Below are 144,179 nucleotides of genomic sequence, written 5' to 3'. Positions count from 1 at the left end.
ACAGTAGTTGAGTAGATAGTAATAGTAGTGTGTATAGTACACACAGTAGCAATCTGATTGCAATCTGCTTGCATAAAAACATATAAAATGATCAATCACATTTTGAGGTTGGTGTAAAGTGCTACATGGTGATGGAAGAGGTCTGGTTAGGGATTAGATTTAGAGATGGTCTAGGTTTGGTTAGGGGTTAGAGTTAGAGATGGTCTAGGTCTGGTTATGGCCCCTATTAACCAGACCTAGACCACCTCTGACTCTAACCCCTAACCAGACCTAGACCACCTCTAACCCCTAAGTTAGGGTTGGTGATGGTCAGTGCTGGGCTGCTGCCTGCTGGCAGCGGTTTATTCTATAACAACAGGATACTGTAAACTAAGTAAACAGAACACACAGTAGTACTAGTAGTAGTACACACTGATTGCAATCTGCTTGCATAAAAACATTATATAAAATCACATTCTGAGGTCAGTGTTAAAGTGCCACATGGAAGAGGTCTGGTTAGTGGTTAGAGTTAGAGGTGGTCTAGGTCTGGTTAGGGTAACTTAGCATTCATTATAATTTATTATTATTATTTAGATAGATGGATGTAAAGGGCTAGACCAACTCTTAACCCCTATCCGGACCTAGACCACCTCTAAGTCACAACCCTAACTTAGGGGTTAGAGTTAGAGGTGGTCTACAGTAGGTCTGGTTAGGGGTTAGAGTTAGAGGTGGTCTAGGTCTGGTTATTCTGATCTGATACCAGTGCATACATAAAAAATATATATATATATTATATAAACTATAAAACTTTTTCTTTCTTTTTTACAGCTACTGTACTGTTTTATATAAAACAGTTTTTTAGTAATAACTAAAAAGTAATGGTATTTATTCAACAACAGGTGATTGTATAGATTAGTATTAGTATCATTGACAACTATGCTCAATGAGTTCACCCACGGAAAGGTTGTTGGCGCATTGGTTCCGCACGGACGTTACACGTTGTTGCACTTCCTATCCAGCCTGCTCCGTTCCAGTTAGCTAGTAGTAACGTCTATGTTGTGATTTTTAATGCAAAATAAATATTCAATATTCTCTTTTGAGACTCCGCCTCAGACTCTTATCATTTGGCACTAAAAGCTAAACATTGTCACCGGTATGGCTGTATGCATTATGTCATTAATTGCGTGCATGTGTGGGAGAGGTCAATCAGTTAGCCACGTTAGCGTGAGCTAGGTTAGCCACTAGTTAACGCGAGCTAGATGGAAATACAAACAATGTAACGTTACTGGTGAAAAAGTGATTTACCTTGGAATACTCCTTTGCCAACTTGCTGTACTTTGCTTGCAGGTCTGCAGCTGGATTATGAATAGTCCCAACTTTAGCCAAGGTAACTTTAAGCTAAAACTAGCTTTTCAGATAGGTCTTCAGCTAATGCTAATAACACAGAGCTCCCCGTCAGCCGTCACACTGCTCTGTCGGGACGATGGCATTAAGAAAAGTTATAATTATTTTGTCTCGTCTTGTTTTAGTCAACAATATCAACATACATGAAGAGAAATTTCGTCCTGGTTTTTGTAAATTACATTTTTGTGTCCTCAGTTGTGGTCAACGATATTTAATTAACTATTTAGTCACGTTAGCGTCACATGGTCTTCAATAACGTGACGTCACGTCTCGTTGTCGTCATGAAAAAAACCTTCGTTGACGAACATCTTTCGTCATAATTTTCGTTGACAAAATTAACACTGCGTATGTACACACCTTACCGTTTCGTTAAACTCTTCCTACAACTTGCATTCTCAGGACTTTCTATCCACCTCAGTCCCACAAGTTTGCACTGTTTGGGAAAGAGGGCTTTTGTGTACTCTGCTGAGTCTGCTCCGTTTACCGGTTTCGACAGGCTTGACAACAGAAAACATGTCCAGCATGTAATGAGCATGAAATAGAAGTGTCTTTCTGAAAATCGTTGTGAATAATCTATGAACATTTAAATGGTGTTAGTCATCAGTGTGTCATTTGTTTGCACTTGTGCTATAGTTCAAAGGGTTCAATAGTCCCATAGAAAAATACAAATACAGCAATGATTGCAATTACTTTGCAAAGAAACTCCAACAATCCAGAAGTGATTATTCAAATTCAATTGGCAAATTTTTCTGAATAGTGGTACATGTTCTGAAATGGAAAATTAAATACATCTGTCCTTGTGGCTGTTGTTGTTCTGTTCTCTTGGAGCGTTGTCAAGACTTGGTAGAAGTATTTATCCATTCATGCAAATATATATTTTACTTTGTTTATAGGTTTATAGACTTGTATTGTTATTATATATATTTTTTTTTATTTAAATATCCTTCAAAGTGGTTTGGTTTTATGAACAGATGGGTAAGATAACCAAAGTTCACCGCCACTGCAGGTTCCCCGCCCACGGATAAAAAGAATACACAGGAAAGCACAGTAGGTGCTGAAAGTGCCGTGCAGTCATAGGAACAAAGCATCTGAATCGGGGCAGAACGTGTTGCGGGGGTGAGAGTTAAGTTATTTATGAATTTTTTACCCAGGGACAGTGCACATTAATCAACATCTTCAGTTTCCACATCAATGTAAATGTGCCAGAATGAGCTAATGAGCTAGTTTTCCTCTGTAGTCCCTGCCTACCATGCATGTCTTTATGGTGTGGGAGGAAACCAGAGTACCTGGAGGAAACCCACGCGAACACAGGGAGAACATGCCTACTCCACACAGAAAGGCCCCCTGCTGGGGTTCGAACCCAGGACCTGCTAACCACTGTGCCACCATGCCGCCCTACAGGGGCGCGCACAGGACTTTAGAGGGGCGGGTGCTCAAAGGCTGAAAAGGGCACTATACCTGTGTTTGTTATATTTTTGGGGGCCCTTTTTGGGTGGGGGGGGGGGGGGGGCTTTTTATGCTTTTTGGGGGGTTTTGGTGATCAAATATTGAACTATAATAATCAGTGCAGGAGCTCACTTATCCTTGAAAGACACTTTTATCACTGACTTAAAAGGCCCATACATCTCCATAAATGTTCAGGGGGAGAGGATAAGTGCTTACCCTACAGACCCAAAGAAGTGCTGTATATTCTGTATTGTTTAATATAAATGCATTTTTATTCCAATCCCAATTTGTATTTGAGATTCCCAAATCCCATCGGACTTGACTTCTTCATGTCCCTCAGTGAGTGTAATACCAGCATTCAACTGTATGCGCCACAGCGGTTTCTATCATCATCATCATCATCACCACCCACGCTATGCATAAAATATATAGGTCCGCGGAGAGGCACGCTGAGGAGGCCGTGCAAACTGCAATGGAATACGGGGCATCTCTCTCTCTTTACCTAATATTTAGATTCTATCCTGACATTTTTCAGTTGGAAGGGCAGTCTATATGTGCAACGGTACATATTTTTTTTTAATTCAAGCACCCCTTGGGCTCTATGTGATGTGCACGTGCCTGCCGCTCTATACGCCAGTTCAGCGTGCAGCTGTTCCTCTTCACTGTAGATGTAGAAAAGTGAGTGAAAGAGATCGCCCCACTCTCCCCGTTGTAAACACATCTTCTGGGGGTCTGGATCCCACTCTCTGCGCCGGTGCGAGTCGCCGATCGACCCGCTGTGTGGGTCAGAGGAGGAGTCGTTTCATCACGGCCGTCCTCACGAGTGCGATCGCTCAAACGTCACCAATGGGCTGAAGTACCATAGAGGTCGGGTTGGGAGGGAGGGAGCAAAGCATTAAAACAAATAAGAGGCTGTCGCACAGTGGTCTGTTTTTCAGAATAATTACCCTCGCCGTCGGCTCTGATAGTCTCAGTCAATGGTTGTTTGCTTTATTTATTAATAATTTTTTACTTATTTGTTTATTTCCCCACGACGCGGTATGGTAATTGCTATTTCAAACTGTGAAGTAATTTGCTGTGTATTGTTATTTATTTTATCTAACACATTATCTCAAAAGCGTTATATTAACACGCCATTGAGTGAGAGTGCTATGTGGGGTGGAGGAGAGTGCGTGTGGTGGAGAAGGAAAGTGTGTGCGGGGGGAATGGTGGTGAGCTTATGGGTGTTTTGATAATTAGGTACAAACAGATTCTTCTACAGTCTTCTAAATATCCCTCCCACCTGTTGTAATCACTGATACAGTATGTAAGTCAAGTCAAGAGTCAAGAGTTTTATTTGTCACGGCATACAAGTATACAATGAAATGCGGGGGGTCTTGCCCGCAACGATTGTGCATAATACAATAATAATAATATAATAAGAATCCAATAGAACGACATTGTGCAATAATACAAGTAATCAAAGTAGGGCATATCGGTATATGTACATGAGTTTTTACAGAGCATGGTAGGACATGCTAGGTCCTGTGATAGTGCAATACACTGTTAGCTACGGATGAGGTACTGGGTCTTTATGTACACTGCTGTACAATGCTATATTATACAATCTCAAGTTATACTATACTATTCTTAAAGTGACCTTTCCTTTTGTAAAGTGTAAAGTGTAGCAACCCATACTGCAACAACATTATTGGAATGGAATTTTGGAACCTATGGAACCCGTTCTAGTGACTGGCTGGTCCTTAACCACATATGCATCGGGCAAAAATGGGGCTAGTTTTGCACAACACGCCTGACGATTGCATACCCAAAGTAATTTGCGTTGTATTATTATTTGTAATTATAGGACACATTTTGATCTTTCTTCCATAACAAAGAAGAATCACTCTGAGTGCTAATGAAATAGAGTTAAAGAGGTTTGAACACACTGAAGTAAATGTTTTGTGTACTCACATTTATGTTTACTTGTTGCCAGATGTGTAACGTTTGGGCTTTCTATTTTAGGAATGGCAGCCATAGTGCCATCCTGGAGTACTTCACCCTGTCTCTGCAATTATCTCTGATTGTTGTCACCTGCCTGTGTTTTGTGTCACTGTTTACTGATTGGGTCTGCGGGGTGTTTTGGGGCCTTTATAGTAATCCCTTGTCTCTCTCTCTTTGTGTCGGCTCTTCAGCAGTGTTACTTTCGGTCGAGAAGTCGGATATCTCACCGTTCCTATCTCAGTTACTTTTCCTTGCTTTGTTATCTTCCTCAGTACTATTCTTTGCCTTGTTAATTACCTTTTTTGGTACTTATATATTATCACTCAAAGTGTTTCTGATAAAAGAACACATATTCGAGAAGAGCAAACACCATCTCCGTCTCCTTCTTCCATGCTACAAAATAACTCAACATTCTTACCTTGATTCCTAACACAGATGCCTGTTTTTAAGTTCCAGCTGAGAGGTAGGAGCTGGAAAACATAACGGTTCCATAGCCTGAAGTCTTATCAGGTCCAAAGTTTATAACAATCCCACGGAAATTCCCAAGGCTCTAGTCAAAACAAAGGACTTCCCTGGCTTCTTTTATCAAATGTATCCAAGAGTAAAGACCATAATCCTGTCACAACAGCAGTCATAGTGTATACAATACGTTTGTTTACCAATGGGGTAAAGTGTTATTAGTGAGATTTTAGTTTATGGAATGTGTTTATAATTGAGCGAATATCCGCAATTTTTTATTCGCTAAACGTCACAGAATGTAGTCATATGAGAGGGCATCCAGAGCTCAATGAGCGTTGAAATTTCGAAAAACTACAGTACCCAGCCGATTCTATCTTCCTGCAAGAAAATTACTTGTGTATGAATTTTTTATTTCTCTTATTTCTCTGGATTCTCTACCACAAAACTGAACGTTATTGGCATAGATTGGAGCGCAGTTATTGTCTACCTTCTGTGAACATTTAGCAACAATCCGCGTTGCAAACGGATTCAAAATGGCGGAGCCATATCCATTATAAGAATGGAACTGTACATACAGTACATTTCATTCACGGTTCTTCATGCATGCCTGGAGATACTAAATCCAAATTGAACTCTGCCATTTGAAAGAGGAGATTTGGCCCGATCCATAGATGTGCGAGTTGGCTATAATAAGGTCATTTATAGGCCTGGTATTCTATATTCTATAATAATATTTCAAATTGCATGTGTCCGGATGGCAGAATTCAATACTGTATCTACAAAACCTTCTGTTTAATCATCTTCCCATTGTTCATTTGCTTAGGTTTTTGTACACATGATCTCAAGAAGGTGTCCTACATGACCCCCAGACATGAAACACTGCCACGAGCTCAGTGGGACATAGATTAGGATCAAAAAGTGATGTTTTAATGGGAGTAAAAAAAATCCAAATAATTTCTATAATGGTGGAAACTTTTTCTCTCTACACAGTGTATTCTAATTATATAATTACAAATTCTATTGAAAATTATTGAGTATCTTTAGTTGAAAATGCTAAAATAATTGACCAAGGGATGGACAAGGGCTAATAGAACTGATGGATGCCTGATCAAATGTGGGAGGAAGAGTTTTGACCTCAAAAGCCTTGTTAAAGGTGCCAAGCAGCACTAGGGAGATTTGTTTTGAGAAGGCCTTGTAAAATCTGGAAGTGAACCTGTTGGGGCCTTGGGATATAGAGATTTGTATTGCTTCTGTTAAAGGAACACGCCAACTTTTTGGGAAATTAGCTTATTTGCCATCTACCCTGGAGATAGACAAGCAGATACATACCCTTTTCTTGAGGTATGGAGAAATAATTTTTTCTTTTTTTTACATTTTCATTTTCTAAACAGATTATACTCTGGGCGCAGTGATTTCATCGCCTCAAAAGCCCAGTTTTTCAAAAAGCAACAGGGCTTTTGAGGTGATGAAATCACTGAGCCCAGGCAGCAGTGGTTTGGCAAAAAAAATATATATCTGCTTAGAACACGAAAATGTCAACAAAAAAAGAAATCTCCACATGGTAAATACACGTCACAACATGTTTTACAGGAAAGTTATGGAGTTGTATTTGGAGTGTATTTCTTGGGAACTAGGCTACACTGGCACACCTACTTCCAGTGAATGATGCTAAGCTAGGCTAACGGCGCGGCTGTTCCCTAAGCCTAATGCATGCACAGAGAAGAAAAGGGTATGTATCTGCTTGTCTAACTCCAGGGTAGATGGCAAGCTAATTTCCCCAAAAGTTGACATGTTCCTTTAAGTTCAAGTTTGGTTTTATTTGTCACATATAAGGTACATTTACATTACAGTGAAATGCTTGGTTCTGTATGAGCCTCCTGAAATTGTGCTTCATACAGTAAAACATTTAAAGTAATCCTTATAACTCTTCTAATTAATTCATCCAGAAATTCACTAATTAATGAGGGATCTCCTTTGGATTCCGAGGTATAGAGACTTGTGTAAAACAATTCAAATTCCTTTCATTTCCATTTTGGTCATTAAGAATTTCACTAGAGGTTGTTCGAATTTCCTCTATAAGTCTTGATGCAGCAGCTTGGCCTATTTGGTAGGTCAGTAGGTGTCCAGCACAGAAGACAACATAACTACAATACTAATCGACCACAGGAAAAAAGGTACATAATGTACATAATCTTATAGCCAATGCCATAAGTAATATATTTACATTTTGTATCTGCGAAAGTCCAATACAAACAGCACGACTGGGAATCGAACTAATGTAACGGAGGTACCGCAGTATATCCACAGTCACGGGTACAAGTAGTGACGTGGCTGTGGATGGTAAGCGGTACTGCAAGTAAACTCACTCCCCAGAGGCATCCAGACCCGGAAGCAAGCAGTGAATTCACTTCTTGCTTAGTGGTCTGTGATGCCGCCCGCGACGCCGGCGTCCGGGGTTCAACTCCCACTCAGGGCGATCCCTTAACAGGGGTCGAATCGACTTTAAACACAACGCAGACAAGATCACACCGGCTACACTAAGAATGATTGTGGTCACAGGTGAGTACACTCACCACTAGACTAAGCCACCCACCCTCATACAAACACAACAATACTATGATGATGATTAATTTGAACATTTAATGGTTATGGTCAAGATAGAAAGTTAGGTTTAACGTTAGGGTTGATTGATTGATTGATTGATTGATTTTATTTATGGATCCAAAGACACAACAAATCCAAGGGATGACATGCAAAAGTGACAACACTTATTTCCACCATGGTCCGTTAAGGTTAGGGTTCGACGGTTAGTGGGTTAGGGTTAAAGATCGGAGATGTGTGTCATGGTAGTCTTGATGTAAAGACACCTGCCTCCCATGCGAGTGTCCTGGGTTTGTTCACCAGCAGTGGAACTCAAACGTTTTCTGAAAACGTTAAAAGTAAAACTGTGTAATATGTAGCTACACATTGTAAATTTTCATAAATATGTCAATATATTACTTATTTGTAATACATACACATTAGACATTTTTGTAAATAGGTCAATATATTACTTATGGCTATAACATAACGTACAATATGTACCTTTTTCTTATGGTTGATAAGTACTTTTTCTTTTACATACGACATTGGGGCTGTGCTGAAATACTAACCCTCCAACATAAAATACATCTACAGCACTTTTCTTAAAGGCACACTGGAAAACATGGACAACTATTTATGATATATACTAATGAATAAACAAATGACCCTCATTGATAGAATGGCCCTGTTTTTCAATGTGTATATAATGTAAATATCTGCAGATGACAGCATCTACTTGTAGATCTCAGAGGAGGAGGACAACAGCCAGAGTGTGTGTTTCAGAGCAGCAGGCATGGTGTTAGAGAGAGAGAGAGAGAGAGAGAGAGAGAGAGAGAGAGAGAGAGAGAGAGAGAGAGAGAGAGAGAGAGAGTGAGAGAGAGAGAGAGAGAGAGTTTGACATCGCAAGACTTGAAGACGGTAAGCAGTGAGTTCTTCAGAAGACTAACCAGACTAGGGCACGAGGCTGAGACGTGTAGACGTGGACAGACCTCAGGAGCTAGAGGGTGGGGGGAAGGGACGCGTGGCCCCACCCTCCGGTGGCCACGAGCTAGCTTTGGCTAACAGGGAAGGCTTTTTGGATAACAGCTAGGCGGCAACAATCACCGAGTGGGCAACAGGAGAGATCATTCGAATAATGAATTTAGTTTATTCAAAGACTTTGAAACGCAGCTGATCCCTCCTCACCCTCGCCACGGGAGGGTGGGGGAAGGGAAATGCCACAACATCGCTAGCTTCGGCTACATGGAAGGCTTTTTGGCTGATGACTAGGCCTCAGCCATCTTCGAACAGATAATAAGGGAGACCGATTGGATTAAGGAATTCAATAGACTATTCAAAGACAAAAATAACTGTTTTCCATCTGGTACAGAGGCTTTGTTTATGGAATAAACAACGTTTTCAAAGAAAGGTACCACGTTTGCCAGTGTCGAATTCTTCTGAGTCGGATTGCATTAACGGGGTTGAAACAGTTGTACAGCCAGTACGGGGAAGGTCGACTTCGGAGTAAGAGATAAACACAACGCAGAAATTTCACGGAACCACAGGTGATGAAGTGATACTGGCTGATTATGACGAAATCTATCACTCAGTAGAAAATGTTATGTTTAAAGCCCAGACTTAAAAAAATTTAAGTTGTATTTCACCATTCACATCGGCAGGGCCCACAACCCCATCCACAAATGACGAACGAAATACCCCTTAGGCTCAAGTTTGGTTCACAATGCTTCAAAGTGGTTTAATTTAGAAAATCCCCCAACAATTATGTGTTCAGCAAATGCCTTGCAAACCAGCCGTAGGCTGCGCCAGTGCAAACTAATGTCTCCCCCCCGAGCCGCACAGAGCAGCCCTAATATGCCGTGTTACACTATCTAACCCACATGTCTATACACTGAGTACACCCGAATATAAAATGGCTGAATGCCTGAACGGAAGCAGACAATGAAAACAAACCCTGCTGTCCCTTCACCACACAGGCTAATAATTTCTGAAAGAAAAAACAACATTCTAAATTTAGAGCGGAGGAACAAAAACATCCATATTTGCTTTCACAAATGGTCCGGTGAGTCATAATTCTCTCACATAATTTTTACAGAATGAGTTGACCTTTCATTTGTTGTTGGTTTTGTTGTTGGTTTTTCATTCAGGGTAACTGAAAGACAGTCTTATTGTTCTCTTCTTGGTTGGAAATTGCCTACAGTATATTCTGGTTGGACATGAAAATGCTATGTTTTTATTTCTAGAGCATAATATGTCAATGGCACAAATGTAAAACAGTACCCAAAGTTACCTTGCTTGAAGAAATGTATTTAGTTGCATCCATAATCTTCCATAGTGCAACTTAAAGTTTTCCCCATACACAGTAATGTAATTAATTCACTTCTCTTTTGGTCATTTAGGCACTAGTATACCGTATATTTGTATGTGTTGAGTAATAGAATACAAACATCTAATCAATCCTCCTGTATGACTTATTTTGCATGCTTGCACTGCATGCTTGCCAGAACCTTCTTTGAATTCTCCATGCTCCTTACTATTTATATACAATCAGTGTGTGGGTCTGTTAGTATGCAAATATTGTGTGCAAAAGAGATTTGTATGATTACTAAAAGGACCAACATTTGAAGTGTTGAGTGGATGATTGCTACAGTATGTGATTGTTTCAATCCCACAATTATTTTCATTTCCTGTCATTTCCTGTGTTACTTACAGCTCCAGGCGAGTGAATCATTTTTTTTTATCCACTTTTTCTCCGTATTTTCTATTTTTCTCCCATCCCAATTTCGTATCGCCAATTCTCCCCTTCAATTCTCCCCTCCCCTGTCTTGAACGTTGCTAGACTATGCTGCCCTGTCAAGGCTAACCGCAATAACTTCCAAACAGTGAAACTGAGAAAAATGGCTTTAACGTTTTTTGACTTGCCATCCAAAATGTGTTATAGGTAGATAGATGATAGTACCCAGATTTAACATGTATTAATGAAGTAATCTTTAGGCATACAAAAATATGACATAATTATTTTAATTAAACCCAAAAAAGCAGATATTGCACTCTGCTGCACGATTTCCTTAAATAATTATACAGGCAAAGTGCAGTAACTTCAAATACAATGTTGTTTTCCCTCCAGCTTTCATAACTTAATCTAGCCATTTTATTTGGATCATCATCATTCCAATATATTCAGGTGTTAAATTTCATTTTCAAAATGGTTGGCCCCGAATGTGTTAAGTAAAACCTTACTTCAGTAGGAGTAAGAGTACTTCCAAAAAACATTATTTAGCAACTTTCTGGACCAAGATCGTCCAATATCATCATACCCCCAAAATTAATTAACCTTATTTTTTCTGGCGTGGTCTTTGCTAATATTTTGATCAGTCATAAGTCCAAGGTCTGGGGTCGTCCCAAAACCGTGACCGTGGAGATAGTAATTTGATATTTGGACGGACACTATTCCAAAGTCACAGCGTTCAGTCTGGCTCACGTATGGTGCTCTGAGACGTGTTCATTGCGGCGTCCATAAGGGTTGCTACATGGTTGTTCTAACTTGCTGTAGGAGTCCATGTGTACTGTTGCAGCTTTAATTTAATAATTAACAGTTTAGTTTTCCACAATATTAACCTTTGTGGCACAGTGCTAGGCAGACAGGCATGCAAGAAAGACGTCAAAGTAAAAGCTCAGCAGTAGGCCTACACACCTCGTCATTTCTTATTTTTCCTCATCAGAGTAGAGCTTTTACTTTGAAACTTTCCGTGCATGCCTTACGGTATCAGCCACACAATAAGTTCATAGGAGAAACTAGACCATTAATCACATAATTTTTTTTACTAAATTATAACGGTACACAAAATAGTTGGAAAATATTAGCAAAGACCACACCAGAAGAAGTACCCTTAATCATACCAATACAGGTTGTGTCACTCATGTCCAGAATGGTTTTAGATGTGAGGCACCTCATAGATGGTCGTCAGTCACCCAGTGACTCTTACATTTGTTCAGTGATTCATTCGCTAGCGGTTACCGGCTCTGCCCCTAGTGGCGGCGCACAGGAATAACATGTTGTGTTCAATCAAAGAGCCCAGAAGGTGTTCTGAATGCTTTGCATATTTGCATCCTTGTTGGTAAATGACTCAATACACCAAAAATAAAATGTAATAAAGTCACAGTCGAAGTAAATACTTAACTCAAGTAGTAACTCAAGTAAAAGTACAGGGTTTAAAAAATCATAATCATTGTTACTTTCCACCTCCGGATGTAAAGTATTTCAAAGCTGAAATTCAATGATGTTCCTCTAAATGTCGTGTTTGGTATTTGTACACATACAGTACAACGTATATAGTATTGCTTATCCCCAGCATCTCACCAGAGTCCTTCAGGGATATATCGGTGTGCAGGATCATTAGCAAATAAGAAAAGACAGCAACATTTCTTTGTTGTTTCACGGTTATTTGCTGAATAATAACAAATATTGTTTCCATACGGAGCGTCGTTCTTCAAACAGCTTTTGATGCATGGTGATGAGAGTGCGCGTGGTAAAGCACCGTACCATAGATTACAAATCAATACCGCTGGCCTCCCCTTCTCCACTGTGTTATTTCCTATATAGATTTCTCTGTCATGCTCTCAAAACAAATAATTGCAGCAATAGCATTCATTTGGGAGGGAGTCCTTCAGCGGTAAAGGTCTATTGCCAAATGCTGAGGTGCCTTTTGTGAGGACAAAATATTAACAGTCAGTAAGTTCAATATAGCCATTTTCAGGAGTCAAGGGTTCAGCGTACTGCAGTCCAGGACCTGGCATCAATTTCAACCGCTTGCACTGACGCCAGAGAGGTACAAAATAGATTTTATGTTGTTGAGAGAGGCAGAACCACTGCTCGTCCAAACCGCCTGATACATTTTGGTCCTATAGTATGCACTTGAGTATGCACATTTTCTCTCTATAGAATAGAAATACTTTATTTATCCCGAGGGAAATTCGGCACTACAGATGGCTCACAGTAAACATGTAGGTAGTCAAAAACAAAAGTCACGAATAAGAATAAAAATAAGAATAAAATACGGTCCAGGATATACATTTTCTATGTTAAGGTTAGGTTTAGGGGGGAGCTATGATGATAACCTATAGCTAAAATCTAGTATTAGGCTAAAAGAGTAAACAAACACATTTGCACACAAACCCGGCCCCATTTGAGCAGAAGCTGTAAAAGTGTTGACTGCGGCATCCAGGTACATTCCGTTTATTAAGTGGCAACATCCCATAAACCGTGGGCCTCATCAACACGTCTTTGTCATTCCAGGATCGGTGAGGGTGACGGCTTCACTGCCGCTAATGCTACGGAGGGCGGCTTGTGGAGGAGCGGATGCCGAACGTAATGAGCCTGTCTGAGACGGGGGCTCAGAGAGCGGCCCAGAGTTAACAATATTTTGTGTTAATTAAAATGTTAATTAGACGATCCCTGAAGCCACCGCCTCAGTCAGAGTTTTCCCTTTTTTTTTCTTTCTTTTTTTTTGTCACCCAGCCCGCCGTCTCCCTCTGGACACCGCGAATGCCACGAAACAGCGGGGAAGCGACTTTGAAGTCGTCACATATCTTACGTCGGAGAGATATGACAGTCGGAAGGAGGGGATACAGCAGGGCTACGGCTTCTCCGTAATTAAGTTGCTTTTTTTCCTTTTTTTTAAATAAGCATTTCTTCTTCAAGACTGTTTAACATTAATCAACACAATTTGATTGAGCGTGGGGCGAGACAATGGGTTATTTTTCTTCAACACAATTAAGTAGCTTATTCAAAAATCGTAATTAGCATTAATATTCATCGAGTTGCGCAACTGAAACAAATTGTGCCTGGTTAAACACGTACAAACACCAAATGACCGACGCGCATCTGTGCACGTCTGTGGTACAGTATGCACGCTACCGTACAGGTATAGTGATGCAGTCACTAATGGTGTGACACGCGATCACAAAGAAATAAACGCTATGTGCGCATACATCATGGAACCACGGCGGCAGCGTCAACAACTGTGATTTCGGTCATGCTTCAAGGTTAAGCCATCCCCTTTCATTGAATTGCACATTGCTAATTTCTACGGTGGGTGGCTTTATGTGCTATTACTCCAGAGCTCGACCCGTCCTGAAAGTTAACCGGTGGGGGGGGGGGGTAACACACACTGTAACTCAGCCTCTGCAAAAGGGACATGATTGAGCTGCTGACAATATATTACTGTCTCTCGCATGCCGGAATTCCCCCCCCGCCCACTAAACCAGGCACATGGTGTCTCTTACGATGCCGGTCAATGAGATTCAGAATAGCACTGAAAGGTTATTAAGGCGAGCGAACGATCAAAAGGAAGCGAGGGTATAGGCCGCGATAGTAGCCACACCACGGTACGCTGCGGCGGGGAGGGAGAGGGGGAGGGAGGGGTAGGAGAGAAGAAGAAGGATTCTTCAGGAAGCCATTTACTGCATGGCCACAAGATGATGGCCCTAATTATATCTTGGCAATATGTCGCGGGGACCTCGTGTATAATGAAGTAAGCCCGGGCCGTGAGACAAGGGGATACAATTAACCCTTACTCACAGCGTTGATAATTCACTGTAACCAGCGGATAAAATTAACCCTTACTCACGGCATTGATAATTCACTGTAACCAGGGGATACAATTAACCCTTCCTCACGGCATTGATAATTCACTGTGACCAGTAATTATGATGTCCTCAATACTGTTTCACATGCATTTACCAGATTTATTTCGGCAAAGGTCGGCGCTCGTCTAGTTTTCGTAATACATTTTTTCTCACCTTTTATATTCATAATTATTTCCCAACTGGCTTTAAAAACTAGAATCCTTGTATGACCTGAGGCTGTTTTTGATGCAAAAAAAAAAAAGAAATACTGAAAGTAATTTCCTGACCCAGTGAATTTTCCTAATCATAATATAATTAGGAAACTGGTGCAGTGGAAGTAAAGTAAACTTTGTGGAATGGACACACAATACACACTGATGCGCATAACAGTAAATAGCCATACTTTATTATTTAATTATTTAATTTACCCCATGGTGCTATAGCTTTGAAGCCAAGCGCTAACAATATATAACTGTACTTTCAGCACCTACTCTATACAGCATCGCATGGCTTTTATTAAAAAAATATATAATTTGGGCAAAGCCTCTAGTACAACTTTGACTTTGAAGTGCTTGGGCAATGTGTTCAATAATACAGTAGGGTAGAGGTGTGTGTGTGTATGTATGTGGGAGGGGGAGGTCTATTTTCAAATTCATGTCACAGATACATTTTCATGAGTTAAGATGCCCTAAAATTACTCGCTTTAATGTGACACCAGGCTGTCGCTCCTTCATCCTCCCATGTGCCCTGCGTCTACTCCTCACTGCAGACCCTATGGCTGGCGACCCGGGATGATTTGAATGCAAGAGGAGGATTCTGCTGGAAGGGTCTTCCATTATTGCATGGCACCCGGTTTCAGGGCTGCGGTGGCAATAGAGGCCTGGCCATTTTTGCTGTCATGTGCTAATGTTATTAAATGTCCCAGAGACAATGTTTAATGCCGCTTTTCCACAACCAGGAAAAGCGTGTGCACTAGGGGTGGAACGGTACGCATTCGAACCGTACACCATTCGATACGACCTCTGCGGTTCGGGGCATGTGTGTATAAGCGGGGAACATAGAACGCGGGGAACATAGGACCCGGGGAACATAGACATGCTCCCGAGTTGATTAGGTACCATGCAGTGAAAAGCGGCATAAGAGAATACTTCATAATGTTTCATGCATTAAAAAGTTAATATATATTTAGTACACATGATTTATTTATTTTAAATAACACAGTGACTTTTCCTTTTTGATAAGAAAGTCTAGTGCTGGTTGAGCATATTCATACTTTATGTTGATGGCCACAAAAATAGAAAAGGTTTAATTATTTTGTTTGTTTGCACTAAGTTAATACTTAGACAAATGTTGCCTATATTTTTCAGTCAGTTCGGTCTTTGTGTGCCAATTATTTTATTTTTTTTATCCACTTTTTCTCCCATTTTCTATATTTTCTCCCATCCCAATTTCGTATCATCCAATTCAACCCTCCCCTGTCACGAACGCTGTTTCTTGCCTCCCACAAGCCGGCTGCAATGTGGACTAAGTCATACATAGCACAAGTCCCCTCCGGTACTTGAGGTAAGAGCAGTCGCATCTTTTCTTTTTTTTAAAACTTTATTTTTTAGCGTTTATCGCTTTTCTGGTCAAGCATGACCGACAGTTGTAGGGTGAAACGGGAGAGAGAGCAGGGGGAGACATTCGGCAAATGACGGCGAGTCCGGGAATCGAACTCGGAGTCAACCAGATCCGTGACGCAGCACGGAGTCCCGCGACGCAGCGCGGTAACATGGTGTGCTACTGGAGCACCCCCAGTAGTCGCATCTTTTCACCTGCGCAGCTCGATCTCTCAGTGGCGAGGAGTAACGCGTGGGAGGCTCACGCTGCCCCCGACACTTCCTGATTCTACTGCGCAGGCGCACCAACCGACCTGTAGGAGTCGCTGTCCACAACGCCCGATCCCCACCCATCAGTTTCCCACCCCCTAATACGGCCAATGTGTATTAGTATGAACGACCAGCTAAACTGAAAGCAATGTGGAGCGCTGGGCTCGAACAGGCGAGCCCAGCGTCTCCGCATTCATGGCGAGCGCCTTGCCCACTACGCCACGTAGCCGCCCGTGTGCCAAACATTATTAAAGGTAAACTTTTTACCAAATAAATGAGAAGCATGTTTAAATCAGCAATGCCTCCCCTCTCTCTCCTAGCTCTAACCGTCACTGTCAAAATAATGTGCCTGATGTCAAACTGCCTCATTCTTTCAGTTTTTGCATGACTACGTCCTTGAGAATAACTGAAAATTAGGCTTATTTTTAGCATATATCTTATTTCTTTTTTTGGAGTGTTGAATATAAAAAAAAATAAAAAACAACGTATATCGAACCGAAAACCGAGACACCAAAACCGTGATACGAACCGAACCGTTGATTTTGTGAACCGTTCCACCCCTAGTGTGCACACACACAAACACACACACAGAACACAAACACACACATACACACAAACATCTTTTCACCACTGTCATTAAAATGGAATTGAAACAAATGTGTTTGTTTACATTACGACGAGGGGAGCTGAAAGAGAGCAGTACGCGCCGAGACCACGCTCCGTAGTTTAATTCCCTGTCATCACTCTTTCCGAACAGTCAATTCTCTTGGGCTCTCTTTTGTAATCAACACACCCACTCAGTTATAGCAATATAGCCCCGTAGCCCCTTCATCTGCCTTCCGATGGTTAAATATTGTTGTATGGCGTATTGTTAACCCAAAGCTATTATTCAGGCGGAGCTTGAGTTGATGCAGCCGCTGTTGTGTTCTATCATTCACCCCCGCTATAAGCCCACTGCTGTGTATTTTCGGCAGATATGCCAATATGATTTCTTTCCAAAGCCTTCAGGGTTCTTAAATCCCGAGCCACAAGGGTTGCTTAGCAGTGATGGGTTGGTTTAAGCACATTCCCTTTCCTCCGGGCACTGCGTGGAATAAAACAATCATGCAGGGTAAAAAAGCCACAGTACATTAGAGTGAAGGATTCCTGAGAGCTCCGATAAAGACCTTTACATCAATGCCAGGCTCAATTGATTGCTTTAATGAGTACAAATAAATAATGCAGGACACTGTGTGTGTGTGTGTGTGTGTGTGTGTGTGTGTGTGTGTGTGTGTGTGTGTGTTGTGTGTGTGTGTGTGTGTTAACAAAAGACAGAGAGAGAGATGCAGGGAAAAGTTTAACGCCCTTGAATTGCTTTGCCTTTATTGAGCAGTCTTCGAGGGAAATGTCTCTTTAGCATTCTGCCACGGCACCTGATGCCTATAGCACACTAAGCCAGTGTCAAAGGACCCTTCATCCTTTCAATTCAAAGGTGTGGGTCAAGTAGGCCGGGGAGATTGAGATCCATTTATTGAGACCTCTAAATCCGCCCTATCAGATGTTTTAACCAGCCAGAACAGAACTTTTCCCCTTCATTTTGTTGGCGATCTAGCAACCTTACATGGTGGTTTATCATACCCAATAGAAGATCTAGCAACCTTACATGGTGGTTTATCATACCCAATAGAAGATCTAGCAACCTTACATGGTGGTTTATCATACCCAATAGAAGATCTAGCAACCTTACATGGTGGTTTATCATACCCAATAGGAGAACTAGCAATCTTACATGGTGGTTTATCATACCCAATAGGAGAACTAGAACCTTACATGGTGGTCTATCATACCCAATAGGAGAACTAGAACCTTACATGGTGGTCTATCATACCCAATAGAATATCTAGAACCTTACATGGTTAAGGTAAGGGACAGTGCACATTAATCAACATCTTCAGTTTCCACATCAATGTAAATGTGCCAGAATTAGATAATGAGCTAGTTTTCATCTGTAGTCCCTGCCTGTCTTTATGGTGTGGGAGGAAACCCACGTGGACACAGGTAGAACTTGCAAACTCCACACATAAAGGCCCCCTGCTGGGGTTGGAACCCAGGACCTTCTTGCTGTGAGGCAGCAGTGGTAACCACTGTGCCACCATAATGGTGGTCTACTGTACCCACTCGGCGATCTAGAACCTTACATGGTGGTGTATTGAACCCAATAGGATATCTAGCAACCTTAGAATACATGGTGGTTGTGAAGCCACTCAGCATAATTTATGAAGACATCAAGGGTGCTGCCGCATGGCTAACTTTGTAGTTTTCTGTACACGCATCATTTCAATGGGGGGGACGTTACATGAAAGTTTGAGTGACAGCAGAATCACCACCAACCTCCACCCCCACATATGCCCACTGCCTGTCAATAACAGGAGACAGAAATGTTTCTCTGCATGTGATAGTATAACTTCTCAGGCTGGGAATAGATGGATACCCCTTGGGCTTCTGTGATATACTATAGTACAATGTCTCCTTATCAGATGAATAAACTGTTCACTGCTGCATGCTGCCACAGACTGAATGTGTGACCGACCAGCCTCAAATGTATTCACATGGTAATTTGCTGGATTTTTCCGTGAATTTTTCCTGATTGGAGTGCTGCAGGCTGAGCTGGTTGGTGGTGGTGGTGTGTTGCTCGCTCATTTCCACATAAATAACCCACTTGGTGCTCACTAAATGAACAAACAAGCATAATTTTGTGTTGTTGCTCATGGAGTTTTACAATGGCACCCTATTCGTTCCCCTACCTAAACATCCTTCCCCCCTTCCCTCTATCACTCTGCCTCAGATTATGTCTTTCACTCCATCTCTCCATCTACCCATCTTCCCATTCTGAATCTTCTGATTAAGAGAATCTGATTAGCTGCAGCCACAGTTGACGAGCTCACGTATGAATTCTTAAGAGGTGCCCCAATCTCGTCCCCTCAAACAGATTAGTGGTTGATGAAATGTGATAAGCTTGTACTTGATTAATGAAATGTGATAAGCTTGTACTTGATTAGAGTGTACTGGTATAAATAAGGGTCCTCAGCTCAGCGCATGTTTGTTTTCCGATAACTGCACACCTAAGAGTGTAATATCCCGCTTATACCATGGTCACTTGCCAAAGACAACAAATATGGTGCACATTGGAGAAGTTTGCCTTCAGGCTTTTTGTGCAACTGTGATGAGGTGCCATACAGTATATTGAAAAATAATCAACACCCCATCCAGCCAATCAGAATCAAGTATTCTCCCAGGCCATGTTATAATGTTAGTTAAGGAGGTAGGTATAAGGGGATCTGTGTACGGCTGTGGTGAGGTGGGTATACTGTGATCCTACCATCCTATATATTTTAATGGTAATTAGTTAGACCAATAGGTTTAGTTTAGTATTAGTTTATTTATTTTTTACCCAGGGACAGTGCACATTAATCAACATCTTCAGTTTCCACATCAATGTATATGTGCCAGAATTAGCTAATGATCTAGTTTTCATCTGTAGAAACTGGAGTACCTGGAGGAAACCCACGCAAACACAGGGAGAACATGCAAACTCCAGACAGAAAGGCCCCCTGCTGGGGTTCGAACCCAGGACCTTCTTGCTATGAGGCAGCAGTGCTAACCAGCAGTGCTAACCACTGTGCCACCGTGCCGCCCATCGTGCCGCTTTTAAAGGTCAGCATACTCAAAATTCCCAGAGAAAGCAGTGGGTGAGCTCACATTGCCTTGACCCTCACCACTGTTGTTTACAGATTGTTATTATGTTTTATTTAGTTTTATTTTTTGTGGCCATGTTGGTCTATCTATATGATCACTTACTGTTTATGTGTCTTGTAAGCCCATATGGGCTGGGCATACATCTGTATGTAAGACACAAAAAGAAAAAGGATCAATCAGTCAATCAATCAAGTCAGGGTATACTGAATATAGAAATCAATAGAGTTTATGAAGCTTTCCAGCATCAGGATATTTGTGAAAAGGATTTAGAATTATTTCTGAGTAAGGGGGTTAGCAGCAATGAACACTGAAAAGTGATTAAACGCAAACAAAAGTTAGTTTTCCGAGTGGGAAACTAGGCCAGGATTTAGCACAGTCAGCGCTGTGTCCAGTTTACATACTAGAAAGTGCAGTATGTTACCAAGCCAAACAGATGGAGTCATACAGTGTTTGAATTCAGTCTGTGAAAATGGTTTTATTTAAATATTATTCTGATATCATCATTATAATACAAACTGTTGCAATGTTCCAGTACAGAAGCCTTACATGGCACCAAATAAAAGAAAAAAATTACAATTCATCAAATTTTGACAGCTCAACAAACAGACAGAACCGCATCGAGATGAAAATGTAATAGAATAAACAAATACGTCTACTGTGACACTGAAGGAATGGACCGGTATATAAAAGAGAACAGATAAAAAAAAAAGAAGATGACTTTTCCTTTCTGAAATAATATCCTTGGATGAAAGAATTGATATCGCTGCTCATAAGTCATAGTGAACTCTTTACTTTTCCCTCCTCTCTGTAGCAGAGACGCTTTTAAACCCCAAACTCCTGAGTCATCCTTTACACGTCACCCCAATCACAATGAATCCCATTCTGGTTATCCATTGTGTTGCCTTGCCTCAGTGACTAGTGATTTCTGCCCCTATAGGCTCGGATGAAAGATCCTCCATATATGAGGATTGTGTTTTTTTATTTATTTTTTTTGTCCAAGAATTTCCGTCAAAGTTTATTTTGAAGATGAAATCCCACTTTGGAGTTGTTAGCACTTGTAAATGAATACATGACAACATTGTTACAAATACAGAACATCACTGGTCTCTGCCTTTTAAACATTTGGTTAAAAAAATGTTTACATGCTGATTATTTAATTTACAAGTTGTACAGTTATTTCATTGTTTTTTTTATACAGGGACCAGCCAAACAGGAGGCATTCATCTGAACTATGCACATACACTCTCCACTTCCAAGTTACTTGGCCACTTTTCCCCAATAGGATCCATATCCAAATCCTGCTTGTCACCGTCTCCAAATAAACCCTTCTCTTCTCCCACCAAAACTAAACAGTCCAGATGATCTTACATAACACGTCTCATTCCCAAAGCACATCAATTGATTTCCAGTCACAGCCGAGTGGGTTGGATGACTGTGATGCTAGATAAGTGTCCAAGAAAATACTGGAGCCATTAAAACAGTTGGGAATTAGAGAGGGCTGTCGCCTATCACCCACACATCTTATATCCTATGGAGGGATTTGCTGATCAGGAGATGTCTCTTGTTTGATCCCCACACATGACATGCTCCATCAGCCTTTGAACCTTAGCGCCAAATAAACAAGTTCCATATCCCTCCACAGTTCTTGGGACTGCAGTATAATATACAGGGGACTACTGTATTTAGCTTTGTCTGCACAGCCGAATGCAAGCTCTAGGAAAAGTGAGATTCTTTTTTATACTGCACATAGACACAGTAATGTTATTTGCTCTGTATGTTCACAATTATTTTAGTGTACATTTGAGGGCATAAATACTGTAGATCAATCATGCGTTGTCATTCTGGTTATGTCTGCCACCTTTGAAGGGAATAATTTGAGGACATCAATTGGTGCTAAAAAGGGTCAATAAAATATGTTAAGGGGTCAATGTCCACAAAAAGAACAAATGTGGCAGAAATGTTTATATCTGCCATTGAATTGTTTGCAGGATTATTTTTAGAGTGGGTTCTTGTCTTGGTATGTGGACGCATTCTTGAACCTGAACCGATCACGAGAAACACATATTTCATTGCTATGTCATCACCCATAAGCATTTAAACTTGCATCTAAACATTTTCAGTTATGACAGATAATGTACAATTTTTCTTCTGCTCAAAAGTTTAAAACATCGAAAGGATTCAACACAATTTTCGCCGGTAAACGGTAAAGATTACTGGACAGAGAAGGTGTGGAGCGACGAGATGAAATGCTTAGCTCAAGCTCCTAACCTACACAAACGTAATTGCTACAATATGATTCCAAACACCTTACTTTATATGTTTGGGTCAGATTGTCAAAGCGTTTGAGTTTATAAATGCTTTGCATGAATAAGAATTTGTTATATATATATATATATATATATATATATATATATATATATATATATATATATATATACTGTATATATCCTCTGAAGACAAAGCCAAAAATACACTACAGTGAGTTCCAACCATTAGATAATGTATTTCCCAAACATATACTGTAATATAATGGTAAGGAAATATTTGATCTAGGTCACAGTACCTCTCACCCACTTAACTATCCACCATCATATCCTAAAACTGTGTGTGTGTGTGTGTGTGTGTGTGTGTGTGTGTGTGTGTGTGTGTGTGTGTGTGTGTGTGTGTGTGTGTGTGTGTGTGTGTGTGTGTGTGTGTGTGTGTGTGTGTGTGTGAGTGTGTTGCCACTGCAATGCTCATTATCCAGAGTGTATGCTCACTCATCTTTCCATGTAATGAAACACTCTAGACCAGAGTATCGGAGCATCAACCAAGGCCGTTTCTAAATGCTATACTCTGCATTGCTATTGCAGGCCAATAGAGGCCCTGCATGACATGTTTGTGTAGTTCTCTTTCTTCCAGCAGGGCTGCCTGTAACGTACAACCATTGTTACAAACAGTAGCAACAACAGAAACATGAACAAAAACATAATAACTTGGTGTCTTATTACTGGATCTAAAACAAGTCACAGTAGAACAGTAATAACATGCGTTGCCAGTATTTTACCTACTCTACCATTTCTACCATTGCACATAAATTAGGAGTTTTCTTTTGAAAGTGGTTACCAATAGTTACAGATAGCCATACTGGAAGAAAGATTCAGTGCAAGGCCTCTATTGACCAATCCCAATTGCCGCCTACCTTGGCAACAGCTTGGCAACCGGCTTTAGCCTGACTTGCATTCCACTCTGTCATGTTTTGATTAACTCGAACATCAGGACATTATTTTCTATGGAGAGTACTTGGGTATTTAAAAGATGTGCCTGGGGAATGGGGTAAGGCAAGGGAGAGGGTGTTTTTATCCTTTCCCTAAACCCAAAACAAATTTGCTCAAATGTCAGCATTGGATTCATGTGGAGGACCAGTATATTGGAAGACCTCAACATCAGATGGAAACAAACACAGGACCTAACACAATGTCTGCTCAAAGGTCAGAGACTATCGTTTAATTCACAGTTAGCGTTATTATTTGCTAGACTATAGGCAATGTCCAGCCGAGCTGACAATAACACAAACATATTATTGTTAGCTACTATTGGCGTAGGCTAATGATTGCTAACACTACTTCATTATAGCTATGCCTCTGTAAAACTGATGTTCAGCTAAGTCTAACGGTAGCGTTAACCTCCTAATGCTATTGAACTATACTTACTACTACTAACTAAGCTACTACTAACGTTAGTGACCCCCTTGCTGGTCCTCAGCTGTTCTATGTAGCATTAATGCTAGCTACACAATTACACGTGATAGCTCTAGTAACGTTAGGGTGCTTTCACACTTAAGCTCTTTGAACCATTTTAACCAAACCCTGTTTTTTCCGTTGGATAGTCCAGTTGGTTTGGGGTGGTGTGAAAACTGATTCAAACTCTGGTGCGGACCAAACAATCAAAATCTGGTCCGCCTGAAAACGCGGGTCTCGCTTCACTTCCAAGTGAACCCTGGAGCAGTTTGTTTGAGGTGTGAAAGCAAACGGGACCAAAAGCAGGAAAAGACCCTAAGAAACGTGCATTTAATTAAGCTGATTTGGCAGTTTTTGTTGGAATTTCCTGTATATTTCCAAATGTGTGATTTTCCATCCTCATAATGTTATTATTTTTGCAGCTGTTAAGTTCAAAATAGCCCAAATAATTTACTAAACAAATACCTTGCATGCATAATTCAGGTTGACAGTAGCCAAAACGTATAGTATTTCAGGATTTGTATGGGGGGTATGTGTTGCCAGATTAGATTGAAAAAACATCTTATCCCCTTCATATGCCTGCACATCCTGGCAACCCAGAGTGAACGTACATCTCCTCAATGCACAGTCAGCTTCCAAACGAAAAGGAATGAGGACAAAACTACCAAAATGAAAGAAATATTTCTGCAAGTTTGAAGCCCCTTTTCCACAGCATGATGTTGGCAGGTATGGGATTCAAAATTATGTTCAATAAAAGGCTGATCACAGGGCTTTGTTTGGCATGTTTGTCAATTGGCATGTACATATACAATGTATTGTCTATATGTGTATAGACCTTTTCAGAAGTATTCTTTTGTTATTCTGCTGCTAGAAGAGCAGCTTTGGCCCTTATTTATTACTCGTCAGTGACTGTATTAACACACATTGCAACAGGAAATACAAAGGGGCCTATTTTGAATGTTTATGTAATGTAATGTTGCGTTAAGTTAGAAAAGGTCTACTGACTGACCATTTTTACCATGTGACATCAGCACTCGCCTTTTTGCCTTAAATGGTCTGGTGAGCCCCAAAGCACGGCTTGATTACACTTTAAGGTGGCGGAATACTGAAAGCGAATGGGACTTGCCATGAAATAGAAACTCAGTATTATACTCCTTGCGGCTTCACCCCAGTTGTAGGTGATCCACCGAGCAGGGTATCCGACTAGTTCGGTTAGCTAGCCGACGCGCGGTGGTTTTCTTAAGAACACGTCTACGTTTGGTTTCTGCTGTCGAGTTTACGCTTGAGTCGGCATGCGGCAGAACTGAATGGCAAAAGTAGAATTAGAAAGTGGCACTCGTGATCATTATGTCGTCGATCAAATACCATCTTTGCTTCTCCTGAATTTCCAAATGAATTAATGTACATAATTAATTTATTCTCTTGCCAGGTCTCACACCTCTGAGGTGCAGGAACAGGAATTGCCTTTTGTCTCATGACCAGTAGGAGTGTCAGCTACAGTATGTTATACATATAGAGTGTTTCAAATAAAACAATTATATATTATCATGTATATTACACAAATATAGATAATATTTTTTTCTTTTCATCACTTTTTGAGCAATAAACACACGTGGGACCGGAACAGCAGGGCAAACTGAGTCATTCTTCCGCACCCCCCAACCCCCAAACCCCCCCCCTTGGAGCGCTGAACATTGCATTGGGTACACATCCGTACAAATAGGTCGTCCCGAGTGGTTTTAAAGGTGACTTTTGTTTACAGTGGCTAATATGTGCTGGGTGCAACAGAGGAGTGCTGGGGAGATGAGGGGCCAACTGTGCTGTCCGCTTGGTGGAAAATAACAGGCAATTTTCTTGTTCGCTTCGGGAGCAGAAGATAGATTTTCGGGGGTTGGAGGGGGGGGAGGGGGGTACCAATCAAGTCAGTTCTTGACACTATAACAAGGCATCCCTCACCAAACCACCGGCCAGGACGAGGACGGCCAGTCCACAGCTGCCGCTGGATGATATCCTTGTTGTACCTGAAACAAGAAGGTATAAAAATGGTGAGGAATATACACAGAGCTGCAACGTTTTGTCTCCTCAAAACCACAGGTTTCCACAGGGGACTCAATGAGGGGAGAGATCATTCTGTGTGGGTATCTGGAGCCGTGCTTGTGACTGAAACAGACGAGACCTTTGACATTTTGTCTTCTGAAAACCAAAGTTACACATGGGACAAAGGAGTGGAGAGATAGTTATTTTGGTTGGGTAACTTGACCTGTGCTTCTAAATGAAACAGACGGCACAGAGAGGGAGAAATACCCACAGCTTCACATTTCTGTTTTAGTTTTTTTTCTTCTTTTGTGTATGTTCTAAAATGAAACAAATGATTAAATGTTCTTTTGTATATATATATATATATATATATATATATATATATATATATATATATATATATATATATATATATATATATATATATATATATATATATATATATATATATGTATAAAAATTATAAAAATACACATTCTCTTGGTATGGAAGGAAACTTGCTCATTATTACAATTTCAGTGTTATGGTAGATACTTCTATGAAATATGTTTTTTTTGCATTCAAAACTCCATATACGGTTGATGAAAGGCTGAGGTTGAGTGGACTATAAGGAGGCGGAGGCAATAAAAAAGCTCTCTTGGGGGAGAAAAAAAGAGAAAGGTTGACTTCTCAGAAACATTATGCAATTTGTGCACATTGTTGGCAATGATCTGTCTTTGAAATTAAATATGCATACAACGCACATTAAATATGTACTACTTCATAGCCCGGGTACGAGAAAGTCGGGCTTCTGATTCGCAGAAGTAAATCCAATTCATATATATTCACACATGAACAGCCACTTCCCTCTCTCCCACACCCACGGAAATACGCCATTGAACCCCACCCCCAAGTAAAGGAAGTACAAACTGCCTTTGAACTGCAATGAAGAGGATTTACACAGGCAGATAGCGTTGTCTCAACCCTTCACGCGGCTGTCGACACTGCAGGCTGTTCTACTTCTCTTTCAGCGGCCCACGCTGGCTAACGACTCCTACGGAACGGGGGCCCTGGAAAAAGTCTTGCACTCATGCTTTGAGGTCCGACACACTACACACGTGTATATTATGTATGTCAGGGGCTTTGTTCTTGGATTGAGAATACACATTATACCAACGCAGCGCTAGAGAGTTAAAAGCACGGAGGAACAGAGAAACAGGAAGGCATTCAGGGCGCTATTAGTCGTGAGTGTCTGAGGGTTTACCTTGAATGAACAAAGGAAAACAGGGATACACCGTCCCGGGGGGAGGGAGAAAAACATCAAAAAGAGGTATAATTGCCAAATTAAGTTGTTTTCTGTCCACCTACAGAAACGGATGGCGAGAGATGCAAGTGAGGCAGAGAGAAAGAGAGAGAGGAGACAGAGAGTGGGAGGAAATAAAAAAAGATATAACCCTCGCCCTGTGAAACAAGGCAGCGTACGGGAAATAGAAAATGAAATATTCACTAAATCACGTTGACATTTACCGGATCCCTCTGTCAGACCGGGCTCAGCAAAGTTCTAAGAGGGTAGAGAATCTTTGTCTGTGTGGGGGGGGGCACCTTTCTTTCGGGGGAATGTAGAGGGTGTGAATGTAGGGGGAACAGGGGGAGCTGAGGACAGGGGGATAGAGGAAGGTGCATAGAGGCGGAGGGCTCTGACCCTTGCCGCCAGATCTCATTTGGCTCGGGTGATTTGGAGAACAGGAGCACCACAGAGGAGCAGCAATCACACCGAGCCAAAACATCCTCTGCATAGAGAATAATTAATCAGCATCCAGCCAGGAGAGCGAGAGGGGGAAAAAGCAGAGGAAATGAGAGAGAGAGGGAGAGTACACTGTAAGAATTAGCATTTTCAACTTCACAGTCACAAGCAATCCAGCTGTGTTGGCTATTTCAATAGACCATTTTCGGCGGAATGAACATTTAACCCAGCAATTTATGACACATCGTCATAATGTGCCAGACCAACCTTTTTCAGTTGTTTTGTTTATTGTTTTTCAGCACCAATGCATCCAGTGATGGAGTCCAAATTAGTGGCCTGGACGCAACGGCAGAATCTTGACCGGGTTGAAGTTGGCAACTAAAATAACATACAATTATGTTTTTATTCTCATAGCTCACATTATACCTTGTCTATTGTGAGTTCTCAATTAACGGAACGGGAAATTAGCTCCATACTAGGCTCTTAACCATATTATGCAATGTGATGTCCCACAGATTGAGGACCATCAAGCCCTTTACAAAGCTCTGCATCAGTAGTTTACCTTATTGTATAAGTGTATTGAAATAGATGCCAATTTCATCAGTGGTTGTGTTACAGTGTTTCTTCAAAAATAACCATTTGTATTAGAGGCCTAATCCATGATCCAACCCTAAACTAATGGTAGACATATTTTAAATTAATATCATGAATGTGATAAATGAATTTATCTAATGTGTTTCATTGTATTTGTTAGTTTTACATAGGTAAGGTGTGCAAACAGTCATATTCTTAATAAAAAGTTCCAAAAGCATGTTTGTTGTTTCATCTACAAGCCAAACTCTACAATAATGTATATGGGGAAGAAAGTAGCCACAGGAAGACACTATCTATGATGGTCTTACACTGGAATCAGTTGTTGATGATGATTGAATATAACATAATAAAACTGTACACTGTACATTGGAATACTGACAAAGCCATACTTGGTAATTTACTGTACAACTGGGTTAGGACATTTGTGGGGGCCAGTTTCGAATTGCAGTCTCCCGTAGGTGTTCTTTGAGAGTGTTTTTGAAAGTGGGTAGTGATTCACATTCCTTTACAGCTTTGGGTAGGGCGTTCCACATTGATGTGGCATAATTGCGAATCGTGTTTAGTCCCTTGTTTGGGCCAAATCTGGGTTTAACATGATTTGTGGAGCTCCCTCTGGTGTTGTGATCGTGGTATTCACTGACCTTTGGGAAGTATTTTGACATGTACATGGGTACCTTGGTCGTGTAGTGTATCTTGTAGACCAGGCCCATTGCAAGTTGCTGTACTCTGTCGTCTACTCTAAGCCATCCTAGGTTGTCAAAGTGGGCAGGGGTGAGGTGGGTTCTAGGAGTCAGGTCAAACAGTAGTCTGACTAGTTTGTTTTGAGATGTTTGTAATTTGGTTTTTAGTGCCTTTGAGGTGCTTTGGTACCATGAGGTGCAAGCATAGTCGTAGTACCCTTGAATGAGTGCTCCTGCCAGAGTCTTCAGGGTATTCTTGTTTACCAGAGAGGAGATCCGGTACAATAATCGAGTTCGTTGGTTGACTTTTTTTTATTACATTGGATGCCATTTTGTCACAGGAAAGATTAGCCTCTAGGATGGAACCCAGGTAGGTAATTTCATCTTTCCTTGTGACAATATTGTCACCCGCTGTAACTGAGAAGCCATCGGTCTTGCTGAGTTTGTTATTTGAACCGAAGAGAATGGACTCTGTTTTGCCCATGTGTAATGATAGTTTGTTATCGGCGAGCCATATGCAGATTTTGCCTAGTTCCGAGCTGAGGGTTTTTTCAACCTGTAACTTGTTCTTAACTGCTGCCCCTTTCTCCTTGCAATCAGCGCTAGTCAACATGGTTTGTGGTCTGTCAACGTGATTTCATTGCTGGGTTAAGTACTTCTATTCTATTCACATAATATGCTTACTTCATATAATCTATTATATCCACATATATGCTGCTTACCACTTGTATCTATTGCTATGTCCGCCCATCACAATCACGCGAGCTGTCTAACGCCTGTCCCGTCTCCCTGTCTCCCTGTGAGTGGCTGTCCCGGAGTGATGACCGAAGTGTTGGACATCCCATGATGAAGACCGGGAGGATGCGACCCTCTCTGCGTGCCCCCCTGTCTCCCTGTCTCCCTGTCTCCGGCTGTCTCGTAGTGATGACCGGAGTGCTGGACGTCCCGTGATGATGACCGGGAGGATGCGACCCTCTCTGCGCCGCCCCCTGTCTCCCTGTCTCCGGCTGTCTCGGAGTGATGACCGAAGTGTTGGACATTGATTGATTGATTGATTGAAAACTTTATTAACAGATTGCAGAATGGGTACAATACAGTACAGCTCAATACACACAATTGTTAAGGGGATGCAGACCAGAGAAAGACTTTCGTCTTGTTTACACCAGGGTCCCCCATTTTCAATTCATCAGGACATATATGACATACATGACATACAGATAGTCAGTACTGCTACATCTATACATTTATGACATACCAGATTTGCAAATACAGTACTGTTTGTGATACAGAAGGAGTCAAGAAAAGGGAGTATATACATTTGACGTAGAAACTGTACATTGGAGGAGGTTGGGTGGGGGGGGTTGGGTACACTGGGATATTGACAACCATACTGGGTAATTTACATTGGAGGTGGTTGGGGGGGGGGGGGGGGGGCACACTGTATAAACAAGCAAAACTGTACATTGAGGGGGGGGAGACTCTGTACCAACAAACAAAATTGTACATTGGACTATTGACAAAACCATACTAGGTAAATGACTGTACATTGGAGGGGGTTGGGTTAGGATATTTACAGGGGCCAGTGTTGAATTGCAGTCTCCCGTAGGTGTCTCTTGAGAGAGGTTTTGAAAGTGGGTAGTGATCCACATTCCTTTACAGCTTTGGGTAGGGCGTTCCACATTGATGTGGCATAATTGCGAAACGTGTTTAGTCCCTTATTTGAGCCGAATCTGGGTTTAACATGATTTGTGGAGCTCCCTCTGGTGTTGTGATCGTGGTATTCACTGACCTTTGGGAAGTATTTTGCCATGTACATGGGTACCTTGGTCGTGTAGTGTATCTTGTAGACCAGGCCCATTGCAAGTTGCTGTACTCTGTCATCTACTCTAAGCCATCCTAGGTTGTCAAAGTGGGCAGGGGTGAGGTGGGTTCTAGGAGTAAGGTCAAGCAGTAGTCTGACCAGTTTGTTTTGAGATGTTTGTAATTTTGTTTTTAGCGCCTTTGAGGTGCTTTGGTACCATGAGGTGCAAGCATAGTCGTAGTACCCCTGAATGAGTGCTCCTGCCAGAGTCTTCAGGGTATTCTTGTTTACCAGAGAGGAGATCCGGTACAAGAATCGAGTTCGTTGGTTGACTTTTTTTATTACATTGGATGCCATTTTGTCACAGGAGAGATTAGCCTCTAGGATGGAACCCAGGTAGGTAATTTCATCTTTCCTTGTGACAATATTGTCACCCACTGTAACTGAGAAGCCGTCGGTCTTGCTGAGTTTGTTATTTGAACCGAAGAGAATGGACTCTGTTTTGCCCATGTGTAATGATAGTTTGTTATCAGCGAGCCATATGCAGATTCTGCCTAGTTCCGAGCTGAGGGTTTTTTCAACCTGTAACTTGTTCTTGTCAGAGACCAGCAGGGCTGAGTCGTCCGCAAACAGGAACAAGTTGCAGTCACAAGCTGACGACATGTCATTTGCATAAATTAGGAACAGTAGCGGTCCTAGTATGCTTCCTTGTGGAACACCACAGCTCACTGTGAGAGGGGGGGATAGGGTACCGTTTACCTCCAAGACCGGGAGGATGCGACCCTCTCTGCGTGCCCCCCTGTCTCCCTGTCTCCGGCTGTCTCGTAGTGATGACCGGAGTGTTGAACGTCCCGTGATCAAGACCGGGAGGACGCGACCCTCTTTGCGCCACCCCTGTGCCTCAAATAGATCCGCTATCAGCTCTATCTTTAATCTTTCAAAATGTTCAGTTGCTATCGCTATCAGCTCTATCTTAATTTTTTTTTAAATGTTCAGTTGCTATCGCATGCACTCACTCATCTGTGTTTCACTACACACATGAGTGCATGCCTACCAACTGTTTTCACTGCAACACTACTATCACCGACATCTAAGAAGGGAGATCCCCTCTTGAATGGCCCTTCTAAGGTTTCTCTCCTCCACATTGCCTGTGGTGCATTTTTTCCTATTGCTAGGTTTTAGTGAGTTTTTCCTTACCTTCGCGTGGGGTATGTCTGGGACCTTATGGTGTTCTTGTTTTGTCGGGCCTTACAAATCAATTTGATTTGATTTGATTCGTCTGGGATCGCTTTCGCAGCAGACGCTCCTTGGCTACAACGGTGGTCAATAATCTTCGCCATCAGCAGTGACTGGTCAGTTCAGGACCGTTTACAACCGGATGTGGTCACTCGTCGGAACGGCTTGTCAAATGACACTCACCGGATATTTCTTCTTGTAACTCGAGACACGAAGCACGCAAGAGGTTGAGTGAGGTGACGATTGAAAGGCGGGAAATTCTACTTTCAAACAATGAAAAATGCAGCCCAGAGTTGGCAGACGAACGCAAAGTGCCGCGACGTGAGCATGAGTGCGTGACAGCCCGCCGTTGGTACATCACCAATTGGTTTTTCTCAATAGCTTGGATGTGTTTTAGGGTGGACTTTTCCTTTAAATACAGATAGAAAATACATCTAAGTCCATCTTTTGCTTGAATCAGAAGAATCTAAAGTATTTCTAGTCATTAATTCAACAAGCTGATGGATTAAAGTTGCTTTTAGATGTTGTAGATGTCAATTCTACTAAAAAAAGGTGACTAAATACTGTAAACTGCTACATTGATGGACATAAAACAGATGGAGAGTAGTGTTGTCCGTTGGTTTGTTTAATGTAAACAGAAACAACAGCTTTGCTAACAGATGTTGACGTATCTGTCCGTTCCAAAAGGTCATCATCCGTTCTGTCCATCAAAACAGTGTGTAGAAAAGCGCTATATAAATGTAATGAATTATTATTATTATTCATTAAATCAGGCGGAGATCATCATGTAGCCAGGCCCTTAGAATTAAGCCCTATACACATGGGACTAGTATTATCTGGGGACCTCTAGTAATTTGGAATAATTATAGAGGTCGTCTGTGGTCTTAATCCTGCACAAATCTGCCATGTCCATATCATTTGTAAAGTAAAAATTATTACACTAATTACCTACCATAATTTGGTGAACACAGAGGTCATCTGATAATATTAGTGCGAATCGACATCTCAGTAATTTGTGTCTTAATTGTTTTTTGGTAGTATTACACAGGATGGTTTTCAATGCATTTTCAGTGGGAACTTCCAAGCTGCAGCACCTCAGCATGCCGACAGTTGCTTTTTGAAAAATATATTTTCATCCAAAATAGGTGACCACGCCCAGTGCTTCCGACCACAAATTGTGTAAAATCACAATAAAGATTTTTTTTGTCTTTTGTTGTTTTTAGTTTTTTTCATATTATCACAGTTTGAATGTTTAAGAACATGCTTACTATAAAAACAGTTATAGTATATATAATAGTACAATTCCTTTGTTTAACCTCTTAACACATTCCCTGCCAACTTATATCCATCAATATAGCCAGTCTGCCACCACTATAAGCCTATGGAGATGTTCACCTTCTTTGCAGGGCTATAACTTTTTTAATTGTATTGCTAAATTGACATTACTATGGACCATTCAACATCGATTATCTATCGTGTAGGAACGCTATACTTTTTCATCTGACGGCCGGATGAATTTAATCTACGCACACCTCCCACTTCCTGTTGTTCCGAGTGTAACTCGCCCGACCATCCACCAGGCGGCGGTATTGAGCCGTCGTTGTATTGAGCCGTAGGGTCCAGCTGCAGCGCCGGAGGTGTATATATGAATTATGAATGCCATGGCGAAAAAATGAAATATTGATCTCAATATCGCTGTACAGCGTGGTCTGGCGGTCAAAGCATGGCGGGCAATAACGTGTTACAGCGTGAATGGCGGTGGATGTGTTAACAGGCGCCCCAAAAGTGGCCATTTTTGTTTTCATTTTTGAGGACTGCATACTTTTTATACTTATAGCACATGCATAAGCCTGCTCTCTTTTGGAAGATAACATTCTGAAGTTTCTGATACACTAAAGAAAGATCACTTTTAGTGCTAATGAAATAGAGTAACATAGGTCTGAACTTGAGTTGTAGAAAAACGTGTTACTCACTGGGTCATTAGCCTTAAGTCTTGTGTAGTACATGTCCAAATCTCATCTGTTCAGAAATGAGTGATTATGAGTGATTTTGGTAAACTAAACAAAAGGAAAAAAAGCTCTGCAGGTTTTAGTTTTATCATTGACTCCAATGCATTCCGCGTTTTTTTCTCTTCCTGTTTTCGCTTGTGACTTTTCACCTAGATCCCTGATTTGCTCATCCCCACGTGGGGTATCATTGGAAAGCCACACTCATTGGTTACAACTCTTTCTAGTAATTTCCGAGATCGCCAAATGATTGACAGAGCTAGAGCCTCAGGAGTCGGGGTGGTATTCGAAGAAAAAAAAGTGTCACCGCATTTAACGGCGTAATTAGATCAATACAGTCCTTAAGTAATGTTGCATTTCTATTTCAAATGTAGCCAATAGTAAAGACCCATATCAAAACAGCAGTCAAAGTATATTTCAGCACTACGTTTGTTTACCAATGATTGTAAGTGTTATTAGCTAAATAAGCTTGTAAAAAAATCTCTGCCGCAGAAGCCGGAAGAATTCGACGCGAGAAGAAGAAATCGTAGTCCTAAGAAGGAGCAGACCCCGGGCTTTCGATTGGCGTCTAGATTGAATAAAACTACACTAGCCACTGATTCAGATGCCACTAACAGACATTTTGAACATCTCTTGGTCCATATATGGGCATATGTGCATGCCGTGAAGGATCGGATTCCCCGATCTGCATGCATCAGCCCCACTCTCCTCCGTAGTCTCATTTAACAAGGCTAATGTTTTTTTCCTCAGATGCGGAGTGATAGAATCATAGCTGTGGATATATACGCCCATTAAACCATGGCTATGGACCAATCATATTGCTTGATTTGAGCTACCCGTTTTATAATGGGCTTTAGAATATCTTTATTTGCATATGCTAGGATTAACATTTAACTCATCTTAATCATTTAGGAGCAGTGGGCGTCCACAGTCGGGCGCCTGGGGACCAACTCCAATTCGAATGTTCAATTCTAATCAAGGTCTACGATAGGAGTAGGTAGCATGCATGGTGTGGGAGGAAAATGGAGCACTTGGAGGAAAGCCCATGTGAACATGGGGAGAACATATAAACACCACACAGAAAGCTCCCAACCCTGGGTTTGAACCAAGGACCTTCTTGCTGCGAGGTAACAGCACTAACCACTGCGCCAACATGCCGGCGTTATTATTCGTACGTGTTTTTTAGTTGTAAGAACGCTTACTTCAAAATCAAGTGGATAAAGTCAATTAGACTAATGCAGCCACACAATTACTTTGGTATTCATCAAAGTCATACTGTGTTTTTTGTTGCTGGTGTTCCCATACTAATGTTGCAGTTATTAGGGATTTAATCAAATTTATTTAACTGAACTACAGGTAAATTGTGTTATTTTTTTAACAGTGGGCAGTGGTCACAAACTGGCAGTGGAAACTGTTCTGCTCAGTGCTGCATTTAGAATAATGACTATCTCCTTCAGAGCCATTCATGGTTGAAAAATGAGCCCAACTGAATTAAGTGATAACCGTCAGAAGAAATTATTTGACAGATATTAGTCTATAAAAGTCATGAATAAGAGACGTCTGATTTAAAATGTCATAAAAGGTCATAACTCTGGGATTACCCAATTGAACTTTAACTTAAATATGATTTAAACTGTCCACCAGTATATCACTTGCGGTTCATAACGATTGCTGTATTGTTTCGCCCAACAGGACAACGACTTAATTCTGCTACCACTAATCACTCAGTGGACCACCTTACACTTAGTAACCTTAGTAACATTAGGCGTGTGACTTGGGAATGACTTGGCAAGTGTATGGTGATTGGTCCAGACGTGTCAGACCTAAGTGTGCTCAGCTGTGCGGGGCTAGAGAGACAGATGCCATAAATGCCAGAGTCAACCTTGTATTGTAGTTTAAATACGGAATTCCCTTTCAGAACAGTCTCATGATTCTAGCTTAAGTATATAAAGTTCACTATTGGCCATTTTACCAGTCATTGTCAACCGAGAAAGGCAGAAGCACAATCAGCTATATTATAAGAGATGTTCCACTAATGTTGCTGTATTCAACCATGTTCCACTAATGTTGCTGTATTCAATATGTTCCACTAATGTTGCTGTATTCACCCATGTTCCTAATTCACCCATCCCACTAATGGCTGCTCTCCGTACCAGTGGAGTTCACCAGCTTCTTGGTACAAAGCAGGTAAAAGACACCATAGACTCTTATCGACAGCCGCAGACCCACCATCCCCCCACCAATGAGTGCCAGGATATTTGTCCACAACCACTCCAAGGCTCCAGTGGGGTTAACAGTGATGTTCAGTGTTGGGCTTTGGCCACTTCACAACCCCTAGACGTTTCCCTTCACAACCCCTAGACATTCCCATCATGACCCATAGACGTTTCCCTTCTCAACCCCAAGACATTCCCATCATGACCCCTAGACGTTTCCCTTCTCAACCCCAAGACATTCCCGTCATGACCCCTAGACGTTTCCCTTCTCAACCCCAAGACATTCCCGTCATGACCCCTAGACGTTTCCCTTCTCAACCCCTAGACCAGGGGTGGCCAACCCGCGGCTCGCGGCACTTCCATCCAAAAAAATTATAATAAATTAGATTTTTCTTTTACTTTTCTTTTTTTACTTTTTCACTCATTCCATAAGGACGTAGAATAATTTTTTTTTAATGGTCCATTTGCATGTTCTTGGTATCTGAATCTAGGGACATATATGGATCAGTGTCAGAAATAGTGTGTCTGTTACTAGGCTTGAGTAAATTGTAATGAACCAAAGGAGAATATCAATTCTATTTAAAACTATTTTTTTTTTTATCTTTGACTGTGAATAACACCATGCTAATGTAACGGGGAAGCCCGTGGGTATGTCCACAGTCACGGAAACAGGTGTGTTGACGAGTGACTGTGGCAGTGCGGGCTGGTAAATTAAACTCACTTCCCCATAACAGGGTTAACAGACGCATAGGTACGGTAGTTAGGAGTGAATTCACTTCTTAGTGCAGCGGCCTGTGTTGTTGCCTGCGGACGCGGGAGCCCCCTGTTCGACTCCCCCTCGGGACATTCTCATTTAACATCAAACACAACGCAGACCCAGTATGATCCGTCACACTAAAATTGACCAGACCTGAAAAATCTAAGCAAATGAATAAAGGGAAGATGATTAAACAGAAGGTTTTGTAGATACAGTACTGAATTCTGCCATCTTTTTTATAATGTAAATTTCTCCACCATTTTTCATTGTATTGCAACACCGTTTTTGCAAGACGTTGACAGAAAGGTAGCGAAACTAACTGCATTCTGTTTTCTGGCAATAACGTTCAGGTTTGTGGGAGATAATCCCAAAAAATAAAAGAAATAAAAAAGTAAATCCAGAAGTCAGATGATTGACAGGAGCTGGGTAGGGTAGTTTTTCGAAATTCGAAAGCCCTGAATCTCTTCCTTCAAAAGACTACACTCACTTTTGGCTGTGCCACTTCCTCCTGTCAATATGCGCCGGTTTCCGAATCAATGCCCTGAGATTTCTATAATCTTATATTTCACTAATAACAGTTAAAATCATTGGTAAACAAACGTAATGCTGAAAATATACACTTTTACTGTATATCTCGGGCTTAAGAGGTTAACCCTGTGAGGCCCAAATTAAAAAGACATTAGCAACTTCAGAGGCCAGAGGGTGGGACATATAAACACATTTACTATCAAATAGCATTGTGAGGCTGAACAACAGGACCAATTGACTATACATGTGCTTAAATTTTTTTAAATAAACATTATTTTTTTAAATGGCTAAAAGTGATTTTGTAATTTTGCAACCGTGGGTCTCACATGGTACTTTTAACCCTGTGAGGCCCAAATAAAAAAGCAACTTCAGAGGCCAGAGGGTGAGACCTATAAACACATGAAGGGTGCCGTGACTGAAAGAAAAGGTTGAGAAACGCTGGTATATGGTGTGGCTCTTTGTGTTACCACAGTAATTTTTGTGGCTCTTAGTCTCTGACTGGTTGGCCACCCCTGCCCTAGACGTTTCCCTTCTCAACCCCTAGACGTTTCCCTTCTCAACCCCTAGACGTTTGTTTCCCTTCTCAACCCCTAGACGTTTCCCTTCTCAACCCCTAGACGTTTCCCTTCTCAATCCCTAGACATTTCCCTTCTCAATCCCTAGACGTTTCCCTTCTCAATCCCTAGACGTTTCCAAGCCAGATGGGGCTTCTGTGAGTCATGTTTGTTTTGTTAATTTACAACGAATGGAACAGAAAGTGCAACCACTCTAGTTCCAGTACAGAGTAAAAGGCTTGTTCGTGCTTCAGTGATGCTCTGTATTTGAACGCATTCTACCTAAAGTTAGCTTATGAAGAACAGGCTTAAGTTGCTTAAAGATCCCCTCCACACATGCTTTTAACACTTTTGTATATTGAACAAATTAGTTTGGTATGGTTTTTCCACCCAAAATGTTGAATAAACTACTGAATATGGCTTAGCAGGATCTAGATGAAGGCTCACCCCCCCCCCCCCCCCCCCCCCCCCCCCGTCACGTTAGCATTTCACGTTAGTAGTTAGCATTACGTGGATGACAGTGTGGGGCCATGTTCGCAATATTATTTACGTCACACAGGCGGCTCAGATTTTGAGGAAGTACAGAGAAGTGGAAGAATGTGAAAGGGGAGCTCTGGTGACAAGTTCTGCACAAATAACAATCTAGGTATTATTCAAAGTCGTGCCTCCAAAAAATCTAACAAGGCAAGGGTTGTGCTCTAATGGTAATGGAATCAACATTACCTGACTGAGTCCATATTTGTATTCTTCGAGTGTGTGTGTGCGTGTGTGGATGGGGGGGGTCTGACTCAGGGGATATTATGTGTATTTGGCTACGGTCACCCTAGCCGCGCTTTGAGAAAACAACACTGCCAGGACCAATGCAGGCAGAGCCGTGATCTAACAACAGCTGACAACACTAGCGGGGGAGTAACTGAGCAGCTGCAGCCCCCGTCCACCAGGCCGTGCCGATGTTGCCCCCATCTGGCAAGTGACACCTTCTTTATTTTTTTTACTGAAGCAGCAATGTGGGGGACGGAATATATACCCACATTCTCTCTCTCACAAGGTTTCATTTCAATCTAACCTGGTTCACCTGAGGGTAGCTCGTCAGCCTCAGACCTGCACCCTACGGTATGGAAGCCCTACACTCCCCCCAGACCTAACAACTTTCCGCTGAAGGTAGCTAAGGTGGACAGGAGCAGCCAATAAGCAGGCGTTTATCAGTGTCAGACACACCACACCGGGAACTCGCTGCAACACAATTGTCAGCATAATTTTTTTGGCCGCCTCATAATCTCCCGCTGTGCAGCCCTAGGGGATTATTCAAGTTTCTTTTCTTTCTTTTTTTCTATTCAGTTGCGAGTAATGTGTTTCTCTGTGGGTGTGCGTGTGTTTTCTGCCTCGGGGCGCATACAGGGTTATCTCTGGCGGACCGTGAATGACATCAATTAGAACTAGTTGACCGGTAGCGGGGAATGATTGGCAGGTGCAGATGAAGACAAAAAAACTGTACCATTACAGCATATTTTTGTGGTCGGCAAGATAATAAAATAAAAATAATATGGTAGAGAGTCAATTAAATTCCATTCGCATTGCTCTCTCTCACTCATTCATCTGCATTATACATGAGTATAATGGATACTATTGAGTATGTGACATTTATAGTATGTGACATTTCTTTAAATGATCTGAATACCATTATTGCCTGGGAGTCTCAGGAGTCTGAGTTGACAAGGGCATGGGACTTAAGTATAGAATGGTCTTACGATCAAATGTGCTCTTGCCCGGTGCACAGAACATCAACTTAAAGGAAATCGCTTCGGTGATCCAAATGTAAACTAATTAGTTAGCTGTCATCTTTGTTTTGACTTGCGACATCAGCGCAGGTGACTTCCACACATTTCATGTGTGTTTTCTTTTTTCTCAACTTAAAGGAACACGGCAACATTGTGGGAAATGCGTTTACCATCTTCTCCATCTTCTTGGTACCAATTTCCTCTCCGTGGATACGGACCAGCTAGCCCAGCTGTTGGCCAAAAATACCTCTCCCAGAGTTTTAAGCTAGGCTCAGTGGTCCATAAACGCTTCCATTCATTTGTGCTAAGCTAGGCTATCTTGCAGCTGGATACCTTTCTACTCATACCTTCTTGTCTAAGAAGACAAGAATGTTGACATGTTCCCTTAATTAAGTTAGATTGTGTTTCACCTTTCTTTTATTCATAAAATTTCGGTTTCCCTTACTTCCCTGATTGTTCCCCTACTACTGGCTTGCTTATTGTCAGCATCTTTGGGTTATGCAAAAGCGCTATATAAATAAAATGAATTATTATCCTTCATACAGTGCTTTCACTTTTCACAGACACCTGGACAATCCAACACACATAAGCCAGCAAACAGTGTCTAACCTGAGGCTGAGCCGGTGTTGTGTTTAGCTGACGTGTGAGAGCTAGAGGTGGAGTCCACCCTCTGGTCTGGGCTGGTGCTGTCCTGACCCAGGGACGAACTGGACTTCCTGGGCTTCTTGTCGGTCAGGTGGAGTGGGGAGGTCTTCTTGGGCTCCAGCGGTGGCCGGCGTGGCTTGGCGGTGGCGTTGACCTTCAGCCACGCCTGGGCTTTGTACTCCACGATCTCTCCGTAGTTGGCGCGTGTCACCCGGCACTCGTACAGGCCCTCGTCACTCTTCCCCACTCTGGAGATCTGCAGCTTGTGGGAGATATCGTTGCCCTGGACCTTCACCGTCTATCAGTAAAGTAAAGGACACAGCTTTGTAAAAAATAAACGAATGTTACAAACCACCAAATATTTAAAGTATTTCTACCCATGTGTACTTGCAATGTATTTTTGGTACTTATCATGTGCTTTCATCTACTGATTGTGACACTAATTCAAAGCACTGGCCATTAATATGATGTAAGTGTAATGTATGGACAATTAAAAAAGCTGAGATGGATATCAAACTTAAGTTGTACTTTAGTAAAGTTATTAAAAGTGTACTATCTTGTTAAGAAAAAGTAACCAAAAATACATCAAAGGTATAGTTGCAATACATTTAAGCACATCCTAAGTGCAACTTTTAACACACTAAGTACGATGTAAGTGGTTTCAATTGAACACAACTTGAGTAAATACATAAAGAGTATACTAAACTAAAGCATACAAAGTATAGTTTCAGAAAATATACTTAGGTATACATTTATTTTACTTGGATAACAAGACAGAGAATATAAACTAAACTAAGATACAGTGTTTCTGTGGATACGTTTACCATAATGTATGATACATGGTATGGGCGAGCAGTCGCCAGGTAATCCGGAGGTTCCCGGTTTGATTCCCGCTCCTCTCTGGCAGCGTGTCAAAGTGTCCTTGAGCAAGACACTTAACCCCTTATTGCTCCCAATGAGCAGGTTGGCACCTTGCATGTCGTGTGTGAATGTGTGAGTGAATGGGTAAAATGTAAGGAAAATATTGTAAAGCGCTTTGGAGAAAAGCGCTATATAAATGCACCATTTACCATAATGTATGATAGCTAAGATAAATAAGTACCTCCTCACTAATGTACTAATCAAACTTCTCTCTTTGGATTGGTGTTCTGTGTACCCAGAGAATTTGAATCACAGCAGCTGTCACACCAAAAAGTAAACAGACAAATAAACTAGCCTATAAAGAGGAGTGACTGGGACAGGTCAAGGTTATGATGTGGTGGTGAGCTATAGTAGTCATCCGGACACGCTATTCAACTTACACTTATCTTTGTCCCCTCATCGTCCGGATCAGGCTCTGGCATCATTTCCATCTGGGAATATAGAAATGGAGAGAGAGAGAGAGAAATAGAGAGAGAGAGGGGGGGGGGGTTAGAGAGCGAACAACATTTGCAAAGTGACAGTGGGGTAGCTCTCAAAGAGAGTGCCCTTTTTACAGGAAATGTTTTCCCGGAATCTGCTTCATTCTAGTACAGCAATAGGAGTCAATGAGACAAGCCTATATCTTTCCTGAAATGGCGGAGAGCACTCTCAACTCCAAACCGATCCCCTGCTAAAGCCTACGCAGGGGCCACGATCCATCCATTGTCGCCGATGGCTATAAATCTTTGATATAGCAACATCAATATACGCTTTGTTGTGGTGATGGAGAGACTGAATGCATGCCACTATTCAACCCCTCGAAATAGACCACCCAGGAATGTCACCCTTGTCACCATTCTGATGTATCTGGATTCCACGGGGCGGTATTGTATGGGGATTAGATTTAAGGAAGTCTATCAATTTAGCAGGCGAGTCGAGGAAAAAGCCGAGTTGAAACCGGAACGTTCAATGACAAAACTGACACGTGCTCGAAACGAATTACGTCTCAAAAGACCCACGTCGATCACTCCAATAAAGGCGATATCCACCCCCATGTAAAAGCTTATGACAAATTATATAACCCTAAAATAGCTTTTTGGATGTGAAATGCACATAAAAGCGGGGGAAAAGCACAAAAAGATATCAAGAACACTGCAGGTTTGGGTTAAAAAATGCCCCCTATTCCAGCCCCGGTGGCGAGATTCTGGCACAACGGCAAACACTCAGCCCACAGCCTACATCATGGACTTGGCATTGATTTTAGAGGGTATAATTTATTTATCCTGCAGCCGATGCCAAATGGACACATGGCCGATGGGAAAAAAAGAAGACAAATTAAAAAAGTGTGCTGACTGCATAGCCGTTGAGCCACAGTGCCACGCGGTAGAAAAAGCCTACGGAGGAGATGAAAGCAACGGCACTAGCAGCATGAGAGAGCGCCGAAAGAAAGGGCAGAGAGGGTCCAGTATTACAACTTACAAAGTGTCTGAGGAGGAGAGCATTCTGTCAAGTGCTAACTGCCTCAGACAAGCCCCCAGTATCTTACGTTCTGCCAAAAGGTGATTAATGAGTGGAATTAGTCGTCGTTTTAGTCCACGTAAGACTCCTACATCCTCACATCGCTCACAGGAAGACCTGCCGTCCTCTATTGTATCGAGGAGACGTGGTCTTGAATGGGTGAGGCACAATGAATTGTTCTACGACTTGACGCGAATTGTCCCCCAAGTCATCGATTTCAATCACCTTTACAAACTTCACAACGGTTATTATTAGTTGGGCACGCAGTCCACATAAATCACCTGAGCAGGATAAAGGGCCTGGACTGAAACAAAATCCGCTCTACCCTGCTCCCCAATTCAAACTCAGTGACACGCCTTCAGGAAGGAATTGCCTAAATAACACAGAAGGTGAATAGCAGCTCTCCATCATGACCGTTCCCTGGATTGAAGTGGACAAATTGCTCTGAAGAATTCCCCACTGTGACAAACCGCGTAGTGATCTTGAGTTAGTAAGGCTGACACCTTAAAGCAAAACTCAATCCCAAAATGTAATTTGCAGACAGTCGGTAGGAGGGGTGTAACGATGCGACCTCACAATGATTAATTTCTAGTACGATTATTCAGGCAACGATTCAATGCATCATGAAATATCTTCATTTGACTACAATTCGATTAGATTCGATACATTTTCGATACATTTTCTATCAGTTAATTCCCCACAATTCTTTGAATACACAAATGTGGCTGGGGGAACTGATTCACTCAGCATGAATGGACTATAGGCAAATAAAAACAATACACACAAAAAAAAACAGAATTTTTTCTTTTTTAAGATTTTTTTAAAATTTTGATTCATTTAGATTATAATCGATTCTAACATATTCAAATCGATATGCATCGTTACACCCCTAGTCGGTAGTGTCATATCTCCATCGTGTTCTCTGTGTAAAACATTTTCAATGCCCCCAAGCCAAAACATTGGTAATGCATTATATGAATGCATATAAAAGAATATAAGGGCATTTACAAGGGCATTAAAGAGAACAATTTACCATTATTCAGTCTTTAGAGACACAAGGATACAGGGCACAGGGAATATGACATTCATCTAATCTTGTTCAAGTTTAATTTGTGTAGAAAAAAAAGAGCCATGACACCATCATGCAACACTTGTTGGAGCTGCTCTGTTGACCATGAATAGGAGACTGATTGATCGTTTTGATTGAATGATTTGTTTTGTGGGGCGTTTGCGTCAACTCAGGGAAAACTGCAGTAATCTGCGTTTCCCATTTACAATTTGCACTACAAACTAACTTTAGTGCAAATTACGGATTAAAGGCTCAAATAACCAGTACAACAGCATTTCATTCACTGTCAGTGGAACAGTTCAAGAAAGTACTTCTTTTGAAGATAACACAGCTTTGGACATTCAGTGTCTAGATTTGGAAGTTGCCTGTGTTGACTGTTGATTATTTTGTCCTGAGATCACAGGAATAATGTGTGAATTTCCTTTTACAGTGGATTTTCCTTTGAGGGAAAATGGACATATGGCTGATTTTTTTTGGTAAATGACTGCTTTTTTATATAGCGCATTTATCCAAAGCGCTTTACAATTTGTTACTCACATTTGACCCATTCACTCACACATTCACACACCGACGGTGGAGGCAACCATGCAAGGTGCCAACATGCTCATCGGGAGCAATTAGGGGTTAAGTGTCTTGCTCAAGGACACATCGACATGCTGCCCGGGAGGAGCGGGAATTGAACCGGCAACCTCCGGATTGCCAGACGACTGCTCTACCTGCCCCTCGCGACATAATGTTCCACTATTCTACCTATTACTCAGGCTCAATCTAAAGCAACGTTGGCTGATATGCATTTGCTGTGGGGAGGAGGGAGGCGGGCGGGGGGGGGGGGGGGGGGGTACTGGAAAGCGCCTTCTCATCCATCTTTCTTGTTCCCATCTCCACCTTTCCACTTTTATAGCATGCTTTAACCCAATTGGCTCTGCGGAATTTACAGTCACTTTGCAAACTATAAAAAAGTTTTATTAGCGTAAGCCCATTAGTCATCCAGCACTGTACAAATGCAATTAAGTAAATTGCGACATAATGAATTTCCAATAACAATTTGGAATCCTGGCATTTATCATAGATCTAATCTAATCTAACTATAAAACGAAGGAATCTCTGCCTGCGCGGAAAGGGAAGACGCTCTCTGCGTGCGTGTCTGTCCTGTCCTTCGCATATCTCGAGAATTGTTCATCCGATCGACTTCATGTGCGTGTATTGTTGAGGATCCAGGGGGGTGCAATGTCAACTATGGTGCAATATTGACGATATAATCACGATTTTCACGTCAATATGTTTTTTTAACTGCAGCTTTGACTGCGGCTGGTGTGGGCTGGGTAGTGTAGTTTTATGAAACTACGACATCCATTGAAAGCCCAGGGTCTCCTCTTTCTTAGGACTACAACGATTGCATGACGGCGTCATGTCCTCGCGTCTAAATAAAAGTATTTGCATACCAGAACCGCCCCGATTAACCATATACGGTAATGGAACACCCCCATGAAATGTGGAAAAGTGGACTAACCCGAGCGAACTCTGAGAGACTTCACTGAGAGCGAGATTGATCACCGAGGTCCAACCAACAAATTGAACGTATACAGCATTTCCCGTTGTGAACAATCTTATTTGGAAACATGACACACAGAATAATAGTATTTAGCGTTTTGTTTTAAACAATATTTAATCGTATGATTATAGATATTTTTAGAGAATAAATAAATCCAATGAAGTTGCCAAGTTCACAGACAACTCTGCGCTCTAATGCCTATTATGTGCGCTCGTCATGAGCCCGTTCTGGTCAGAGTCATATGGCTTCAGTGGATAACTATGATCTGCATTTAAGTGAATATGAATGTGACTCCGGCCACCGGCACATTATCAGCCAAAATGCGCATCGCAGATTATCTGTACATTGACCAAGTGGAATCCCGTTCACATTACTGATTACTGATGGAGCAAACTCTGAGAGATTGTTCACAGAGGCGCTGCCGAACCAAGATATAATATGATGTGTATAATATAATGTGTGTAGAGGCATATGATACAATCTATTTTGTTGTTGGTATTAGGCAGCCTATATGAAGTACATATAATAGCAGCCAGCCCATAGCCTACATTATGCAACAGTAACTTGCGCATATAATAACACACAGCCCTGCGAAGCCTGCATACAGTAAACTAACTTGATCATTAATCTAGCTGTTGTATCTTTACGCTTATGAAAACATTAAATAATATGTATAGGCTATAGGCCGTCGCTTTAGCCTATATTCTCAAATTGCATTTAATGGCTGAATGAATGAATGAATGAATGAATGAAAACTTTATTTAACAGATTGCAGAATGGGTACAGTACGGCTCAATACACACAATTGTTAACACTTTGGTTGCCTAAGGTTAAATTCATGATATACCATAGATTGCCAGCGCTATTTGTCTATGGAGAAAGTCCCCTTCTTTGCAGGGCTATAACTTTTTAAATTCTATTGCTACATTGCCATTATTAGGGCCCATTCAAAGTCCTATATGTATTGTTCATTGTGTAGCAACGTTAAACTTTTTCATTCACATATTCATAGTAAAGTATGGTCTATGTATAAGTATGTTTTCATCTCTTTCTGCAGCTTTCTCCAGAACGTGATCTATAGCCCCAAATACATTATATTGATGATGCAATACAGTTTTATGGCAATCAGCGAGATATAAAAAATTACAACTAGACGTACTTCTAGAAGTTACTACACGTCATCTGATGTTGACCGGATGGGCTAGGGGCCGTTTATAATTCCGTGGGCAGCGTTATACCAATCATCTAATGTGGGTCAAATGTTGATAATAGCAGTTAGTATCGAAGACGGTAACGTTACACGCTGAAACTCACCCCAGTCTCCGCGCGCCGTTGGGCGATCATCATAGAGTTGAAATCTTATCATTATGGGATGTAAATTTACCCGGTCCATCTCCAGCTTGTATAATGGTATATACGTCCAAATCATGTTGTTTATCGAGTTATTGGCAATCGATCACTGTGTAGCGTGACGAGCCAGAGTCGCGGGACCTATAGCGAGCACCCGGAAGTACTACAACCTCTATGCCACTTCCTGTTAAAGCGATTGCGCCGATCGGCCACCAGATGGCGCTCCTGAACCGCCAGAGAGCTCAGTGGGTCCTGCTGGTGGATCTCAGGCCAGCGGAGGGGACATATGAATCCGATCTCAGATTTTTTAAATATTGATATAAGGACGCTGTACAGCGTCCCCCGGCAACTTGAGCATGGCCAGCAATGACGTCAAAACACGTTTCATGGCAGTCAAAGTGTTAAGGGGATGCAGATCAGAGAAAGACGTTTGTCTTGTTTACATCAGGGTCCCCCAACTCGAGTCCTCGATATCCTCGCGGACGGACCAGTATACCTTTATATCATATCATATTCATATCATAGTTTACTCTATCAGCCTACCAGCATGTAATACGTTCTTTGTTAGAACTCAACTCGTTATTATTTTGCGCATAGATTGCAGAAATACGGGAACGTTTTGATTTAGGCTTTGACACAGAATACAAGTCATGATATCACCCACACGATATATGCGCTGTGTCCAGAGCATGTATGCTTTTCATTCATGTAAGACACATTTATTGCAAGGGTTTTGTATACACATACACTCAACAAATAACCTCTGTCTGTTCTCGTTGCAATGCGTTTATATCATGAGTGTTCATATGACTTGTATTCTGCTTACAGCTTCGGGGTTCCACTTATTACGTTTAACAATGGCAAAGCCTTTTAAATATAATCAAAACGTTCCCGTATTTCTGCAATATATGCGCAAAATAATAACGAGTTGAGTTACGCAGAGCGCAGTCAGTGCTTATTTCCGCGTTGTAAAAATATTCTACCACCGGGTGCCAACTACACATGGTCCGACCTGTGCTTAAATATACGCACAAGTTCAAATTGATAAATCCCACACTTTGCTTAGAAATGATCGTATGCACGGGTTACGCACATATCTGTGCGTACGTCACGTTGATAAATGAGGGCCCAGGTCTTTGGGAGAGAGGGAGGGGTTTATCTTTGCCAGGAGCCTTTAACCAAGAGGACATCGAGAGCTTTCAATGACCGTTGGAACTTTTCAAAACGACACTTCCCAAAGGACTTTATGGGGCTTCAAGCAAATTACTTCTATATGAATTATTTTAATATCTCTTATTACTCTGGATAATATACCACACAACTGAATGTTATTGGTATATATTGGAGCGCAGTTAGTTTGTCTCCCCTATTTTGAGCATTTAGCAACAATCAGATTTGAAATCAATTTAAAAATGGTGGCACATACAGTAGATTTCATTATCTGTTCTTATGCGCGCCTGGTGATGCTAAATCCAAATTGATCAGGCATTTGAAAGATAAGATTTGGCAGAATCCATAAATGTGCGAATTGGCTATAATAAGGACTATATTCTATAATAATATTTCAAATAGCATTGGTCCGGATGGGAGAATTCAGTACTGTATCTACAAAACCTTCTGTTTAATCATCTTCCCTTTATTCATTTCCTTAGATTTTTTATACATGTGATCTCAAGAAGGTACTGAATGAGCTCAGTGGCCGTTTTACATGTCTGGTCATTTTTTGCATGGTGTTATTCACTGTCAAAGATGCAAAGAAAAATCATAATTCATATTCTCCTTTGCTTCATCACAATTTAAGCAAACCTAGTTATAGACACAATATTTCTGACACTGGGAATACATTCACTGAGGTCCATAGATGTCCCTAGATACCAAGCACATGCAAATGGACCTTGTAGAAGTGGAGCAATATTCCATTTACTTAGGTATGTATTTTAGGCGGATTTTCAGAAAATAGGGCTCCGGGCTTAACACATCTTATGCCAAAAACGAGTTTACTCGTTATTGCCCGCCAATCGAATAGCACCAACAACGAGTTTACTCGTTTTTATGACGTTATTTCCTTTATTCGCTATTGGCATTCATAATTCATCCAGGAAGGCTCCGGGAGCCAGCTGGACCCTGTCTGATATTGCAACGCCTCAATACCGCCGCCTGGTGGATTTTGGGCGAGTTGCACTCCACTCTAAACCGGATGTGGCGCTCTGTGCATCGGGGAAAATCCTCCGGCAGAGATATCTTGTAACGTGGATCAAGATACACACTCAAGTGCATGGGATCGCTTTCGAGACGCAAGAATCAATATGCTTTCGGCGTTTATTGCGTCATACAAACGGAAAATGGATCTAGCAGATCGACATCAAATTATTGAAAAACATTTTCTCCAGACGCATTGGCCACAGGTAAGAGGAATCTAACGTTAATTCCAGCTCGATTGTCCATTTATTTCATTGCAATCTATCCGATCAACGTATGGTGTCATACTAAAGAAAGCCGTTAGTGACAATCAAGGAATCATAAACGACCCCCCCCCCCCTATCTTTCACACATGATGGAGCATAATGTATAGCAATCATATGCATTTGAATTTTTTAATATAGCGTGTATAGGAACGAAACGCCAATAGATTATGTATAATACGCGTCGGGGCCTATAACGAGCATTCTAGGAATTACTGCTATACACTCTAAAAACATACTTATATTCACGACGGTACTAACACGACAATGTATGAATGGAAAAATATAACGTTCCCACATCCGGAACGATAGATAACCGATGTTGGATGGGCCATAGTAATGTCGATATAGCTATAATATTTAAAAAGTTATAGCCCTGCAAAGAAGGTGAGCCACTCCATAGGGTTACAGCACTGGCAGAGAGTCGTATAAGATGGGCATACTGCGTGGCGCAGAATGTGTTAAGAGGTTAAGGAAACATTTTGTTTTGCCTAGGGGTGTGTGGTGGGGATAGGAATAGGTAATAAAGGGCTGTATGTGTGTGTGTTTTGCCTACTTGTGTTAGAGGGTGGGATCAAACTGCTGTCTGATAGTTCGACCAACTTCACACTATTGCTGAGGACCTAAGGAAGTGTAGTGTTGAGTGTGTTGAGCGGTTCTCAAGAACGCTGCAAGTTGCACTTCCCACACCGAACGGCCATGCGCTCCAAACAGCCAAGCCGCAATACCAGGAGCCAAGCAATTGGCCCATTCCGAGCACTGCAGGCACATGCATCTCAAGAACCGTTCATCCGATCGACTTCACACTTGCCGCGTGTATTGCTGAGGACCCAAGTCGTGTAGCGTCGAGTGTGAAGTTGTGCCTCGACGTCGTTGTAAACAAGGGCGACCTCAGCGGTCTTCGAGTTTTGAAACAAAGGTCTGATGAAGTCAATCGGATAAATCTGCCTACTTCGAATCGCCAGGTTATTAAAATGGAATAAAAGCAATAACAACTTGCCACGGATTTATCTGTGCTTCTGTCCACAATGGGTGGAATCGAAACACGGATAAATACGTTGTTCGTCCCCATTGTGTTAAAGCTCTCATTATTTTTAATACACTCCTTTTTCCTTGTCAGAGTATCTCACTCTGACACCAACGTTTTTTCTATGTCACTCCGAAACAAATTCCCATTATTGTCCCATTTATAGTTCATTTCTATCGCACGAGTGTCTTCTGAGCTGCGAGCCGCAGCCGTTTGCAAGTATCTCAATTTCAATCTCATGTCTCTTTATTGCAAAGCCCTCCCACCATGACACCCTGACATTCTTCATTCAAACCTCAAATTGACTTCTTCTGAAATGTGTCCTGCAATTATTGTGCATAATTCAAAAGGGCTTCCCGGGTCCCTGCAGCTAAATTAATGTCACCAGGAGAAGAATGGCTATCATTTAGGCTGAAGTATAGACTCGCGACTCCATGTATCGTTGTGTGATTGTTTTACATATTTCATTGTGATAGGACACAGTCTTAATACGATAGTCATCATGGGCCTTGATGATATGCAGTGTGGAGGTCTTTGGGAATGTTTAGGGTAATCACACTCACAGGGCAGTAAAGTGCCTGTGGAAAATGAAGGATGAGAGCGAGACTTTTAAAGGATACTTTTATCTCATGATTGATCAATGATCATTTTTGCTACTGTGTGAACACACAGATATGAACTGATGGTCATATGCAGGTCATCAATACTATGACATGTTCGGCCAACTTATCTTTGGTGAAGGTAGCGGAGAAAGTAGGCCCTATAGGGTTTCCTGTTTGTAAACACACTGTGCTTGAGCCAATCAGCCATACCTGCTGAATCACATGACTGATGAGTTGTGCCCGACCTGCACAGAGCTGCTGTGCTAAAAATGCACAAAGGGGCTCTATGGAGAAACTATGGCACTCCCCTGACAAAAAGCCGTTTCAAACGAAAACATCTGTATGTCATGTTGCCAAATCAGCATGGCTGTATTTCACCTTTTACATAGCTGGGCATGGATTGATTGTTTCGATCGCTAGCATGGCTAACCAATGCAAATATAATGTAGTCTGCCCTATTGTTCTGCCCCATGGATGCCCACGCAAACAGAATCTGACAAGGCTGGGAAACCCCTCTATGCATTATACCATGAAAGGCATATCACCGGGCTACAGTAGCAATAGTAGTAGTAGTTGTTATTTGAAAGTTTAAAAAAAATATTATTTGACAATTGTTTACATTTCTGGATTGCACTACATTTACATTTAGTCATTTAGCTGACGCTTTTATCCAAAGCGACTTACAAGTTCTGTACGACAAGTCATCAGGAAGGGCACAACTCTATCAGCTGAGTAACAATGTTCACTAATGCACTAATATGTGGCTTACACATCACACTAGGGCTGACCCCTAGTAGTCGATTAGTCAACTAATCGGTCGAAAGGAGCCGTAGTCAACTGCCAACCTCTTAGTCGAATACAAAAAAAATATAATTATAAATTTTTTTTTATCATTCTTTCCAAAAGAAAAGAGGCCTAGAAGCGTGGCTAATGCTAATGGCACGCATACCAGAGGCTAACTGCCTACGAAAACAGGCACAGAGGCACTGAAAGAGTTCACCCATCTAATGAATACACTAGACTAGACAAATATCAGTGGACCAATTGCATGCTTTTGCAGAGGACAAGAAGCCTTCAGTCGACTCCTTCAGACATTAAGCACCCCCCACAGCCCAAATGGAATGATAAAAAAAAAGAAATAATAATAATAGTTGGGGACAGCCCTACATCACACACATATACGTGTTCGTATTTAGTAGAGGAAAGTGGATACAGTAGAATATGGACACAATGATCACATACGTCATAAGCATGGGCTCTTGGACTGTTTGCCTTTTCCACTTACTGTGAGGTTCGCCTGTTCCCTGGACCTTTAATTCCCTGTCTCCTCACCTCACCAGCCCCCACCCTCGCGATGTTTTACTCTCCTCTGCTCTTCACCAGCCCCCACCCTTGGACTACCTTTCACAGCTGTGATAAGTTATGATTAGCGCCCCAGAGGGCTTTAAATACCTGGACCTCCCCTCCAGTCCTCGTCGGGTCGTTCTGTATGCTGGTTCTTTGTTCTGGACTCTTTATCCTTTTCTGTGTTCAGTGTTCATGGAGTCCTGGACGTTACCATCACCTGCCGCGTCTCCGGCGTGAGACGAGGTGCCAGCCATCACCACCTGTCGCCGTTTGCCTGGAGTGGGACACCGTCTACGCTCTCTAATCCTCTACGGGAGGTTTTCCAGTGTCCCACTCCAGACGTCAAGCCGGCGCGCTCCAACTCCAGACGTCAAGCCGGTGCGCTCCAACTCCAGACGCTCAAGCCGGCGCACATTGCTTCCTATCCCACGGGAGGATGCATCTCTTCAAGCCGGCGCGCTCCTACTCCAGACGCTCAAGCCGGCGCGCATCGCTTCCTATCCCACGGGAGGATGCGTCTCTTCAAGCCGGCGCGCTCCTACTCCAGACGCTCAAGCCGGCGCGCATCGCTTCCTATCCCACGGGAGGATGCGTCTCTTCAAGCCGGCGCGCTCCTACTCCAGACGCTCAAGCCGGCGCGCATCGCTTCCTATCCCACGGGAGGATGCGTCTCTTCACTTCCGAGGAGGATCTCCTTGCCAGGCCTCCGCCGTCTGAACCCTGCCATCCCTGTAAGCAGCTCTGGCCCTCGCCCTGTCCAAGGCCTTAACCCCGTTTTCTCTGTCCCTGTCTCCAGCCCGCCTCCCCGGGCCTCTGTCCCTGTTTCCCCCTCTCCAGTGCCCCTGTTCCTGCCCTGACCTTTTTGCCCTGGCCCTGTCCTTTAGCCTTAGCCCCTTAGCCTGCTCGCCTCTTAAAGGCACAGTGCCACATTTTTCCCTATTTCTTTGTTTCCAGTATTTTTGTGTTCTCCCTTAAAGGGACAGTGCCGCTTTTTGTTTGTATTGAATAAATGCCCTGTTTTGGCTTACTCTCATACCTGTCTTGTGTTGTGCGATTGGGGTCGGTTACAAACCATAACACTTACAATCAACGTAACTGCTTCAAATGCAGCTCATCTGTAGTTTGAGCCGTATATGAAATCAACCCCTTAAATGCATCTCAATAGTCTCCATAGTCCAGGCAGACTAGATGCTTTAAGTTATGGATTTGAAAGCTCTGATAACCAACCATGTACAGTACTGTGCATGAAGAGTACTACAGAGAAGAAAGAGTACAATATAGTATTTTAGAGAAGATAGATTACTTTAGAGAAAATAGAGTACTTTAGATACGATACAAATAGTACAAATACGAAGCTGCAGGGTTCCTAAACATTTTTGTTAATGAAATGTCATAACTTTTCCATGATTAAAGCCCTATTCGCACTGGACCAGTATTATTTGGGGACCCATGGTAATAGAAAATTACCCAAATACCTTCTGTGATTTCCAGATGTGCATTCACACGGCATGCATTCTTACCAATGTGTCCCAAGATTCAACACGCCCAATAATATTGACTGTTAGGGTGTGCGATTGAATGATTGTTTCAAAATGGCACCTCAAACTAATTGAACAAGACCAAATGTACTGCCTGATCATTATTTAGATCATTTAAAAGAAACCAACATGTTTTGGCCTACATAGGGCCTTCATCAGGGTATATTAATGTAGGCCAAAACATGTTGGTTTCTTTTAAATTATCTAAATAATGTGAGCCATTTAATAAAGGCTTTTAAAAATGTGTAGTGTTGCCTTGGACTTCAACTTTTTTTATAACTATAACGGAACCTACCCCGGATTTAATCCAAAGAGCACCTACTGAAACACAAAACCAAGAACGCTGTAGCCCTCTCCATATCCTCTTTTGGATCAAATTCATTCTTGAATACTTGATCTGAATGACCCAGGCTATATTTTGGCCAACTACTAAAATTATTTGGAATTTAAGTAATCAGGAAATATTTTATTTGGGTTATTATCCCTTCAAAGATAACAGGAGATCTACCAGCAGCTAAGCTAGACGTTTATCTTGACATTATCTTGAAAACGAGATTATGAACAAATTCCCATGACATTTCAGTATTTGTTTGGGCATGTATAATTTTCCATAACTTCTCCAAGCCTGGAAAATGTAATTTTACAAACCTATGACTTCTCCAGGTTTTCCACGATCGTACTAGAAAATAACCCATTACATGTATGACAGACGCATACAGTACTGCTTGTGGCAATTCCATCCCATTGCTATACTGTAGCTGAAACCGTGTGATCACTTTAGATAGAAATAAAGATGTCTCACTATGCACTCCAAACTAAAGCAGTCTCTGCTACAGCGTTTAGCTCCTAATAACAAGTGGGAGAGCATAGTAGTGGGTGTGCAGCTTGAACACATGGAGTCCAGTCGTGCACCCCTTGTTAAGTTCTAATTACAATGCTCGGTGACTCGCTCTTTGAGATTGTTCTGGCTTAAGCTGAGTTGTTAGCGCTAATTACAGTACATCCCACAGTGCAGACCAAACCACATCACAGCCCATTGGCTAATGATGAGAGCCCCAGTGTTAATCACATGTAAAACATGTGCAAATTGTATACAAATAATAATAAAACAAATAAATACTAAACATTGAGTGCTTCTGTTTTGTACAATTACTCTGTCGCTTTGTCAAGCCAAGGTTGAGGAAATGGCTATATGCAAGGAATGGAGGAACACTCAGCCGTGAGATTGAAAGGGGTGTCGAGCGGCATTCTATGGACAGCGGCTAAACATGGTATGAAAAGCTCTTGAGCGACCCTCATAGAAGGTCTTGGGCTGTGTGGGCGCGGGAAAACGAAAAACCCTGATCCTCCTTGACTTCTGCTCCTGCAAATAGGAATGGGAGTGACTTTTTGTCCTGGACTCTGTTTCCTGATTTCCTCTCTCTTACCCTCGATTTGTCAGAGCACCCGTCAGTCAGACGACCATCCCTTTTGAAAAGGTATCATGGTATTTGGTAATTTTCTGCATCGTTTTTTCCGTAGTGACCGAAAACTGAATATATATTAAAAGATTAATAGTTTAAACAACAACACAGATACAATGCGTATAATTAATATTAAAAGAGAAAAGAAGTCAAGGAATAATTAAGGAAAGAAAATAAGTGGATCAAATAATTATAATCAAAAAAAGACTCCACATTTTGTAAAACATACGTTCCCCTGATAGTATAACGAATTTAACAAATTTAAGTGCAAAATTGGTACCATGTTAAATTATTTATACAATGGCCTATTCCATGGTAAAACTGAAATTACCATCAAACTAACCATCATAAACCATGATGTTCTTTTGTAAGGGACATTAGCTTGAAACTCATTATTCTCCCGGTCCCCCCGGTCAGACTACTGCTTAACCTGACTCCTAGAACCCACCTCACCCCTGCCCACTTTGACAACCTAGGATGGCTTAGAGTAGACGACGGAGTACAGCAACTTGCAATGGGCATGGTCTACAAGATACACTACACGACCAAGGTACCCATGTACATGTCAAAATACTTCCCAAAGGTCAGTGAATACCACAATCACAACACCAGAGGGAGCTCCACAAATCATGTTAAACCCAGATTCGGCTCAAACAAGGGACTAAACACGTTTAAAATTATGCCACATCAATGTGGAACGCCCTACCCAAAGCTGTAAAGGAATGTGAATCACTAACAAAAACAAAAACACTCTCAAAGAACACCTACGGGAGACTGCTATTCGAAACTGGCCCCTGCAAATGTCCTAACCCAACCCCCTCCAATGTACAGTAAATGACCAAGTATGGCTTTGTCAATATTCCAATGTACAGTGTCCCCCACCCACCCCCTACCCAAACCCCCCCACCCCACCACCTCCAATGTACAGTTCCCCCCCCCCCCCACCCAACCCCACCCCACCTACCCAACCTCCTCCAATGTACAGTTTCTACGTCAAAATTTATATACTCTCTTTTCTGGACTCTTTTTGTATCACAAACAGTACTGTATTTGCAAATCTGGTATGTCATACATGTATAGATGTAGCAGTACTGTCTATCTGTATGTCGTGTGTGTATATGTTATGATGAATTGAAAATGGGGGACCCTGATGTAAACAAGACGAAAGTCTTTCTCTGGTCTGCATCCCCTTAACAATTGTATGTATTGAGCTGTACTGTACTGTACCAATTCTGCAATCTGTTAACAAAGTTTTCAATCAATCAATCAAGTCTTTGGATTTGTCCTCCCTTCAAAGCTTTTTTACCCGCATCACTTGTATCGTGTATGACACAGGCACAACCGTCGCACAAACCGTGAAGAGATCACCTGACTAACCAATTTAAAAAAGGACAAACTATAGACAGCAGATGTTTTTGAAAAGCCGTTGTGACAAATGAGCAGAGAGAAAAAAACAAAGGAGCAAGTTTAAGCGAAGACCCGTTGGACAAATGTTTGCGCTCCAAGCATTTATGAGAAGTCCATCATTGATCATTTTGACCTGTTCAGTCCTAATCTATCGCCAGGGAGACAAAAGGAGAAGCTATAAATGAGGGGACAGTGGTGGAGGCAGACAGTCACAAAGAGGGAGGCTGAGTGAAATGTCAATTGGGGCAGATTGTTACCAGAATGGCAAAGTACTTATTACTCACCCTCTTTAGCCTGTGCGGTCCGCCGGCGGACCGCAGATGACATCACTTCATAAATCTATCTCTCTAGACTGTATGACATAATGTTCCGTTTTTTCGCAAATGTATCCAAGAGTAAAGACCATAACCATGTCACAACAGCAGGCGGCTAGGTGGTGTAGTGGTCTAAGGCACTCGCCACCAGTGTGGAGACGCTAGGATTCGCGTGTTCGAATCCAGCTCTCCACATTGTTTTTCAGTTTGGCTGGTCGTCCGCAGTAATACACATTGGCCGTATTACGGGGAGGGAAAAACTGAAGGGTGGGGATCGAACGTTGTGAACAAGCGACTCCTACAAGTCGGTTGGTGCGCCTGCGCAGTAGAATCAGGAAGTGTCGGGGGCAGCGTGAGCCTCCCACGCGTTACTCCTCGAACACTGAGAGATCGAGCTGCGCAGGTGAAAAGATGCGACTGCTGTTACCTCAAGTACCGGAGGGGACTTGTGCTATGTATGACTTAGTCCTCACTGCAGCCGGCTTGTGGGAGGCAAGAAACAGCGTTCGTGACAGGGGAGGGTTGAATTGGATGATACGAAATTGGGATGGGAGAAAATATAGAAAATGGGAGAAAAAGTGGATCAAAAAAAAAAAAAACCATGTCACAACAGCAGTCATAGTGTATATTTTCAGCAATATGTTTGTTTACCAATAGGTTAATAGTGAGATTTTAGTTTATGGAATGTCTATAATTTAGCGAATATCCGCCATTTTGAATTAGCGTCGCTAAAGGTTTTGTAGTCATATGAGAGGGCATCCAGAGCTCTCAAACTATTTTATTGCACTATTTTAGTATTTGTATTACTGTCTATTTTAAAACTGAATCAAACCGTAAACAAAGGGGCCTATTGGGATGTTAGATCCTAATGTGAAAAACTGTGATTTGCCTTACCATGTCCACTTTGCTGGTCTCTTTTTTATGTCTGCACTTTATGCATTGCTCATTTTATGCTGTCTTTTTACTGCTGTGAAGCACTTTGAGCTGCATTTTTTATATGAAAGGTGCTATACCAATAAAGTTATTACAATGATCAAGATTGCATTCCCGCACTGCATATAACAACAATGATGTTTTTGTGTTTACAGTAGGGGTGGGGGATAATAAATATACCAATATATTGCAATAGTTTGCATGTTGATTTTATATTGATACAGTGATATCATTTTCGCTTGACAATGCCATTGTACTGCAATACGAATGATTGGAATGAGGTAAACTGAAAATCTTATTTATTAGATCAAATAATTTATACTATTTGTATCGCAGGTGTTAACAAAAATTTTCATTTGGGGATGTAATTTGCAGTTGAAAAAAAGTAATACATCGCAATATATTGCAATATCGTGATATAACTATATTGTGACTCAAGTATTGTGATAATATCATATCGTTGGGACCTCTGGTGATTCCCACCCCTAGTTTACAGGCGTAAAATTAAAGGAGCCACTAGATGTTGCAATAGAGCACCAGCATGTAATTTATCCAATCAGGTGCATTCCACGTGGAGGAAATGGGAAGTAGGCAACATGTAAATAACAACATACATTTTGGACCTGACAATTTTTCTTTTATTATAAATTCCTTTATCAGTGTTTTTTTGGCGGGAAAGCAATACTTTCTTCTAAAAGCTCTGTGGATGTATTATCATTATAATTTTTACTACAGAAACAGATACAGAAAATGTTATCTATTGTACCTTTAAATGTGTGTTGGATAGTTTCTTTCCTTAACACTTTCTGCGCCAATCACGAGTATACTCGTTATTGGTCGCCAGCAGTTAACACATCCACCGCCAATCCCGTTGTACAGCGTGTTTGCCGGCCATGCGACTTCTGCCAAACCATGCTGTACAGCGATATTGAGATCATATTTCATTTTTTCGCCATGGCATTCATAATTCTGCCACCCAGCCTCTGGTGATACAGTGGGACCCTGCACAATAGTGCAACGCCTCAATCCCGCCGCCTGGTGGATGATCGGGCGAGTTACAACCGGAAGTGGCCATCGGTGCATCTGGGAAATCCGTCCGGCAGTCACATATCATTGCGGGACTACAGACAAACACTGGCGTGCATATGGATCGCTGCCATAACTCAATAATCGATATGATTTGGGCGTTTATTGCGCCATACAAACCGGAAATGGATCTAGTAGATCGACGTCAAATAAGTGGGATCTTTTTCCTCCAGTCTCATCGGCGAACGGTAAGAGGACAGTAACGTTATTTCCAAGCCGATTGTACATTTCTTTATTTACAAACCATCTGATCAATAAATCAACCCATACTACATAAAGCATTTACTGACGATCACGGAATTATAAACGACCCCCCCCCCTTTCATCCGTGCATGATGAGGCATAACGTATACGATCATGTACAGTTGAATTTTTTAATATAGCGTGTATGGAAAAGAAACGGCAATCGATAATCTAATATATGCGTTTAGGCCTATATCTCACGTTCTAGGAATTACTGCAGAAAACGATAAAAACATACTTATATTCTAGAAGGTATTTTTGGAAGAATCTATGAATGATAAAGTATAACGTTCCTACATCCTGAACGATAGATAATCATAATAATAATAATGTTGAATGGGCCATAGTAATGTCAATTTAGCAATACAATTTAAAAAGTTATAGCCCTGCAAAGAAGGTGAACATCTCCATAGGCTTAGAGTGGTAGCAGTGAGCCTACATTGATGGATAGAACCGTGGCAGGGAATGTGTTAACCGCCAATAACGAGTATACTCGTTATTTGGTCCGTTTTAAAAAAATATATTCTATACACTCTCACAGACCTCTGTGTTATCATTGGAACTCATTCTGAGATCCCGAAAGTGCAAATAGAATATAGATATAGCTCTGCAAACATTGTGACGCATCGTGAAAATAAGCAATGGAAAGCTGGCGCTAGAGAGTAGAGATGGGGCGTGGCTATGGCATTGAATGAGTTAAGGGGAGGTGATCCATCTTTTTTTTTTAACAGTTTGGTAAAATTTTCTTTTTTGATTTGACGAATATTATATAGCACAGTATCTGCCAGTTTTAGAGGAGGAAACCCCCCCAGAAAACAAAGAACATGCGTGGCTGGTTTGAAAGGTTGCAGTTGGAGTTAGCAGGGGTCTTGTTGTTGGACAGCTCAAAGTGGACGTATTGTATTGGAGACAGGGAGGACATTTCCTCCAGCAGAGAGAGAGATGGATGCACCAAGGGACGAATAGAGAAAGTCAGACCGAAGTGAAGCTGAACAGGATCTTCCGTTACACGTTCCCACGACGCCACCCGTCTTCTGGAAGATGAGTGAGGAGGAGTGGGCGCAAAAAGACTAGACAGGTAAGACACAGGGATGATGTTGTGTGCGTACGGGCGTGACTGTGGGTGTATAATTATGTGCATGTGTCTCAGTCTGTGTATGTATACTCGTATGTGTCAGTGTGTTTTTTTTCTTTCATAGTGGATATAGTATGACTGTAAGGAAGTGCTTTTTTCCACTAAACCTTTGTATGGTTTTCATATTTTCGTGTTTGACTGACTCGAATGGCCAACAATAGTTTTACAATGATCAAGACTGCATTCCCTCCATGTACTGTATTGTGTATAATGACAATCATCTGTTGTCCTATTCCAATGTGGCTTTTAAACACAACACACTCTTGTGTGTGTCGTCAGTCGTCACACAGCATTCGGTTGGATAGCGTGATATTAGCGTCAGATCCTGATGAGAGTGTGCGGAAATATGAACATATCACACCCATACTCCATTCTCTATACTGGCTTCCCGTCTCCTTCAGGATAGAGTACAAGGTCTCCCTCCTTACCCATCAGTGCATCCACAGCAACGCCCCCTCCTATCTAAAGGAACTCATCGCTCCCCCGACCTCCACCCGCTCCCTCCGCTCTGGAAAATCAAACACACTCAAACCCAATCACAAGACGAACCTCCGCACCATGGGCGACTGGGCCTTCTGCTCAGCTGCTCCTCGGCTGTGGAATGCCCTCACCGACCATCTGAGAGCACCACACCATTGAGGCTTTTAAAGGGGACTAAAAACATTTACTTTTAACAAGGCATTTGCCTAAATGGACCTACTGATGCCATGTGTGTAAAAAATTTTAATAAAAAATGTCTATAGAGTTAACTGTGATCTGAATGTTTCTTTAATTTCATTGGTTGTTTTATTAATTTTTATTTTATTATCGTATCTCCTTTCATGTAGCACTTTGAGAATGTAAGTGTGTTACAAATAAAATGTGTTATTATTATTATATAAAAAACCAGACAATACACTTTTAAGGTAGGCCAAACGTGATTAATCTAAAATAAAAATGACTTATCTTCAATAAATAAGGAAGTCAGTATTGCACCTTGAAATGTATTGATTTAAAAAAATATCTAAAGTCCTAAAATCTGCAGTATTTTTTTATGCATCTCTTTTCGTAAATACTGGATTTCCTGTTATTTTTTATTTTATTTATTTTATATTATTATTTTACATACAGTAAGTACTGAAACATAATATGACTGTCAGAGTGTGACTCATTTGAAAGCTTCCTGTCAGAAAGAAATAACTCAATGATGCACGACTGTGTTTATGAAATACATGGAACGTGTGTAATATCGGTCACTGTAGGGCAAGACTGGCCCCATAATGGATAGAGGCCTTTTAATAGATATTTTGTTAGATCCAAGTTGAATAATCACTATAATTACGCAATTCCTATTAATTATGCACAATGTAATAACATTGTAAGATATTATCCCATTTGATGGAAACTAATTGGCACATCAATCAAACACTGAATACCATTTTCATGATTTCCACATTGATTAATGACAGATTCACAGATTCACACATGGCATATAATCATGATCCTAAACAGAATTAATTTCATCATTAATATCAGAACACACAGCTCTGTGGACGTGGCCATAGACATGTGATGGTATGGTGTATAACTCATGTCAATTGTCAGACTGCTACCTTTCACTGCACATTTGAAAGGTTGTAAAACTGGAGGCAAATCAAACGTTACTTGGTGCCCACTGTTCCAAAAACATACAGTAGCTACATAGCTCATTGCTCATAGCTCATAGTAGCTCATAGTAGCTCATTTTCTACTTCTAAATTACATGCTATACTATGTTATTTGATACTATCTTGTCTAGCACAGTCTCTGGAGCGTAACAGTAAGAAGCATTTTGTATGAAAGTATTCTGTACTTCTGTATGACAACTATTAAAGAAACTTGAAACTTGAACTTGAAACATATTGCAGTTGATTTGATCCTTCTAAAATCGAACTTTGACTAAATGTAATGACTAAATATCCCACAGTGAGTTTGAAAGTCATGCCAGCAATAATTTTGTACTCAGTAGTCATCAGTCATAGTAATAAGACCAAAGCTCACAAGAACATAAATTGTTGATCTGTAATCCATCCAAACGGTGCTCAAGGCTATTACATGTACCCGTACCGGTAGGTGTGCGTTGTAAGAAAATTCAATGTCAAAAGGATGAAACGGCACTTTTCTTCTTCACTTTAGGCTATGTATTTCATGAAGGCAGGTAATTCTCAACCCTACTGGGTGGAATTAAAGTTTCATAGTGAATAGTCAGCACTCGGCACTGTGTTAGAGAGAGAACCCTGACTTAACTTTCCACTTCAAAAAACACAACCTCAAATCTCTTGAAACACCTGCTATTAGGGGTGTAACAGATTGCACTTGATCCTTGATCCGTACGGGTCGCCCCGTCCACGGTTTGGCGCGCATGTGAACCACGGATGAATTGCAAAATGTAACCATCATACTGAGCTATATCACATGATATTTTACAGCATCGTTTAAGTCTGCTGTTTGGGCACATTACAGATTTAGTTTTGTCTATCATAGAGATGGATTAAACAGCGACTGTGTGTGTGAATTGCGCACTGCGAGGCATAATGTGAACATCAATTATTTAATGTTAAATCTGGATAATGGTCCATTACTAGCAGATCCGGGAAGTATTTAGAGTTACACAAAGCAACCTCTGCGTTTAGATATTGACAGGGTAAAATCCATAATCAACCGTAATGTTGTTATTCATATCAAAAGCCAACTATGCAGTGCAATGCAGTGTAATTTAATAATAATAATAATTTATTTTATTTGTATAGCGCTTTTCAATGACCCAACGTCGCTGTATTTTCTTTTCTTTTTATCCACTTTTTCTCCTTATTTTCTATTTTTCTCCCATCCAAATTTCGTATATTTCCAATTCTCCCCTCCCTTGTCTTGAACGTTGCTCAACTATGCCCCCCACTGGTCGGTTGTAGGGAGGATATAAGCCTTGCATCACGTGTCCCCTCCGGTACACGAGGAGGCAGCCTGTCACATCTTTTCACCTGCCAGTGCGGACTCTCAGTGGCGAGGTGTAACGCATGGGAGGCTAACACTACCCCCGCTACTTGCTGTCTCTGCTGTGCAGGCGTCCCCCAACCGACCCGTAGGTGTCGCTGTCCACAACGCGTGTATGCTATTACCAACGTGTTCGTGTTTCCGGGGTATAGGAAGGAAGTACCATACGAGCCGCAAATTGAACATGCAGTGAGTCTGCGACAACAACCCAATAATAAACACTCGAAACAGCTATTACCAGACAATTACAACAGCAGTGGTACCTGCTTCAAATGTCATGTATTATAGGCTATAAACCTGTGTAGATCTATTCGGAATAATAAACATATACACCCTCTAACAAAACATGACACAATGTGATACTATCTCCGATAGAGCGGCTGGTCGCAAAGACGTGAGTTGAACGAACACATCGGGAGGAGAATGAATGAATGAAAACTTTATTTAACAGATTGCAGAATGGGTACAATACAGTACGGCTCAATACACACAATTGTTAAGGGGATGCAGACCAGCGAAAGACTTTCGTCTTATTTACATCAGGGTCCCCCATTTTCAATTCAGTGAATTGTCACCAGGAGAATAGACCAGCCGCGCATCATCCTATAATAACCTCATGTCCCCAAAGGCGATTAAATGAAAATCTACTTCATTCATAAAACACGGCAGGCCTGTGTGTGACTATAGTACTTGTTGTCAGCGATGGGATTGTCTTCTTTATAGATAAATAAGCCATTGTTGTTGTAGAGCCGCCCGTGTTGTTGTGATGATGCATCGCTAGAGCAAGACTCGCTATAAATGTTTCAAAGTGTAACTCAACTGAAGAAGACCGTATAGCCTGCTGTCTAACTAACAACAAGGCTATATTGCTCCATTCAGTGTTTATTATAATAACCTATTTGAGCTCATCATCACCGACCAGGGAACCCACACTGTGGCCGGATAATAATAATAAACAATAGCGCACAGACACAGCCGCTCGTAGCGAGGGGGGCGTACGCGCGTAGGTCAGTGGCCAATCAGAGCGCAAAACGGGAACCCGGAAACACGAACACGTTGGTAAAAGCATACACGTGTCCACAACGTCCAAATCCCCACCCATCGACTTCCACCCGCTGACTCTGCCAAATGAGTTAGTATGACGGCTGGCCCAAGCCGGAGGCAATGCTGACACCCGGATTCGAGACCGGAGTCTCTTGCATTGGTGACGAGCGCAATCGCCGCTGCGCCACCCAGCCGCCTCCAAAGTCGCTGTATTTGTAATTCCAGTGCACAATGCCGAGCCAACATCGAACATTAATATTTTCTTTCATAGTCACTTCAGCACTTCTACTAGGTCTATACACAGAGGGATGGACCTCCAGAGCCACGTACTGTACTAGAATGCTCAAAACTCTTTCATTGCACCGGAGTGAGGACAAAAAGTGATTCAGACACACCCCCTTATGAGAGCCACTAACAAATAAGCCTAATTGACTAAGTGTGTGTTCCTCATGCTTTCAGCGAAACAATTTGTCTTTAACTGATCCAAAAAATTATCCGATCCGTGACTGTGATATTCTGAACCATGAGTTTTGTGATCCATTGCACCCCTACCTGCTATCCCACGACAGTGAGTTGTTGATTAACAAAAGAGTGTGCTTCATTCATTTGAGACAATTGTGCATTTGATCAAGCCTGTAGTAGCATCATTTTACCAATGTTTTTAATGCTGCGGGAAAAAACAACTGCTGGTTTTCAGTTAATGCACTTTCAAACCAGAAGAAACAACTGCTGGTTTTCAGTGAATGCACTTTCAAACCATACTTTACTTTTGGAATAAAACCGTTCCATAGCTGCTGTCGGAAATCTTTTATGTATTTGAATGAACTTTTCATGTTTTTACTTGAATTTAATCATTACATGGTTCTCTGTGTTGTGATAAAGTTTCACCACCTTACGCTAGGAGCCATGGAACCCATTGAAAACCCAATGTACAACCTCAAATCTAAAATAAATTACACCTGCTCTTCATCAGACTCAAGTGAGGTGTAAGATAGCACAATAAATATACACAGATATACAAATATATAAAATATACAAAGATATATATAGAGGAAGACACAGCCAGGCTATATATATGGTCAAAAGTATATTAAAGCCTGTCAGTTCTATCCCCTGGTTAATACTGCCATATATATATTAACCAGGGGATAGAACTGACAGGCTTTAATAGACTTTTGGCCAACAGCAGGGTGCCTCCCCAAAATGCCTTTGGACCACACAGTGGTGTAGTCTCTACATGATACGCAGGTATACGCCGCACACCCACTACAATCCTTCCGTATGCACAATGATAAGTTACCACTACTCAAAGCTTTACAGAGAAATCTGAAAATCTTGTCTACAGTACATAGCGTGTTGGTCTGCATGAAGTCACAGTATTGTTTTTATCAAAACAAATTTTGTATAGATTTTAGGGGAACAGCTTGGCCCATGTTTATTCAACTATTGTAGCTATTAGCAAATACAACAGGAATATACAGAGGGCCCATTTAGGATGTTTATGATGTCAGATTTGAAATGGTCTATACGACTTTTTTAAATGGTGGTCACTAGATGCCACACCTGAGGTTTAGTGATAACAAAAGAAAAGCGGCAGCCAGGGGGGGGGGAGGAGCGGCAGCCATATTGTTTTTTTTTACATATCACTTTCATATAGATAAAAATGGTAGGATATCACAAAGTATGTCACCGTGATTAGACACACCGTTAAAGAGCAATTCACTCGTTTGTGGGAATAGCAACAAGTGGTGAAATAAATAAAAACTCAACAGGCCTCCTTGCTGCATGACAAACATATTTGTTCATACTGTAAATAAACCATCACTTCCAGGTTACCATGCATTTTTCTGAAATGTCGTTGAATCTGGGGGTCATATGGCCTATATAATATCTAAATACTACAGGTTGATAACATCAGTATGACATCACAAAGCGCCAACACCTTTCAAAGGTCATCATCATACCTGACTTAAAGTTTTCCAATGAGCATATCTCCTGACTCATTAGTCATCACGAGAATGATATCCAGAGATGTGGCTCCTTATGGACATAAGATTTCCCGTATGGATGAAGTACGCCTAATCGGATTTGACACCATTACGATTTTTGTTCTTTTTTTTGCCCACTACCCCTATAGGCTGATCTTCTGATTCTCACGCAACTTGCTGTATGGTATCTAGGGACTGACATGATTAAACACTTAGTTGATAGGCCAAACTGTTTCGAAGTGTCCTTTGTGATATCCTGCTGCTGCCATTTACATCTTCTTTTATAAACACATTTTCCCAACTCCTCCTAGTGATTATCAGCTTGTAAAAACATACGACATTCATTTGTAAAGCCTCTATGGAGAAGGTTGGTATGCCAAAGTGTTTGTTCAGATTAGGGTCATGATTAAAAGGTGTTAGCAAAGATCGGGGACATTTCACGGGGATAATGCCGAACCCAACTGTCAGCCAGTGAAAGCATAAATCTAGTTTATCACTTGCTTCGGGGTTGGAAGGCTTTCACTTTCCCCCAGCCAACCGTACCCGGGGAAGGTGTGTGTGCCGCTGCATTATTGAGAGGCTGTGCTTCGCGGGATGCTTTGATTCCAAATGCAATAGACCTCTTTTAGGCGATAAAAAGTTAAGAGGGAGAGAGAGAGAGAGAGAGAGAGAGAGAGAGAGAGAGAGAGAGAGGGAGAGAGAATATCCCAGAATGTTTTGCTGTGGATCTGTACTTGCTTTGAAGTTCACACGCCTCACTTCAGAACGTAATGAAATAGTTATCACAAATCTTCTGAAAGTTAAAAGGGGGAAGTGGAAGGAGCCAGAGGAGTGATGTTGCTCTTAGCTGTCACTCCTGCCTTTTTAGGAGGATAGGATGAAGAAAAACATCCTAAGACTGTTATGTCAAAGCAACCACAAATATACACAATCAGCCCCGTATCACATGCCGCACAACATCGTAGACACTAACTAACGCTTTCATACAGCGGCCCTCTCCGAACCTATGCTTCTCCTCAATTGACCGGAATAGATTGGAAAAGAGCATTTACAGTATGACAATGCTGGTCTATGCTGGTTAGTGCTGGTGTGATGCTGGTTTAGCTGGTGCACCAGCATGGTCACCACCAACACATATGCTGGTCTTTGCTGGTATAACCAGTATGCATTATGCTGGTCTTTGCTGGTATAACCAGTATGCATTATGCTGGTCTTTGCTGGTATAACCAGCATGCATTATGCTGGTATTTGCTGGTATAACCAGCATGCATTATGCTGGTATTTGCCGGTATAACAAGCATGTGTAGCACTTGTGTCACTAACAGTAACAGCTGTTCGCCACGGACCAGTTCTAGATTCGAATGAGGAGAGGAGTAATATGCACAGTTAAAGGAATGGCAGGCCAGCGACAAGGTTATAACAATGACCGGTATTTTATTCTCGACAGCGCTAGCTAGACAATTACAATACATACAAACGTAAAGTGGTGAAGTATCCCTTTTTGGTTCTTTTCTTAACCACTCCCTCTTTCAGGAAGGTTAATTCGATATCAAGTCCTAGGTTGATTGGATCAACACATTAGGTTCGGTTCAGACGTCTCTGAGGTTGTCACTAGCTAAAAGCTAGGTTTAAGTTTGGACATTAGATGTATCCCTTTTTCGTGAGTAACTCGTTATCTTTCTTCTGCAATTGCAGATCATTCAGTAAACTCTATACCAGTTTATCATTTCAGTAGGTAAGTGTTTAATTTAAACCTTTAAGTGTGCAGGGAATGGGGCGGCTAGGTGGGCCAGTGGGCAAGGCGCTCGCCACCAACGCAGGAGATGCTGAGTTCGAGCCCAGCTCTCGGCGTTGCTACCAGCTTGGCTGGTCGTTCATACTAATACAATTGGCAGTATTAAGGGGTGGGAAGCTGGCGGGTGGGGATCGGACGTTGTGGACAGCGACTCCTACAGGTCGGTTGGTGCGCCTGCAGGAAGCGACGAGGGCGGCGTGTCCCTCCCACGCAGACCCTCGCCGCCGTGAGATCGCGCTGTGCAGGTGAAAAGATGTGACGCTGCCTCCTCGAATACCGGAGGGGACACGTGATGCAAGGCTTCGTCCACATTGCAGCCGGCTTGTGGGAGGCATGGCCTAACAACGTTCGAGACAGGGGAGGGTAGAATTGGATAATACGAAATTGGGGACGGGAGAAAAATAGAAAAAAAATGGGGAGAAAAAGTAGTAGGTCAAGTATCTTACTGGGTGAATTTACCCTTTAACTCTCCCTTCTTACAGGAGAAATATCAGTACCCATATATACAATGTGCATCAATCAAATACAAAATACAATATCAAAATACAAAAGGTGAAACGGGGTCAAAAGCCCTTGGAAGTCCTTGTGCTCTCGTTCAATCAGTTCGTATCATAGAAAAGGATATGATGGTCCTTGGAAGTTCTTGTGACTCAAGTTCAATTAGTTCGTAAATTCCTGATCCACTTCCTCACTGGGAATGAGGAAGGTAATTCACAATCCTACCAGGCTGTTGAGGCAACAGGGTGTTGAGGCAACAGGGGTAACAGATCAGGCTCTGGGTATAGCCCTGATCTAGATCTGAGGTTCAGTGGGTTGGCTCGCCATCTTGTGTCGGTCCGGCACACCGCCTCGTCCCGCGTGGGCACACACGTGATGAGTGGTGGTCGGTCGGGACTCCTGGGAACTCTTCCCAGGGGTGGAACGGGGTGCTAGAAAACCTGGCCTGCGTTATACAGGCGTTCAGAAAATAAAAGCTATTTACCATCTTTCATTGCTTTATCATCTTTTCATTGCTTCTAGAATGAACAGTCAATCAGGCTACTTTTAGCTATGCTAAGCTAAAGTAGGCTACCTTATCAGTTATCACAGCACGTGGGAATGTCCATTTGTCTTATGCTAAGTTAGGCTAAAGTGCACTAGCATATGTGAACATTCCTCACATTCCATATTAAACTCTCAAAAGCAGTCAAAATGTATATAGACCATGTTCTTATCATACAGCATATCAATACAACCATAAGTACTTCTGAAATGATCTCTCTCTAGTTTTCATTTAACCAATTTGGGCTTTAGCATTGAGCTAGCATGACTCGGTGAACTGCATTATTTAGCTGATTAGCATTGAGCTAGCGATTTTGCACATTCGACAGTGAGACAGCACAATATTGATGAAACTCACCAAAACCGCTTCTGGAAGTGGTATGCTCTTTAACTGCAACAACCTCTTCGATTTTGTAACTGGGGGAATCTTTTATGACTGTTTGATAACTATTTCGTGGCGCTAGTTCATTTCAGTATCCAGCAGCATTCAGCAGCTGCGTCATTCTCCGCCAGTTTCTAATCTCATCTGCCGTATGGCAAGGCTCACCTGCCGTAAGGCAAGGCGTGAACTGTTGTGACACCTATCTCGCGTCATTAGGTAACTTAAAGGGGCAGTGAGGCAATTCAAAGGATTTGGTCAAAACATTGCTAACCTCATATGAATATACATATAACCCAATAACATTAACTATTTATGTTCTTACACAATAGCATTAACTATGTATGTTCTTATTCAATGGCATTAACTATTTATGTTCCTATAACTAAATAGTTATGAATCTGAAACCTGGGTTACACATGCATTATGCTGGTCTTTGCTGGTATAACCAGTATGCATTATGCTGGTATTTTCTGGTATAACCAGCATGCATTATGCTGGTCTTTGCTGGTATAACCAGCATGCATTATGCTGGTCTTTTCTGGTATAACCAGCATGCATTATGCTGATCTTTGCTGGTATAACCAGCATGCATTATGCTGGTCTTTGCTGGTATAACCAACATGCATTATGCTGGTCTTTGCTGGTATAACCAACATGCATTATGCTGGCATATGCTGGTGACCAGCTATGCCTGTATATGCTGTTTCTTCTAGCAGGGTATGAGAAAAACAATTGTTGATACCAGTACACTAGACAACAGGTGATATATTAACATTTCACTGTATCATGTAGGTTTGTTTACAATAGTGCAAAAAACGCACACACCTTGAAGAGCCGCACAAACTCTGATGCAAGAATAGATTAATTAGAAAATGGGCAATAAGCTTTATCGGGACCATTACGCAACCTAAGCTAATCTTTTACATACTATTATGTAGGCATAACGATAATAAAGTATGTGTGCTGTCAACGTGCTCACTTGGCTTCCATTTGTCTTTGCAACATGGCCAAGGCCACGTTTCAAAACATGTCGCATCAGGGCATGGTACAGAATACATAATAAAGCTGATGAGGATCCCACGTCTCTGAAGAACAAGACAGTCGAAAACCTTCAAAAGAGCGCTGCCACTTTAGAGCCAAGTCAGGCATGCCTAAAGTATGATTTTCCTACCCTTTTATATTACATATAGCCAGTTGTTCTGTCTCCAACCTCAAGCTGATATCAGCCAATTCTTTTTGATTGACAGCTCAAAATGACTTACTTCACTCACCCAAAGTGGATTCTGCCCGGTTCCACCCGAGGGCATTGAGCTCTATCTCTCTCTCACAGTATCTCCCTGTATCTCTCTCTCTCTCTCTCTCTCTCTCTCTCTCTCTCTCTCTCTCTCTCTCTCTCTCTCTCTCTCTCTCTCTCTCTCTCTCTCTCTCTCTCTCTCTCTCTCTCTCTCTCTCTCTCTCTCTCTCTCTCTCTCTCTCTCTCTCTCTCTCTCTCTCTCTCTCTCTCTCTCTCTCTCTCTCTCTCTCTGTGTGAAGTTATTTTTCTCCCTCAAAGTATACGCGTCTCTCAACGCGGTCACTGACCCAGGGGTTTGCGGAACGCAGCTGTGTTTCCTCCTACAGCCAACCATCAAGGCAGCAGTACGTGACTCAGGAGATGTGATGGTATTGTTTAATGAGGGTCTGGGGGACATCTTTCTGTGACTCCATCCTGTTGTGCTGAATTGTTCTTTTCAGTTTCCACTGAAATGGGATGTGGGATGTGAAAGAAAAAAGAAAAAAAATTAATGTTCACCTTCACAGAGTGTTTATCACCGCAACGACAACACTACCTTGAAACGCTCTCCGTCGTCGTGAGGGGGGGGGGGGGGGGTCGAAGACCGCAGCATAATCCTTTGGCGAATAAAGCGGCGTCTAATTACAATACGAGGTGGAAACTGCCGTCGCCCCCTCGACGCAAACGTGGCGTGGATAATTGTCTAAATAATATGCAAAATCAACCGTTGTACAAGCCTCTGATAACCGCCTCTCTTCCCTTCGTTATGCCCTCCCAGACATATACACTGCGGTTGCCACGGCGACGTGATCGTCGACACCGAGAGCTGGAGCGGTCGCTGAAGTGATGTGCGTCTGGAGTTCAGTTGGACGTGGAGGTTTCGGCTGTTTGAGAGTCAAAGCTGTAGCGGTTTTAATGAGCAAATCCGAGTTTGGTGAGAGAGAGAGAGAGAGAGAGAGAGAGAGAGAGAGAGAGAGAGAGAGAGAGAGAGAGAGAGACGGATATAGAGGTTGAAGATAGAAAATGGTGCCCCGCTGTATGTCTAAGTGGCAACCAGACAAACTCATTTGACCCATCAGATTCACTATGTGGCGTACTACATCATTGCTACTACATTATTCTTATAGGCTTATTTTATTCGTAGGCTTATTTTTATTTGTATTCTTATTCGTGACTTGTTTTGTCTACGTAAATGTTTACTGTTTACTGTGAGCGATGATTTGTAGTGCCAAATTTCCCTCTGGATGAATAAAGTATTTCTATTCTATTCCATCTATTCTAATCTATACTACTCGTCACCTGGGACACAACCCGTCATGTCCGCGTCGGCTGTTGTTCCTCGCTCCCATCGGCGTCTTGCGGAGGAGGTCTAAATGGTAAATGGACTGCATTTACAGTATACAGCGCATTAAATCCAACGTGCTTTACAACTTGTGCCTCACATTCACCCACATTCACCCACCGGCAGTGGGAGGCGCCCACCTTCTTGTCGGGAGCAGTTAAGAGGTCGAGCGTCTTGGCTGCGGTCAGGCAAGCGATACCGGAGTCTCAAGGCGAGCACAGAAAGACTCAGAAGAAGCTTCTATCCCCAGGCCATCAGGCTGCTAAACGAACAATGAACACTACACAACAACAACCACCAAACGCACATAGCACACACATCCACACGCACACACTCACTTTAAACAAACACACTGTAGCACCCACTCCACACACTTTATAGCACACACCCACTTTAAACAAACACACTGTAGCACCCACTCCCCACACTTTATATTTATTGATGAAGGATTGCACTACAACTCGTACACCTTACTGTAAATTGTACCTAAATTGTACCTCATCCCATTTCTGCTTTGCACTATATAGTACTATACATTAGTACACTGCATAGTATTGTATATTATATGGTAACTCAGAACATTGTACATATGTCTATACCGAACACTGTGACCTCATTTTCTTCTTCTAAATTACATGCTATACTATGTTATTTGATACTATCTTGTCTAGCACAGTCTCTGGAGCGTAACAGTAAGAAGCATTTTGTATGAAAGTATTCTGTACTTCTGTATGACAACTATTAAAGAAACTTGAAACTTGAAACTTGGCTCAAGGACACTTCGACACGCTGCCGGGAGAGAAGCCGGAATCGAACCCGGGAACCCTTCCGATTACCAGATGAGCAGCGCTCTACCTTCCGAGCCACTGTCGCTGCCTCGTGAGAGAGACGACACGGGGACCCTTTTTTCGCCAAATGACTAAGTGCTTGGCGCGTCACAGAAAAGTATTTTGATTCTCTAACCCCTGGTTTTACGTCATCGTCGCACTTATTATTACCCGAGAGTCCTTGGAGGAAGGAGAAATCAAAGGCGTAGAAGGTGTGTAATAAGAATCCCTGCGGGAAATAAAGGCCATGGAACAGGAAATCATTTGTTTAGCTCGATGAAATATCTAACCAGGAAATTGAGCTGGGGGTGGGGGTGGGGCGTCTATTTCTTGAGTTATGACCCTAAACTACCGCCCTAAGTGTGGGGAGGCGGCCCGATCAATAAAAGGATTATTGGCAGCGACAACACATGAGTACATATCAGTGTGTGATCAGTGTCATAACTGTTCCACCGCAACAATACATTTACGGCTAATATCCCAGGACCGCCGTCCAGCGACTGGAGGCTTGAAGCAATTAAAGGCAGAATCAATGTCTTGAATCAAAACACTATGACAGCTATATTATCCCCAGATATAAGGGGGTCTGAGTGGAGTCACATGTCCCTGCTTCTCTCTCTCTCACCCTATGTCTCAAGTTCTTTCCATCTCTCTTTATCTGCCATTTTCTCTCAGTCTTTGTCTGACTCTCGCCCTCGTCTCACACACGCACACCTCTCTCTCTCTCTCTCTCTCTCTCTCTCTCTCTCTCTCTCTCTCTCTCTCTCTCTCACACACGTCTCTCTTTAACCATCCAAGTCACATAGACCTTTCACATTTCCAGCCATCTTCCCACTCCTCTCGAAGGAGCATTCCTTCCTCCTCTGTCTCACATTGATATTCCCGCTATTTCCTCTCTTCTCCCCTCATTATCCTCTTCTCACGTTGGAGGGTACAGCCAGACAGACGTCCCAGTGTTTAGTCCTCTGCCCCACCCCCCCCTCCACACAGTAACCTAGACATCAAGACGGGCAGCAGTGTTTTAATCTAATCAGACTTGCTGATGTGTCGACACTCTCGACTAGACCTCAAAGGTCCACCGCCCACACTTCACTTCTAAAGCCCCTAAAATGGCTCCCTCCTTTATAAATTAGCGCATTACAGCAGGAGACGGACAGAGGCCGGTTAGCTGCCGGTATTAATAGGGGTCACATCTATGGGGGAGGTGAGACCCAGACCCTTCCGTCTAGCGCCTCACTGTCAGCCCCGAGAGACACATAATGGAGGTGTCCCAGGCGCTGTTATTCCGGAAGGCTTCCCGATCAGAAATGACACATTTTGGCAGGTGGTTATATCTTATTGAAATGATGTTTCTATACTGTGATTCCAACCTGCACTAGGTATTGCGATCACTCCTGTCTGTGTCTCTGTGCGTCTGTCAGACAGTTCCTACAGTACCGATCCAGCCATAGTTCCTGCAGTTCTCGTCCAATTTGGATGAAACGTTGCACATACGTTGACAGGAGACCAATGACCTGAATTCTAGAATATGATTGAAATCAATGGTCAGGATAAAATTACACCATCTGAATGCACAGGGGCGATGCTACACAGGTTTACTGCTCTGATACTCCAGTCATCTAATCTCTGGCACTAGTTTACAACATGGAAATGCCAGAGTGAACCTTGTATTGTAGTTGATACCTATGCATTAACCTATGCATTCCCCGCCAACAACGTTTATATACGCGATTGGCCGGCAACCGTTGAGCGCCAACCACGTATATACGTTATTTGATCGTTTTTCCCTTTTTTCGATTTTAATATTCTATTCAATGTCAGGGACCCGTATGTTGCCGTTAAAGGGGAGATGAAGCATAGCGATAAACACATAGTCATAGCATCAAATTAGTATTTAGATAAACCACAGAAAAAATCACGTTATAAAAATAAGGCGTTTCTAAGAAAAAACTATTTGTAATGTCCATTTAAGTAGCATTTATGAACATGTGCGGCGCCATTTTGTTGCTGACGTCACGTGTTGGTTTGGTGTATACACCAGGGGCGGGGCTAGGGGGTGGCTACTTGGGCTCAAGCCCCGAATGTTTTCTGAAAAGCCCTGAATCTATTAAAAAAAAAGAAAATTATAATTTTCATCATTGTTACATGAAAATATGTTTGCACCAGATTTAACAGAAGCTAATTTCCATCTGTGGTCTATCCAGCTGCTAACTGTATTTGAGTGAGTTAAGTCTTGGTGTTATGGTATACTCAGACCTAAGCTTTAAATCACAATCAACAAGTTGACAAAAACCTAATTCTTCCACCTTAGAAACATAGCTAAAGTACGGCCATTTATAAATCAAAAGGACACTGAAAACCAGATCCATGCCTTTATCTCAAGCCAACTCGACTACTGTAATGCACTCCTTACCGGCGTCCCGAAAAAATCCGATGATAACTATTTTATTGCAATGCACTGTTGCATTATTTTATTCTATTTTACTAACTATTTTATTGCACTGCACTATTTTACTTTGTATCAGTGATAATCAAACCGTAAACAAAGACGCATATTAACACTTTCAAGGTGGTGGTATAAGTTAAAAATGGTGGTGTCGAAGTAAAAAAAATCCACCTATCTGGGCTAAGCCCCGGATCTCCTACAATCCTAAATCCGCCCCTGGTATACACTGTGGGTTATCTGCATAGTAAACATGTACTGTCGGGTCAGTCAAATGTTGCCTACCAAACAACAGGACCGCCGTGGTTCTTTTTGTATTGCTCCTGGCTGTTCAAACTAATTTTACTGTGTGAAAGAGAGGAAAGTTGGTTAATTTCCACAAACTACCAGTGAAAAAAACAGTGTTGTTGGCACATTGGCTCAGGCTGGCTGCACTCAGGCGGCGCGATCAGCCTGTTGGACAGGTAATGAAGATCTCCAGCGAACACTTCATTGCCTCGGATTATGTTGTTGGGGGTGGAAGGTTTGTCCAGAAGACCACTAATCAGCTGAAGCCTGATGCGGTTCCCTCGGTCTTCGACAGACAGACCGGCGCTGGTTCCCGGGAACGATGGCTAGCTAGTTAGCACCAGCCGGGGACCGGCGTTAGCTCCCGGGAGCGATGGCTAGCTAGTTAGCACCAGCCGGGGACCGGCGTTAGCTCCCGGGGGCGATGGCTAGCTAGTTAGCACCTAGCCATCTCTCCCGGGAGCTAACGCCGGTCCCCGGCTGGTGCTAACTAGCTAGCCATCGCTCCTGGGAGCCTGCGCCGGTCTGTCTGTCGAAGACCGAGGGAACCGCATCAGGCTTCAGCTGATTAGTGGTCTTCTGGACAAACCTCCCACCCCCAACAACATAATCCGAGGCAATGAAGTGTTCGCTGGAGATCCTCCTTCCCTGTCCAACAGGCTGATCGCGCCGCCTGAGTGCAGCCAGCCTGAGCCAACGTGCCAACAACACTGTTTTTTTCACTGGTAGTTTGTGGAAATTAACCAACTTCCCTCTCTCTTTCACACGGTAAAATTTGTTTGAACAGCCAGGAGCAATACAAAAAGAACCACCGCGGTCCCGTTGTTTGGTAGGCAACATTTGACTGACCCGACAGTACATGTTTACTATGCAGATAACCCACAGTGTATACACCAAACCAACACCGTGACGTCAGCAACAAAATGGCGCCGCCCATGGCGAAAACAGGGAAATTATATTTGATTTTTCAGACAAATAAGCAGGATTTCACATTTTATTATAGGACCCTGTCTTACACAAGGTACACAACAAACAAACTAGGATCACATTGTTCACTGCTTCATCTCCACTTTAAGGCATACTGCGACCCCGAGGGGGCAGTACCGGCCATATCCACCCAGGTGGCAGTATTGAGAGTGCAGTAAACCCTGTTCCAGGTTCTGTGTCACACTCAAATGTTAGCGGGCACACTTTTCTAGTACAGGGAAACCTAGGGCTTCACTCGATCTCATTGAATCGTTTTCGGGACCCCCAATCCATATGTTGTGGTGGGTTATGTCGTGGACCAAATGGACATCGGATGGACCAGATGGCGATCAAACAATTCGAATATTATTTTTGGAATACTTCCGATCACAGGTAAGGACTATCTGACGTCAATTCTGGCTTGATCGTGCAATGCTTTTATACCGATCGAGCTGATCAACGTCTTTAGTGTTCAATACAAATGCCGTTACTGGCAATCAAATAATCAGAAACGACCCCCCCCCCCCTCCTTTCATGCATTCATGATGAAACATAATACCTATTATAAACATTTTATTTGGGAATAGTAGCGTGTCCAGGCAAGAAACGGCAACGCTTATAGTAGGATTAACGTTTTAGGCTATAACTCAGCCTTTCGGGAATTACCCCAGACCACTCTAAAACTATACTTATATTCACCACGGTATAACACTGGAACATATGGATGAAAATTTTTATTCTTTTTCACATATTGAACGATAGATAGTTGATGTCAAATGGGCCATAGTATTGTATCTATAGCTATAATATAGAATATAGTTATAGTTCTACAAACAAGGTGATGCACTCCTATCTCACACACGCACACACTCACTAAAACAAACAACACACTGCAGCACCCACTCTCCACACTTTAGATCACACAAACACACTTTATATTTATTGATAAAGGATTTGCACTACAACTCGTACACCTACTGTAAATTGTACCTAAATTGCACCTCATCCCATTTCTGCCTTGCACTATATAGTATTGTATATTCAAGTTCAAGTTTCTTTAATAGTTGTCATACAGAAGTACAGAATACTTTCATACAAAATGCTTCTTACTGTTACGCTCCAGAGACTGTGCTAGACAAGATAGTATCAAATAACATAGTATAGCATGTAATTTAGAAGAAGAAAATGAGGTCACAGTGTTCGGTATAGACATATGTACAATGTTCTGAGTTACCATATAATATACAATACACAATACTATGCAGTGTACTAATGTACAGTACTATATAGTGCAAAGCAGAAATGGGATGAGGTACAATTTAGGTACAATTTACAGTAAGGTGTACGAGTTGTAGTGCAATCCTTCATCAATAAATATAAAGTGTGGGGAGTGGGTGCTACAGTGTGTTTGTTTAAAGTGTGTGTGTGCTATAAAGTGTGTGGAGTGGGTGCTACAGTGTGTTTGTTTAAAGTGAGTGTGTGCGTGTGGATGTGTGTGCTATGTGCGTTTGGTGGTTGTTGTTGTGTAGTGTTCATTGTTCGTTTAGCAGCCTGATGGCCTGGGGATAGAAGCTTCTTCTGAGTCTTTCTGTGCTCGCCTTGAGACTCCGGTATCGCTTGCCTGACCGCAGCAGTTCAAAGAGGCAGTTGTTCGGGTGACTGGAGTCTTTAATGATTATCTTAGCCTTGCCCTTGCAACGCTTGTTGTAAATGTTCTGGAGGGTGGGGAGCCCCCCTCCAATTGTGCGTTCGGCTGAACGTGTCACTCTTTGTAGTCTGCTTCGGTCTTGTGCAGTGCTATTCACAAACCAGGAGGTGATGTTGCCAGTCAAGATGCTCTCTATTGTACATGAGTAGAAGTTCTTAAGGATCTTCTGACTGACTTGGAACTTCCTTAGGCGCCTGAGGAAGTAGAGGCGTTGTCGTGCCTTCTTCACAACACTGTCAATGTGTGTGGTCCATGTCAAGTCCTCGGATATGTAGGCTCTGAGGTACTTAAAGCTGTTGACTCTCTCAACCGGTGCCCCGTCGATGCTGAGGGGGCTGTAGTCCTTGACCCCCGACCTCCTGAAGTCCACAATCATCTCCTTTGTTTTTTTTTAACGTGTATTCTTTCGCCGGTTAAGGTTAGGCATGGTTAAGGTTAAGGTTAGGCATTGTTTCGGAGTTGGTTAAGGTTAGAACGGTTAAGTTTAGGCGCTGTTAAGGAGCTGGTTAAGGTTAGAGTTAGTCTTAGAGAATGGCAATATTCTTTCTATGGTTAAGGTTAGGCATGGTTAAGGTTAAGGTTAAGGTTAGGCATTGTTTCGGAGTTGGTTAAGGTTAGAACGGTTAAGTTTAGGCGCTGTTAAGGAGCTGGTTCTGTATCGTTAGTGGCTTAGCTTGGCATCACTACTGCACTATCTCGCGTACGTGCACGCGTACTGAATAAACCACAAATGTACCTCTAATACCAGTATTAGTCTGACCACACCCCTCATCAGCTTACCTTCATAAGCAGGTGTGTGGTCACCTGCTCTCCTCCTTCTCGCTTTCACCACAAGGAAGAAGTGCCTCGGTAGATCCCCACACTTGACACCATGATGGAAGAAATTGGATTAGGAACAGCTTGGGAAACAAGGATACGTTGACATCATATCTTTATTTTCTCTCTCACTATTTTCGAGAAAATACGGCGATATTGTCTTCGTACTGGAGTGTCTAGAAGATGATGATCATTCTAAAAACCCTCCACCGGTTTTCGTATTGGGAGCACGCCGCTGCATGCTTCTCAACTGCCGTTCCTTGCTGTGTTTGTTGGGGTGAAACCTGTCAGGCCACAGCTGAACTGTCGGACATGCCGCTGTTGTGAGGAGCGGTGCGTTCCAGGTTGGGTGAGTAGTGTTTGCTGGCGGGCTCCACTTGTCTGTTAGTGCTATGGGGGCTACTTGACAAAGTTTATGGAAACCGGCCCCAGGCTAGGGTCCTTTGTTTAGCCGCCTAGGCGACAGAAGGCCTTGGTCTGGAGACCATTATAGTTTTAACTAGTGGGCCGCGACCATTGACACTGGTGATCCCTGTGTGTTCTGGACGAGTGGATTCTCTCTGTCACCGTGTTCAGACCCCATCTTTCATATCCAAATGAGAGTATTCCTTCACAAGGGGATATGTGCATGTAATGTGCGATAGCGGCAGATTCATGTTCAAAGTCAGCTATACAGGCCAGTTGGTACTGTGCTGATTCCGCCGGATGTGGTAGAGTCACCGTTGTGAAGCGGTGTTGACGTCTTGTTTTCTCTTTTCTCTTAAAAAGTGAGGAGAGGTTCAGAACGGCGGCCTGTCTGGGTGAGTGTTATGTCATTGTTTACATGTTCATAGCTTACGGTTAGCCAGTCAGCTGTTAACTGCTGCGTTAGCCTGCTGGATCGCTGCATGGCCTGCTTAAGGCCTACTATTAGCCAGTCAGCTGTTAGCTGCGGGGCTAGCATGTCGTGGTCGCTAGGTAACGTTAGCTTGCTGCTATGGCCATGGCTGGCGCGGGGTAGCTTAGCTTCTCGCGCGCCGCCGGGAGCTCGCTTCTGATCGCCGTTAGCTTGATGCTATTCTGTTGAACGTGCTTTGATTTTAACATGTTTTACACTCTTGACCGCGACGTCATCCTTGACAGGGGATGTTTCGTCGACCCTGCCCTGAGCCTGGACGGGGATTGCGTCAACAAAGAGGACTGTAGCGACTGGTTGGAGCGGCGACGCTGCCCGGATCGAACAACACAGGACGGCTGTGTTCTACGGTGTCTTGTGACTGCACTTCGCTGATCTGCGTTCCGGGTAGGAACGGGGTTGGCCAGACCTCATAACACGTCTTCTGGTTTTACTTTGCTAAATGTATTGTGAATAACGGTGTTTTTTCCCAAAACGTGTGTTGTTGCAATGCATTTAGGATACGTTGCGGGTTATGTGTGAGCTGTTTTTGTCACTGGCAGTTAGCTTCTCCGTGCAGATCGTGATGTATTGATCTGGTTGTTGTGTGAGAAACATCATGGTGTTTATGTGTACCGTGTACTCACTACTAAGGCAACTAACCTATGAAGCTATGCTTGGTGACAAGTGAGTAAAAGAATGTTCTTTCTCAGACTGTAATGACAATGAACAGTGTGTTCACACATTAACAGGTTTTCCTGTTTTAACTGGCCGTATTGAGGGTAAAATAGGAGGATTGTGTTTTCCCCCCCGGTTCCCTGGGGACTTTATCACCTCCTATCAGACATGTTGTGCATTAATTGTGTCTTTTGTGTGGTAGGGATACGATGTAACTCTTAGCTTGATTGCTGAGGTTGTCCTAAATCTGCTGGAGAAACTTATTTCCTAAAGGGAAATTGGTTTGGTTGCTGTCATGTGTGCTTAGCAAGGCCTGTGGTCGATACTACTCAAGAATGATGTATTCTCTCATTGTGAAAAAAACGGCGTTCCTCTGTTGAGTGTTTTTGCCATTTTTTGTAGGTGATGATGGGTTGTGTGTGTCATGTGACCTACAACTGGGTTGTACTGGCCACAGAAGCACATGTGTATGTTGGACCGGGGTTCTTAGAGCCCTCTCTATTCTGTGTTTTTCCTTAGTAAAAATCAGATAGCAGGTTAGCTCATGCGCTGTGTGGAGCTGTGAAACGCTTCATAGAGCTGACTATGGCTGTGTCATATTCTCTTTTTGTCGTTACGTCGTATCATGGGTGTGGGGTCGTAAAGGGGTGAACTGGTAACCTTTCCTCTCCCCATTGTTCTGTCGGTCAGGGGTACACCCCCTGTCCTTCAAGGTTCCCGTCTCGTGGCGGTTCGGCACGTTACGGGGGGGGGGGGGGGGGGTGGGGGAGGGAGTTCCTGGTCCCACGGCCTGGTATATTGGGCGTGTGCACCGCAGGAATTCCCCCGCCATAGAGTACGTCACCGTGCGCGTCTCTGTTGGTAGGACTTCCGTGTGCTGTTCAGGTCCATGTGATGGATCTGTTTTCAGGGGGGGTGGTCAGGACTCCTCCTCACCAAGCGCCTATTCAGGCCTTCTGTGAGTTCGGACTCCTTCTTCCATGTGAGGAAGCCTCCATCAGAGTACAGAGCCTTCCTCCTCAGATTGTCAAAGTGAGTGGACCCTCTAGAAGGGTCCTTTTCTATTGTATGTATATTCGATTCAATTCGTTTATTGAGTGTGTATGGGTTCAGTGCCTCTTCCCCGGAGGCCCTAAAACCAGTTTTTTACATGGCTCAAGGTGCAATATATTCTTTTCAATCTGTACAGCTCGCGTGGGAAGTCTCTCTGGGGATCCCCGTCTCTTTCCTATGGGAGGGTGGTGGGATGTAAAAATGTGAAAAAATTTTACCCCGGCTGTGTAGACTGGGATACATACTGTTGATGCTTCCTTCTTTCTATTCCAGAAGTGTTGGAGTTAGGGAGTGTCACACCCCTCTTGTCGTTCCCCTGGGCGCCTTGGGGATTCAATGACAGGTCTAAATAGCCTGTTCATTGATGGGGGTGTGTCCCGACGCACGTATAGTGCTAGCTCGCTGTAAACAGGCGATTGACTGGCACGCCTTGGTTGCTTGTGGTTGAAACAGCGTTTTTATAAAGCAACTGAGATGGGGGTTTTTCCTCTTCCGACGACCACATCCCATGACCTGGGTGGGTTGTCGACGGATTCTCGTTCATGTCTGGGGGATGATGACGGGATGGATCTGAACATATGTAGTGGGGTCTCACGCCCTTGGGGTGGGCCACCAGGCGCGGTTCGTCCGAACGTCTGGGTGGCGCCTTCTTTTCATGTTAAGATCAACACGCATATCTGCCCTTCTCCTGGAGTAGGCATGTCGGCGTGGTTAGGGCACGGGACTGGTTCTGGTCACGCTGGTCCAGATCAGTTGAACCCGTTGTCCGCCGGGGATGCAGATCTGCTGTTCTGGTACCCTGAGGGACTTGGGCTTTTTTCAGGGGGAAAAATGCCGGGTCGGTCTGGGTGTCACAGGGTTAAGCGCTATGGAGACCCTGGTTGGGTATGTTTTTACTCAGCACTGTCGTCATGGCTTACAGCCATGCCATTCTGTACGCGCTCGATCTCGTCGGATCTCGGCCGCTACACAGGTTGGTCCTGGTTAGTACTTGGTTGGGAGACCGCCGGGGAATACCAGGTACGGTGTGCTTAGGGGCTGGTTCTCCATTATTTTTCGCTCCTCTCTCACGCATGGCGAAGAGGGGCCTGTGGGGGTGGTTTTTTGACCTCCTCTGGTGACCCTGTGCTTCCCGTACCGCCAGGCCCGGTCCGAAGTGATGTTTGCGACCCGTAGGCCTGGGTTAACCCTTTTTGGAAACTGAAACACTTGTACTGCGGTATAGCCGGTGTATGCCCGCAGGTGTGTTTTGGAGTTTTTTCTTGAGGGGTTATAGGAACAACCACCGCATTGGGTAACACCGAGGTGGTTGATTCCCTGGTGTGTTGGAGCAGTGTCAACTCCCGGGTTCACCGTTTGAGGGTGCCCCTGCACGTGCATGACGTCTGCCAATCGTGTCAGCCTTCTCTGCCTCGACCCCTCTGGGTGGGGGTTTTTAAATGGAGGCTTGGTCATGCAACACCGCCAGCTTACGCTCCTTCCGCCGGTGCGGCTGTGTTCAGCTGTCCCCTCTGGCGCCTGTCTCGTCCGCAGTCTCCAGGCTAGGGTTAACAGCCTGTTGCCTGGTTTTTCCCCGGTGCGCTGCCTGCTTCCGTTGGTTAACCTTTTTGTGTGCTTACGGCCATGCTGACTGCCTGTTCTGCAGGGTCAGTGTGCCAGGCGGTGTACTATTGGGGGGACGGGGCCCGCTCGGCTTACGGCCATACCAACCTGAACACGCCCGATCTCATCCGATCTCGGAAGCTAAGCAGGTTCTGGCCTGGTTAGTACTTGGATGGGATTCCGCCTGGGAATACCAGGTGCAGTAACTGAGGGGCCTTTGTCCGAATACGCTGGCGATGTGGGGGGCGGGGCACTACGTGCCCACCTGGTGGGGTCTTGATGCTGGCATCATGGACTTCTCCGGGCCCCCATTCCAGGGAGTCCAGTCCTTTTGGTGGGTCTGGGTCTTCCTTCGCGCTCCGCTGCTACGGCCTTGCCACGGGGTTGGGTTTGCCCTTGGCCCCGTGATTCTGGGGGCAGTAACGAGGTTGTTCCTCCGTTCGTTCCCGGGTGGCATGCGGGTTGTGCGTGTGTGTAGTCGTGGGGTCAAGCCACGGTCTGCTCACCCTGTGCGTTAAGTTGCTTGAGTGCCTCTTCGCACGGTCGGGTCCGTCGCCTTCCCGTGAAGCCTCTAATAGGGGGGATACCCTCCATTAGGGGGGGTCGGGGGGGCTCGGCCCTCCCTGTTCTGATGGTTTTGGGGGGCTGTCAGCGGGGTGTATTTGTCAGCCAAGTGGCTCCGCTTGGCCTCCCTTGTGCAGTAGTGATGCCAAGCTAAGCCACTAACGATACAGAACGATAGGTTATGACTATAACCAAGTTCTGTTAGTTAGGGGCGATGCTTGGCATCAGACGGCCGCTGCAGCCCTTGTCCTCACCTTGTGGTGAAAGCTTGGGAAGGAGGAGAGCAGGTGACCACACACCTGCTTATGAAGGTAAGCTGATGAGGGGTGTGGTCAGACTAATACTGGTATTAGAGGTACATTTGTGGTTTATTCAGTACGCGTGCACGTACGCGAGATAGTGCAGTAGTGATGCCAAGCATCGCCCCTAACTAACAGAACTTGGTTATAGTCATAACCTATCGTTAAGGTTAGAGTTTGTCTTAGAGACAGCCTATTTCCGCACTGCCGCTCTCCCGCGTTGCCGCGGTCAAATTGTCACATTCTTGCACTGCTCCGCTGTTAAAAAGCAACACGCAGTCAGGAAGTCCAAGACCCACTGGCAGAGGTCATAGTTCAAGCCTAGGTCCCTGAGCTTGGCTATGAGTATGGAGGGGACTATGGTATTGAATGCTGAGCTGTAGTCGATGAATAGCATTCTCACATAGTTCCCCTGCCTCTTGTCCAGGTGTGATGCTGCTGTGTGCAGCACATGGGCTATGGCGTCCTCCGTGGACCTGTTGGGGCGGTATGCAAATTGCAGGGGGTCCATGTTGATGGGGAGGGAGGAGCAGATGTAGCCCTTTACTAGCTTCTCAAAGCACTTCATGGCTATGGAGGTGAGAGCTACAGGGCGGTAGTCGTTGAGGCAAGCAGGCTTGGATTTTTTGGGTACAGGGATAATAGTGGACTTCTTCAGGCAGGTGGGGATGACAGCCTGTTCTAAGGACAGGTTAAATATGTCAGTGAATACTGGGGCCAGTTGGTCGGCACAGACTTTTAGGACGCGGCCGGGGATGCCGTCCGGACCTGCTGCCTTCCTGATTTATGGAATGATAAAAAGACATAGCCACAATCCCCTCTGGACAAAGTTCACTGTGTTGTTACTATTTTGCATATATAAACATAAGATCTCAGAAAACTTGCAATACATTTGTTCTTAGTTGTTATGTACATAACAAACTGGGAACGTTTTTTTTGCCTATTTGCCTGGTGTCTCGCCTTAATTTAATTTCAAACTTTTATTTAAACTCGTGAGACACTCAGGTTACCCTGAGGGCTTTAAAGATAAACAAATACCAATTAGTACACTGCATAGTATTGTATATTATATGGTAACTCAGTTACGTCTATTCTGCATCGAACATTGTACATATGTCTATACTGAACACTGTGACCTCATTTTTTTACTTCTAATTTACATGCTATACTATGTTATTTTATTTCATACTTATCTTGTCTTGCACAGTCTCTGGAGCGTAACAGTAAGAAGCATTTTGTATAAAAGTATTCTGTACTTCTGTATGACAACTATTAAAGAAACTTGAAACTTGAACTCTAAGCGTGGCATTGCTACAACGGGACCCGTCTAATGGCTGGCGCCCAATGTGTTAAGAAAAGAAAATGGCAGCAAATATCAATATTGTGCTGGTGGAACAGTCTTATGTGTGCAGGTTACGTTTTAAAGAGATTTGTATACATGTTAAAAGATATTTGCATTTGAATTGTGGAGATAGACTATTTGTCACCATTTTTGTGTTCAGGATATTTTGGGCAGGCCTGAAATCATTGCTCGACGACACAATTTAATTAAATTAAATTTCATAATGGAGCCATCCTTAGCATTTAAGGCGAGACACCCCAGGTGAATAGGCAAATTATTTTGGTTGATTTTGAGATTTAGTTATATTTTGCTTCCTAAACATGTCTTCTATGAAACTAGTGACAATAAAACTTCAATAACACATATTTAGTTGTTTATTTTACTTCATTTTGCCTGATTGCATCCATAAATGTGCACATATTTTATGGGGAAGTGCCTCATTTGCATATATAAACATAAAATTCAGAAAACTTTTTTGATCCACTTTTTCTCCTCCTATTTTTCTGTATTTTCCTCCCATCCCAATTTAGTCGTTATGCCAATTCCCCCCTCCCCTTCCTGGTCGTTGCGAGCATGTGCCCCCCCACTGGTCGGTCTAGGGAGCCCTGAAGTCTATCACATGCTTCCTCCAATACATACTGTAGGAGACAGCCAGCAGCCTCTTTTCACCTGGCAGCGAGGACTCTCATTGGTGAAGTGTAACGCGTGGGAGGTCACACTACCTTCACCTGTAAGTCGCTGTTTACAAGGACCAGATTACCGGCCAAGACGGAGGCACTGCTGAGAGCCGGATTCGATACCAGTGTTTCTGCGGTGGTAGACAGACGCTTAGTCCGCTGTGCTACTCGGCCGCCCAAAATTCAGAAAACTTGCAATATATTTTTTCTTAGTTTATATATTTCTTCCTATATATACCCTGCATCTTTGTCCAGAGGGGTTTGTTGATATATCATTCATAGCCTGATTTATAGTACATTTATACCAAAATGACCAACATTTTTATGACTGTAGACAGCATTTCCTGATTTATGGGATGATAAAAAGACATAGCCACAATCCCCTCTGGACAAAGTTCACTGTGTTGTTACTATTTTGCATATATAAACATAAGATCTCAGAAAACTTGCAATACATTTGTTCTTAGTTGTTATGCACATAACAAACTGGGAAAGTTTTTTTTGCCTATTTGCATGGTGTCTCGCCTTAATTTAATTTCAAACTTTTATTTAAACTCGTGAGACATTCAGGTTACCCTGAGGGCTTTAAAGATAAACAAATACCAATAATAGTTGCACCTTTCAACCAGAGAAGGCGCAGTGGTGGGTATCATATCTGTCACCATATCCTCCCACCCCAAACACTATGTAAAAACTAGAGCACATTAGCATGGTTCTCCCAGAGTTGACAGTAGTTTTATTGTATTTTCTTGTATTTTCTTATTCTAGTGGCCATCTTGGTCTATATGTCATTTGTCAAGTAATTGGTCAAGTATATTATTATATACTTATTGTTATGTGTCTTGTAAGCCCATATGGGCTGGGCATACACCTGTATGTAAGACACGAAAATAAAAAACATCAAATCAAATCAAATAAAATCAAGCTCAAACGTGTAACAAAGCTAATGCTAAATGTTTCATCTATGTGAATGGAAAATGCTAAAACAATATTAGTGCCATACTCCAGGTTAGTAAATAAAAACACAAATTTGGGTGGTATAACCTAGTTTGCTAGTTGAGTCAATTAGGCAAGCTTTCTAACCAAGTGGGGTCCATTGGATAGATTAGGTCGTTTATAGAAAACTTTTATTAAAAATAAAATGTCACTTGAGCTGATCTGACTGCACCCCCACAATCCTGAGAAAACTAGCTGTTTTTAAACAGGGTTTTAGAATAGTTATTAACATTGTGATCATACAAATTTGGCTGGGTGGTTAACACATTTTCTGTGGTATGACAAATTCAGAACACATTTATTTCACATTACCCCAACTTTAATGTTCGCTGGGGAAGAAGAGAATCCAAACCAGGAGTTGTTTGCTTCAAAAGTGAAATACAAATACTTGTGATGATTTAATGAGATCAGTCACAGTTGCAGAACTAGAATTGGATGTGGCAAATGATCAGGTATGCTGTCCTGGTTCATTTTAATTTTGGAAAAATTTGTTGTAACCAGGAAGTGAAGTGTTATTCGTAAACGTTTTGTCTGATTTGCACCAAACGTCACATGCATGTTTCATCCCTGATGGGGAAGAGATGTGCAAAGTATTTTGATCTATTGGTGTGCAAGTGCCTCATACCAAATTCCACACTGGTTGATTGAATGGTGGGGCTACAATCAAAGGTTAAAATGCCATATCCAGGCAGCCAAGAACCAGTATAGATGAGGGTTTCCTGCTGCAAAATCAATTGCTCTCAATTGCAGCTTTTCACAGATTTTGTGCTTGTTTTATTTTATTTTACTCAATGCACCTTTCACTATACTATGCACCTATAGTTACTTTTATTGTAATTTCTACATTTATTTTTTGACATGACATGTCAATAGCCTATACAGGTGGTAAGAGTTTACTTATAGGCAGTATGTAGGCCTATATATCATATTGCCTATGGATCAGGGTAAATACTATAGTATATACTGTATGTATGGTTATGGTTTTTCAATGCTTGTGAATTTAGTGCATATTAATATATACTGTATTGTGTAATATATTGTATACTGTGTATGATTCCATATAATTAGGAATATGGGATGTATAGTAATATGTTTGAGAGAAAGGATATCGTCACTCTGATTTCACATTACCCCAAATCTCATTCAAAGTTAATTGAATCTCAGAACAATGAACACTGATCTCTCAAGTTCAAGTTTCTTTTATTGCCACACGGCCAGGCCGGTGGAATTTGAGCACGGTGCAGGTGGTAGCTGCGACAATACACCACATGGAACACAACATAACATCAACATCAACATAACATAACATACCATACATAACATAACAGCAGGGGGTGAAATTAGGATGAGTTGGAGTTGAGTAATTGTATGGCCTTGGGGAAGAAGCTGTTGTTGAACCTAACCGTGCGACTACCTAGTGACCTAAACCTTCTACCAGAGGGGAGGAGTTGGAAGAGGTGATGAGCTGGGTGATGAGCTCTCCACACACAAAGCACACATGAACACACACATACACACACACACAACACAACATTCTGCACTCGCACACACACAAACGCACCCCGGTACTTTTCAGGACCACACCAGGCAAGATCTGCTCGTGCCCACCACTCCAGTCACAGAGTGGAGGAAGACCACCAGGCAGGAGGAGAGCGCCGGTCCCGTCATGAGATACCTAGGCGCTGTCACCTCAGCTCTTCCTGCTCCCAGCTTGCTGCTACCATCCCTGGGAGGTCTCCTGTGGTATAGCCATAGGAAGAGCCAGCAGTCTCTGTGGAGATTTCAAAGCCCCTGGCCGGCAATGCAGCATAGAGGGTCTTCATTCATGCCAATCCATTCTGGGCTGTCTACAAGATGAGGATTTGCGCGCCACTTTATCCTGGTGCTATCCGCCAGAGCTTGATAGCCTGGTTAGCGCCAATGACGACGATGAAGTAGAGTATGAATACCACTTCACTGATGATGTCCCCTCGTCTCCTTACATGACAGCATTGATTCCACCAACCTTGCCACCTAATTAGCCCCAGCCCATGACTCTTGAGATTCTATGAGAGTCGAAAGTGGATGAAGATTGCACCTTGCATCTCCTGGCTAGCATCGGTGACCGAGATCCCTCCCTTTGGTTCCAGGAGCACGTCTCTCAGGATGAGTCAGGCATGCGCCAAGATGTCTCGTATCTTCTCCAAGCTCATCACAGCAGTGGCCACAGCTTGTACTATCCCTCTTACCTCATATCTCCTTCCCCACCCGAGCCTGATGCAATGGTGGGCGAGTATTTTAGAGTAGTCTCACCTTGGTGTAGTCTAATGGGGATCCACAATAAAACAATAAAAAATAAAACAAAACAATAGTATTTTCGAGCGCCGGTGCATCAGACACAATCTTTTTTGTGGCTTTAAGTTTTCCATTTATCCTTACATTTCCACGGCTGGTAAGGACATGCCCAGTATAAAAGCACTATTCAGGGGAGCTCCCGTAGCTCACCGCATATCTCTGCGCTATTTCTGCGTCGGGGAAAAACCGTGCTCGTCACGGATCTGGGGGACACGAGTTCGATTCCCGGACCCGCCGTCATTTCTCAGAATGTCTTCCCCTGCTCTACATCCCATTTCAACCTGTTTCTGTTGGTCATGCTTGACCAGAAAAGTGATAAACGCAAAAAAAAATTAAGCTAAAAAAAAAAAAAAAAAAAAAAGCACTATCCAAAAATGACCTACCTTTAGCACAGGTAGAGGCTTGTGTGAAGCAGCATTAAAAGGCATGTCATGGCTGGCTAAACTGTTGGCCTTACTGCTCTACGCCAATACCATTTGGCACCCAGAGGAGAAACCAAAACCAAAAGAATGGCTTCATCACAGGCCGACGAGGCATATTCCGCTGCAGGTAATAATATTACTCTTGGTAGCATTCCTCTCTGTCAGCTGGGAAAGTGCAACTGAATCTAAAGGATACTGAGATCTTGGCTCAGGCCTCTGGCGCCATCCTGCACCATACCCAGGTGTCCCATAGAGGAGGTGATGGAGGCGTGCCAATCCATGGAAACAGAAAGAGTCTCTATTTTCCTGCCACTTCTTGAAACCGCTTGTTTTGGCAGACCACAGGCGCACCCATAGCAGACCCACGACTCGTCCTGCCGCTAAAACTTTAGAGGGAAACGTATCACCGTTGTGGCATCGACTACGGTCTCAACCTCACTGACCGGCAGTTCCAGTGTCGGGTCCAAAAGACGGCAACCATCAACATTGTTCTGGCAGTCTGGTTGGAGCCATAACCAGACTGCCGGAAGAACGTTGATGGTGTCAGTGACCAAGACATTTAAATGACTGGCGGAGGGAGCCGGGGGTAATAACCGTGCTCCCACCCATTGCATTTTTTTGTTATTGAGAAACATGTCTTGCCTTTTTTTCAACACCAATAAAGAAAAAAATATGGTACATACCAAACTCTTTCCTGCCATAATCACGTAGCCAGTCATAAACACCAACACGGTTTAGTTGTAAAATGACCCCAAGGGGATCAATAAAGGAATATCTTATGTTATCTTAAAATGCTGGCATTATGGGCGAACAGTGGCTTCTCAGATTGCACACCATCCTTATGCCGTCAGGGCTGCCTAATTCTCAGGTCCCAGCGTGGCTTCAGTGCCTTCCCACTGTGAGGACCCAACACGGTTCACATACAGACAAAGCCCACAGGGATTCCCCCCCTCCCACATGCAGTCAGCTGGTCTCAATAAGGTCCACGTTCATGCTAACGGCAGTAGAGTGCTAAACCCCAGCAGCTCAGGTGATTTCACATTCACTCAAGGCAATCCACATCCAGGGTTTCTTTCAGCCCTCCTCTTAAAGGGTTTCCCCTCCCGATAAGATAAACCCAATGGAAAAACATGCACAACAGATCGCTAACGCTGTCGCGTCCCTGACAAAGACGGACAGGAGCACTTGGATTGGTCCCTGGCTGCGGCGCACACTGCCCTTGGGGGGGAAGGATAACGGGATGGGAAGTGCAGAGAACATTTCATCAGCGACTCAGTGCATGTGTGTGTTCCTGTGGATCGCCCATTGTGTGTGTGTGTGTGTGTTAAATCTGCATGACAAATAAAGACTTCTTCTTCTTGGAGATGTCTAAATGGAGATGATTCTAAGCCAGCTGCTCTCAACTAGGTCCCCGCCCGTATTAACGACTGCAGAGAGCTGTGTCCCAATGACTCCGGTGGCATCATGTTAACCAGAGACTGCTCACATACTGCTGTTCATTCTCTCAAAGAAAACGCTGCATCTATAGCTGCAGTGGTGATGTTTCTAATGACACGTTCAGCACTTACCCGACACTGGGAAAAACACCGCCCACATCAACTCCACAATGAGCGGCAAGCTGGGTTTCTCCACATCCAACCCCTCCCTCTGAGTTCCCTGTGGGCTTTCTCTGAACACAATGACAGCTGTAGAATGCTGAGTGCGTGTGGCCCTGGTAACATCGATTTCACCAGAGGAGGCCCCGTCTCTATTTTTCATGCGTTCAATATAATCTGTGCTTTTTGCCGCAGTGGAGTGTCTCTACTGTACAAACAGGCCATTTACATGATGAAAGGTGTCTACTCCAGGGCCCTCATTCATCAACGTGTCTTACACACAGATTTGTGCTTACCCTGTGCGTACGATCATTTCTAAGCAAAGAGTGGGATTCATCAATTTCAACTTGAACTTGACTTTGTGCTTATGTCTACGCACAGCTCTGAGCACACTTAGCTGACGCCCAGTGGTAGAATATCGTTACTACGCACAAGCGCTCCTCAGTACATGCATTCGTTCCAACGCGGAAATAAAGACACTGGCGCGTGTTCTGTATGACCCCCGTAATTCATTATAGTTCATTGTGAAATAGCAACAGTAGTGTAATTATGGTCAAAACCCTATAAATAGCATTTGGAATAATAGATATTTCTCTCAGAATGAATGCAGCATGGTTTATATAGCGTTATCGGAATATACGGGGTGTACTGGGTGTACTGGCTCCGCGTAGCTCAACTCGTTATTATTTTGCGCACAGACCGCAGAAACACGGGAACGTTTTGATTATATTTAAAAGGCTTTACGTTAAACGAAACAAGTGGAATTTCGAAGCTGTAAGCAGAATACAAGTCATATTATGAACACCCACGATATAGTGTTCTTCCCCCATTTTACTGTATAAGAAAGAATAAAAAAACGCATTGCAATGACACCAGGGTGTATGTGTATTACAAAACCCTTGCAATAATGTGTCTTAAATGAATGAAAAGCATACATGCTCTGGACACAGAGCATATCGTGTGGGTGATATGACTTGTATTATGCTTACAGGATTCCACGTATTTAGTTTTACAATGTCAAAGCCTTTTAATGTAAATCAAAACGTTCCCGTATTTCTGCAATCTATGTGCAAAATAATAACGAGTTGAGTTCTAACAAAGAACATATTACATGCTGGTATGCTGATAGAGTAAACTATTATATGAATATGATATGATATAAGGTATACACTGGTCCGTCGCATACACTGGTATGCGCAAGTTACTGTTGCATAATGTAGGCTATGGCTGCTATTATATGTAATCCATATATGCTACCTAATAGTATATGATTTTTAGAGGCATCTATTTTGTTGTCGGTAATACCGACAACAAAATAGATGCCTCTAAAAATCATATAGCCAATCGAACACAACTAATAAAGGCATTCATATTACAGCACGGTTATAATGACACACAACCAACGCCAAACAGTGGTCAACGAACGGTCTTTATTAGTATTTTGAGCTGTCCAGGCAGAATTGCAGCAATGGTCTTAGGGAGCCGTTGATATCTGACATCACCGTTTACAAGTCCGCCTTTTATTTATCCCATAACACGCGATAGTGTCTTCTTGGTTCGACAGCAGTGAACAATCTCCGTGAAGTTTCTCAGAGTTCCGCTCGGGTCAGTCCATTATTTCACATCCCATGGGGGGTGTTTCCTCACTTTCATGACCATATATGGATAATCATGCACGAGCATTGACGGTAGAACAAAGTGGTATTCATCAACACGGAGGAGCATAGGACCTGTGTACGCACGGTTGATGAATCCCGATTCTTCTGTGCGTACACTGGTTCTACATTCTGTGCTTACGTGTGGAAATAGAACATGTTCTACGTCCACGTTGATGAATGAGGGCCCAGGTGTTTCTTGGTCACCAGGAAAACTGGAGGTGTCTGCTGATTGCAGTGAACACGTTCAGAATGAGCACAGTTTCACGTGCCCATTTTCCACCACAGAGGAAATTCCTCCATTTTGCTTTCACAGTCAGGACAGACAGTTTGATTGATTGATTGATTGATTGAAGTCTGACATCATATGTAAACAGACAGGGCGGAGTATGCTCCCCCCTTCTCCACCAGGCAGTGGAGCTACTGTATGTATCTGGGCCTCCTTCCACTTGCACAGTCTTGGGGCTCTCCACATTCCAGTGGGGAGCAGAACTAACGTCTTGGAAGGGAATCCCACCAGGATGAGTTGAGGTTACACCCAGACATTGTGAGACCAAATTTGGAACCAGCTCAGGGAAGCTGTAGTGGATCTGTTTCCATCCGGCTATAGGGCGTCAATAATGTGGTCAAGAATATGGTTTCTATCTTGAGCCTTAACTGGCGTGGTTTATTTATTCACATGGCAGAGCAGCAGTTCTACAGTTCTCCTCTCACTGAGAGGCTGGGGGAAAGAGAAAGAATGGGAGGAGACATCTCTATTTATACTCGCCACCTGGTGGTGTTCCTGAGTGGCTCCGCCTAGAGCGCCCTCTAGTGGAAACAGTTATATATGCAGTTAGACAGTTACTAGTGGAAACAGTTATATATGCAGTTAGACAGTTACTAACAATCCTACACAGAACCTCTGACTTCAACACGTCCTGATGCCGCTCCTGGCATCTCCACCATAACCCATACAATGATCCCAGGGAGCCCTGTCCCAAGTGTGTGCTACCCTCCTGTCCTCAGGCAGTGACTGATGGCTTGGTTACTGAGAGGTTAAACCTGGAGAAAAAAGGCATCAATTCCTCTGTAATCAGAACCATTCAGATCACACATTACCACTACCACTGTTTATGCAGCGAAATTGCACATATTCCAAACATGGTGTGAGGCTAAATCTCTAGATCTGGAACAGGCAGCTTTGAGTTGTGAATGGTGATGGTAGCAGTGCAATTCTGAGACCCAACCCAGCGTTCAACGCCAAGAGAATCAGGAGCTTATTCTCCTCCAGGGATATTGTTCTCAAAGCCTTCTATACTCCCCCTCATTTTGAGGAGATGGGAAATAGCTGACACTTCTGTCCTATCTGTGCTTTCCATTTATTTGGAGGACACAAAAGGCTTCAGATGCACCCAGCAGCTGCTCTAAAGGCAGGGCTCTGTCTAAGCAGTGTCTGTCACACTGGCTGTGTGAGGGAATATTCCTCTGTTACATCCTAGCTGGTCAAGATCCACCTGTTGGGATCAGAGCGCATTCCACTCATGGAGTAGCTGCCTCTCCCGCCCCTCTCAAAGGGGTTTTGATGGAAGACTGAAGACTGATCTGTTCAGCAGCCTCCTGGTCTTCCCCTGGCACTCTCAGACCTCAGTTAGATTTAGCTCATGTAGGTGTACTAGTTTTGTTCTCTTCAGCTCAGTTAGATTTAGCTCATGTACTGTAGGTGTACTAGTTTTGTTCTCAACTCAGTTATAATTAGCTCATGTAGGTGTACTAGTTTTGTTCTCTTTAGCTCAAGGTAGAATTAGCTCATGTAGGTGTACTAGTTTTGTTCTCTTCAGCTCAGTTAGAATTAGCTCATGTAGGTGTACTAGTTTTGTTCTCTTCAGCTCAGTTAGAATTAGCTCATGTAGGTGTACTAGTTTTGTTCTCTTCAGCTCAGTTAGAATTAGCTCATGTAGGTGTACTAGTTTTGTTGTTCTTTCATCTTCTGTTCTCTTCCACTCATGAGGTTTGATGGTGATGATGATGATGATGATGATGCCATAACCATCAAACCCCATGTTGGGATACCTCCTCCTTAGATCTCTCTTTTGGACCATGACAAATACAGACCTAATGTTCTTAGAGTAACGTGTCGGTGCTGAAAATTGGGCTAATCCATTACTCCCTATGAGGTACGCTTAAAATTTAGGTCATTGGCCTGCTGCACTCCATTCCCAGTCCCCACGGGTATGTGAGTGGGATGCTCTCAATATACAACACAGCATGCAATCGTTCTTAATTCCATTAGCTCTGATTATTAAAAGACCTTAAATACATAGCAGGATCCTTTTATGTCTCTGGCACAGTTTTATGTTTAATGCAAAAGCCTTTTTTCCACCATTTCTCTCGGTTTAATGCGTGTGCTAGACGCCTTCGGGGGGTTATGTGTTTTAGGGGCATGACTGTGATGTTAAATGGTTACCGCGGGAAAACGGTTATCATGTCCAAACCGCCACAATACAACCACGTCTGTGATCAAGTACGTTATCCTCGGGGGGGAAGGAGGGGAACTTTAAGATGTGCGCGTTTCATATTGTTTTGCATCGAGTCAACCCTGTGACTTTGACACTTGCCGACACAGAGAGAATCTGATGCCGCTACAATACGCGCGTCACATCAAGTGCTGCACGTGTAATCTCACAGATGTAATCCTTACCATATACTGTCAACAGGGGGGAGAAAAAAAGAAAAACGCTATGTATCGCTGCTAAATACAAGTTAAATGCTGAATGCGTATTAGCCGATTTGAACGGCGATAAGGTTTTCTGTGCGGCCGCCATTCATAGAGCAGCACCGCGCCTGTCGCCGCCGCTAATCTTCCCCAGCTATCAAGACGACCAGGACAACGCCTAACACCCCAATCCATGTTTAATTTCCTGTCCCACTGTGATATATACAGTATAAGCCCCTTTTTCTTCTGCTATCACTGTTCATTATCTCGCTGAGGAGAGAAGCTCCAAAATGAGCATGTGACAGAATGAGGGGGGACCAGCGGCAAGGATAATGTATATGGCTAAGTGAGTTTCGACTGCAGTCACAGCAACTGTTAGACACTGAGATGCTGCAGACTGCTCCCCGCGCTGAGCTGACATATTGTGTGGAAGTGCTTTGATAGGTGTTCCTTCTAGGCTATATTGTATTTTTTCCTCCAATCACTATTTCCAATGTATTGAAATGCATATGATCGCAATTTGTGCGGTGTCTAATGGGTCCGATTGGTCTCTTAAAGGTCACATACTGTATTATGAAAAACCTCAGTGCTTGTGCATACATTTGGGTCAAATCCACTCGGTTACGTTGGTGACAGCGGTGGGATCTCACTGCCCTGTGAATCTGTATCCAGGTTACGTAGTAATGGGGGTGGGATGTCAATGCTTTAACCCTGGGAAAGTGTGTGCGTGGATGAAAGGACCGGGGAAAGGACGACTGTGAACTACTAACGAGCCGGTCGCAGTCAACTAGCACCTGCTAATGGGTCGGACCCTTTAGCTCAGCTGGTTAGTGCGGCCGCCTTTGGATCCTATGGTCCCAGGTTCAAATCCACTCGTTTACAGTCCTACTAAGAAACTATGCCTTTAAACAAGCGCTTCAGATTAACCTCCAACATCAAGATGGAGCACGCTGCCATCTTGAAAGACAGAGATGCGCAAGTCAAGGACTCTGTCCACTTGATGCTGGAGGTGAATCTGAACAGCTTGTTTAAAGGCAGGTATGTTCTCTTTTTCCAACTACTGTAAATGGTTCACTAAAATATGTTTCATACAGAAAAATATTATCAAAATGCAACAATGATAATGCGCAGCATCAACAACAACACACACACACACACACACACATACAGGTTCAAGGAGTGTAGCCTACCTGTAGTTGGATGCGTTCCCTTTATTATCCTCTTGAATCGTCATGAAAGCAGCCCTAACCCCTTAGCTTTCCTTTTGGCTGTTTCTTCACAAAGAACAGACATTTTACATCCCGACAGCTACCAATAAACCAAATGCTCTAAGAACTAAATCCCATTTCGGGCCCAGTAATCAGCCACTCCAAAAATATCAGGGTGCTTGAATCTTAACAGCCAATCCGTTTCTTTTTTGTTGGCCTGCCACGTGGTGTTCCCGGTGTCGCATTGGTAAACCAACACCACTGTTGTGTTCCTCCTTGTCGCAGAAATTACATTCTATACTTCTTTGGAAGAATCCAGCTTAAAAACCGCTGGTTGAAAGACCGGTAAGTTATAACGTATCCAACGATCCAGCTTCAAGAGGACCTTCAACAATGATAGCTCAGGGAGAGAAGCATAACTTATTTACTTCCTTCATTTAGACTTTTCCAGCTTGTCCAGGTTCAAAATAATGACAATACTCACCCATGAACAGATAGTCCATGGATAGATAGATTAGCGGAATGAATGGGAAACGTCTCTAAAATACTGAATATTGAAGCCGTCAATCAGAGCTCACATTCGGCGTGGTCCTCTCTGACCAGTAGAGTGAGCGTCTAAACTCACCATGGAAACCAAACACAAACCCACTCCAACCATTAGCAGTTGATTGGATTGTGGGTTTTCTCTTCATGATATCAAATCCCTGGGTCAGACTCTAATGGGCTACATAGAGACACGGTGACACCACTCTCTGCTGCTGTTTTGAGTGCTCACCTACTGTTATGAGTACTTTACTTGACAGGTGCTTTATTCTGGAGAACATTGCGGGGGAAAACATTATTTATTCAGGTAATCACACACACACACACACACACACACAGACGGACGGATACCCCACACTGCACTTACTATAGACTACACACACTAGATACAATTTAGTATCATGTTTATACAGTATTATATTTATTGTTGCTTTTAGGCTGCTGATTTTCACTCACCAGTATTGTGTTCACTGTTCAGACAATGTGACACTAAAGTAAAATTATCTTCAAATGCCAACCCCCCAATTTAGCTAGTGCTACTCAGTACTGTATCTGTATATAAATCACCTCGCCAGAAGAATATCAAAAAGGGGAACCATGCATAATAATAATAAGGCAGGAGAAGGACCCATGGGTAAAATTGGATATCATAAATGCTAGTTTAGGGGAGATTCCAGATTAAGAACAGCTGGGTTAAAAGTAGGCTACCATATATGAACACAAACAATTATTTTCTTGAATCTTGAATATAAAGTCTAAGTAAATGTTCAAAAAGCTTCCCTCTTATTATTTAGTCTTTGACTTATGAGTGCATTTATTGTTGTTAAATTAGTCTACATGGACCTAGCACTTGAGTTACTGTATAATAACTGGACTATTATTATAAACTGTTTTACCAGGTTTGAGTAGAAATTACATTTGGAAAGTAACCTCCCCAACTGCTTCTGGCACTGAATCAAATCACAGTCCAAAGAGGAGTACTGGAGCACATGGATCATCGCCACTTTTCCTGTGGATGTCCAATCAGTGTTAATGGTAAATGTAGTCCATTGAAGCAATAAATTCCTCCTGCCTGCTATATTGACAGAGAAATCTGCCTTCACCTGATCGCAGAGCTGTGCCGGCAGTGCCTACATGGATGCGAGCGCACACGCAGCTCCATGCAAAACCCGCCCATGCCAGCTGGTGGGAGAGGCCATTATATCTGTAAAAGTCACAATGTGTAAAAGACAGAATGGCGTCTCGACTTCAATCTCCTAAGCTACAGCTTTGAATAAAGTTTAGGACCAGTATTCCACAGGCTTGTATTTCATTATTCCACAGGCTTGTATTTCACATGGTGTAATTGGGGGGCGACAGTGATTCGGGAGGTAGAGCAGTCATCTGGTAATCTGGAGGTTCCCAGTGCGATTCCCGCTCCTCCCGGGCAGTGTGTCAAAGTGTCCTTGAGCAAGACACGTAAACCCTAATTGTTTGAGTGATGGGTAAAAGGTGAGGAACAACTTGTAAAGCGCTTTGGAGCGCTATATAAATGCACCATTTACCATTTACATGGTCAGGGCTCGCCCATTGTGTCATCCACTTCAACATGCCCTTGGACAGGAAGGAAAGATGATGCAGTTCTCGTCGCCTAATCTTTATCCTTGTAGCACCCACTCAACAATAAAAATGATAAGCAGCCAGACGATATTGTCTACATAAAATAAAAGACAGAAAATAAGGTGATTATTCTTCAGGAAGCTACTGATCACATACTGCTACGTTAGCAGCTATATTGTGTTTAGCTATAACATTACTACAATATTGTAATAAATGTCAGGGTGTGCAAACCATGATGTTATTATAGCTTATATTGGCAATAATTTTTTTTAAAAGCCATCAGAAAGGCTGCTGATCAATAGAAAATGTCAAACGTATCATTTGGACATGAATACACAGTATGCCCAAGTAATCTTAACCCAACCTATTAGCCTATAATGTTAGCCATTACATTAGCCTAAATGGCATTAGAAAAAGTTTGTTAGGTGACAAAAATACTCACTCAGTGTTCATCTCTGTCCTGCTGGTACAGGCGGCAGCAAAGACACCACCAGTTGCCGTTTGCTCTGTTTGCAGGTCCCTGCCCGGCCATATCCTGGTGCTAGGTTAGTGGCACACAGCAGCAGCCTCTGCCTTTCACTCTGGCTCGAAAAAGTACGAATGTCGGATTCTGCCAAAACACCGTCAAATGTATCCTCATCCACAAAATCCTCTGCAACTAATATTTGCCGTTTCCGCTGTTGAAAACGAAGCTAGTTTACAAGTGAATAGAAGGACTTTTTTTTTACTTTGTTTTACAGCAGCATCTAGACCACACGTTCACGTTGGATAAATAGACACTTTCCAACTTTCCTCCCATCCCACAATTGTGTCGTTTGGGTGTAGACGACCACATGCCTCCTCTTGATACATGTGGAGACCCTACACCCTGGGGAGGGTGTAGACCACCACATGCCTCCTATTGATACATGTGGAGACCCTACACACTGGGGAGGGTGTAGACCACCACATGCCTCCTCTTGATACACGTGGAGACCCTAAACCCTGGGGAGGGTGTAGACGACCACATGCCTCCTCTTGATACATGTGGAGACCCTAAACCCTGGGGAGGGTGTAGACGACCACATGCCTCCTCTTGATACACGTGGAGACCCTAGGCTGGAGCATAACACATATTGTGGAGCTCTTCGTTTGTTATGCCCGAGCCTAGGGGAACCAGGACATAACATATCTGAAGAACACCTGCCTCCCCGCTCCCCAAACCAGGCACAAATTATGACATATAGTTGTCAGGAAATGAAAGGCAGTGTTGCCTTTTTAATGACAAAACTAAACAAGCAGATGTTGCTTAAATATAAAACGAAGAAGAATAGCATAAAGTAATTACACTAAACACTAGACGTAAACTTCTAAACCTGCTGGCTTGGAGGGCGACTAGAGACGGGAAAAAATTGAAAAATCGAACTAGCGAGCAACGAGCCATAGGATCCACAGCCATGCAGCTTTGCCAATTGAGCTATTTCTGGATACTGAATAAGGGGCGGTTACTGGCATATAATGAGCTCCGCTCTGCCGCGGAGCTGCCGCTTCGCTCTGCTGCTGCCGCGTCGCCGCGGGGGCGTGGCTAGACGCAAGTTGGGCGTGGTTAGACACAAGTTGGTTGCCTTTAATATTTAGGCTGTCTGGCCTGGGTGTCTGGCCTGTAGCTCCCAGGCAATGTGTTAAGACAGGACCCAATCAGCCAGTCAGGAGCCAATCAGGATCCACCAGCTGAAAACAATCACTCTTTCATACACACAGGCAGAGAGAGAGAGAGAACATACCAATACGTCTCAGGGTCGTAACAAATACCAACGCTAAACAATGCGAATTCAACCACATAACGTCATTAGCACAACTGCAGTCCTCAATTAAAATTCTCATCTACTGCCATCCCACAATGCACCCGTTACCGTGGCTACATGAGTAGGCTCCACACTCATGATAGGGAGGCTTCTGGGTTGAACTCTGGCCAGTGTGCTGTCGGAAAGTGGTGTTGTTGTTCATTAGGGAGCACTCTGCCTTCTGGACTTGGCCGTAACAATGGCCCCCGTTATGGTGACAGGGACACCGTTACAGTCGTCGTCCTTCAGATGAGACATTAAACCGAGGTCCCAACTCACTGTGGTAGTTAAAACAAATAAACAGTGCGTCTATCGTAAAAAGTAAGGGGTTCCCTGATGTTCCTGGTGAAATTCCCAATCAGGTCTTTGACATCAAGGTCACCTAATCATCCCTCTCCTTAAACTGGCTATAATATCAGTCCTTGTCTCCTGAGCCGTTCAGCCATTGTGTATGTGTGATGTGTGCCAGGCGCCGGTGCATGGCAGCCATTGAGCCCACATAGCCCAAGGTTGGATGCTACACAGTGGTGCTGGAGGAGGTAATTTGAGTGTCTATACATATAAATGATGTCATTCATTCATGCATTCATAATGTTGAGAATAAATTCCTTTAATGGAAATGTGCACTTTTCTCTTCCTGAAGCTATTTGGCAATGATTATTGGCTATGCTTCCCATGACTCACTGATTGATCCAATAATGACAATTCTCATTGTGTGTGTGTGTGTGTAGGTGTGTGTGTGTGTGTGTGTGTGTGTGTGTGTGTGTGTGTGTACGTGTGTGTGTGTGTGTGTGTGTGTGTGTGTGTGTGTGTGTGTGTGTGTGTGTGTGTGTGTGTGTGTGTGTGTGTGTGTGAGTGCGTTTACGTGCATGCATCATTTGTGGGTATGTGTGCCTGCGGAACCCTGGTTTCTGTCCAAAGTGTCCTCTTAACTGCATATTGCCAAAGACGTGTATATTGGTACTGTATGTCCTGTCTAGGTTGTGGTTTGATTTTAGATTTTTTTTTGTGGTTTGCCATTTTGAAGGTTGACAATGCAAACCAATAATAACAATATAGGTTGTCAAAAAGGACTGTACAGTAATACATGCCCTCAAGCCCATAGGTCAGAAATGCAATGCAATCTTGGGCAAAGGTTTTGTTTTGGTTGACCCCAACTCTGACTTGAAACAGAAATGTATGTGTCTTGCCTAGGCTTAACCTTTCCTATTAATTTCCTTAACCTCAATCAGGTTGGACATATGCACAGCGGCACATCCCAGAACAAAGGTTTCGGAAGGTGCAAAACATTTAAACTTTATTAAACATGATCAGGCAGTGTGTGGCGTTTTATCTTTGTGATCCTTATAAACATAGCCGTATTCTAAATAAATATAGTTGATCAGTTGATAGTTGATCATTATGGTCTAACCTCAGCCTAACCCCCAAGATGAATCACCTCATATTAGCTACTAAGCTATCTCGCTACACTCCTGCTTTTGGGACAACACCATATCGATCCTGGCATGCTGCAATGTGATGCTTGTGGCATTGCTTCCCCTATTGGCTTTAGAGTATAGCACATCGGGTAAGCCACCTATAGTCGTTTCACTGGATTTATGTTGCTAGGGAACAGTCTGGACCCGAGTGTATTTCAAGTCAATTAGTGCATTAGCAAACATTGGAACTGGAAATAAAACGTGGATCCTTGTTATTCTTGTCACTTTAAAACTGACTGTCTATACATTCTGGCGGAATATGGAAACTCTGTCCCAGCCTTTTTCTCCAGGGACTGGTTAAGTGTGTCTGTCTGGCCTTATTAAAAAGGAGAAGAGAAGAAGAGACACTTTTTGACCAATAACCAGGAACTAGCATTAAAGGAACTGACAAGATCCTTTTTTCTTGCTACTGTATAGTGAGAGGTCTGTCTAGGTGACACTAAGCAACATGGAGATCAGTGTATAAGATACGAATCACACACAGACATAAGAGTGCATGCGTGCCTGTGTGTGTCTATTTCTCTCAAGTTCAAGTTTGTTTATTATTTGTCATAATAAAATACAGAATACTTTATGATGAAATGCTTGTTTCTGTATGAGCCCCTGAGAGTGTGCTTCATATGTAAGTAAAGGAATGTTCAGTCAATATACATAATATACAATATACAATACAGAGTAAAATGAGTAACAGTGAGGTACAATGCAGAAATGAGGTACAACACTTAGGCTAAGGTGCAAATGAGGTATGAACTATGAATGTAGTGCAAATCTCTTCAATAATAGATACATATAAAGTGTGTTAAAGTGTCTAAAGTGAGTAAGTGAGTCTCTCTCTCTCTCCTTTATCCCCCCCCCCCCCCCCCCCCCCCCCCCACACACACACCTCTCCATCAGTCACTCCCTCCATCCCCTTACTCCTCCACCGCGTCAGATGAATTGACTCTGAATTGACTGGCTGAAGTTTGGCTCCAATACCGGAGCCGTTCCAAGCAGGACATCAGTATGGTTATTGGCATATTGCAAAGAGGACTTCATTAGAGGAGAGGGAGATGGGTTGCGGGAGGCAAGAAGAAGAAAAATGCACAATGACCTCAAGACCTTCGCAGAGAGGTGCTGATATACTACTGGTAGTGTGTGTGTGTGTGTGTGTGTGTGTGTGTGTGTGTTGTGTGTGTGTGTGTGTGTGTGTGTGTGTGTGTGTGTGTGTGTGTGTGTGTGTGTGTGTGTGTGTGCGTGTGTGTGTGTGAACATGCATGTATTCACATACAGGCTTGCCTGTGCCCACGCAAGGTTGCACAGACCCCCCCCTCCCCCGCCACCACGTGCTCCACTGAAAACCATTACATCCATTACAGCTGTGTCTGCGTGTAATGAGCATCAAGTCGATGGCAGCTGTTATCAGGGCCGTGCGGCGTATCGACTGCCGATGCCATTATCTCAGGAAGAACCATGGAAGGAGGCTCCAGAGGCCAGCGCCTGGCCGGCAGGAGAAGAGGAGGAGAGCAGAGATAGTGAGGTCAGGGAGGGAACACGCCGTCCATGGATTTCATGCCCCCCCACCCACTGCTCCACCCACCGAATTTATAACCTGGATTGTTAAGGACTGGCAAAAGCTTACTGCGACTCCACCGCGCACCGGGTCAAAGGGCACTGGTGGGTGTTTTATCTAGCGGCGGCTTGCATTCCAACTGCGGTCCTCGGCCTGGTCCCCGTTTCCCTGTCAGGTCCGGCCAAGGAGCACAATGCATCAAGTCCTCTTACCTTTTCCATTCATCTCGGAAGCATAGTGCAGCTTTTTAATGTTTGCCGGGCAAGGTTAAAGGCAAATAAAGGCAAAGGTTAAAGGCAAATAATATTCATCGTAAATTTCTTCCGCACAACATTAGGTCAGATCCGTATAGAATTTAGAGGGCCTACAATTTGGAATTCAAAACCCTCCATAATAAAAAATTGCTCATCTATTTCATCACTCAAATCCAAGCTTATATACATTGTTAAATGAATAGCTTCAATCTCATAAAACCATTAATCACTTTGTTTTACATTTTCATGTCAATTTGTTTAGACTAATTATTAATGTTGTTGTTTTTGTTATTATTATTATTATTATTATTATTATTATTATTATTATTATTATTATTATTATTATTATTATTATTATTATTATTATTATTATTATTATTATTATTTGTTTTTTTTAGGCCCTGTATAGGCCCATCTGGGTCTCTTGCCTCTACTCAGCACCTTTATATACACTTTCTGTCATGGTCAATGTTTAGATTTGTACTGTTTTGCTGAAATGGTGCGAAATAAAGAAATAAAAGAAAAAAGGTTAATCCATGAATCCACTACCTACTACCCGTTCAGTATAAGCTATGACGTACAGTAGACATAGTACAGAAGTGGAAGGAGTATCTTTTCAGTCACAGGGCGCTCTGCTATAGAACAATATAGCAGGCGCAGGTCTATGAGTCACTTCTTAACGACTGTGTCTGCTTCTGAGCCTCGTGCGTGTCAAAGTGATAAGTCGTTTGCACCTTATTAATACAATATTAAAATGAGTCGTGTGCTCCAGTGTCTTCATGGGGTCAGTCGTTAAGAAGTATTCCAACATTACTATGCTTTTCAGTGTCATCTCAGCTACTTTGTGCACTCGCTTCCTAGGTTGGCAACATTTTCCATCAATGTATACAATGCAAGCTACATTTTCTCCCTGGAAAAAGTACTTGAATTTTTTGAAGTAGTATTTTAATCGACATGCAGTGTGTGTTTGTGTGTGTGTGTGTGTGTGTGTGTGTGTGTGTGTGTGTGTGTGTGTGTGTGTGTGTGTGTGTGTGTGTGTGTGTGTGTGTGTGTGTGTGTGTGTGTGTGTGTGTGTGTGTGTGTGTCAGTGTGTACAATGTACTGTATTGTATATTACTGAGGATGTGTATATTTAGACAAGGGAAAGTAGGGTACAGATGCAACACTCAAATTCAGATCAATTCTGAATTAACTTAAGTGCTTCCCCAGGGAGGGGGTCGGGGGCTACTGCCCTCAGACCACCAAGATAATTTTTATATGGGTAGTCTGACTTGGGGTACTGCCCATATATTAGTGTTTGCAATGCATGATAAGTAAACAGTGAAAAAAGCTAAGGAATCGGATGGAGCTGGGGCGTTTGGGACGAATAAAAATTTAAGATGAAAATCTCCCCAGCCTGTGGGAGGCAGTGGAGGTGTGAAATCTGGCCCCGTCCAGAACAATAGAAGTCACAAAATCACAGCAGGAGAGGCAGGAGAGGAGCAGGAGATGAGCAGGAGAGGTTAGATTTTTTAGTGCTGCATCTGTAAATTGAGATTCGTATTAGGGAATTGCTCCCTTGTCCTTCAAGTGTTGTGTGCTTGAAGGTCATCTATGGAATCATTATAATTTCCTGTGGATGCTGCTAGTTTCTAAATGATGACCAGAAAAACAGAGGTTGGTACTTAAGCGTAGAGGCGAGTGAAGCCGGCGTCGAGTCAAGTCGAGCCACCAGTGTTGGGATGTAGGTTACTGGTCGTCAAGGAGGTGGAATCAACATTAGAAAGAGCGTATTTGGGTAATTGGTTTTCTCTTATAAAACAGTGCCTGAGTGGAATACAATCCCACAGAACATTAGAGAGTCAATTTCATTCAACGCCTTCAAGTTTAATCTTAGGAATTGGTTGATAGATAATCAAAGATGTGAACTCTGATCTGTATACTATGTGGTTGATTGAACTGTGTATATTGCAAGGGTTAAATTATGTATGTTATTGCTAATGTGTTTGTAATTGTGTTTTTGTACTAGGTACTAGCAAGGGGACTGCCAATGTAAACTAGCCTTTTGGCTACAATTGGGTACATTTACATTCTATTTTATAAAATGTTCCTTAATGTACATTGTCCCTCTCTAACAAATAAATTGAAACTGAAACTGAAACTGATGTTGCACTCGTACGGTAGGCAGTGGGTGGAAAGTAACTTACGGTTTTATTAAGTGCTGTGCTTAAGTAACATTTTGAGATACCGGCACGTTACTGTATTTCCATTTTAAGGAAATCTTTCTACATTTCAAAGTGAATATCCTACTGGTTAATTTTAATGAACAAGACACACAATTAATTCATAAAAATTAGGTTGTTAACTTTGATCCAGCCACCAGGGCAACCATTATTGGACCAACAACTTCTACATTTTATACATAGAGTAATTTAATATCAAGTTCTTCAATCCGCTTACTTGAATAGAACTAGGAACATACAGTCTGTAATGTCGTCAAACAGCGACATTATGCAATACATGCTTTGTTCACATTATTATTGTTATTGTTTTTGTCTGATGTGTGGTTTGGATTTCAGTGGGTATAGGGAAGGAGTTGTTACTGCTGGCCACACCTCAGGCTCTGCCAAGAGAGGTCTGGAGAAATCCACAGTATAATAAGTTACTAAACTCCAGCCCACACGTCAGACCCAAACAACAAAAAGAACGGCGCAATACCAAAAGCAGGGCTCTTTTGCCACCGAGGTCGCTGTTTGAAGACATTACAGATTCTACCTTTTATGTTTGGTAAATGCAGAGTCATTGTTCAATTGGACCCAGCCACTTTAGAGGAGTCTGTTGCCAAAACCTGGAGGCAACTATTTATAAGGCTGTATATATAGATTCTGCTATTTAGGCTGGACATTTAGTGGTGCGTTTCACACTGTGCTCACACAATAAAAGTTTTCTCAGCACTGGCGGCGTAACTCCCAACTATTTGCTAATTCTCCTCAAGTCGTTTCAAGGGTCCGCGCATCACAGAGTTCAGTCATCGTTCTGAGAGTGTTGTGGCCATTAGCCCGAATCGCTGTAGACGTTCCATCATTTTCACACATCGAGTTCTAGCAAAACGCAATCAGAAATGTGTCAAAGGGAGACAAACCAAAAGTCCTACTCACTTCCTGTAATGCATCACGGCGTACTGCCCCCCCCCCCCCCCCTACCCACTTCAGGAGACTAGAGAGCGTCATAATAGGCTCCATTTGTTTATTTGCTTATTATATGGATCCCCATTAGTCTACACACCCATTCATCCAAACGAGAGATGTAAAGGTTTTTTTCTCTTTTTTTTTAATAGTGGAAATCAAGATAAATACTGGACTGTATCTTACTAGCTCTGAAGGTGTTTCACTTCCACGTTCATCCTATCTGTCTTAAACGCATCATCTTCTTTTGTTAGAGTATCTTTGGCGCGATTATTATAGGCCCCATCGGCCTGTAGAGGGTTAAATCCTGGAGCTAATGCTTCCTCTAAGTAAGGCACTTGTTACAAAAACAGGGATATGTAAAAAGTTTGAGATAACTTTATTTTAATTTTTTTTTAATTCTGGTTGAGAAAGATTGACAGTACTGCAATAATCACGCCCGTCCCTGCAGTGTTTACCTAGTATGTAAACTCTCAGCGACACCACTGATTTCTTTTTTTGGCACAGGTCTGAACACACAGGTCCAGATTTCCCTCTAAAAGGATTCAACACTGTTACCTTGACAGCCTTCACTCAGTCTTTCACTGCTTAAATCCACGACTAATCCCATGCCAAATAGAATTACCACTGGACGGGGCTTGTAAAGATTTACTCCATAAATTGATCTCACGGCAAACAGCGGAGGCCTGGATTAGCGGGATAAAGAGAAAGAGAGAGAGAGATCCAACCCCAAGGAGAAGTGAAGCCACCTCTTTGGAGACAGTGAAATTAATAGGGAGGGGATTCCACAAAATATGCGATTCCACCTAACTATCGAGGAAGGAATCGCTGTCGATCTGTGGCTCGCATATTTCGGGAACTGGTCCTCCGATCACCCTTGTGGGTGTATTGCAGAGGACTGGAGGGACTGCAGTGTTGAATTTGGTGGCATTTGGCCAGATGGTGGCGCTATAACAAAAATACGTACGTTTTGGCCTGTAACTCTTTAACCGTAAAAATACGATCGACTTCACCCTCTGTGGGTGTATTGATGAGGACACAAGAGAGTGCAGTGAATTTGGTGCCATTTGACTTGATGGTGGCGCTATAACAATGGGTAGTGCACTAGTTTAAATACATTTTTGTCATTTTCAAGACCAATTTCCCTCAATCTCGTCTCGGTCTTGGACCTGTGTCTTTATCTATAGTGTATTCTTCTCCTATTTGTCTTTGTCTATAGTGTGTTTGTCTCCTTTTTGTCTTTGTCTATAGTGTGTTTGTCTCCTGTTTGTCTTTGAAATCAGTCAAACCTAAAAGTGCACTATGCAGTTTCAGGGGAGGGGGTTGTGCATTGTGTCTGCAATTAGTTTATAAAACATATTTAGTGTATGTGTCATTATTTTCGTATGTCATTATAAATCAAAACCACATAATTTCTAGGACACTATCAACCAAGTATTAACCTGGAAGATACTTGTAATTATAATTGTGGGCCCTGCAATTGTACACAGAGACAGTGAAACTGTAACTTTTCAGGTAGTAATAATAATGATAATAATAATAATAATAATAATAATAATAATAATAATAATAATAATAATAATAATAATAATAATAATAATAATAATAATAATAATAATAATAATAATAATAATAATAATAATAATAATAATAATAATAACTTTATAGGTACAGTAGCTTCAAACACTGGGCCTAACAAATGGCCTAATTTCCCTCTATGGACAGTTTGTTCATTCAATTATGAAAATATACCATATTTCTTTGCTGAGTTTTCTTTCAGTTTTTCCACTACATATAATGTACCTTTAATTTTATAATAATAAATTAACAATGCTCATAAAAATTGGGACCATGAATTGCAGACTTGTAATCTCTTTCCCATCTAAGACTGCTTCATTCAAAATAAATAGTAAAAGGTTTTAGTCTTTAACCACTTTCCATCTTGGTCTTGTCTCAGTCTCATCTGGGCTGAGTCTGGGTCTTGTCTCAGTCTCATCTGGGCTGAGTCTGGGTCTTGTCTCAGTCTCATCTGGGCTGAGTCTTGGTCTTGTCTCAGTCTCGTTTTGGTCTTGTCTCAGTCTCATCTGGTTCTTGGTCTTGTCTCAGTCTCATGTGGGCTGAGTCTTGGTCTTGTCTCAGTCTCATCTGGGCTGAGTCTTGGTCTTGTCTCAGTCTCGTCTGGGTCTTGGTCTTGTCTCAGTCTCATGTGGGCTGAGTCTTGGTCTTGCCTCTGTCTCGACTGAGGTGGTTTTGACTACAAAACGAATGGAAACACTCGGTGCACCAGACAGGACATTGCCGGAGGGGGGGTGTTCCCTTCTTTGCCTTCTAGTTCTATGTGAGAGGTCACACTATCTCGCCCGGTGAAACAAAACCCTGCAGCAACGCACAGATATCAGCACCGTAGACGGCGACAGCCTGGGGAGAAGATAATCTCCCATGTTACATCTGCTGTATCGGCGTGAGAGCTGAGAAATCCATCACACCCTTCAGATAATGACAAATAACACGGCCGTCGCACCAAAACCTCATGACTCCAATTGTTTTTACCTGTTTTTTCCCCTCACTCAAATTGAAAGGTGGGTCTTTATGTACCGAGTAAATGGCATCACGACCCTGGGGATTACTGAGCAGGTATGTGGATAACAGAATTCACCAGAGGCCCCTGGACAGCAGATTGGTGGTGCCCTGTGTTTTAAACTGCGCTATAAACAACAAGCCTTTCCCCGGGCAGCAACATGCCCAGGGTGACTGACCATGTCAGTTGGATTCAGACCCGCTCCCGCTGGAAGCCTGCCGGCAGGGGTGCAGTGCTGGGCATACGCGGTCAAACGACGTTTGGGCTTCGTCACTGAGGCCGAAGTGCGCGCATCCTATTATTATGCAAAGTCTAGGTGGTAAGTGCCGGCGCGACGACACAATATTACGACTGCACCCCTGCCTGCCAGGCGTACCAGGCACAGACCAGGCTAAAGGTGTCCAGACACCATGGCCTATCGACTTGAATCATCATTTCTGCTCCACGGGGGGCACAGAGATGAGGTTTGTAGTTTGACTGCTCAATTTGTTCCAGTGTACCGGACACATCAAGGCCTATAAGCAGATGACCCCGATGTTTTAAGTGGACAGGTGTGCTTGCACAGGGCATCTCTCTCCCTCCCTCCCTCCCTCCCTCCCTCCCTCCCTCCCTCCCTCCCTCCCTCCCTCCCTCCCTCCCTCCCTCCCTCTCTCCCTCTCTCCCTCTCTCTCCCTCTCTCCCTCTCTCTCTCTCTCTCTCTCTCTCTCTCTCTCTCTCTCTCTCTCTCTCTCTCTCTCTCTGTCTCTCTCTCTCTCTCTCTGTACTGACTGAAAACATGAATGCATAACATAACAGCCAGTACTTAAAAAAAGGAAGTTGGGTCAGGTCTTATTGTGCTCATGTTCATGCCTAATGTGTTTGTGTTTTTGGAAGGATGGTCTTGACAACACTGCGTCGTTTATATAACCAGGAAACAGAAATCTGTCACCATGTGTGTGGAAGCCTGAGATGAATAAACCAAGCGTGAATACGGCACTATTGAATGCCAAGCTTATATAAAACTGTATCTACGCACTGCTTTTTAATTTTTTTTATATATATATATATATTCCACATCCACATCAGTCTCACACAGCATCTTTTTATAGCCTCTCACTGTTCCCCCATCAAAACCCCGGTGTAGCAGGACAAACCTGAGTGCCTGTCATCTCAAACAGCTCTCCATAAGAAGAGACGGGGGCGGGATCCTATACGAGCAACAATGCCCATCAATGGGGGATTCTTCGGCAGCAACATCTGAGAGTCATCAAAACCCGCCATCAAAGCCGCCGTGACACCGGCGTGACGGCTGCCAACAATGGAACAAGAACAACTGTTCCTAAAAGGATATCCTAGAACCCCCTCCGCTCTCGCTCTCTCTCTCTCTCTCTCTCTCTCCCTCCATCAATCCTTTCCCCAATCACGTTGGATTGTCACAGCAATAAAAATACAAAAAGAATAAAAAAGATAAATAAATAAAGTCACGTTCAGACGGCTCCTGTATTTATACTCACAAAACAACCGATCACTACTTGGCTGAGAGGAGCTGTCATAACAGGAGGTAATGCAGTAGCAATAGATAACATAACGCCACCACTGTTCGGGCATGCATAATCAAACACTGCGAGAGTGGGGTGAATCTTAATATATTTATGAATAGTCATATCCATCAATCACTCTGTTTGTAGAACAAATCCAAGTTTTAAAGTGCTCCCTTGATTAAAATACACTTCTAAACGTTTTTTCCTACTCATTATTTACTGCGACAATTAGAGCCTTGGCACAATAGACGGCTTTCACTGAATGTTTAGAATGACAATTCTTCCTCCAAGTTGGAATAACCGTTGTTGCAGACATATGAGAAACACATCAACAATTTTTTTTTATAATTTGGTGTCTTATTACTGGATCTTGTAAACACGTGACAGTAGAATAGTAATATCGTACTTTTTAAATGTATTTACTTACTCTATCACTGCACAGAAATTAAGCACTTGCTTTCAACAGTGGTTATCAATGGTTACAGGCAGCCATGCTGGAAGAAAGAGAAGTACACAGACATGCCAGTGCAAGGCCTCTATTAGAGAAGAGATGATGAGTGTTGCAACAGAATCCACTATACCTGACCTGCTGTGCAGCCATTCTCCCCGTTGAATTCTAATTGCTAATTTGAGGCGGTCATATCTCAAACTACATTGCTGGTGAACCTATTATCTGTGATGGTGGTGCGTGCATAACAGCGCGGATCAACGCTTCTGCGACAGGGGAAGGACGTTATATAGGCCCTTATATCCCATATAGGTCAGAACGTAGGAGTGCTTAAAACAAATGCAGTGGAGCCTTTTTTATCTCCCGTTTCATTTGATGCAGTAGTCTATTAGCCCGGGGTCCGCAGATGAAAAACGGCCATTTGGGCTTATTTAAAGACGTGTTTAATGGGCATGATATGCACAACCGACTGAGGTCAAAGTAAAGCAAAGCCCCCTCTACCTCTTCTGCCTCGGCCTCCCCGTCCTCCTTGCTATCAGTGGGTTCCGGCTCTTTGACGAACCACCACTGAATCTCCAAATACACCGATGTCGTTCCACTTTGGAAAGCGCACGCCATTTCGATGTTGTGTCCCTCTTTTACCGTTACGTTGGAGGGGAGATCCGTGAATCGTCCTAGGGGGGGAGAGAGAGAGAGAGAGAGAGAGAGAGAGAGAGAGAGAGAGAGAGAGAGAGAGAGAGAGAGAGAGAGAGAAGGGGGGGGGGTTATTTAGATAAAATAGCAAATAGCTGTCCATAAATACTGTAGCATGAGAAGGGATCATATTATGGTAAGGCCCGCGTTGAATTCGAGACCTACATAGCCACATAGGCTATTTTGGAATTATTAATGACAAAGTTGCAAAAACAGCCTAATGTCAATACCGACGCAGCTACGGGTAAGTCCATGGGAACAAAACGCCAAACAGCAGCCTTGAACCAACATTGTTTGAAAACGTGGATTAATTAATTTCTTGAAATGAAACGCTGTATATTCTGAGATGCCGGGGCTCTCCCTGTCACAGGGATAGGCACTTCTGTTCGTTGTAAATGAACGCAGATGACGACTGCACGCCTATACGCCTCGTTCACTAAAGAATAAAGAAAACGAAAACAACTGATTTAGCACAGATGAAATATATGAAAAAAAATATTTCTAAAGGAGTTTGATTATATCCATAGGCTATTAGGCTACAGGGCGAATAGAGTATTGTGGCAATTTTCGTGTAATGATTATTAGACTACATGAATGAAGTTAAGTGTATAGGCTATACATGCCTAAATATAGGATATCAAACTATATTGTTCAAAATGCGAAATGTTAACTTGCAGGCTATAACATAATTATACCCGAAACATTGGAGCTTATAGAAAACAGGCTATATTGCGCAGTTTCTTCCACATGCAGCGTACAAAAAGACACTGTCAAACAAGGAGGCACAATGAAAAGGCATTTAAAATCTGACAGTATAGGCAAGATGAACCACGTCTGCCAGTGCCATGGTAGGCTATCTGTCCAATTCAGTCAGATTAAATCCCGATATGGACAGACAGACAGACAGACAGACAGACAGACAGACAGACAGACAGACAGACAGACAGACAGACATACAGGTGGATAGATAGATAGACAGACAGACAGACAGGTGGATAGATAGACAGGCAGACTGCATTATAACGACACTTCAGGACCACGGACAGCTACTCTGTTGATACCAGCAGCAGTGGGAGCTTCCTTCTGCTGGTATCAACAGAGTAGCTGTCCGTGGTCCTGAAAGGGAGAATCTCTCCCCGTGCAGCACTCTCCCACCCCGTATTTTCTGCACATCAGTCACTTCACATGCATCATGTCGCTCGCCACTGGCGTCTCAAAGTTAACCTTCTTTCATCTACGGGCAGCCCGTCCGCTTGCATGGGTGTCAGAAAACCCGCGGGGCCCGTCTCTAATCCGTGTATCGATGAGATCGTTCTGAAATCACGCCGACTTAATTTCAAACAATCAACAGTTGCGTCTCTCACATTAGAATGGAATGCAGCCTACTGTAACTGCTATACATTGTACTGGTTTTCAACCTTCTATGTCCTATCTAACAGCCCATTCTTGCAGAATGAACGAAGCGCATTTTAGTATGATTTCAGTCCAAATAATCGTTTTATTTTACACAAAGCCTGCGCACTTTTAACACTTTGTCATCATACCACCCAGCCAGGCACCCCTGCGCAGTAATATCCCCGAGAGATTTTGAAATGGGTCTGTTTTGTGAAGGACGTACATCCCCCGGTCCTTACCTTCAAAGGAGAATCCGAATTGTATGCAAAAACCGGCTAAGAAAACAAATCCAACAGTATCATGAGAGGTCCACATCATTCCAATGGAGGGGGAGAATTCTTCACATCAGCCGATGGGGGGGAAAACTGAATCTTTCCACACGCAAAAATGTGATGCAAAACAAAAAAAAGGGTACACCAGTAAAATCAAATAGTTGCCGGGCGAATAATATGCGTCGACGCGAAATGCCAAGCGCGGTGTAACATTCTGCAATTCTGCCGAAGTTCTTTCTTTCTTTGCGCGGTGCCACGGACGCACGCACTCTGCGGGAGAGACTGTCGGCTGTACGCTGCTGCTCCTCCGGCGAGGTGTTGTGTGAAGTATGTCAAATACCAGGCTCCCTTCTCCGCTGTGCGTGCAGCTGCTGCCGAGGAGACGTCAGTGTGCTGGGCTCCCTATTGCGTGTCCGGTGCAGCTCTTGCGACCAGAAGACTCACTCAGGGTGTTTCGCAAAAAGTCTATACTCCTCTGAAAATCATTATCGTCTATCCCCCTGTCCTGTCCTCACCTCCTTGGCCACCTGAATGAAAGAACTGCGCCCACTGGAACGCATGATTGTTAAAACATCACTGTGTGGATGGAAATATTGATCAGTCGTTGAGATGAGTATAATAATGATGTCCAGTTTGCTGTTCTTTTTTCAGTTTTTTTAATAATCGGCACACGTCCCAATAATAAGCCTCGCCGATATGCCCTCAAAATTAATTCGTTAACAGAAAATGTATAATCTGCACAAGAGAACACTTTTCCCCACTCAAAGCCATGTCATAATGGTGCGCAATTTTATATTATGAGAAGCATGCGGCAGGATATGTGAGGGGGTTTGCGTATCCAGGGTGGGTGTGTCTAAACATGTTTAGTGGTTATGCAGTCAGGAGACATACCGGCAGGCATAGGGCCAGCTGTCTAAGAGGCCATAAAACAATATTGTTGCATTAGATGGGATGGGAGCAAACGGAGAGGGGGGGGGTTGAACCAGCGACCCTGCGAGTACAGGGCACGCACAGCATGTCCCGTGTAATTAAGATAGAGGAGATCTATTGGTGGGTGGAGTGTCATTTTTCTCTCAGACCCAGAGTGAGAACAGTCTGCCCTCTGTATCAAGAGGAAGGAGCATGGTATCAATCCCAATATTTGTTAATAATTTATTCACAAAACAAACAAGGGCCCGCATAGGACAAGCGATAAGCTATGGCTGTGGCTGCCACCAAAAAGCATTTTAGCGCCAGCTATATCTATAGCCATTACTTGGGATGTGGCAATGGGATAATACTTTCTTGTCCCAGTTGTCCTCATTCACAAAAAAAATTATGTAGCAGCATAAATATATTTATTATTTACATTGCAGATTAAATACATTGCAGATTAAAGTGGACTCGTGGCTTTTGATTGTGTTTTGGCCAAAATTCCATTCTGACCAAAAACTAAATAAATAATAACTAAATAAATACATACATTGATTGTCCCTCACTCTTACACTCTGTGTGAAAACGACGCGAGCATCAAACACTGTCAAGATAACAACAAGTAAAAGTTGGCAAATCATAAAAGGGATCATGTTTTTTTTTCTCTCACCACTGTTTCCATGCAAATAAACATCTGGGGAAAAACAAGTTAAGAGTGAAAGTTGAGCCACGTTAGAGCTTGTGGAGAACTAGCCGAGTGGTCTCTGTGTAGCGTAGGGTAATCCAGTTTAAAAAGGACCAATCCGAAAGTATAGTGTTGTGTCAGAAAGCCTTGACCTGGAGCGCCTGCTTCCTTCCAGAGCAATAGACAATGACGAAGTGCCTTTAAAATGTCTATAAAACCTTAATAAAGTAAGGAGGCTGACATATTTAGCGGTATACCTGCAGGCCCTATACACTGTGGCCAGATTACATCCTCCCTCATGCCAGAGCAATGGCCAGTAGCCTGTGAACGTTAGAGTCGAGCTGGTCCCCTGCCAACATCCATTTTGTCAGCCCGAGCACACTGCACACAAGCCCTGTTGAGTGTAACCGAGTGCATCAAAAAATAATTAAACGCCCTTTTTTTTCCCATGGTGATGATGCTAGCAATAATTAATTGCCTTTGCATTCGGCAACGCTCATTAACGTGAGCAAACCACAATAATAATGCTTTCTCTCAACCTTTCTCCTCTCCCTCTTCCGCTTGCTTCCCCAGGTTTTGTGTTAATGACATCTGGTCAAGCAGAACCCAGTGGCGGCATGTCAGCAAGATACTGAAGCGCCTTGATAAGTAGTGTAGGGCTGTACACAAATGTAGGGAGCAGCTTGCATAGCTTATTGGGTCACAGAGTCATCAGCCACTTGGCATGTACAGTGTGTACTGTGTGTGTTTAGCATACTTAATCGTATTAAGTACGGCTGCCTGCGTTAATGTCACTCAGTCCTCCTAATCTACCGCACAATGCAAAGCATTTAACACATTCCTCGTTCGCTAGCTAGCGTTTAGCGCTAACATTAGCTACCAAATATTTGAGCTAATGTCAGCTGCCAAATGTTGCAGCGAATGCTAGCTACTTTTATTCAAAGACCGTCTTTAATTAACACAAATTAGCATTAAATGTAGCATTTGATAGCTGACATGTTAGCAAATGTTAGCGCTAATGCTTGCTAAGTGGATGCTAGAGGCTTTGTGGGATAGATATAACATTTGTATTCTTCCGAGCTGCGCAGCCATGGTCAGAGGCATTATGTTTTAGGGCTCAGGAACAACTTAACACTTTCAGTGCCAGCCATTATCTCCATCCTTGTAGTCAATGGGCCACGCTTTAAAATATAGGGATTTTCACCGTGCGTTACGTTGTTTGCAGAGCTATATCTATATTATAGCTATGGAGACAATACTATGGCTCATTTGACAGTCACTATCTCTCGTCCAACATGTAAAAAAGAGTTAACTTTTTCATGTATACATTCGTTCGTGTGTTATCCCATGGTGAATATTGTATAGTTTCAGAGTGATCCTGGCGAATTCCTGGAAGCTGCGTTATGGAGCGCTATGTGAATTTTGCTAAAGGCGTTCGCATTGCTCGCCTGGACACGTTACTATTTCCAAATCAAAGGTATATAATAGGTATTTTGTTTCATCATGAATGCATCAAAGGGGGGGGCGTCGCTTTTTGATGCTCTGATCGTCAGCAACGGCATACATTTTGGAGTATGTGACATATGATCATTGCAATCGATGTGAAATTATTGTTGGGTCAAAGTAGGATTGATGTCATATAGTCCTTACCTTTACTAGGAGGTATCCCAAAAAGAATATTCCAATTGTCTGATCGCGATTTCCAGTATTGATGTCCATCGGGTCCCTGACATGAACTGGCACAAAATATGCATGAAGTGTGCTGAACGCGTTCCAAAGTGCTCGGATGAAGCGATTCACTTGGCTTGGTCTAAATTCTCCACCCGGACCATATACAATGTAACACACAGGGCTAGATCCACAAGGAATGGATTGCACGGAGCAAGTTGCACCCTTACTTACAATTCATTATGAATTGAAAATGGGGGACCCTGATGTAAACAAGACGAAAGTCTTTCTCTGGTCTGCATCCCCTTAACAATTGTGTGTATTGAGCCGTACTGTATTGTACCCATTCTGCAATCTGTTAATAACATTTTCATTCAATCTATCACCATGCAGAGTGTGCAGGGACTTATTATAATCATCATATTGGCGTGACTGTATGCATCAAAGGGTTAAATCAAGCATTTTTAAGTGATTTAGAGGAAATGTCAAAATATCGCGATATATAGCGTGTATCGCGATATGGCCAAAAGATATCGCGATATCATTTAGAGGCCATATCGCCCAGTCCTACTTTGGATGTATTCTGGGTTTTCTCTGGTGAGCTGTCAATCACCAGACTCCAGTTATTTTTTGGTTTTCTCTTGTGAGCTGTCAATCCATTCTTTGTGAATTTGCCCCTAAGTGTCTTTCTGGCTTAAGGCTGGGTCAATGACCAATGCAATGATGCACAACATATGCTGGAAGCCTATGAACTGTTTCGGGTGCCTTGACAGGCACATGTTGCTAACCAGATAGATAACCCCTAGGGCCCTTCAATGATGATGATGTAGGTCTGCATGTGTGACTGCACATAACAACCCAAAGACTCTAATTTACATGTTATCGCCTTGTTGACTATGCCCCACACATAATAGTTCCACAGATTACTTAAGCTATTAGCATGTTAGCATGAAGGGTGAAAAAAATTACCTCTACGGACCGTTTTCCTCCCTTCTTTTTCTTTGGTCACAGAACGTGTCCTTATATCTACAGCCAAGCACTGAAAGGAACGGAACAGTCAATGACAAATGGCCGTCTGGTCATCATCATTATCAAGGGAACAAGACAGCCCTGCCCTGAGCACAGTGTCTGCGTACAAAAGGACACCAGCGTCCTCCATGAAACATTCATGGTGTTCCTTATTTATTTATTTATTTATTTCGCACCATTTCAGCAAAACAGTAAAAAAACATTGACCATGACAGAAAGTGTATAAAGGTGTAGAGGCAAGAGACCCAGATGGGCCTATAGTTTCAAGTTCAAGTTTCTTTAATAGTTGTCATACAGAAGTACAGAATACTTTCATACAAAATGCTTCTTACTGTTACGCTCCAGAGACTGTGCTAGACAAGATAGTATCAAATAACATAGTATAGCATGTAAATTAGAAGTAGAAAATGAGGTCACAGTGTTCAGTATAGACATATGTACAATGTTCGATGCAGAATAGACGTAACTGAGTTACCATATAATATACAATACTATGCAGTGTACTAATGTACAATACTATATAGTGCAAAGCAGAAATGGGATGAGGTACAATTTAGGTACAATTTACAGTAAGGTGTACGAGTTGTAGTGCAATCCTTCATCAATAAATATAAAGTGTGGGGAGTGGGTGCTACAGTGTGTTTGTTTAAAGTGAGTGTGTGCTATAAAGTGTGGGGAGTGGGTGCTACAGTGTGTTTGTTTAAAGTGAGTGTGTGCGTGTGGATGTGTGTGCTATGCAGTGATGGGCAAGCTACTTGGAAAATGTAGCAAGCTACACTACAAGTTACTCTCGATTAAATATAGCTAAACTACAATGGAAGCTATCCCCAGAGAAATGTAGCAAGCTACACTACAAGAACATGGCATAAATAGCTAGCTACATCGGCACTACTTTTTTTTTTTTTTTTTTTTTTTTTTTACTTTGTGATCAAGTTTACACCAAACAAATAGGCAGGCAAAAAATAGCTCAGTTTGATTGTTTATTATACTATTTATTTTACTATTATGCTACCATGTATATACTACTACCAACTATGCTAATATGTCTATACTACTACAGTATGTACTCAGAGTATAACACTCAAGCTTGACACTGCTAGACAAACAATACTATCCTTGGCTGCTAGATATGTAACTCACAAAACATTCCATGGCCACAGGTTGAGAACCACTGGTCTAGGACGATCTTTTCCCTATTTTTTTTTCTCCACCCCCCAATGTACAGTGTACAGTGTCCCCCTACCCCAACCCCCCCCCCCCCCTCCAATGTACAGCCCCCACCCACCAACCCCACCCACCCAACCTCCTCCAATGTACAGTTTCTACGTCAAATGTATATACACTCTTTTTCTGGACACTTTTTGTATCACAAACAGTACTGTATTTGCAAATCTGATATGTCATGAATGTATAGATGTAGCAGTACTGTCTATCTGTATGTCATGTATGTCATATATGTTATGATTAATTGAAAATGGGGGACCCTGATGTAAACAAGACGAAAGTCTTTCTCTGGTCTGCATCCCCTTAACAATTGTATGTATTGAGCTGTACTGTACTGTACCCATTCTGCAATCTGTTAATACACTTTTCAATCAATCAATGATAATATTGTTCATAGCAGCTAGCCTATCTCAGACTGTTAGTTAAAGCTGTTGATAAAAAGTGCACTGACTTGTGTGCTGTTTGGGAACAGTTGACAATGTTTATGTAAAGACAGTAAGGGTTTTCATCAGCTCACCTGAATATGTGTTCTCAAGTTAGTATTGGACGTGTGGGACGTCGAGAGCAGCTTCATTTTTGGTTGACACAATAAACACCTAAACACATATGTTTTAGGCGTTTTTTCAGTCAAACTCATAAACGTGTCCAGGGCCCTGTTTCATGTACGTGGTTCAACTAAGTCGATCAAGATGTCCATTATCCAGCTTCAGTTAACCCGATGTTCGAAGCCGGGATTTTCCTGTTTCACAAAGGTGGATTCAGTCTCGTTAACTCAAGCCAGACTTGCGAGTCAGGCTAAATGCGCGCGGCCGTTTTAGGTGAAAAGCCAGCAGTATCGATGGCAGAGATCCTGATTCTCAACGGCATTGATTGATTAATTGATTTAAGACTTTATTGACAGATTGCAATACGGCTCAATCGCCTCGCCGACAAGTTAAATGCGTTATCTATAGGCTAATTCTAAGTCCCTCATTACCTCAATCAATCAGATTATATTTCTTTAAACTTGCCTGCTGGATTGAATAATCAAATGAGATCTTGCTAGCGAAAATTATTAGTTAACTGTTATACAGAATTACGATACGGCTCTCTTACCCATTGATTGATGTATAGTCAATCTTTTACTTATCTTCTCTGTGGTCTAACGGGTTGTTGTTTTGACTTTCACACGGACGACTGGGGTTCAAGACCCTAGTCTTTTCCTTCTTTTTGCAATATAGGAATAATTCAATTTGGTGCACGTTGAGAGCTATATAAAGAATGACATCCTCAATGCATGTAGATTTATAATATTTTAACTTAAAACCAGGCTACTTTGGCGTATAATCATTAATATTATATTCAAAAAAATCATATTGGAAACACCGGGATTTGAACCCCGGTCGCTGGATTGGCAGGCTTGAGCACTACCGCTGGGCCACTGGGCCAGATGGGATAAAATCATTGTTTATACATTAATGAACGAGAGACCCGTGTTTAGAATATCCTTTGTTTTGAATGAAGTTTATCTCTTTATCCTCATTCATTAATGTGACGTCAACGGCTCATTCAATTTCTCAAATCCGTCAAACAGCGCATCTCATCAGACATCTTAATCCCAGTTACAATTAAAATAACCACATCATGTGTACATCGCACGAGCGAGCGCCACCGTCGCCACGGTATATATAACGTGCATTATTTAGGACAAAGTGAATTTAATATCAGCATTTTGGGTCTATTTTACATTTCAAAAGCCCCCTCTGGAAGAATGGAGCACAAAAACGTAATTCAGAATGGTATAATGCAGATCGTAGACTGTGGGAATAGTTTCAGGAAACGAGCTGTCACTTCTTTGCGGGGGCGTGGCTCTGCGTGATCGGGCTAACTTGAACTTGAACTCTGCTTTCGAGCAGGCTCAAACTTTTGGATCTGTTGGCATGGTGATCTGGAAAATCCACGTTCATGAAACCGGAAAGTCCGGCTAACCCAGTTATCCAGCTAAAGTTATCCGGCTAACTCAGTTATCCAGGTACATGAAACGGGGCCCTGGTAGGGCCATGGAGATGCAGTGTTGTTATTGTTGTTGACATCATCTTCATCAATGCCATCAGTGGAAACATCAAATCCCTCTGCCATTATTTCGCGCTGAGTGGTTCTGTTATTGTAAATTCATCCATTCATTCTCATTCAGTGGTCTGCGTTTAGATTTTCACTTCCTGGTTTGCGGCCTGGAGTCCCGCCCTATCCTGCCTCTGATTGGCCTACCCGTAATATTTTGGCCTACCATACCCAATCGTGAGTCGTCACTCATATCTAAACAAACCAACCAATCATAGTGGGTTTTTTACGGGGAGTTTTTTTTTCTCCTCGCAGATCTTCTAGTCTTCTAGACTGCGAAAGTAGCGTGTAACGTTTCTCGTCGCTACGTTACTACTTCGTTCTATAAATAACTCCGCTACAGAGACCGCTACCCTGGTTAAAAAGTAGCGAGCTACCAGCACGCTACTGAGAATTGTAGTTAAGCTATGTAGCTTCGCTACTTGTAGCAAGCTACTGCCCATCACTGGTGCTATGTGCGTTTGATGGTTGTTGTGTAGTGTTCATTGTTCGTTGAGCAGCCTGATGGCCTGGGGATAGAAGCTTCTTCTGAGTCTTTCTGTGCTCGCCTTGAGACTCCGGTATCGCTTGCCTGACCGCAGAAGTTCAAAGAGGCAGTTGTTCGGGTGACTGGAGTCTTTAATGATTCTCTTAGCCTTGCCCCTGCACCGCTTGTTGTAAATGTTCTGGAGGGTGGGGAGACCCCCTCCAATTGTGCGTTCGGCTGAACGTGTCACTCTTTGTAGTCTGCTTCGGTCTTGTGCAGTGCTATTCCCAAACCAGGAGGTGATGTTGCCAGTCAGGATGCTCTCTATTGTACATGAGTAGAAGTTCTTAAGGATCTTCTGACTGAAGATTAGGCGCCTGAGGAAGTAGAGGCGTTGTCGTGCCTTCTTCACAACACTGTCAATGTGTGTGGTCCATGTCAAGTCCTCGGATATGTAGGCTCCGAGGTACTTAAAGCTGTTCACTCTCTCAACCGGTGCCCCGTCGATGCTGAGGGGGCTGTAGTCCTTGACCCCCGACCTCCTGAAGTCCACAATCATCTCCTTTGTTTTGCTGACGTTCAGGGAGAGGCTGTTTTCCTGGCACCATCCCGCCAGGACCTTGACCTCTTCCAGGTAGGCCCTCTCGTCGTTGGCAGAGATCAGGCCCACCACCACTGTGCGTCTATACTTTCCACAAGCAAGTTGTCCTTCCACGTTGGAATTGATTGGCCACTGACCGCCCCTGCCTACGCTAGTTTTGCCCCCACGCCGGTATGAGCGTGCATAGAAATAATAATAATGAGCAGCGTAGAAATAATAATAATGCGAGAGCGAGCCTCGTAGAAATAATAATAATGCGAGAGCGAGCCTTGCACACACGCACGCTGAAATGGGTATCGTAGAACATGACATATTAGCATGACATCTGATTTATTAATGCCAATACTAAAGATTAGGGACAAACGTACGCAATTGGCACAAGTGTAAATCATGGATTAGTCACTCAGTTTTAACATCGGCCCGTGTAGCTCAACTTGTTCGTCAGCTTGCTGTGGAGCCTATGGTCACAAGTTCAAATCACTCTTAGTTAAATTTTTTCAATTGAAATAATGTATTGTATTGTTTTCATCTCTCTATATTAACACATTCGGGGCCATTGAGCTGAGTCTAATTAATGTCAAGAGGACCGGGGAATGTAAACAAACGTGGGGCTGTTTGTAGAGCTAAATCTATACTTTATAGTATTGCTATCTGTCCATTCTCATTGTCAATTGAGTCCATAAACCGTCCCTTCAAAATGGCTTAAAGAAAAAAAAATCATCAATAGGTTCTCATTTTATAGCGCCGTGAATATACAGTAAGCGTTATACGGGATTTGGGACTAGTATATTTTCTGGAAGGCTAATAGCTGCTAATATTTTTTTAGGGCTAATAGCTGCTAACGTTATATCCAATGGCATTTCCGTTTTACAGATGCTACAGAAATAACTCAAACTGCATATGATCGGGACGATTCCAAAGCATGTATGCATGAAAGGGGGGGGGACGTCGTTTATTATTATTGATTACCAACCGTGTTCGTCTAACTAGCCACATAGGCCGATCGCCTGGATGGCTATCAAAACAATGCCCGATCGGGCTGTAATTTACATGAAAAAGATCTTACTGTGGTCCGGGCTGATCCCCCCGAGCATTTCCCCGTTATCTGGTAGATCGATATGTCCATTGGCTGATGATAAATCCCCTTATTGCATGGTGAAATCTGCGATCCGAAACGTAATCCAAGCTACATGCTGCACATCCAGAATCCTGCTACTGAAATCTCCATTGAAAGTAAAAAAAAAAGACTGATCCGTTCAGCCACAGGGCATACTGCATTAGCGCAATAGCGCCCCCTAAGAGGATCTGGCCAGTATTGCACCTTCTCGAATTCATAGAGTAGGGTAAATCTGCAGTGCCGCTCGGCGACCTTGAATAGGTTATTAAAATGGAATAAAAGCAATAATAACTTCCCACGGATATATGTTAACGTGATTCCATCAACACAACATAAATGTTCAAAACACGACTTCATAGGCGGCTAGGTGGTGCAGTGGGCAAGGCACTCACCACCAATGCAGGAGACGCTGGGTTCGAGCCCAGCTCTCCGCATTGCTATCAGCTTGGCTGGTCGTTCATACTAATACAATTGGCAGTATTAGGGGGTGGGAAGCTGATTGGTGGGGATCGGACGTTGTGGACAGCGACTCCTACAGGTCGGTTGGTGTGCCTGCGCAGCAGAATCAGGAAGCGATGGGGGCGGCGTGCCCTCCAAACGCAGACCCCCGACGCTGAGAGATCGCGCTGTGCAGGTGAAAAGATGTGACTGCTGCTTCCTCGAGTACCGGAGGGGACACGTGATGTAAGGCTTAGTCCACATTGCAGCCGGCTTGTGGGAGGCATGGCCTAACAACGTTCGAGACAGGGGAGGGTAGAATTGGACGATACGAAATTAGGATGGGAGAAAAAATAGAAAATGGGAGAAAAAAGTAGATAAAAAAATAAAAACACAACTTCATTATTACTTATCTCTGCACATTATTGCTTATCTCTGCTCTGTTTATGTTCACAGGCTGGTCATGCATAATCTCGCCCACCAGACTCTTCTACCGAATTGACTAGGTTGCGCAAGTCAATCAATAGATTACACTTTCTATAGGCCTAACACTCACCTACTCATTCTGTTGTGACACAACATGACATGTTAGGGTTGTCACCTTCCGTGATCATGTTTGAACCAATGTGTAAAAAATCTGTTTTAGATTAGGCTGTAAAAATCTGTTCTATAGGCTATATTTAGTCTCGTTTATTAGACAAAGCATTTAAAAATACTTTGATGAGTCTACATCAATAGCATTTATGTTGTGTTGATGGAATCACGTTAATATAGAGAGTTGAAAACAATACAATACATTATTTCAATTGAAAAAATTTAACTAAGAGTGATTTGAACTTGTGACCATAGCCAGCTGATGAACGAGTTGAGCTACGCAGGCTGATGTTAAAACTGAGTGACTAATCCATGATTTACACTTGTGCCAATTGCGTGCGTTTGTCCCGAATCTTTAGTATTGGCATTAATAAATCAGATGTCATGCTAATATGTCATGTTCTACGATACCCATTTCAGCGTGCGTGTGTGCGAGGCTCGCTCTCGCATTATTATTATTTCTACGAGGCTCGCTCTGGCATTATTATTATTTCTACGCACGCTCATACCGGCGTGGGGGCAAAACTAGCGTAGGCAAGGGCGGTCAGTGGCCAATCAGAGAAAGTATAGACGTGGCCTATATGGGGCCTCAACTCATTAAATCATTGGGGAAATAAATAAAAAAGAAACACACAAAAAAAAGTAAAGTGAAATAAGTTCATAAAACAATTTTCATAATATTAAGATAATAATAACAATAATGATCAAAGTAATAATAATAATAATAATAACAAACACTGTTAAGCCTTAAAGCCTGCTTTTCTTTATCATAAATCGATCAATAGAGACCGTATTAGATCCCCAATTATCATATCATGGGGTATCATTAGAAAGCCACACTCATTGGCTACAACCTTGTGCAAAGATTCTCGAGATCGCCAAATGGTTGACGGAGCTACAGTAGAGCCCCGGGAGTCGGGGGTGGTAATGTGTACTTTTGCGTACTTTGGGGCACGCCTCACATATCGGCATGTAACTCGAGAACCGCTGAACGGATCTTGTCACCTGAAAGGGAAATCGACAGGCAACAAATAGGGCTTTAATTCTACCTATATTGTATTAAAAGAAATGCACACCCGAGCCACTAGAGGTCGGCAAAGAATCGTCCATATGTGGGCCCTTGGATGTTAAGAGGTTAATGTTTAAAAAAAAAAAACTGTAGCCAAGAGTAAATACCATAACCCTACCAAAAACAGTAGTCAAAGTGTATATTTTAATTTTTAATTAATTTTTTAATGTTTTATACGATTTATCGGAAATACGAATTTATCGGAAAATGCTAATTATCGTAGAAAACGCAAGGAAATGACTAAATCCAGATTCAACCCTGCCATTGGAAAGAGGAGCATTTTCCCTATCCATAGATGTATGATTTGGCCATAATAAGGTCAAGGTCAAGTTCAAGGTCAAATATGAATTTATAATTAAAATCGATTATCATTAATTACTGTATCTACAAATCCTTCTGTTTAATCATCTTCCCTTTATTCATTTGCTTAGATTTTTTGTACACATGATCTCAATAAGGTGGTGAATGAGCTCAGTGAGCATTTTCTCATACCCGATTTGATTTTCTCGTCAAAGATGCAAAAATCATAAATCATAATTTATATTCTCCTTTTCTTCATTACAATTTACTCAGCCTAGTAACAGACACAATATTTCTGACACTGGAAATACATACCCCCAGGCCCCAGGTCCCTAGATGTTCCTAGATACCAAGAACATGCAAATTGACCTTGCAGAAGTAAAGCAATCGTCCATATACTTAGGCATGTACCTTTAGGCGAAATATTCCTACAGTTTAACAGGTTAACACCCACACACACACGCACAAACATACTCACACTTTGATATTTTATTCAAACGCATAATTGATGTTCACACATACAGAAGGGCATTGATCAAACTCTCTTCTTTCTTTTATTACAATATTCTTTCTTACTCATTCATTCTCTCCCTCTCTTTCTCTCACCCCCCCCTCCTCCTTCTTAGCATTGTATCAAGGAGGTTCTGTCAAAAACAAAATGTTAGGACAAAGAAGGTTACAATGTTCCCATAATACAGTCGCTCATTAGCGAGGAACGGGTGGTCCTCCACTGAATGCAGGGTTTTCAGACGGTAATTGCACACAACCCACTTCACGATGTTGACCTTTGACAAACAAGATATTTGCGGTGGAATGGGATGTATGCTAAAATCATGTCTTCACCTTGTCCAAATACCGATTTAGCTGATAATAATGCGGGGAAACTTGTGAAACCACCATAGATATAAACGAGAACGAAACAATACGGATACCCGCAGCCACGAGCCTCATTAAAAGACAAGCATGTAATTTGTGTTTAACCACAAACAATCTGGCTACTGGAAACCCCCTATTCTTACCGTTACTTTGGTGCCCTGAGTACTGTAGACGTTATCTTTATGCGGTTATCTAGTGGCAAAGTTGTAGACCGAGGCCGGCTGAAGAATTAGTGTAGTGTCAAATCTGGTTTACAGTTATGTCTTGTCAAAATTTAACATTTTGACCTTTGATTACAGCGTTACCATCTGCCACACCGATATCTATTTTTGTAAGTAGCTCCAGCATGTGGCAGAATGACACATGCTGGATTTGTATCCAAAATTGTATCCATTAAAATTGTATCCATATTTTACAATAGTGGACAACAAGTCCAGCAAGGGATACACTCCCGTCAGTCAACAATAAGCGATATTCTTTGTCTAACACAGTGTCAAACTCGGGTGCTTCACTTGGAGTGCATTAGCAAGCATGGACATTTTTTTTCTATATTGATTGAATAAGTGTGTTTTTAGCCTGCAGCAGAAGATTGCGGGTTTCAGCTGTCCTGACTGTGGTGTGGTGGGGAAGTCCATTCCACCACCGCCAAACCAGGACAGAGAACAACCTGCTTCATTTTGATGTCCCCCATAGGTTTCTGATGTGGAGTGGGTCTCAGGCGACTGGAACATGCAGAGTGTAGGGGGTCTGGAGGGAACAGTGTCGTTAGTAAAACCATTGACCAGAGGTAGAACGGTGAGACCCAGGAATCTGAGGGAGGAAAAAAGAAGAGTTGAGTATCATCAGTGTAGCAGTGGTATGCAAAGGCATGAGATTTAAAAATGGTAAATGGTGTATTTATATAGTGCTTTTATCCAAAGCGCTTTACAATTTGTTCCTCACATTTTACCCATTCACTCACACATTCACTCACACATTCACACACCGACGACAGAGGCAACCATGCAAGGTGGCAACCTGCTCAATCGGGAGCATTTAGGGGTTAAGTGTCTTGCTCAAGGACATTTCGACACACTGCCCGGGAGGAGGGGGAATCGAACCGGGAACCTCCGGATTACCAGACGACTGCTCTACCTCCCGAGCCACTGTCACCCATTTTGTGTTAACCCTTTCACTGCTGCACTACCAAAATGGTTGACCCTTTCACTGCGACAATACACAGAAGGTTAACCCTTTCACTGCCACACAACATCAGGTTAACCCTTTCACTGCCACACTACAGAAGGTTAACCCTTTACTGTCACACTACTACCGATGGTAAACCCCACCCATTTGTTACTCCAAATGAAACATAATTATAATATTATTTGAACCATGTCTGACTGCAGAACAATGAATCCCTCAGTAAAAGTTACAGGGACACAGATTTGCTCACTCTAGCAGTGTGTGTGACGCCTTAATTAATATCATCATTGAAATTATGGCACAATTGCTTAATTAATGCTAATTACCTGCCTCGCAATGGGTGATTTAGCGAGCCCACCATGCTTTGGCGAGGGGCGGGAGGGAGGGTGAGAGGTGATTTGCACACAGATAAACTCAGCGGTGTAAGCCCAAGGCGTCGGCTGTGCGCGCTTAAGGAAATTAATTAACATAATTTAGGGGAGGAGAGAGGAACAATGATAAAATGTAATGAAATCAAAAACGTCTTCTCGAGTCAACAGAGAGGCTTCATCATTGTCTTGTTGTTAGTGTTGTTGTTTTGGATTGAGGAGGAGAGCGCATATGAAAGAGAGAGTGAACGAGAGAGAGAGTGAAATTGAGCGAGTGAGTTGATTGATTGGAAACTTTATTAACAGATTGCAGAATGGGTGCAATACAGTACAGCTCAATACAAACAACTGCTAAGAGGATGAAGACCAGAAAAATACTTTCGTCTTGTTTACATAAGGGTCCTCCATTTTCAATTCATCAAGACATTTATGACATACAAGACATACAAATATACGGTACTGTGTAAGAAAGAGAGAACATCATAAAAAATATATAAATCCGAAGGGGAAGAAACTGTACATTAGAGGGGGTTGAGTGAGGTGGGGGAGTGGGGGGGGGGGGATTTAGACATTTACAGTGAGTTAGAAAGTTGAAAAAAAAAATAATCAGATAGAGAGGTAGAGAGACAAATGGGTAGAGAGACAGACAGGTAGAGAGACAGACAGTGAGACAGAAATATCAGGGGGAGGGGTTCCGGTCTACCTGAATCATTAACCCAGTTTGTTGTGAGGTCCCGACGCCACCGCGGGGTTGTGTTTCTGGCAGGCTGTGTTATCAGTAGTGATGGAGGAGACTGATTGCCGCTGCAGAAGGGGAGGGGATTTTCACACCCCATCCATCACGGGCCTCAGATAACCGAATAGAAGACTATAGCAACATGAGCTGGATCAGGATGCTGCCTCTACTGCTGTCCACATCAAGCGAGGGATTGCAATGGGGTGGGGTAAGGGTCGGGGGAGGGGTAAGGGGTGGGGGAATTGGGGGTACATTTAGATGTCGGTTCCAGTGGGGTTTGTTTGCTTTGTTTGTAACTGGATTATTTACAATGGAAATGTCTTTATAATGTTTACATGATTTAACTGTAATTGGGTGATATACTGCATAATATTGACACGTTGAGTTAAAGGCGCTATAGATAAAACGTTTATGTAGAGTAATAATTAAAAAAATAATAATATTTTGGCGGGTCCAAAATGGATGTTGCTGTTTACATGTTGTCATGTAACATTGCTACCCCAATACCCATGTGGAATGCACCTGCTTGGATAAATGACATGCTGGTGCTCTAGTGCGACATCTAGTGGCTGAATGTTATCTATATAGCACCATAAGTAAATGAAGAGATGAGGCCATGTGATACGGTGCTTTGGGTAAAAGTATCCACCAAATGGCATATGTTATGACTAAACATAAGCCAGCCAAATTGTACCTATTGTGATCATTTCATTTCGGAACAGGAAGCAGATACACCGGTTGCCTGTCACACCCCCATCCCCGTGGCCCTACACTGGCAAGAGGAAGTAAAGGCAGGCCTCGACCAGGACGTGTGTTGGAGTGTGTTGGAGGAAGTACCCATCGGTACACCGGTGACGTGGTGTCATCGCATGGTGATCTGCGCGAAGAAGACAGGCAAGCCGCGACGCACCTTCGCCTTTCAGGCCCTGGACAAATATGCACTCCGTGAGACCCACCACACGCAATCCCCGTTCCACCAGGCGAGATGCGTGCCTAACGGGAAGGGTAAGACTGTGTTCGACGCCTGGAATGGTTACCACAGCGTCCCACTAAACAAGGACGATCGCCACAAGACAACCTTCATAACTCCATGGGGGCGGTACCGGTGCCTCTCAGCCCCACAGGGGTACATGGCGTCGGGGGACAGTTACTTGCGACGGTACGACGAGATTGTCGTGGACATTGGCAACAAGACCATGTGCGTGGACGACACGCTACTATGGTCAGAAACAATCGAGGAGAGCTACTTCCAGGCGGTCCAATGGCTGGACATATGCGGCCGGAATGGAATAATCCTCAACCTGGAGAAGTTTGTCTTCAGCGCACCCACGGTGGACTTTGCGGGCTTCACCATCACCATGACTGACGTGCGACCGTGCGGCCGCTACCTGGAGGCGATCCACGACTTCCCATAGCCGCGTAACGTCACGGACATCAGATCGTGGTTCGGGCTGGTCAACCAAGTATAGCCCAAGCCTTCAGTATGGCCGAACGTATGCAGCCGCTCCGGAAGCTCCTGAAGAGTGGAGAATGCTTCGAGTGGTCGGTGTGTATAAATTTGTGTATAAAAACTAAAAAAAAAACATTCTGTGGGTCCACAACATCCGTCTCTCATTCATTGTCTATGGAGCAGACGACATCACAAGGTTGAATCTTACTCCTCTAGTTTCTGGCTTTATGAGAGAATCAGAATCAGAATATGTTTGATTGTCACCTCTTCCATTACTGTTATAGCATAGAGGAGTGAAATGTATGTGTTCTCTGCTCCTCTGCCTAGCAGCAGCATCAACATAAAGTAGGAAAAAAAAGAATAAAGCAATGAAATCTTTTATAAAAATGTTATAGAAAATAGCAGCATAAGCGATGCTAAAAATAGCACTAATGTAATAATCACAGTGTGGGTGTCTGGGTGAAAAGTGGCGGTAGAATCGATGATAAAAAAAATAGATATCGATTGAACTTTCCCGGCCCATGGAAATAACGTATTGGAATTCTTATTTGGCGTGGCTTTCCCTTCCGCCTGGCGATGTGGGACAACAAAAGTGTTGACTTCAAAAAGCCAACGTTGCCATCGCTCTTTAAAGGGGATTTTTCTTTTGTTTAGAAAAACAACACACGGCTAAAGCAGGTGCCTGATAAATAGTGAGGCAGAAGGTGCTTGTTAGGAGCTATAGGAACAGATGTCAAAAGGAAGGAAAAACCCTAAGGCAGTAATCTTTATTACATTTTTGTGTGTGTCTGTGTGTGTGTGTGCGTGCATGTACATGAAGGCGGGGCTCTATGACTGGCAGGTGAATTAACGTGAAACAGAGAAGAGCGACAGAATTAACAAAAGTCACATGATGCCAGTAACCCGAAAATTGCATGTCATGTCCCAAATTGGATTATTTTAATTTTTGCAAGTCCTTCATGGCACAATGAAAGTGACTGCCTCGGTTCAATTGCCTCGGGGCCCTCTCTGTCCTTGTACACCCCCTCCCACCCCACCCCCCCAGACACTCCCACTTTGCATTGACACTAACCCTCTTCGTCGACTCTGTTCGCTTTCAACGTGAATCTGAGACATAATGTGGCATTTTCATTATCAGTTGTTTGCTACAGTGAGAACATTCAGACATTTAGTGTGTGCGTGCGTGTGTGTGTGTGTGTGTGTGTGTGTGTGTGTGTGTGTGTGTGTGTGTGTGTGCGCGTGTGTGTGTGTGTGTGTGTGTGCGTGCGTGTGTGGGTGGGTGTGTGGGTGGGTGGGCGGGCGGGCTGGGGGGGGGGGGTCACCATGTCGTTGGAGAGACCGCACCATAACTATAAAGTCACAGGTTAGCTTCCCCTGTGAAAAGCAAAATGTGCCTTTCCTCGAGCTTCGCCTATATCCGCTCCAGTAATACCCCCCCGGCAAAATGAGGACATCTGTGTCCGTCTCTCAGAGGGGAATTAATATCTAATTACGCCGCTATAATATTGCAATTTATTCCTAAACATTCAACAGATCGGATTTGGCGGTTAGACGGTTAAGCCGTGTCACCTGGCATTAACATTCTAGCCGAGTCCGGCCCCCAACCAGAGTCAATCTATCATTTAAATCACCGACAGCGCTATCGCTGCAGCGCGGTGTTCTGAGGACATCAATAAACCATCTCCAGCGGCAGCGGGTTAGGCTGTTGAATTGATCATTGTTATCCTGATGGCCATGTGCCATTGCTAGTGATGGTGCTAGATGCGTATAATGGGAGGCGGTTTGCAACTACGCTTTTCTGATGAGGCAGCCATTGTGCCCCGTGGCTTTCTGACCTACACGGATCACAAAGGAGTCCACGTTCTGTGTGGTAGGATTCCTCTGATTTGGTGTCCTCCTGGCATCCTGCTCTGCGGTGCATGGTTCGAATCCCTTGGGTTGGGGGGAGGATGGGGGTTCTCTGACTCGAGGAGAAGGAATGCAAAAGAAGACTAAGGTAATGAGGAGATTCTGACGTGGCATAAATCGACCAATGCCCTTTCCGGATTCTCTGGAGCTTAGAGCTGAAGGGATAATCAGGTTTCTTTTTAAATAATTTCTGAGTTGTGAACTGGATGTTATTGAAGTCCATCCAAAAAAAATCACTTGAGCCACCGGGGTTATGGTTTTTATAGTCTCAGACTCAGTATACTCAGACTCTGATGTAGGCAGACTGTCTACAACGAGAGTTACAGTTTAATTCCACTTAAAAAGCAAACATATTTTCTTTTGGTGAGTCATGATACGGAGGCCGGGTTGTGAAGACTTTAACAGCCCTACTGCCCCAGTCGGTGAGCATTCACTGTGACATTTCAGGAAAGTGAGTGGGGGTTCATAGCTAAGACCTCCCCATTGCAACTATAATGTGTCTCCTTGAATTTGAGAAACATGAGAAAATGTCCTCATTTTCATTTTGGTATCAGAGCTCTCTTTATTCTAGGAGAAGTAAATGAGTTATGAATTAGATCTCGTCTTAGCTCTCGATTTCCTATGGATTTACACGTTAGATCAGGATGACTGAATGAGGTCATTAGCAGCAGGTGTCTGAGAAGAAAAGTAGTGAAATGACTGAACTAAAATTAAGTCAGAATGGAGACATATTATGGTATGTCAACAAAGCAAAGATGAAGATGATTTTCAGTCAATCAGACCCCACTCCTTACAACAAGTTACAGAAAACAAAGCCTGTGTGGGGGAAAGATGCACAGTGCTCTAAATGCAGCACTAGAAAACAGAAACTTGTTTACAAAAATGTGTAAGAGGAGCATAATAGTTTAGGTTAACTTCACAACTGCAAATACATGGGCTGTCAAAAGATTTCAAAACGGACATATAGTTCTTCAGTGCAAGTGTTACAAAGGGTCAGATTAAACCGAATATATATATTTATTGCTTGAGATCCCTTGTATAATATTTGTATATCGTTTGATATCCCTTGTATATTCTTTGTATATATACACGGAATATCCCTTTACCTGGGTACAAACCAGACCATAATATTCGCTCTCCTATTGGACAGCGACCCCTAGGCGCCAACGACCATACCCCCAATGGCAAGTTCAAAGGCAACGCCAAGGCATGTCTCAACATGTCCAGGTCTGCGCAGTAATACGAGACAGAACTGAGGTTGGCACTAGATAATTCACCTTACGTATAAATACGGCGCAGGTGGAAACAGCAGCAATTCGTTCATTACTAGTAAAGCCTTCACCACGAGTCAACGACCAAGTGAAGTGAGCAACCTTGCGTCTAAATAGAGCACTTAGAACATGTGTGTAACTGAGGGGTACAATTCCCTGACTGTATTGTTAGATATGATACTTACTACCACTACCTCTTGTACTTTAGACTCTGGCCACCCAGTACTAGGCATAAATAATTATGGTAAACACTCCCACGTAGATGAAACGATCCAACACAAATGTACCAAGTCGAAAGTCTGCGTTTAATAATAATTAATACATAGCAAAAGGTATGTAGAGCAATCACTTAATTACATTTATGATTTGAAATAGGATGCACTTTTATGGCAAATGAGTATTCGTTGGTATATCAATAGAGAACGTCCAATCTCTGGTGGCGCAGGCGGTAAATATACAACCTGGAATATTTAAGGAATAATAGCAATGATACTTTAATGATTATAGAACTGGATACACTAGGGGGGGATTCCGGTCGCTTGTAAGACAACTGGAGAAGGGGGGGGGGTAGAGTCTGGCTGTATCCGTCTGGCCGAGGGTATCCTGGGAGAACCCACGGTTGTGCGGCTCGGTGCCTCAGCGATCCTCGATCCACAGATGAAAGCAGTTGGACTCTCTGTGGGCCGGCTTCCTCCGGTCCACGATGGAGAGACGTGAAGCGACCTCGTCGTGTAGAGCGTCTCCTCACCTGTCGTCCTCTCCGGGGGGGGGGTTTCCAACACACAGCAGTGTTGGTCTTTATCCATAGAATAATCACTGTATACAAAGCATAATCCGTGCCTGGGAAGGCGGGCTGTCGTCGGTAGAATAATCCGGTATGCAGGTCCACTCGCTCGTCGGCTCTGGGGCTCCTCGGGTGCAGCCTCACATGGGGTCGGCCACCCTGGATAAGCAGCCAGTTCTACCCGAAACGATGGGGGTACTGACTACGATAGTATTCTCACCGCACGAAGCACTACATATGAATAGACTATTATTAGCTTAATAGACTACGTCCAACTCGACGATATAGTGCCAAATATGACTATTCAAATATTAATATACACGATGTCTCAATACCGATGGTAGGCCGAACTTGGCCTTACTCCCACACGTGGCGTCGCGGGGAGGCTTTACGTCTGTCACTCTATTGGAGGGTAAGAAACTGGACTAAAAAGGAAGTCCTACTTTAGTAGCGCAGTATATATACGCACTATGAACAAATAGTACCATTAGTGGTGCGGTAGCCAGATTCCTACGCGGAACTAGGACTTGTTCGTACATGTTGAGCGGTACGTTTGAACTGGGTCTGGGGGGTATGGCAGCCTGGCACCAAGGTCTCGACCAATAGTAGAATGGAGACTATTATGGGATGTTCACTAGGCTAGAATGGATATTCAATGCATATTGTACAAGGAATATACAAGGGATATCAGGGAATATTAGAGAATATACAAATACAATTAAATATATATATATAAATAAATATATATATTCGGTTTAATCTGGCCCTTCACAACAGCCACCCCCTGATTGGTCCCAGACCTAATCAGTTAAGCAGAGACAGATTAATCGCGTTGTCTATTTACACATAAGGGTTTGCTGTAGGGGTCAGTCAACTTCACAAAGTCATAGGGTTATAGGGTCATGGTCATCATCGATTGTGTCTGGGAGTCGGGGCAGTTCTATGAGCCTCGCCACGGGACGGGTGTAAGTGCGACCCTGGACAAGCACTTCAGCTGCTCGGACCTTGCCGTCGGCACCGGTGATCACTTTGCTTACGCGGCCGGCCGGCCACATAGCTCTGGGCAGTGATTGATCAATAATCATGACGACTGTTCCTTCTGTCAAATTGTCTCTCTCCTTTACCCACTTCTGGCGGGTCTGTAGAGACGGTAGGTAGTGCAGTAGGAATGTCCTTTGTTGTGCACTCTCTATGGTAGTGCAATCATCTATGTTGGGGTCTGCGGAGATAACAGTGCTCAATCCACAGAACATAGGTTTCTTATTCTCAGCCTCCTCTTGACTTGCTTCCCTCGGGATAGGCGTGGGCCACTCTCCTTCCGGGAGCTTTAGGAATGCTGGGCCGTCACTGTAGACATTGCGACGGGTGAGGTCATCTAGGGGCATTCCCCGGGTGATGACGTCAGCTGGGTTCTGTTTTGTATCAACGTAGCGCCACTCTGTTTCTCCGGTTAACTCTTCGGTTAAGTCTTGAATCTCGGTGACTCTGACTCCCACGAAGACTTTGTACTTGCATGAGTCCGATTTGATCCAGGCGAGTACTGTCGTGGAATCTGACCACAGGATTGTTCTAGACACCGGTATGGTGAGCTCACGTTGGATGAGCGTGGCTAGGTGCGCTCCGGCTAGGGCTGCGCAGAGCTCTAGACGTGGGATAGATTGTTGCTTGCGTGGGGCTATTCTCGAGCGGGCGAGGACAAATGCTGTGTAGATCTCTCCCCCCTCTTCTTGGGCCCGCAAGTAGGCTACTGATCCGTATGCGACCTCTGAGGCGTCACTGAAGACGTGTAAGTCCATTTTACATGTCTCTGGCGTCACCGTGGGTGGGAAGTAGCTTCGGCGCATATTAACGCCTGGGAGTGAGTGGAGCTCCATCTCCCACTCTCTCCAGGTGGATGCAAGGTGTGCGGGAATGGGGTCGTCCCAGCCCTGGTCCTTGTCCCACAATGCTCGTACAATCATTTTTGCCCTGGTGGTGTACGGTAGAATACATCCTAGCGGGTCATATTGTCGGGCGAGTGTTGTGTACACACTCCGTCTGGTGGTCGGCGCCGCCGCCGGCCTTCCCTGCTCCGTAGTCAGGGGCTTGTGTCTGTAGTGAAGCGAATCTGTTTTGAATCGCCACACCAATCCCAGGGTCATCTCCTGGGCTTCTCCCGGGATTGTAGCCATCCAGGTCTCGCTGCTGGCTGCCTTGTCCTCGGAGGAGAGGCTGCGCAGTACTTGCGGATCGCTGCTGGCCCACTGCCTGAGATCAAAGCCGCCTTTGATCAATGAGGCGCGGAGTTTAATCAGGAGAGCCTCGGCTTCTTCCTGGGTTGAAAGGCTTTGTAGACAGTTGTCTACGTAGAAGCTGTTCTTTACGCTGTGTCGGACCTCTTCGTCCGCTGCTGGGTCCTCTGCTACATGTTTCTGTAGTGCAAATGTAGCACAGCAGGGGCTGCACGTCGTTCCGAAGGGGAGGACTTCCCATTGGTAGATGGCTGGGTGCTCATCTCCTGGCTTCTCTCTCCATAGGAACCGTAACAGGGGCTTGTCCTCCTCTACTAATCTCACCTGCAGGAACATTCCTTTAATGTCCCCGCTGATGGCCACCTTTTCCTGGCGGAAGCGGAGTAGAACGCCGAGTAGGGAGGGGCCGAGTGTGGGACCGGGCAGTAACGCTTTATTCAGATTTTGGGATCCGATCTGGTAGCTGCAGTTAAATACTATGCGGTCTTTACCGTTGTGATGGACCTTGTGGTGAGGCACGTACCACGATTCGGTGGTCTGGTCAGCCTCTTTAATGTCCATCTTTGTGACGTGTCCCGCTGTGATGAGCTTCTCAATCTCAGCGCGGTATACACTCTCTTGGGCGGGGTTCTTGGCTAAGCGCCGCTCCGTGTTCAGCAGGTACCGTTCTGTGGCGTCTGTCTTGGCGTGGAAAGTAGGCATTCCTTCTCGCCGCAGGAGTGGCGTGGCGTATCTCAACACGCCGTTGACCGGGACTCTCTTGGTCCCTGTCTCGAGGAGGTGAATGGCGTAAATGTCATCTTTAGAGCGAATGTCTTTCTTTCCGTTCTTAAAGGGCATTTGTTCCAAGGTCCATAGCCGCTCTACGTGTTGCAGGAGTGCGGTTTCTCCCTCTGTGACTCGGGAGTGGAGACATCTAGTGGCTGTACTTCGGTTGAGAGATTTGGCGAGCGGGCCTTGGAGAGTCCATCCCAAACGGGTCTCGACTGCTGCAGGACAGCCTCGGGGTCCGGTATGAACCCGGTCTATCGGGACAATGAGGTCTGCATGGTCGGAGCCTATCAACAGGGTCGGCATAGCATTGTCTATGAGCGGGATCGGTAACTTGCGCAGATGTGCATATTTCTCCATCAGCTTGGCGACGGGGTATGTGTACCGCGACAGTCCTATTTCTTGGCTGGTGAAAGCGTCTGTAATCTGGTACCGTTGCTCAGGCTGGCCGCTTGCTGCGATAGAGAATGAGACATTCTCGCCCTTTATCGTCTTCAAATCTCGTCTTATTGTCCGAATTGTCATTTGGGTTTCGCTTCCCCGCAGCCCTAGCTGGGCCGCAGCGGAGGCGAGCAGAAGGGTCTTCTCTGACCCGTCATCGAGGACGGCGTAAGTGTCCAGGACTTTATTCTGGTAGCTTAGTGTCACACGCACTACTTTTAGGAGTACTCGGGCTCCACTGCTGCTGGCGGGATCGATGTACATGACGCTCGCTTTGCTGCTGGATGGTGCGGGTGAAGGGCGCCGTCTGTTACTGTCGTGAAGTATGTCCAGATGGGCTCCATCGCACTTGGTGCACCTTTTCTTTAAGCGGCATTCGGCTGCCATGTGTGAGCGCGCACAGCGAAAACAGCGCTTGTTGGACTTTATCCATTGACTTGCTTCCTCCGCGTTCAGCTTGGGGAAGGAGTCACATTGCGCTAGCCAGTGTTCTTTCTCACAGTAGGGGCACACTATCTTCCACTTCTCCGTACTGGAGGGGGTACTGTGGCTCCTGCTGCTCGGTACTGACTCCGATTGGTGCATCACAGTCACCGATCTTCTTCCATCATTTAGTCGTCTGGTTCCTTCTCTGGAGCCAGGGGTGCTCCGTCCGAATGTATCTAGCCGTAGGCTGCTGACTTCTCTCGCCAGGAAGTCTGCTAGATCGAGGAGGTTCGGTTCGGGGCCATTCGGGTCTCGGTGGTCTCTCTGCCGCCTAAAACGCTCCTGTCGAGCGGGCGGCAGCTTCTCCAAGATCCTTTCCACATTTGAGTTGGCGTAAAGTTCATGCCTCCCCTTCTCTCTCTGCGCTCCCAACATCCCTACCAGGGACTGCACTCTGATGGACAGGTCGTCCAGTGCTCGATTGTCTATTGCTGGGGGTAAGCGGTCGATGTGTCGGATCTCCTGGATCACGTAATCCCATATGCGCCCATACCTCTGGTCCAATGCTACCAGCGCTGCTGTGTATGGGGTGGTGGAAGTCGCGTAGGCGAGCGCTATATTATGTGCGCGGGGTACCTTTAAGTGCTTCAGTAGGATGGCGTATTTATGGTGTTCATCCAATACATCCACCAACATGGTCTCCAGACACATGCGGAGTTCTGTATACTGGGCCCGGTTCTCTTGGGTGAAGTCGGGTACCATAGGCGTGCCAATGTATGACGCTGACTGTGGATACATCGGCGAGCGTTGGGGGAGAGGCCTCCTAGGCGAGTCTCCTCCCGCTCCTTGGTATGGGCTGGTACCGGCAGTGTACCATGGCCCGCTTGTCCAGGTGCTGTTCCTCGGTGCGGGTTGTGCGTCGTGCTCACCCGTGTATAGAGTCGGGGGTCTGTAGCGCAGCTCCGCGGGAGTATAGCCTGGGCTGTACCGGACCTCCTGGTCCGGTAGAGTACTGTGCTGTCGTCGGGCGCGGTTCTCCTCCTCTTCCTCTTCGTCTTCAGTCAGGTCATCCAGTGCTTGTAGTCTCTGGTTTAGCCTCTCCACAGGATATGCTGCTCCTTCCCGGTTGCTAGGTCTCGCTTGGACCGGTGGGGGGAGGTGGTCTGTGGGGGGTATAGACCTCGTCTGTTGGTCAAGTTCAGGGTTGTATACTCGGCTAGGGGGTGCCGCCCTGGAGGTGTGTCTAGACGAGTTCCTGGAGCCTCTGGCGGAGGGAGAGGGTGTTGTCCGTCTGATCAGCTGTTCTATTAGTTGCGCTTGCTGTCTGTCGCGCTCTGCGTCCCGTAGAGCACCAGCAGCTGCTCGCTGGCTGTCTGCTCGGTCTCGGGCCACATTCTCTTCCATCTGAATGCGTCTTATTTCTAGACGTATATGCTCTTCTTCGCTCCGCTGCTGGATCTGCAGTCGGTCGCGTTCAGCAGCGGCGTTCAGGCTGATGAGGAAGGCCTGCTGTAGGGTCCTCTCTGCCTCGCTGGGAGAAGGCGGTTGTATAGGGGAGCCTTCCCTCGGGGTACTCCTTGCGGAGCCTTGGAGCTCTATCTCCACGGTGCTCTCCCCGTCTTCTTCCGTGCCGAGTTCTCTCTCGGTAGCGTTGTATTCCTCCCGGGACTCATCGGGGACTACTTCTTCAGTACTGGCGGGGTGTGAAGTCATGTCTGGTTCCCACTGGTCCCCACCGTGAGCTTGGTCAGTTACATTAGAACCCGTAGGGGCCTCTATGGTCGGGGTAGTCTGGGCGTTGGGGTTAGACATACTTTTACTTTCTAGTTTTACCGCGTTTACTGTTAGTAGAAGACTAGGTTGTTGACTGACAGCGTAAGCCTCTAAGTACTGAGGGAGCCGTCGTTCGCGCTGCGGGCGTTGGTTAGGAGGATCGTTTCGTGGAGTGTTCATCATAGGCCATTTCAATATTAATAACACTATAATAATATTACACTAATTACCATCCGGCTCGAAGGACCAATTGTAACTGAGGGGTACAATTCCCTGACTGTATTGTTAGATATGATACTTACTACCACTACCTCTTGTACTTTAGACTCTGGCCACCCAGTACTAGGCATAAATAATTATGGTAAACACTCCCACGTAGATGAAACGATCCAACACAAATGTACCAAGTCGAAAGTCTGCGTTTAATAATAATTAATACATAGCAAAAGGTATGTAGAGCAATCACTTAATTACATTTATGATTTGAAATAGGATGCACTTTTATGGCAAATGAGTATTCGTTGGTATATCAATAGAGAACGTCCAATCTCTGGTGGCGCAGGCGGTAAATATACAACCTGGAATATTTAAGGAATAATAGCAATGATACTTTAATGATTATAGAACTGGATACACTAGGGGGGGATTCCGGTCGCTTGTAAGACAACTGGAGAAGGGGGGGGGGGGGGTAGAGTCTGGCTGTATCCGTCTGGCCGAGGGTATCCTGGGAGAACCCACGGTTGTGCGGCTCGGTGCCTCAGCGATCCTCGATCCACAGATGAAAGCAGTTGGACTCTCTGTGGGCCGGCTTCCTCCGGTCCACGATGGAGAGACGTGAAGCGACCTCGTCGTGTAGAGCGTCTCCTCACCTGTCGTCCTCTCCGGGGGGGGGGGTTTCCAACACACGGCAGTGTTGGTCTTTATCCATAGAATAATCACTGTATACAAAGCATAATCCGTGCCTGGGAAGGCGGGCTGTCGTCGGTAGAATAATCCGGTATGCAGGTCCACTCGCTCGTCGGCTCTGGGGCTCCTCGGGTGCAGCCTCACATGGGGTCGGCCACCCTGGATAAGCAGCCAGTTCTACCCGAAACGATGGGGGTACTGACTACGATAGTATTCTCACCGCACGAAGCACTACATATGAATAGACTATTATTAGCTTAATAGACTACGTCCAACTCGACGATATAGTGCCAAATATGACTATTCAAATATTAATATACACGATGTCTCAATACCGATGGTAGGCCGAACTTGGCCTTACTCCCACACGTGGCGTCGCGGGGAGGCTTTACGTCTGTCACTCTATTGGAGGGTAAGAAACTGGACTAAAAAGGAAGTCCTACTTTAGTAGCGCAGTATATATACGCACTATGAACAAATAGTACCATTAGTGGTGCGGTAGCCAGATTCCTACGCGGAACTAGGACTTGTTCGTACATGTTGAGCGGTACGTTTGAACTGGGTCTGGGGGGTATGGCAGCCTGGCACCAAGGTCTCGACCAATAGTAGAATGGAGACTATTATGGGATGTTCAGTAGGCTAGAATGGATATTCAATGCATATTGTACAAGGAATATACAAGGGATATCAGGGAATATTAGAGAATATACAAATACAATTAAATATATATAAATAAATATATATATTCGGTTTAATCTGGCCCTTCACAACAATGTGCGAATAGGATAGTAAAGTGTCATAGTTTGGTGAAGTAACGTCAAGTTCAACCTAGTTTAATGTGACGGATAGTGCACAGGAGAATCTACACCGGCGAATGCAGAACCATTTTCTGGTTGGATTATATTGCTTTGGTACCGTGACTGCTGGAGCAGAGAACCGTCTACCCCACTATCGTGTGGGATCTACCCCAGTGAGGAGCATCCCTCGAGCCCGCCTCTAGGAGGAGGCTGGCTAGCTTTCATCCATGCTGTCGAGCATACTGGATTATAGCTGTTGCTTTGTCTACCGATCAAGGGAGTACTGCACTGGTTCCTGTATCTGGAACCTCGTTATTCCTCGTTGACCCAGACTTTGCACCCGAACATTCCTCTACCCTGCCGGCTTACACCCGGAGGGAACCCCCCAGTGTCTCCAGCTGGTACTAGTGTGCCTTATGTAATTGCTATGCTACAGGTGGCGTCAGTTTAGACCCATCTTACTATTCTCATTGACTTACGCTCTTGACCTACTTTACGTGTGTTCTTCGCCTTACAAGCGCGAGTATAATTCTCAATCTGTAACTTAACGTTGCTTGCTCTGATAATAATAAATCCCTCCAAATAGAACTTTATGTGTCATTGCCGTATTCTTGTGTGGGTGTTCACCATATATATTCATGTACTGTATGGCCAGTAATTAAAGTACATAACTAAGTAGTGGTTTAATAATACCATACTCTCAATACAGTCAGGGAATTGTACCCCTCAGTTACAGCAAGGGTTCGTCTTTCATTGTCATCGGTCTCAACATGGTTCTACAGAACTCTTGCCAAGGTATGGACATTCAATTTACAATGATATATTGATGTCAAAATCCTCCTAGCAATGCCTTTAATGGAAGTGAAATGGGGACATGAAGAATGTTCACAATCACAAAATCACAATCACATCTTTCTAAGGCACTACATGTGATGTTTCAGAGACGTTCAAGCATCCATTGACTGCCAAATGCTAACAATTACCTGCAGTTTGAGTTTGATATGATATGAATCTGTTATACACATTTGTTTTACATTCCCACTGTTTGCTCTAAATTATGTTGAATCGGCTGCAGTAGAGCCGGGCCAGCACTCTATCCACACACCTTGACTTTAGCCCAGGTAATATACAGTTTACTCACCCACCTCAGATAATCCTTATCTTTGATTGAACCAAAGGCAGCCTTGGCCTCCCAGATATCTATAAATATTACAAAGCATTTAACACAAGGTATCCCCTTATATTGCTCTATGGAAAAGGGAACATAATCACATCCCCTGAGAAAATACAGAGCGGGAAATACTATTTATGAACAAATGTCCACTATCTTTACAATCTCTATGGGATGTTCCTAAACATCTGGAGTATATTAAGAATCCTATTCCACAATTTCTGTGCCAAATTGCTTCTCTCCTTCATAAAACTCTTTGACAGAATGAAATCACCACAGACTCTGCTTTGGAATAATTGAGGGGGGGGGGGGGTTGAATAATGGGAAACCCTTCTCAAATAAAGAATGG

The 144,179-nt window shown here is 43.3% G+C and overlaps 1 protein-coding gene across 1 annotated transcript; it reads right to left on the bottom strand.

The window, feature by feature from the left end:
• Positions 1–25,735: 25,735 nt before the first annotated feature.
• vstm2a (V-set and transmembrane domain containing 2A) lies at positions 25,736–114,579 on the bottom strand (the record flags this gene model as incomplete). Its single annotated transcript, XM_084325775.1, has 5 exons — positions 25,736–25,821; positions 40,320–40,653; positions 41,657–41,707; positions 112,675–112,847; positions 114,501–114,579. The coding sequence occupies 5 exons, from the start codon at positions 114,577–114,579 to the stop codon at positions 25,736–25,738; spliced, it is 723 nt and encodes a 240-aa protein (XP_084181901.1).
• Between the last annotated feature and the right edge of the window lie 29,600 nt (positions 114,580–144,179).

The sequence above is a fragment of the Notolepis coatsorum genome (assembly GCF_963971535.1).
Source record: "Notolepis coatsorum genome assembly, chromosome: 12".
Classification (NCBI taxonomy): Eukaryota; Metazoa; Chordata; class Actinopteri; order Aulopiformes; family Paralepididae; genus Notolepis; species Notolepis coatsorum.
This window is presented reverse-complemented; position numbering and strand designations above follow the sequence as displayed.